The 140,466-nt window shown below is 49.5% G+C and overlaps 6 protein-coding genes and 1 long non-coding RNA gene across 7 annotated transcripts; 2 read left to right on the top strand and 5 right to left on the bottom strand.

The window, feature by feature from the left end:
- The first annotated feature begins 17,481 nt into the window (after window positions 1-17,481).
- On the top strand, window positions 17,482-32,682 carry EPHB6 (EPH receptor B6). The gene is made up of 17 exons (XM_087820974.1): window positions 17,482-17,539; window positions 24,581-24,783; window positions 25,066-25,130; window positions 25,386-26,139; window positions 26,836-26,991; window positions 27,317-27,667; window positions 27,772-27,896; window positions 28,083-28,245; window positions 28,447-28,561; window positions 28,781-28,833; window positions 29,026-29,145; window positions 29,256-29,503; window positions 29,742-29,915; window positions 30,406-30,555; window positions 30,818-31,011; window positions 31,135-31,290; window positions 31,396-32,682. The coding sequence occupies exons 2-17, from the start codon at window positions 24,684-24,686 to the stop codon at window positions 31,502-31,504; spliced, it is 3,033 nt and encodes a 1,010-aa protein (XP_087677100.1). The 5' UTR covers window positions 17,482-17,539; window positions 24,581-24,683; the 3' UTR covers window positions 31,505-32,682.
- Window positions 31,780-46,640, bottom strand: TRPV6 (transient receptor potential cation channel subfamily V member 6). Its single transcript, XM_087820975.1, has 15 exons — window positions 46,393-46,640; window positions 38,748-38,845; window positions 38,466-38,588; window positions 37,962-38,099; window positions 37,567-37,665; window positions 37,242-37,417; window positions 36,600-36,746; window positions 36,304-36,516; window positions 35,682-35,768; window positions 35,517-35,593; window positions 35,114-35,279; window positions 34,708-34,774; window positions 34,083-34,351; window positions 32,698-32,804; window positions 31,780-32,496 (listed from the first exon to the last, which is right to left on the bottom strand). The coding sequence occupies exons 1-15, from the start codon at window positions 46,638-46,640 to the stop codon at window positions 32,220-32,222; spliced, it is 2,292 nt and encodes a 763-aa protein (XP_087677101.1). The 3' UTR covers window positions 31,780-32,219.
- A 14,070-nt stretch (window positions 46,641-60,710) lies between these two features.
- Window positions 60,711-82,412, bottom strand: TRPV5 (transient receptor potential cation channel subfamily V member 5). Its single transcript, XM_016195442.2, has 15 exons — window positions 82,272-82,412; window positions 79,882-79,979; window positions 79,639-79,761; window positions 79,121-79,258; window positions 78,723-78,821; window positions 78,398-78,573; window positions 77,628-77,774; window positions 75,574-75,786; window positions 66,891-66,977; window positions 66,716-66,792; window positions 66,335-66,500; window positions 66,067-66,133; window positions 64,736-65,004; window positions 63,124-63,230; window positions 60,711-62,257 (listed from the first exon to the last, which is right to left on the bottom strand). The coding sequence occupies exons 1-15, from the start codon at window positions 82,397-82,399 to the stop codon at window positions 61,969-61,971; spliced, it is 2,184 nt and encodes a 727-aa protein (XP_016050928.2). The 5' UTR covers window positions 82,400-82,412; the 3' UTR covers window positions 60,711-61,968.
- A 5,201-nt stretch (window positions 82,413-87,613) lies between these two features.
- On the top strand, window positions 87,614-88,793 carry SOFU1 (sperm-oocyte fusion factor 1). The gene is made up of 3 exons (XM_087821369.1): window positions 87,614-87,755; window positions 87,830-87,835; window positions 88,597-88,793. The coding sequence occupies exons 1-3, from the start codon at window positions 87,614-87,616 to the stop codon at window positions 88,791-88,793; spliced, it is 345 nt and encodes a 114-aa protein (XP_087677495.1).
- Window positions 88,794-89,361: 568 nt separating this feature from the next.
- Window positions 89,362-107,505, bottom strand: KEL (Kell metallo-endopeptidase (Kell blood group)). The gene is given in 21 exon segments (XM_087821322.1): window positions 89,362-89,596; window positions 90,281-90,376; window positions 90,739-90,908; window positions 91,118-91,185; window positions 91,301-91,411; window positions 91,590-91,690; window positions 92,099-92,176; window positions 92,422-92,520; window positions 93,603-93,713; window positions 99,608-99,737; window positions 100,805-100,953; window positions 101,198-101,386; window positions 101,481-101,576; window positions 101,578-101,620; window positions 101,622-101,711; window positions 103,970-103,992; window positions 104,386-104,532; window positions 104,847-104,971; window positions 106,590-106,766; window positions 107,049-107,190; window positions 107,482-107,505. Coding segments are annotated over 21 exon segments (2,331 nt in total). The 3' UTR covers window positions 89,362-89,434.
- Window positions 107,506-112,886: 5,381 nt separating this feature from the next.
- LOC148092171 (uncharacterized) lies at window positions 112,887-117,331 on the bottom strand. Its single transcript, XR_015715162.1, has 3 exons — window positions 117,264-117,331; window positions 116,680-116,794; window positions 112,887-116,061 (listed from the first exon to the last, which is right to left on the bottom strand). It is a non-coding gene; the product is annotated as an uncharacterized LOC148092171 (long non-coding RNA).
- Window positions 117,332-137,264: 19,933 nt separating this feature from the next.
- LOC107523813 (olfactory receptor 9A4-like) lies at window positions 137,265-138,209 on the bottom strand. The gene has a single exon (XM_016195502.2). It carries the CDS (start codon window positions 138,207-138,209, stop codon window positions 137,265-137,267), a length of 945 nt encoding a protein of 314 aa, XP_016050988.2.
- Window positions 138,210-140,466: the final 2,257 nt, after the last annotated feature.

Here is a 140,466-nt window from a genome sequence, read left to right as displayed (position 1 = left end):
GACAGAACCCATGGTAAGTTGACTCAAAGTACAAAAATAATATGAAGAATAATAATTAGCATTTATTGAGTGTTTATCATTACAGGGCATTGTTGTAGACAGCGTGCTCCCCTGAGCATGAGTGATCAGCAATGCTCTCGGGACATCCCCCAGGACAGGCGGTTAGAAGACTGGATTAAATAACCAGCCATATCTCTTGGAATGGAATTCATTTTAAAATAGAATTAAGTAAATATGAAGCCTTATTCTTTGAATGAGTCTAGATTCTAAGATTCTGGACATAAAACAATATTCCAAGAACAGACGCAGAGAAACAAATCGTAACAAAACAAGACAAGCAAATACACACACACGTACACACACACACATGCACACTCACACTCTCAGGAGTTGGCTCCTGCGTGTTTCATAAAAGCCTGAGATGGGACCACTACCTCTAAGCTTAATGAAGCTATAACTATGAAAAATTAAGAAGAAGCCACTATTATGATATTTTCACTAAAGCAGCGGCTTGTCCACGTCAGGCGGATGCCTATATTTCTTCCTAACAATGTCCCAAGTCCGAGGAAAGTAAAGAACTGGAAGCTAAAGATTAAACGAAGGAGCTGGTGCAGCACAACTGGTCTAGACTTCAAAAATCTCAATATAATGAAAAACCAGGACAGAAGGATTGGAAGATATTGTCGCTAGCACATGCCATGTTATTTATATACGGCACATATCTGGCATTTATATATGTTACATATCTAGCATTAGGAGAAAGTTAAAATCTGTTATAGAGACAAGAAAGCAAATAAAGAGGGTAAGGAAACTAAGTGCAGAGTTAGGTAGCTTGTGAGACGCGGGCAGCCTTCATAAGATGTGCTAAACGCAGATAAGTTAGTAATGTGTGAGACACACACAGCCAGATAAAAGCCAGCCTGTGTGTGCCAGACAGATAGAAATGGGTGGGGGGAAGGAAGGAAGGAAGGAAGGAAGGAAGGAAGGAAGGAAGGAAGGAAGGAAGGAAGGAAGGAAGGAAGGAAGGAAGGAAGGAAGGGAGGGAGGGAGGGAGGGAGGGAGGGAGGGAGGGAGGGAGGGAGGGAGGGAGGGAGGGAGGGAGGGAGGGAGGAAAGGAAGTTCTGAGTCTTGGTCATTATGTGGATTCTGCAGCTGCCCTGAACTACTTACATTCAGGCTTTTATGTGAAAGAGAAATAAACTTCTATCTCATCAAAAACTACCCTGCAGTCTTTTTACCAGCTCTAGGCTGCGTCACTCTGGGCTTCTTTCGTGTAAATGGGAGGAAAAACCCAAATTCTCTCATTTTGTTTTAAGCCAGCAGAGGAATGCATAGCCTGATGGATATAAGCTCAAACAGGGCCCCTTGTTTCGGACCCTTGCCTGGCTCATCTGCTTCATGAGGCAGCCCAGGGGAGACACCCAGAGTGGATCCCGGGGCGCAGACGGAGGAAACCAAGCAGGATGCAGGCCTGCGCCAGCGGGCCTGGTGGCACGTCTTCCTGATCAAATGTACTTCAGGCCAGAATGTGACGTAGAGCAACGGCTCCGGTTCGCTGGCTAGGGTGCACGCCAGGACAGGGGGAGCAGAGGGAAAGAAGAAAGCAAGGCTCTTAACGTAGAATGCTTCTTGTAGCCAATATTTCAGCCCGAAGATTCGAAATTTACAGGAATGGTGCAGGCCAAGGCACATCTGGGCACTTACTCCCCCTGCTCAAGCCAAGTTCTCTTTATCCTATAATTTCTGGACCTAACTTTCCAACACTTTTATATTCACCTTTCTGCATCCAAGATCATCCCTTTAAATACTCACAATGTATATTATGCTGGTAGTGTTTTCTTTACTCTTTTCAAAACCCTGTTCCTTCCTTTCTACCAACTTGTTATCAAAACCCCCAGTGCTCCCGAGTGAACCAGAAATGTGTCCTGTCCGCACCGGGGTCATATTCATATAAACGCTCAGTGGGAGTGGGGATGAGCAAGTCACTTAGCCGTGGGGATGGTGTACAGGGAGGGGGTGACAGCAGTCCTGCGGGGAAGCCGCTCACACAGACGCTCAGATAAATCTGCAACCTGAAGGAAATCTGAATGCTTGGCCAAGGAGAAGCAGGTTCCCCGAGGCCAATTCTTCGTTGGTCTCTTCCAACTTCTTCAGTAATGGGTCATTCCTACCTCCTGCCCACAAGCTCAGATGCCACCCACAGGATTGCTCGCTTTCCCGGTGTCCTAGCTAGGGCCTTGGACTTAGAACACCCTTGCATTAGAGGGATTAGAAAGAGAGAAAACAATAGTACTTAACACTTTTTAACATTTTTATATTTTACATATATATATCTATATATTTATATGAAGACATATATAATCTTATTTAATTCTCATAAAGAGACAGCCAACTGGTTCCTTTATCTTTTAAATAATTTGTTACTTTTAAAATAAAATTTACTCCTATTTTAATTTGTGATAGGCACATATGAGGTACATGTTTAATCTTTACAAGACTTCAACACCTAGACCATATTTTACAGCTGAAGCATAAATAAATTGATAAAATTTGTTTTAAATGGTAATGCCTACTGCCGATGGGCTTATAAGACAGTATGATATGTCTAGAGGGCCATTTGCTAGACACATATAAAGTCATAAAAAAGCAAATACATTGAGTCAGCAATTCCATTTCAAGGAGTTTGAGCTAAGACAATCATCAGACATTGAACATCCTGGGTTACAAGAATGTGCATTGCAGGCTTGTTTAAAATTGTCGAAAACAATACTGATCTCAGACAGGCAAAAGCTAAAGGGTTCATCACCACAAAACCAATATTACAAGAAATATTAAAGGGAGTTCTTTAAGAAAAAGAAAGAAAACAATAAAATAAAAAAAGAATAATAATATGAAAACAATTACATATCCATCAACGATTACTTTAAATGTAAATGAATTAAATGCTCCAATCAAAAGACATAGGGTAGCTAAATGCATAAGAAAACAAGACCCATATATATTCTGTCTACAAGAGACTCACTTCAGATCGAAAGACACACAGAGACTGAAAGTAAACTGATGAAAAAATATATTTCATGAAAATGGAACTGGGGAAAAATCACAAGGTAGCAATACTTATACCAGACAAAACAGACTTTAAAACAAGAGACAACAAAGGACCCAGCAATTCCACTTCTGGGTATTTATCTGAAGAAACCCAAAACACTAATTTGAAAAGACATATGCACCCATATGTTTGTTGCAGCCTTATTTACAACAGCCAAGATGTGGAAGCAGCCTAAGTGTCCATCAATAGATGAGCGGATGAAGAAGTGGTGCACATATACAAAGGAATGTTAGCAGTAAAAAGATGAAGACTTGCCATCTGCTACATCATGGATGGACTTAGAGGGCATTCTAATGAGTGAAATAAGTCAGACAGAGAAAGACAAATATCATATGATTTCACTTAGGTGTGGTATCTAAAAAACAAAATAAATGAACAAACAAAACAGAAACAAACTCATAAATACAGACATTTTGATGGTTGCCAGAAAGAAATAGAGTTGGGTGAATTGGAGAAAAGGGGGAAAGGATTAGGAAGTACAAATTGGTAGTCACAGTATAGTCATGAGGATGTAAAATATGGCATAGGGAATATAGCCAATAATATTGTAATAGCTATGTATGGTGCCAGGTGGGCTCTAGATTTATTGGGGTGATCACTTTGTATATTATATAAATGCCTAATCACTATGTTGTACATCTGAAACTAATATATTGTATGTCAACTGTAATATAAAAATTTTTTAAATATTTTTTAAAATACTGAAACAAGCTACATGTTCAACCAGAGAAAGTTAGTTGGTAAATTATGGTATACTACAAAATGAAATATTTTGCATATTTCAAAACTGGTTTTAGATTATTTAATAATACACAAAAATAGGTATATTGACATGAAAATTTATTTATTACTAAGTAAAAAAAGGTATCGCTTTTAGTTCAAGACAGTGGATTGAAGAAAATTATTTACCTCCCCTCACTCCAAAAAGAAGCGGCAAACTATTGGGATATAAATATTAGCAAAGAAGCATAAAAGAGAAGAAATTAATATGATTGCTGACTACTGGAAGGAAAGTATTAGCAACACAAGATTTTATGCATTTCTGAAAGATCAAAGATGGCTATGGCTCAAATGAAATATAAATCAGAGTGGAGAGAGACACAGCTCAGTACAGGTAGGAGATAAAGCGGGAGATGAAGCTGCTCCGTTTTGCAGAGCACCTCAGATCCAAAGGGATGTGCTCAGAGTACGAGAAAAAATGTAACACAAGACAGTTGGTTGAAGAACTGTATGTTCAATGGCTGCTGAGTCAGAGCCTCTTTCTGACCTCCACACATATGCATATATTTGAGAAAATGATACCATTGTAATTAGCTGGTTATTAATACTAGGAGAGGAGCAAAGGGGGAGGCCAGACATTATAGGCATATCATTTGGGCAGCTTCACCAGGAAACTGCAACTTTGCACTTCCCAGGGAACCACCAGCCTATTCCTTGCGAAACACTGCGGTAAGAGATCCAACAAAGGGAAGATAGACACATGCCCAGTAAAGTTGGGGTGACATAGGTAGGGAAAGTTCTTGCTTGTCAGTACAGCCTGGGGACAGAGATGACTGGCCAGAAGGGGAGTAGCTACCGCGAGCACAGGAAAATTTGGGGATACATAATCCCCTAAACGAAAGGAGTTCTCTCTCTCTTGTTGCTTGTTGTACTTGACTCGTGTGCTCTTGGCTCGCTCTTGACTTCTTTGAATTTGCCCATGTTTCCTCCGTAGCCATGTGGGCTTGCAGACCCCACATGCAATGGACGACAGCAGGGGACACAAGCTAAGCTAGCCTGATGCCGGACTGGACTCAGCCCTAACATGGAAAGGAAACTCTGAACACTGACTCTGATTTTAGCTCTGCTGAAGCCCAGCTACACTTCTTACATGGCAGAACAAAGGAAAATGAGACTTTAGACACTCAGGGATGAAATTCCTGCCAATAAAAATCACTTGTTCAACCATGCGAGTCTCAGAAATATTTTTTCCTATGATATCGCAAGAAACCCACCCTCATTAGCAACTGGGGGAGATGAGGACCTCTCCCCTCTGGTATCAGAAAGAAAAAAAAAATCTATAACAGGAAGCTAGAAAAGCACCTAAAAGTGTTACCCTAAGAGGAGCAATGGCTTTCAGAGAAGAGGTTCCCAGACTGCTTATCTTAGAGCAAAGCCTGCCAGGCCACACGCCACACCCACAGAGAGCCTGAGTCCGTCTTCTCATGCAGGGAAGAGGCCACTTCTATCAGAGGAAGTGCTAGTTAGTTACAGGTAATAACCAACATTTTTTATTCATAAACATGATTGGATGACTGAGTTATCAGCAGGCATTTTTTTTAAGAGAACAGCTATGGCAAAGATAGTGCTATAGATTTATCAAACGATTTTATTATCCTCTTGAGAGTACAAAAAAATTGACATTTCCCAGTTCCCTCACATCTTTCTAGATGGGGCCAAAGGCTACTCGTTCTGAATAGTGGAGTGTGAGCAAAAACATGTGCCACTTCCAGGCTTGGCTAAAACCACGAAGTCTTCAACATGTTATTCTCCTGTTTTTCACCTTTCGTGACAACAATGGGAAGCCTTATGTTGTGTCCTGGATATCCGAGTCACCTTTCGTCGGAGAGACCTGCCCAGGTGAGCTTACTGACCAGAAAGATATGCACCGGGCTTCATGTAAACAGAAAGAAAACAACTTCTATTGGGTTAAGCCACTAAAAATTGAGGGGTTGTTTGTTATAACAGGTATCACTTATTACTCTTACTTATGTAGTAACATAAAAGGGAGAGATCAAGGTCATAAAACAGAATGTTGACTCCTGAGGAAACAGAGATAATCCAGTGAAAAGACAAGGATCTTAATTAAATTCTAAGTCTTTTTTTTCCCTTTTCAGATAAGTTTGAGGATATATTGTAGCCACTAACAACAAATTTAAATAACAAATAATAAGAGAAAGCTCATGGAAGTTAAAAAAGTGATTGCTTGCATGAAAATTTCAGGAGAAGAGCCCAAATATAGATCCCAAACACACACACATACGCACACACAAAGATGGAAAACGTGAGGGGGAGAGTTAAGCACAAAGGGGTAGGTACTTTTGACATATTTTTATAAAGTGGTCACTATACCAGCTTGAGTGAGTGATCCCCGGGACCAAAGGGAAATTTGGTGGCTGTTACAAAGTGAGCAGGGCTCTGCCTGGAACCCAGAGCATTCTCTGGGGTGCCTCTGAGGGCTCCTCTGTCCAATATTCCCACATATTGAAAACAACAGCAACCCAGGGAAGCCAGGACCCCGCAGACTCAGATGCCCTAGGAATGAAGGTGTCATTCCTCCAACCCCAAAACAGCTCCGTCCTGCGCAGGAGCCGATGGAGGTGTAGATTTTTCATGAGAGGATTAATAAATTAGGGGCTTTAAAAAATCACAAACAAAAAAAGAAAGCGTGGTTCTCTTTGGCTACTTTTCCTCCTTTGGTATCCTGAAATTTCCATCTACTTGCTATTTAAAAAATAGTTAAACACAGACTCCTACACAATGCATAAAGCAATTACGTAAAGCAACTCAACCCTGCTCTAGTCCCCAGGCCCAAAATAACCGAGGCATGAGATACTCAGGGGGGAAAGGGTGGGTGACAGTCACCCTGCCTCAAGCACCGGATGTGGGGGCTGCTCGGGAGCATGTTTCTGGGCCTGAGCCCTCGCCACAGTCGCCCTCGCTCCACACGTCTTGCCGACACATTTCCTCCGAACACAACAACACAACGTCCCCCGAGGAGAACCTGCAAACTCGACGCCAAGAGGAAAAAACCCAAAGCATTTTCTATCCTATTATAACTATTTCTACTGCTTGAATGTTGTCTCTCTGCCAACCGGTGTCTTAGCAGCCTTTTTTTTAAAAAAAAAAAAAATTCCTTTAAATTATTCAGCGGCATTTAGCAGATGGAAAAACCCTGGATCCCAGAGAAAGGCGCACATCATAATTATCCACAAACTTATCGGAGGCCCAACAAAAACGGTAGTCACAGCCTTAATTATTTATTTACAAAGACGGAAAGTTGTTTCCATTTTGGAAAAATAGACTAAATAACGAAACTAGTGCACATACTTCTTACTAACAAAGCAGATTAAATAGGGATAGACACCTAATAAAATAACTCCAATATAATCAATGTAACTACACAAATTCCTATTTTTAAAATAGCATTAAATCTACCACCCTCACCACCGCCATCATTACTGCTATAAAAGAATTGTTTATAAAAATGCTTACAAAATAAAATTTTGTCAGTATACCTCTGGGGATTCAGGCTCTAAAGCATTCACCAAAGAAGCTATCCTAAAATCTTAAACTTCCTAGCCTAATGAGGAAACAAAAATAAAAATAGAATTAAATCTCACTCTTTTTTTTTTTGGTTCACCCTTTGAATTATTGGCAATGGCATGACAAGTTATTGCAAATTAGGAGAGAGAAAAGTCCATAATACTAACCCAGTCTGCTAGTTTATTTGAAGCCATTGCAAGACAGGTAGATTCTCACCCTGGCTGGTTTGGCTCGGTGGTTAGACCATCAGCCTGAGGACTGGAGGGTCCTGGGTTCGATTCCCGCCAAGGGCATGTACCTCGGTTGCAGGCTCGATCCCCGGCCCTGGTCGGGGCTCATGCGGGAGGCAACCAATCCATGTGTCTCTCTCCCATCGATGTTTCTCTCTCTCCCCCTCCTTCCACTTTCTCTGAAAAGCAATGGAAAAAATACCCTCGAGTAAAAATGAAAACAAACAAGATAGGTAGATTCTCACAGGCGACTTTGTTTACTAACCACGGTTATTAGTCTTCAGGGTGAAACAAAAATGTGTGGCTGTGGCCCTTCCTAATTCCTACCAAGTTCAAATGAGAGAAAATTGTGGCGCTCAGAGATCCCTGGAAATGATCGTCCCTTCTGCAATCTATAATTTGATCATGGATCATCATGTGAAGTAACAATAGAATAATTAAGACTCGTTTCTCTGTGTGTGTTTGTGTGCAGCGTAGTCACCCCTCAATTGCTAAATTATATTTTTAAACAACCTATTAAAATTAGTCAGCTCTGTAAATGTCACGGTGAGGATGATTTAGATAATTGCGATGTATGTGGACATAAAATAATATTTTAGTTTCCTTCCTGATACTGAAAAAAATAATTCAATAACAACTTTTATACCAAATGATTTCAACGGGCTAGACACTGTTGGAAGATAGGTAAGCGAATGTGACATGGAAACCATTGTGGAGCACACAAGCCTAGGGAAGAGGGGACATTCCCCCAAAATAACACAAATAAATCCAGATTTACAACCTAGGATGAACATGGTGAGAGAAAAGGCACAAAGGGTGAGTATAATGTGATTTCAGAAGGTTTCCCTGAAACCTGAGAATTTTTTCAGCCTGGTGAACTATACATAACTTAATATTTATCATTTTAACCACAATGTAGTGATATTGAATAAGTTCCTAAATGCTGTGTGTGAGCCCCTAACTATACCCCAAACATTTTCATTTTCCCCAAGAACAAAAACTCTGTTTCTGTCGACCCACAGTTTTCCTTCCCTTTCAGCGCCTGACAGCCCCCGTCCTCTTGTCTGTCTCTCTGAATTTGCCTATTCTGGGTAACTCATGAAACCAAAATTATACACCGTGTGTCCTACACCTGGCTTATTTCACTAAGCACAATGTCTCCAAGGCCCGGCCATGTTGTAGCATGCACCAAAGTGTCACCCCCTTCTGGCTGAATAGCATTCGCTCTATGTACATATATGTTGTTTATCTGTTTGTCTGGTGATGGCCCCTTGACTTGTTCCCGCCTCTGGCTCCTGCGGGTAACGCTGCTGGGAACACTGGTGTCAGCAGCTGTTCTAGGCCGTGCTTTCGATTCTTCTGGACACCCACCTACGAGCGAGATTGCTGGGCCGTGTGGTCATTCTGTGTTTAACTTTTTACACAACCATTGAACTGCTTCCCACGGCTGCTGCACCGCTTTACCTTCCCGCCAGCAACACGGGAGGGTTCTGATTTCTCCGCATCTTCACCAAAACCTGTTATTTTCCATTTTTAAACCATCGCCGTCCTGGAGAGCGTGAAGTGGTATCTCATTGTGGTTTGGACTTACATGAGCATATTTTTCGTGTGCTTATTGGTCATTTGTCTATCTTCTTTGGAGAAACGTCTATGTAAGTCCTTTGCCCCATTTTGGAATTAGGTTTTTTGGTTTTTCACTGTTGAGTTTTATGAGGTTTTTTAAAAAATATATTCTGGATATTAATCACGTATCAGATATATAATTTGCAATTCCGTGAGTTGAATTTTTGGTTTCTTGATAGTGCCCTCTGATGTACAAAAGTTCTTGATTTTGATTAAGTCCTGTTTTTTCCTTTGGCGCCAGTGCTTTTGGGGGTATGTCCAGGAAATCATGGCCAAATACAATATCGTGAAGGTTCTTCCCCAGTGTTTTTCTCTAGGAGTTTTATAGTTTTATTCATAAGCTTAGGTCTTTGACCCATTTTGGGTGAAGTTTTGTTTTTCTGGGCTGTGAGCTGAGATTTAAAGAATGAAAGGAGTTAAGTTGATGACAAAAGAGAGAAACGTCCCTCTAAGCAGAGGAGTTTGAGCCACGGCATCGACTTTCTTCTCCAGGAACGCGGCATTGCTGCTTCCTCCTTCTATTTCTCTCGCATGTGCTGCGTTAAATTAACCTGGCGTTTAAAAGCCCTTTGGGGAGACAGTCTGAGTTATTTACTTTACTCAGAATAACACAGGGCAGCGCTAAATCCAAGCTCCGTGTTATCTTGGTGAGTCATAATGCACCATGTTTTTCCTCCAGTAGCCAACAGGTAGCAGGGATTCAGAAAAGCACAATTAATAAGGTCGGACATTAATTCTCATGGGTAGCACACAAGGAAATTACAAGGAGGAAGAACCTAATTATTTAACAATTAGTGGAGCCCACCTTCCCCATAATAAAAATTAGTCATTACACTATTATAAAGAGCAGTGTTGGAAAAGCTCCTTCTGGGCAATTAAAAGGTCTGTGGGAGGGATGAGCGGGGGAGTCGGTGTTGTCAGAAGTGATTTCACGAGAGTAAACGTGGGGGATTTCTGTAATTTATACTATTTTTATTTAACAGCTCACATTCTCTGACAAATGTCTCTGCTTCATTAATCTGCTTTGAAGGGAATGAATGAATGTGACCTCATTAAGAAATTTACTCTTTTCCAATATGAAAATAAACAGTTGCACGTTTCCATTTAAAGCGATTCAAGTCTTTAAACCGATATTTTTGTTGAACTTGATGATACCATGATTTTTTTAAATCATCCCCCACTTTCACACCGCATTCCTTTGGGTTTATAATAAAAAGTGAGCTCATTTCTTAGTTTTCTCTCTTCATGATTGCTGCTTTAGCGGCACAAAGACTCAGATGAAGCTTTGAAATTATTGCTTGTAAGGGCCTAATCAATTTTGTAGATGGAAGAGGGGCAGTGTTCTCCTCCCAATTTTATGTGCTCGTATTCCTGTACTTGCTTGAATTCCATGCTTAAATATTTCAAAATCATATATTTAATTTTAACAGTATTATTTAGTACTGTCACTAATGGTATTTTATTTTTAAAATGGAAGGGTCAAATGTCCCCCCAATACTGTCTCATTGATATAAACATTTCTAGAAATGCAAAGGTTCATTTAAGTATATTATAAAATGTCAGCCCTTTTGTTGCTTGCTACATGGTGAAATTTCACAATGTACTTATCCCACTGACTTACCACAGAAGTGGCTTCTTAAGACATTGTACATGGTTTGAAATATGTCACTTTAATTATGCTTTCCATATTTTAATACTTCCTTGTTATCTTTTATTATTTTGCCTTTGGATGAATCAACTATATCCATTTGCTTTTATCTTTCATCTATGATTTATAAGGTTGACACCCTATTTTAAAGATAATCTTACATGATTATCTTAAGACATTAAAATTCTTTTTACTCAATTATGCCAACAATAACTATTGGCTTCCTTTGATGGAAGTCAAAGAAGCTAACACTGCTGACATCCCCATCTTTGCTGTTTCCCTTTTATATTTTGTATTATACTAATACAATCTGAAGTTTAAAATCTCCTTTAAAAAAAAAAGACTTTTTTGTATATTTATGTTGAGCAGTTAACTTTTGCTCCCATAATTACCCTCAATTACTTAATTTTCCTCTTTTTATTGCTGAGTAATTTGCAGGTTTGAATTTTTAAATTTTTTTAATCCTACAGTTTCAGATAGTTCCCGTGATTATAACCACTTTTCCTCAATCACAGCTTCCCTAATGAATGCAACGGCTTATTGATCTCCTAATTGTTCACAGTGCCTTTGCAATGTGTCTTACTGGAAAACAGACTTGAGGGGTAAATGTTTTGAGTTTGCAGATCTGAGAATGACCTTATCTTGCCTTTCAAAAAGAAGAAGCCCTTGGCTGGGGATACAATACTTGAGTCTATAGCCAATAGAAAAGTATGAAGCTACAAAAAGAACCCACAGTTACAGGTTTGTGTTTTATTTTTTCATGTAACAAGAAGGGCACGGGGGTGCTGGCTTTGGCTCAGCTGCCACTATGGCCATCGCATCTGTGGCAGGCACAGTAATGGTCCCCCAAGGGATCCACATCCTAACCCTTGGAATCTGTTGTGTGAGTTGACATGGTCAAGGGGGATTAAGGTTGCTAAGGAACTGCCCTTGAGAGGCCAAGGTCATCCTGGATTATCTAGATGGGCCCAATACAGTCCCAAGGGTCCTTACAAGTGGGAGGAGAAGCAGAAGAGTCAGCACAGGCCTTCCCCCAACAACTGAAGGTAGAGCAGGCCGAGTGAGCTAGGGAATGCAGCGACCTCTAGAGGCCGCACTGGGAAAGGAAGGCAAACATTCCCCGTGGAGCCTCCACGAGGAAAGCAGTCCTGCCTACGCCTTGATTTTTTTGAGCCCAATTAAATGCATTTCAAACTTCCAACCTCGGGAAGTGTAAGATAATACATCTGTGTTGTTTTCGGCCACTCCGTGTTTTTCTTTGTTTGTCTGTTTTTGTGGCATTGAGAAGAAACCAGTGCAATATCCCTGGGATGACTATGTAGCAGGACAAAGGAGAGAGGACCACATCAGCCAAATCTGCGTCTTTTTTCAGAAATTAAGCTCCCCCTCTCCCCAGCAGAATGTTCTTTTCTTCTGGTGAAGCGGAATTAGGCCCGGTATCCACTCCTAGCTAGGGGAAAGGCTAGGAGGGCAATTACTGAGCTTCACAGCCTCCGCCTTTTGGGGAGCCAAGGACAAGCGTTGAGAATGGCTTTTCAGAAGCTGATCAGCCACGTCTTATTCTTTTCTCCTGAAAACCCTAAGTTATTTATTAATTAGTGCCCAAGAGAAGAAATAGGAATGTATTTTAATTTTTAACTCTTGAGGGGATGTGTAAACTTTTAGGTACTGTCTGGAAAACATTTACCGGAATATAGCTTGGCATTGATTCCCGCTCATCAGTTTTGCTTAGAAGATAGCAAAATCTCTACGTGTTCAGTTTCAGGACTTTTTAAGTTAGTTTAACTATTTAATAAATATTTGTTAACTACTTAATATTTGCCAGATGCTAAAATAATTTTTTTTAATTTTGTCTCTCCCCCCCCCCCTTCGTGTATTTGATCTGTCTTGTCACTCTGGAATTATTGTCATTTTAAGGTTAAAATTCCCTATTGGATTTGCAGGCATTTTACCCTCTCTTATTTAAAAATACTCTATTCATGTCTCACATCTTGAGTGTCTTCCCAGGTTCGTTATTTCTCACTGGTTTATTTTTCCCTGAGTTTTGTCATTTTATTTCTGCATGACTGAGGTTTTATTATGGCTATTGTGTTTTTCTTTTTCTTTCTTTCTTTTTTTTTTAAGTTTTCACTGCCTTTTATTCCAACCTTTAAGAATAGTTTTCGTATTTGCTTTGAACTGTCTAAGAATTTAAGTGGAACTTTTTCTCAAAACCCTTACACCTTGACTCCACTTCCACGTGGCCTCAGATTTTTAAAAGATCCCAAGTTTTATGGCTGCTGTTGTTCACTCATTCTTGATACTGACTTGTTCCCTTTAATATTGGTGCTTGCAGGTCTGATAAGGTAGATTCTGGAATCCTGTGTGAATGGACAGAGAGAGAGAATCTAAGACAAGGGAACGTCCAGCAGCCGGAGAAGCAGGAGATGCTCCAGCCACATCCAGAGCAAGAGGCAGATCTTGGAGCAAGGCTGGTCACCCTCCTGTTTGGGGGAATGTGGATGTTTTTTAAAAACACCATCTGGGACCAGAGCTGGGGGACACGATGGCACTTGACAAAAGAGCAGCCCATGGGACCCCTTGCTCCACGTGGCACATCATTGCATCTCCTGTCTGCATCTGAAGGGAGCAGACACAGCACAGACAAGGGAAGCGCAGAGTAGGTGGAGCACTTACCAACCCTGACCTGCCAAACTCTTATTAAGATCTAGGGTGTTTTCAACTCTTACTGTTTATATTATGGGTAACTGCACAGCATTTGTTATTTTTCTTTTGAGTTGGTGTCATAGTTATTTTAGTGAGAGGAGGCTTCTAGCATTTCCATTCATTCTACTAACCTCCTAAGAATCATCTTTGAACATTAAAAAAAATATATTAAAGATGATGGTCTTGGGGTGGGTGGGAGGATACCAGCAAGGATGTCCTATCGAAAGCCTTCATTTTCTGACTGCAGGGAAAGACGTAGGTGATTGTGATCAACCAGAGGCGGCTGGTTTGCCTGTCTAATATTCTTTCTCTCCTCTTACTGAGCTTTAATTTTATTTGGTGCAACATGCAATTCCCAGTCACTTTCAGATAGGGTCATCCTATGACACTGTCTTGGCCAATAATATATAAGGAGCTGTCACAGGATGGAGCTTCCAGAAAGGTTCTTTAAAGGGTGCTAACTTGGCTGAAGCCATGCCCTATATTCTGTGCTATCTCCTTTCTCTTGACTGAAACTAATAGGCGTTATAGCTGGGGCTCTGCCGAGAACCGGGAAAGAAGGCCTCACCCTAAAGGTGGAACGACAGAAACCTGTCTTGTTGACCTGGGGCTTCCACAGCAGTTCTGAATTACTCAATTTGTTGGAACCACTGTTGTACAGCTTTTCTGTTACATGCAGCTTCCTGTCAATCTCTAACTGATAAAACATTCTGTCATCAGAGAAGAGCCCTCCTCTTTCTGTGCACTAATACTGCTGAATGTCTTCTCCTTATTTCTTGGTTAGGGTCCTGTTGAAGGATAGACTCTCATGGGTAAATTTTGAAGATCTTCAGTGAGCATCCAGGATAACAGCTGCCATTGGTCGACAAATCAGTGGCAAACTAGGTTTGTCCTCAAAATAAACCTCAATTGTAGGAGAAGCCTAGAAAACCCTCTAGAAGTTCCTAAACAGGAAAAGAAAATAAAAGTTCAGTTGTATAAATGGGCATCTGACATTTTTATTGAACAAAATTCTTGGGGACCAGACTCCAGCTTTTGGGAAGGAAGACCTCACCTGGAGGCCACAGGGCTTCGGGCCAGTTCAGGTAAGGGCCTGAACCCCTGCGAGGCTGTACACCTGGAGATGTAATTAACAATCAGGAATAAGAGATCTGGGGCTCAGCAAATTCCTTTATTGCCTTTTACTAGAATTCTTATCACTGAAATGACTTATAAAGTTCCTTGTTTACAGGAACATCAGCTTACATTAGCCATTCTAAAGGGAAATAAGGAGGGAGACAATTGTACACCCTTGGGGAGTGCTAGATGCTGAAAAGGGAAAAGCCCAAGGAGGCAAAAACGGAAAAAAGCAGAACCAATCAGAGCCATCCCAAACCACCTGGAGTTTTTTTAATCAGGAGCTTCTTTTGGGCTCCAAATTGACATTATAGATGGTTGTGTCCCAAGACACTGAATTCTGTAAGCCACGAACTTTAAGTCCTGCCCATCAGCACAGAACAAGTTTCAACACTATGATCTTTTACTCACTTATTCTAAACACCTCTAACTACCTAAATGCGCGCCAGGCACCGAACAAATTGTAGCAAAGATTTATGTTCAGCTTGAAAAAGGAATTCATTACTTTGCTTTTTAATAGCTGCAGATAGCAGCATAACTTAACAATGCATTCTGTGTTATCCACCTACCTTTCAAATGCACTTTGATAACACATAGGAAATTAGGATACAGGGCCAATTATCATCGCAAATTTAAACCTCTCTGCCTCGAGAGTACAATGGATCCTTCTTTGAAAACTGGATGCCTCTCAAATTTTATCAACCAAAGAAAAATAACTACATAAGCCTTGGACAACAAAACCTTAATTTCATGTTATAGGCACCTAGTGGGCAGTGTAAACAACGAGACACATCAGACCGTGGAAAGAAACAGAGATATTTTTGTTATCGTATCAGCTCATGATGTGTTGCAAACTACTACTGGAATGTCTAGGTTTTATAAAGTAACGTCTATGTTTTGGTTTGGCCAGTACTTTTAAACAATTTAATCATATGCTTTTAAAAAAAAAGAGTTTCCAATATACCCGTAGCTTTCTGTCCATCAGTCACATTGTTAACACATCAAGGATCATGAGTTAGGTAACACCACATCTAATGTAAATTCACATTTCACAAAAGCCTGTCAGGGCCTGGGAGGTAACCGATTGGGAAATGAAGTCAATTCTCTAGCACTGAGGCCCAGAACAAAGGGGAGAAACGAGGTGTCCTTAGACTCACCAGTGAGAGTGGACCTAGTGAGGCTCAGGCGCAGAATTAGGCTTATGAACTCCAGGTACCCGGAGCGAACAACCCCCTTGCCGGGCGGGGGCCTGTTCCTCCGCCGGCCCGCCCTGCGCCCCCTCGCTCAGCCAATTCATTAAAGCCCGTTGGTTTCTCCCAGGCGCCTCCTGACGACTCTCATTGTTCTGCGCATGGGGCTCGTGGGCTCCCGGGGCCCGCTCACAATCGCCCTCGGTTTCCGACGGCTCCTTAAGTACCAGTTTGGATCAGCCCATTTGCGGCTAGTGCTTCAATAAACGCAAATGCGTCTTGACTAAATGAAGGACTTTGGGGGGTAAGATGGGACAGGATGACTTGGGGGGGGGGGAGGTAGAGCGAATCACACCGGGTGCCTGTGTTCCCCGAAAGAACCAGCAGGTGGTAGCAACGCCTCGCCCGAGGCCCCGGCTCAGCGCTTTGATCGCGAACAAAAGACCCCCGATCCTACCCGGGGTTCGAGCAGAGGCGGGTGGGGGGAAGGGGGGGACGGAAACGCCTCTCCTAGCGGCGTCCCCTGCGTTCCTCACCCCTCCCTTCCAGGAACCCGCTGAGTCCCTTCTACAGCCTCTCCGCGCGGCGGGGGAGGTCCTCTCGAGGGCGCGGGCGAGGGAGGCGGCACCCAGGGGCGCAGCGACTTGCCCGGGCCGGGCAGGGCCAGGCACCGACCTCAGGACATCCCCTAAGACCCAGGGGAGGGTAGAGTCAGAAGCCCCAACGATGACAAAGATCCAGGGTCAGGAGCAGGGAGATGGGTTTAAAGGCTAGATCGGCGACGCTTTCATACCCGCGCGCCCCCTCCCTGGCCGCCTAGGCGCCCCCAGCGCCCCCGTACCCTCTGAGGTTTGTTTTTCCCTCCACCCACTGCTTTTCCTTCGCTTTTCTCAGCTCACGCCCACCTGAGTTCAAACCTGAGTAGGAACCAAAACAGAGGGTTTAGTTCCTAGAGTTGAGCAGAAAAGCAGGGGCGGGGAGGGGAGGGGAGGGGAGAGGGCGCGCGTTCGACCCGCTGCAGCCCCGCGCGCTCCGCCGGGCAGCGCTTGCCCCTCTCTCCCGGGGCCAGGGGCCGCGCCGGTCCCGGGGGTTTAAGCGCATCTCCGGGGACCGCCGCCTGCGCCAGCCCCGCGCGCGTGCCGCCCTCCGCGCCCACGTCCCTCCGCCCCGCGCCGCCACGCGCTCTCCCCGCGCGCTCGCCGCCCGGGCCGGAGGGCGGGCTCGGCGCCCCGGAAGAGGGGAAGGAGGCGGCCGCAGGGGCCGGAGGGGGGCGGGCCGGGCCGGGCTGCGGGGGACGCGCAGGGGCGGGCCGGGCTGCGCTCGCGCCGGCCGCGTCTCGGGAGCAGAGCCGCGGGCGGCGGGACCCGCGACCCAGCGCGGCGACGGCGAGCGCGAGCGGGCCCCGCACCAACCCGGCGCCCCGCCCCCAGGGCTGCAGCCCCGGCCCGCCAGTCGCCGCCTCCCGGCCGCCCGGAGCCCCAGAGACGCGTCGCGCGGGGGGGACCCGGGCAGTGGAGAGCGAGGGTCCCCGCACCCGAGCGCGGACGCCGGCGGCGCGGGGCGAGCGCCGGGCCTCGGGGGCGCAGACCTGCGGAGCTGCTGCCGGCGGAAGGTGAGCCCCGGGGTCGCAGGCGGTGGTGGGGGTTGGGGGGTTGTTGGGGGGTCGGTGTGCCTGAGGACAGAGGAATTAAGGTTTGCAAAAGTTGAGGGTCCCTCCAGCCAAGGCCTCTGCAGATCCTCGGGAGTCTCCGGGGGGTGCCGAGTACCCCTCCCTAGGGAGAGCCGGGTTGGCGAGGGGGTGGGGAACTGATGCAGCCTCGTGGACACCCCCATTACCCTAGCTACTGCCGCGACCCCCACTGTTTGCAGACACTCCTCGGGCTCTGACATGGGGGTCCTGCTCTGGGGGTCCTCGCAGAGCCGGGCTCCCAGCCTTCTGCGGAGGGTTGCCCACCCCTCCGGTGGCTCCTCTCCAATCCCGGCGGAGCTGGGAGGAGCAAGGAGGTTAATCCCACACCTGCCCAGCTCCCCTCGGCTCTCCCGCTCCCCACCCCATCTCCGCAGGTAAGCCTGGCGGTGGCGGGAAGCCTTGGTTCCTGCTCCCCAGACAAAACCTCAAGTTGCCCCAAAGTCTCCTGCCCCGGCCCCTCCCCCTCCCCGGCTGTCTGGGAGCTTGGCCCCGCCGGCCGCCACCCACCAATCTTGGCCGTCTGGTACCCTCTCCCCTCCCACCCCCGGGGGAGCTGGCGTGGGCCCAGCGCAGCCGGTGTTGTAATGTCCCTGGCACTGCCCCTGGAGAGAAGCGGCTGGGCCTGTTCCCAATCAGTTAACCTGGGCCAGGCCCCGCACCGCCAGGGGCATTGACTCTGGCTCTGGGAGGGGAGACGCTGGTTCAGTGGGAAAGGGGCGGTGGGACTGTGGGCACCCCCGGGAAACTGTCCAAGCAGTGGGACACTAGGGGACTGAGACACGCCGAGAGCTGTGGAGAGGGACCACTTGGCTCCTTCAGGGCAAAGGACCTTGTTGGTCCCAGGAAGGCCAGGGTGGGGACACCTCTGTACCTACCTAGAGGCCTAGGGAGGAGGACTCCTTTGGGGTCCGTCGGTTCATTTAGGGTGCAAGAAGATGGCGGGCAATGATGGCTGTGTCACCAGGATGCTGGGGCGCAACAGGCAGCCATGGGCTAAGCATGGGAAGGGCAGGACCATCTCTCCTCTGGGGCAGCTGCTCTCTCTCCCAGCCCATCACCCCCATCACCATCTCCTGTTCACAGTGCACTCCCCACTAGGTGGAAGGAGGGGGGATGGAGTTGGGGGAAAGGGGGTTGGCCCCCCCTGGTTTCCCTTTCTCTACTTCCCTGCTTACCCCCTTCTCCCAGCCCAGGGGTTTCTGCAGAAGCAACTCGTGGGGCAGAGGGCAGTTCACAGGCAGACTCGGGGTGGAGTAGGGCGCATGGGCGTCTGAGGGCCACTCCGGGTCTGCACTGATGGGCGTGTTCACACTCACACACCTCCCAGCACCTCCATCCACACCCATCTCACTCATACACTCTCCCTTACACAACCTCACACTCGCTCTTGCAGGCACTGGTCCTGGCACTCATGGGCTTTCTCCCAGTTTCCACTTACTCATCCCTTGGGCACGTGTGCCGCCTGCCCCAGCACCCTCCCTATGCTCCTTCCCAGAGTCAGGGCACAGCCTGGTTCTAAATGGCTGTCTGGCTAAACCCAGACACTGCCTGCATCTTAAGAGCCTCCCCCAGCTCCACAGTGGGAGGCACGTTCGTCAGCATCTTCATGCTCTAGGGGACATTCTCAGGGCTGGAGGCCTTAAGGGACACAGGACTGTCCTCTGCTAGGTAATCCACAGATTGGCTCCCCAGCCAGGGCGGAGGGGCTGAAGCGCCGGAGGACAGCCACCTCCTCACTGTCTGCTCTGGGTGCTGCCTTAAAGGCCAGTGGCATCCCTTAGAAGGCAGGAGGCCGGGGCTCGAAGACAGGGTGACTGAGACCAGGTCCAAGGTGGAGATTAAAGGGGAGCGGCTGAAGCATTAAGCTGAACAAGGATTATACTGGAATTTCCTGGGCGTTTAAATAGCTGCGGAACAGGACGGAGGGCAGGGCCTGTGTGCTGACCCCTCCCACGCTGACCCTGTGGCTCACAAGTGTGAGGACCAGCTCAGCAACCACCCCAGACATAAAACCATTGACCCCTGTGCCCTTGGGACCTCCACTCGGCCCCGAGGGCCCCTGCAGCCTGCCTTGCCTCACTGCATGCTCCTGTCTGAGCCCTGCTTACCCTGATGCCCCTCCTGTGTGTTCCGAGCGCCCGGCCCCCTCTGGTCCCCTCTTTCCTTTTGAAGTCACAGTTCTGACGTCCTGTAAGAGAAGTGTGATGTTATCAGTGGGACAATGTGAACTTCTTGGGAGAGAAGCTTAAGGAAAATCCAGGGATAAAAGTTCATTGCTTTTCTTGTTGACATTAGTTTGCTCATTCATCCCCAGCTCCTCCTGCCTCTCTCTCTCTGCTTTCTTCTTCTAGATGAAATTTTCTAGATATTTTGAAACCTACAGTGGGGGAAAAAGAGGGAAGATAAAATATAAATATATACTATACTAGTCTAGGTTTTATAAATATTTCCCCTTTTTGTTTATGAGATTTTTTAAATTATGAAAAGAAGATATGCTCACTGTAATAAGAAAATCAATTCAAATATTGTAAGACAACGTTAATACCCCTCCCCCTATAATGCAATACGCCTACAATAACCAGTTTTAATGGCTTGATATATATCTTCTGCCATATCTTCTTCCAAACTTATTTGGCTTATATTATTTAATTTTTAGAAACCTGCTTTGTGGATTGAGGTGCATGAACTCTACCAAGTCAGCTTGGTTTATTCATAAAATTATCATATTTAGCACATTGATTTGAGCATAGTTAACTTTTAAAATTCGTACAGACATATTCCTGTTTAAATCGTGCATTTTTATAGATAACTGAAACCATAAGCTATGATTTGGAAGCTAAGATTCTACACGTCTTTAATCTTTGCCAGCTTCTAAAACAAAATAGAATCCTGATGCCTAAGACACTGTCATATTTTGGCAAACCTAAGACGTGTAATGGGCTTGTGGGTGTTGTAGAGTCTCTACGGTATGGAAAAGGTATGAGGTGATATAGCCAGAAGAGGAGCTGAGGGAAAAACAAAACAAAACAAAACAAAACACCCAGACAGTCACAGAATATAATATTTGTCTCAGGAAACTGTGGCTGACCAGTCTCATTCTCTGAGCTATCATTTTACAGCTACATTTCTGCCGCGTCTGGTGTTCGATGTTTCCAAAAGCATGTACACACCTGACATTTGAAAGTTTTCCTGATTGGGATAAGTTTTCTGCTCTTCCATGGGTGAGAGGATTTCTAAACACTGGCCAATTCCTTTCCTAGTTGGCAAAGATAGAGAAGCCTTGAGCAGGCCTCAGAAAGCCCAGAAAGATGTCCTCAGGTCCTGAGTCCCGCTCGCTTAGCCCTGCGTCCAGGCCTGTGCGCGGAGCCGCCTTGCTCTTGTCACTTACATTTCTGCCTTTGAAACTTGTCTCAAAAGAATCCGCAGTGGGAGGAATTCGCAGACAGCAGTTTCTTTCATATCTTGATAAAGTTTCTTCTTTCCATATTTTTATTTTAGCCATAGAGATGCGCTCCGGTTCCTTTTATCTATTAAAAAGGAAAAGACTCGAGTTTATCTGGTTCCTTTGATGAGCCAGAACTGACCTAACAGCCTAGTCTCCCTCAGCCACAATTTTTTTTTTTTTTTCCTTTCCTGAAGAAACCTGTTTATAACCCTCAGCCTCCTGGATCCGAATCTAAAAGATGTCTTCATCAGATTAGCCGAAGTACACTTCTGGGTACTTGGTCATCTTCAACCATTTCTTTTTAATGGATATCTTTGTTCTTAGTAAAATTATTAAAAAATTACGGATGTGGCAATCCATTTTATTTTTTTCTTTCTGATCCCTCTTGAGGACAGAAGCTGAGTGTCTTTAACATGCCTCATAATTGCTTTTGCTCTTTTCTGGAATTTCTGGAGAGGGGCCAGCTTCATGTTGTCATTAAGATGCCAGCGAAAGCGATGCACGCACGCACACCCTGCTGCTGCGGCCACAACCACCGCGTTATTTGTGCTGCGGGTCATCAAAGCAGATGCTTGGCCGTTCCTCACCTTCAGGAATGTTCCACGTTGCACGGCTGATATTCTCTGCGTTGCATGTTTTCTCTCGTGTTTTGCCACCCTTCCAAAAAGTAAAATAATCATGGAGATGTATCTGAAGTGTTTTCTTATCCCATCTCCATGATTATTTGTCTAGTTTATCAGCCTAGGAAAACACGGTGCTTCTAGTTTCTTCTTTGTACAGACTCCAGGCTCCATCCATGCTCTGACTGAAAGAGGCTATTTTAAAGACTTATCTGCGGGAAAATGGATAACAGCCTTCAGTGTTTGGAGACAGTTTGCGGGCATTTTCAGTTCTTGGAAAGACTGTTTGTTCCGAAAGACTGTGGCTCTGGGCAGAATCGGGTTGGTTCTGGTGAGTCAGGCACGTCTCCGAGTTGAGCCGTGGGAAGTTTGGGGGTGCACCTTCCACGTGAGCTAGTTCAGGATAGTTATTAAACAGCCCTTGGTGATGGGGCCCTGCTCTCCACTTCGCTATCTCTCTGTTCTTCTGAGAGGCGTGCATTTAATCCGCACATGATTCTAGTAGCATTTGTGACAGTATTGGCAAAGAACCTTTGTTTCTTAGGAATAATATGCCCAATGGAAATGTTTCTCCCCCCCTCCGGCTTCACTGAGATACAATTGACATATAACATCATGGAAGTTTAAGGTGTGCAATGTGATGATTTGAAAATGCTTCCATGTGCCCTGCGTTGAAGTCTATTTCACATGTAGGTTCCAGAAGCATGAAAGGTAAATGTCAGTGCTGGTTTTCAGGTGCCCCCCACACATCAGCTCATACAGATGTAGAAACGGTATCTTTTCACGGTAACCACGTGCAGGTAACACCGAAGGCTTCACCTTACTCTATAGCCAGCATTACCAGGAAAAATTAGAGTAATAGAAATCACATCATGATTTTCATATTTATCACAGTTGGATGCTGTTTGGTTAGAGCATCATTGTGAAATGTGTCGTTTTCGACAGCACTGTGGGTCCCAGGGCCACAGATATCCAGGAGGACACGTGTTCCAACTTTCTTTTTTTTTTTTTTACTCTCAGTCCTGTGCCTTTTGAGCAACATGACTGTTTTCTTCTCAACAGAAATAAATGTGGTCTGCTGTTCTTGTCCATCCAACTCATGGACTTTTGAGACTCAGCCACAAGGAGAGAGAGAGGTCATCGCTAATCTCTAGAGCAAGGAGCGGAGGAAATTCTGAGCCTGTTTGTTGTCACCGTGACCCTGGAGGCAACCATGCCTCCCGGTCATGTGCTCGTGGGCTGCAGTGCATGCCTCTGAGGCTCAGGGGCATTTTATATAAAAGGGTAGCTTATTATGTAGTCAGTCATTTCGAGGGCATGCCCACTAATTTGATTCACTTTACCAAACAGCTATTATCTACAGATTTAAAGGAATCGATTTTTAATAAATGATTTATTGAAAAGCTAATACATATATACAAGATTTTTTAAATACAAAAAATAAAAGGAACACAGTGAACATAAGTCTCCCTTGCACCAGCTCCCATCCTATCCCTCCAGCTTTCTTCCCAGGCTTTGTCTACTCATTGTAATGGCCCACACTTGGATGTGGACATGGATATGGACATCCTTAAATTCCCACTTGAGAGCATGCTTTATATTGTTCTGCACTGGACTTTCACTTGGAAATTATTTTCCTAGCAGTACCTAAACAGTAGCCCTTACTCCTTTTGAAGGTTGTGCCATAGTTTTAAAATTTTTTCAATTACAGTTGACATACAATATCATATTAGTTCCAGGTGTACAACATAGTAATTAGGCATTTATATACCTTATGAACTGATCTCCTTGATTAGCTTAGTGCCCACCTGGCACCGCACATAGTTATTACAATACTATTGACTGTATTCCCGATGCTGTACTTTACATGCCCATAAACCATCTTCCTAATGATGTAAGTTACTTTACAGTCTTTTCCTTTACAAACAGTTCTGCAATAAATATCCTTGTTGGAACATCTGTGCAAATGATCCAAGTGTATGGTACCTGAAGGACAAGTTCTTAGCAGGGAAGCGGCTCAGTAGACATCACAGTGGCCCTTCCAAGAGACCGCTCTAATGTGAACTCGTGAGCGCAGTGACCATCACAGAGCCCGTTTTCCATGCCTTCTCCAACCCACTGCATTATTAATCTCCCAGGACAAAATGGCATGTCCCTGTGGTTTCAACACGCCTTCCTTTCATTGTGAGCAAACTAGAAGCATCTTTGCATCTATTTAAGGCATGCATTTATTTTTCTGGAAGCCGTAGAGGAAATGTGCCCCTTGTGGAGAGAGGACCTCGGTTCATGAAATGCCTGTGTATGCCAGTCCTCCATGGCTCTCTTTCTCCTGTACGCTGATCATTTCTCAGACAGCCTTCACCCCTCGGTCTCTGCGCATCTGTCCTGGCACCCACCCTCCCAACATACCCCAGGGCTCTTCTTCAGTGGTCCCTCTCGCTTCACTGCCTCACTGAGATGCCTGGCATGTCCAATTCTGATGGGGTCAAAAGATGTGGGGGAGGGGAGATCATGTGTCCCCAGGGAAGGAGTAGCTTTTAACCCACTTGCTTTTAATGAGAAGAATCTCCCGACTCCCAGTACAGGGTAGCTGGAGGAAGGAGGAACAGAAGAGAGTAAATGAAGAGAAAACTGGAATAGCTCCTTCCAGAAGAAAAGGCTAAGATTGGCCCAGAACTAACTACTCTGTGCTCTGAGAGGGAGGATGGCCATGGGGGGGCGGGAGCCACCAGGCACGTGGCCCTCCAGGACAGTGGGTTTGGCACCTGCTCTCATCCCACCGTCGGTGCTGAGACAGTTTGAGAGCTATAGGAGGAGACAGGGTCAGGTTTGGAGCCTGGGCCATAATGAAGCGGTGCAGTTACCTCCCCCGGCCTCTCTGGGCCTGTGTCTCCCTAGGAAACAAGCTCGACTGCAGACCCCAGTCTTGCAAAGCAGCAGCGCGCCCTGCCTGGGCGCAGGCTGGTGGCCAGGGCAATGGTGGGAGCCCTGAAGATGCCCCATGGCTGCTGAGGGTGCTGCACGGTCAGGGAGCAGAGTGGCGGGAATGGTGTGCAGTCTCTGGGTCCTGCTCCTGGTGTCCTCGGTTCTGGCTCTGGAAGGTAAGAGGGAATGGGGACCTGAGAACCCCTGCCTGCCAGTGGACACCCAGCACAGTGGGAAATGGGAAAGATTTAGAGAAGGCAGAAGAGACTAGAGACATGGAGATGGGGAAAGGAGTGGGAGGGTTTCAGAGAAAGGCTCCTGAAGGTCAGCAGTGCTCCTGCTGCTAAGTTCCATGGAACAGGGGGGGAGATTCTGTTTTTCCTCCTGGAAATGGGGTGGGAGTTAGCAGTGCTGGTGGGAGCCTTGGCCACTGCTTGACCCTTCTTATCTCTGGGCAGAGATACTGCTGGACACCAGCGGAGAGACGTCTGAGATAGGCTGGCTCACCTACCCGCCAGGTGGGGTGAGTGTCAGTCCTTCATTCTGAACCCACGGCCCCGCCCTCCCCCTGCTCCCCCAAGGGTGGGATTGGAGAAGGAGTCCCTGGGTAGGGACTATTGGAATAAGACCCTCTCTCCAGAGGGGCAGGGCTTCGGGATATCCTTTACCCTGCTGGCCATGTCATTAATTTTAAATCTCAGTGGAAGAGATATTCCCCCCACCTTCCTGCACCCTCCAAGTCCTGAGCTGCTAACAACACCCATCTCCCTCCCTGCAGTGGGATGAAGTGAGCGTTCTGGATGACCAGCGACGCCTGACTCGGACCTTTGAGGCCTGCCATGTGGCAGGGGCCCCGCCAGGCACCGGGCAGGACAACTGGCTGCAGACACACTTTGTGGAGCGACTCGGGGCCCAGAGGGCACACATCCGACTCCACTTCTCTGTTCGGGCGTGCTCCAGCCTGGGTGTGGCTGGGGGCACCTGTCGGGAAACCTTCACGCTTTACTACCGCCAGGCGGAGGAGCCCGACGGCCCCGACAGTGTTTCCACCTGGCACCTCAAACGCTGGACCAAGGTGGACACGATCGCAGCGGACGAGAGCTTCCCTGCTGCCTCCGCCTGGGCAGTGGGGCCCCAGGGGCCTGGGCCGAGGGCCGGGCTTCAGCTGAACATCAAAGAGCGGAGCTTCGGCCCCCTGACCCAGCGTGGCTTCTACGTGGCCTTCCAGGACACCGGGGCCTGCCTGGCCCTCGTAGCCGTCAAGCTCTTCTACCATGCCTGCCCCTCCGTGCTCCGTGCCTTCGCCTCCTTCCCTGAGACCCAGGCCAGTGGGGCTGGGGGGGCCTCCCTGGTGGCAGCCATGGGCACCTGTGTGGCTCATGCAGAGCCAGAGGAGGATGGAAGTGGGGGCCAGGCGGGGGGCAGCCCCCCCAGGCTGCACTGCAATGGGGAGGGCAAGTGGATGGTCGCTGTCGGGGCCTGCCGCTGCCAACCTGGGTACCAGCCTACACGTGGAGACAAGGCCTGCCAAGGTGAGACCCTGGCTCCCACTTGCTCTTTCCACCTGCCCCAACCTTTGGGCTCCTTTCCTGAACACCCCCAAATGTCATTTTGTTCCCAAAAGGTCAGGAATAAGCTATTTGAGGGAAGGATTCCTGTTTATTTCCTAAAAGCACACAAATCCACTCTCATCCACTCATCTGACATTTCCAACACCTTCTGGAGACTCCCATAGCCGTTGTTGAGGCTCCTAGGGCTGCAGGCCTGAGAAGTGGTGGAGATCAGGAGATGAACCCCTGGGTCGTCTTGGGGTGGGGTCCTTTGTCCGCCTTCGCCCCGTATGTGGGGCGGGCTCATCCCGGGGCCAGGTGGCAGGATGCAGGTGGAGGGCAGGGAGTCCCAGCTGGGGTCTAAGGGAAGGGCTCTGCCGCAGGTGGAGGCTGCAGGAGGCCTCTGCAGAGGGAGGTTATGCAATCAGCCTACAGACACCTACCTCTGGAGCTTGGCCTGCCCATAACCCCCGCCCACCTCACTTTTTCCATCAGTGGAAATGCAATTCCACCCCAGCAAGTGGCAGAAGTAATCTCTGCCTGAGGGAGGGAAAGAGGGAGGTGAGGGCTGGGGTTCCATCTCTGGGGAGAAGGAGGAACCAGCCTTGGGGGGGGGGGCTCTGGTGGGGGAGGGGGGATGCTGATGAGCTGAAGCCTCCACTCTCCTCTGCCCCTCAGCCTGCCCTGTGGGGTCCTACAAGGCCGCGCCTGGGAATGCCCCCTGCTCACCGTGCCCTGCCCGCAGCCACGCCTCCGAGCCTGCAGCCCCCATTTGCCCCTGCCTTGTGGGCTTCTTTCGGGCCAGTTCCGACCCCCCACAGGCCCCCTGCACTGGTGAGTCCCTCACCTGCCCCAGAGGTAGAAACAGGACTGGGAGTGGGGCGGGAAGGTGGGGATCCCCAGGGCGACCAGTAGGGCTGGTGAGCATTGGTGGTGACATCTCTTTTTCCTTTGTCCTTTGTGTCTTCCCCTACCTGCCCCACCTGTCTCTCTCTCTGACCTCGTCACCCCCGGCGGCCACCTGCCTCCCTCTGCGCGCGGGCGCCTCTTCTTTCTGGCCCCACCCTGTGCCATCCCTGTCTGCCCCGGCCTCCTCCCTCCCTCTGTCACTCCTACCCCATCACTCCCTCTTTGTGGCCCTTCCCGCCCTGGTACCCAGGCCCTCCGTCGGCTCCCCGGGAGCTGTGGTTCGAGGTGCAAGGCTCAGCGCTCATGCTGCACTGGCGCCTCCCCCAGGAGCTTGGGGGGCGCGGGGACCTGCTCTTCAACGTCGTGTGCAAGGAGTGCGGGAGCCACCAGGGGCCTGGCAGCGGGGGCGCTTGTCACCGCTGTAGGGATGAAGTGCACTTTGACCCCCGCCAGAGGGGCCTGACTGAGAGCCGGGTGTTAGTCGGGGGTCTCCGGGCACACGTCCCCTACATCTTGGAGGTACAGGCTGTCAACGGGGTTTCAGAGCTCAGCCCTGACCCTCCCCAGACTGCATCCATTAATGTCAGCACCACCCACGCAGGTGAGCCTTTTCCTGTGCCTGAGGCCCTACCTCGCCTCCTTAGAACCCCTTCCCCACTCCCGCCTTCTGGTCCCCGGAGACCCACTACTGACCCCCCACCCCAGTTCCCTCCGCAGTCCCCGCGATGCACCAGGTGAGCAGGGCGTCCAACAGCATCACGGTGTCCTGGCCGCAGCCAGACCAGACCAACGGGAACATCCTGGACTATCAGCTGCGCTACTATGACCAGGTTGGAAGGGGGGCAGCCCAGCAGGGCTCCGGGAGCTTGCAGTGCCCCCCAGTGGGGCTAGAGGGGGGTGGCAGGGAGTGGTGCCCTGGAGCCCAGAGGAAGGTGGGAGGAGCTGAAGTCTTGGAGGCGGTTGCAGGGGGGAGGGTCTGGGACTAGCCACTAGGAATGAGTGACTGTCACCCCCAGGCAGAAGATGAATCCCACTCCTTCACCCTGACCAGCGAGACCAACACGGCCACCGTGACGCAGCTGAGCCCCGGCCACATCTACGGCTTCCAGGTTCGGGCACGGACCGCTGCAGGCCACGGCCCCTACGGGGGTAAAGTCTACTTCCAGACGCTGCCTCCAGGTGAGGGAGCCAGCATGGAGGCGGTGGCTCTGAGGGTGGTGAGGAGGGGCCCAGGGGCCCTGCAGGCAGGAGCCTGTGAGGAGCGCTGTGGCCAAGCGCCGACCTTTGGCTCTGGGTGGCTGGGTGGGTTCATGGTGGGTATGTTGGTGAAGGCACACCTGAGGCCTTGACCACCTGTGACCTGGGCGGCTGGCCCCTCAGGTGAGCCGTCGGCCCAGCTTCCGGAGAGACTTTCCTTGGTGATTGGGTCCATCCTGGGGGCTTTGGCCTTCCTCCTGCTGGCGGCCATCACCGTCCTGGCTGTGGTTTTCCACAGGTGAGCCCTTCCTCGTGTCCCCGCTCACCCTGCCTCACCCCCCCAAGTCCTGGGGGCCCAAAGCCCGCTGCAGAGACCCTCATACCCCGCCCTTTCCTGGGTCCATGCACAGGTGGGAAGGAGGGCCCTGGTCCACCCCAGTCTAGATGGCAGCCTGTGCGGGGTGGAAGGGGAGGAGAGGGAGCGAGTGCCATTCCAGGCCTTCGGTTTGTCCCTCAGGAAACGACGTGGGACAGGCTACACGGAGCAACTGCAGCAGTACAGCAGCCCAGGTGAGGGGTCTGGGGAAGTGGGGGTGCAGAGATGAAGAGCTGGGGGCTCAGGCCAGGAGCACACCAGGCAAGGCTGGCCCCCCTGAGGTTGAGGGGACCTCCTTGGCACTGTCTTCAGAAGTCAGAGGGCACGCCTGTGCGGTGTGGGGGGACCTTCACCACACCCTCATAACGCACCCCACATGCCTACAGGGCTTGGGGTGAAGTATTACATCGACCCATCCACATACGAAGACCCCTGCCAGGCCCTCCGAGAGTTCGCCCGGGAGGTGGATCCTGCCTATATCAAGATCGAGGAGGTCATTGGGGCAGGTACTGCGGCAGCAGAGGGGGTGGGCCTGGCGGGATTCCTTCTCACTGGGCAGGACCCGTGAGCCCGCCGTCCTTCCTGGACCATCGCCCAATCTACCCCGTCCCCCCAGGCTCCTTCGGAGAGGTGCGCCGGGGCCGGCTGCAGCCCAGGGGCCGGCGGGAGCAGGCCGTGGCCATCCAGGCCCTGTGGACCGGAGGTGCCGAGAGCCTGCAGATGGCCTTTCTCGGCCAGGCCGCCGTGCTGGGCCAGTTCCAGCACCCCAACATCCTGCGGCTGGAGGGCGTGGTCACCAAAAGCCGGCCCCTCATGGTGCTGACCGAGCTCATGGAGCTGGGCCCCCTGGACAGCTTCCTCAGGGTCAGTTGGCCTGGGGGAAGGCGGGGAGGCATTGGGTCCGGGAGTGTGCGCGGTTCTAGACTGTTCCAGAGGCAGAGCCCTATGCCTTTGCCCCCTCCTGCCCACCTCCGGGGGTCTTCAGCCTTCATTCCCGGGCCATTTTCTGATCCCCGAGCCCCCTCCCCTCCCCTGCTGACGTCTGCTGTGCGTGTGTTGGGGTTCCCCGCGCCGTTGCTGACCTCTGCCCCCTGCCCCTCAGCAGCGGGAGGGCCAGTTCAGCAGCCTGCAGCTGGTGGCCATGCAGCGGGGCGTGGCGGCCGCCATGCAGTACCTGGCCAGTCTCGCCTTCGTGCACCGAGCGCTGTCTGCCCGAAGCGTGCTGGTGAATAGCCACCTGGTATGCAAAGTGGCCCGGCTTGGCCACAGCCCTCAGGTGAGAGCACGGCCTGGCGGCTCTGCATTCTTTAGCGGGTGCTGGGGATGAGCCAGGGCCTGGGGCAGGGACCTCGGCAGGCGGCATATCATTGTGTCTGGAGGGCTGGCGCTCACCTGTGCTTCACCCAGCATAGAAGCCTGGGCAAGGGGGCCATTCAAGGATTTCAGGACTCGAGGCCATTGGGAAAGGCGGGAGACCTCAGAGACCTAGAACCGCCTCCTGCCCTTCCCCTAATGATCACAGACTAGAGTCAGGGCCGCTGGGCACAAATCCTGAGCACTCTAAGCTCTGTGGCCTTGCCCAAGTCCATGTCTCTTGATGCCTCAGCCTTTACAAAATGAGAATATCATCTACCTGCAGGGTTCTCATGATTAAGAGAGATGCTTGATGTGAAACCTTTGACTCACATCTAAGCACAAAGTAGTTGCTCAATAAAGTGACTGTTGCTGTGATTATTGATACTGGTACTTTTAACCCTACCCCTCAGGGCCCAGGTTGTATGCTTCGCTGGGCAGCCCCAGAGGTCATTGCACATGGAAAACATACGACATCCAGTGACGTCTGGAGCTTTGGGATAGTGATGTGGGAAGTGATGAGTTATGGAGAACGGCCCTACTGGGACATGAGTGACCAGGAGGTGAGCTCTTGATCTAGAATTGCTGCCTCCCCACCCCCGATCCTTCTCACCCACCAGCCTCACAGACTCACACATTCTGAGATCTCCATTCTCTGATCCATTCCCTCCCTAAGATCTCGTGGCTTTTGCTTTCTGTATTTTTAAGTTCCTTCATCACTGCGACCTCATGTTCCACCTGATCCCAGCCCACCCCTTTACCTGACAATATACTCCTTTCCACTTGCAACAGTTTCCCTCACCATATTCTTCCTCTAATCCCCAGGTGCTAAATGCAGTACAGCAGGAGTTCCGGCTGCCCCCACCTCCAGGCTGTCCTCCTGGACTACATCTGCTTATGCTGGACACTTGGCAGAAAGACCGTACCCAGCGTCCCCACTTTGACCAGCTGGTGGCTGCATTTGACAAGATGATTCGCAAGCCAGACACTCTGCAGGCCGGCGGGAGCTCTGGGGACAGGTCTGGAGCTTGGGACTGGAGCCTGGGAGAACCAGGGAGGGTCGATGCAAACCAAAAAGAAAACTGAGGAGCGGGGTCTAGGATGAAGAGGGGACTTTGACCTGCCTGCCCCTCCCCCCTCAGACCGTCACAGGCCCTTCTGAACCCTGTGGCCCTGGACTTTCCTTCTCTGGACTCACCTCAGGCCTGGCTCTCGGCCATCGGACTAGAGTGCTACCAGGACAGCTTCTCCAGGTGTGGCCTCTGCACCTTCAGTGATGTGGCTCAGCTCAGCCTGGAGTAAGCAGGGACAGGCGGGTGGGGGAGCCTCTGGGCCCTCAGCCAGGGTCAAGCCTGGAATCGTGGAGAAGCTGGCCCAGATTTGACCCACCCCTTCCCCACCAGAGACCTGCCTGCCCTGGGCGTCACCCTGGCTGGCCACCAAAAGAAGCTGCTCCACAACATTCAGCTCCTGCAGCGGCACCTGCGGCAGCCAGGCTCCGTGGAGGTCTGAGGCCCGGGCAGGAAGCTGTGACTGATGATGCTTAGGACGTGGCCAGGACACAGGTCCAAGGAGGGGCGTAGGAGACAGGAGCCAGTCTCCATCTTGGCCTCTTGCACCCGCACACTCAAGCCAACCCTCAGGATGCTCCCTTCCCTGTCCTGTGCCCCTTCCCACCCTCCCTCCCCACATTAAAGGGAAAGAAGGGATTTTGCAAGTTGGAGGTGTGGTGAGACCTCAGTCTGCAAGGTACACCGGGAAGGTGACACTGCACAGCCGGGGAGCAGAGTAGGGAATCATTTATTGGAAGGCAGAAGGTTGACAAGACTCAACCAGCGTCACCCCACCCCAGAGGGGCCTGTCCCCTCACTCCCACACTTTCTCCACAAGCCTCTCCCTCACTCTCTGGAGCACAGGGCAGGGCTCTCCCCTCTCTGACACGGGGGTGGAGACTGGGTGCAAAGGTGGCCAGTGGGTCCTTAAAGTGCTTCGCTGTGACAGTGCAGCGGGACTCCCCTAAAGCCCAGGAGGGGGCACCAGCCACCTCCTGGCTTTCCCTTTGCTCTAGAGTCCAGTGAGGAGCAGAGACCTGGGCACAGCAATTCCCAACTATTCTACTCCTTTCCCCTTGACCTGGGAGGTTCGACCTCTAGGTATTTTTGGTTTGGGTTTTGTAACCTTCCCAGGAACACGAGGGCACCTGCTGGGAACCAAAGCAAGGACGTGCTCAGATCTGATATTCCCAGCCCTCCTCTTCCAGGCCCCTGTTGACTATGCCCCTCGATTCTGTCTTCAGGGTCCCTTGCCGAAGTTTCTCCCAGTTAGTGCTGCTGCGGGAGGTGCTTCGCGACACCGACGGGAAAGGAAGGGACAAGCTGAGGCCAGAGGGCTGGCTCTGCTGCACTTTTTCTGAGCCTTTGTCCAAGTCATAGGAGCCCCGGTTGTAGAAGGCCCGTGCGTAGCGCCGGGCTCGCTGCTGGTTGAGGTCCTGCTTGTCTTCCACCCTGGGGAAAACGGGGGACTTGAGAGGTGGCCAAGGGCCAAGGGCTGGACCTGCTTCTCTCCTGTGCACCCCACCATGATGGGCCTTTTCCTTGTCTGATGTGGCAGGGGGTTTCAGGCCCTCAGCAGCCAGGCCATTGGGACGAGGGAGGGCACAGGACCCCTGAGATCACAGGAGCACCCAGCCTCTCGCTGTCACTCACCGCAGGAACCAGCGGTCCCCCAGCCCGTAATCTCCCCCAAATATCCCAGAGCGGGGCCACAGGCAGCGAGGCAGCTTCCGCTCCAGCATCACCGTTGTGGCCACGACCTGCATGTGGGGACAGAAGGGGAAGTCAGAAGAGGCTGGGTGTCGACGGAAATGAAGCGTAGGGAGAGAGAGGGTGCCAGGCAGAGGGATGCCAGCTAAGTAGCAGCCAGGAAACTCAGGAACTCTGTGGTTGCCCAGAGGCGACAAACAGCACCCCTAAGCTGAAGATAGTGATGTCAGCTTTTTCACCCTCTTCTGTGGGAGACTCAATGGGATGTGATAGTGCTGATGCCAGGCTGGTCCTGCAGGAGATTGAGTGACCTCGCTCCAAGGACATGGGAAGGCGAGGAAAGCAAATAGAGCTGCCCAGGGCTACAGGATATTTCAACCCTAGAGACATATAGGCCATTTATAAATGCAAACATCCCTCTGAGACATCTAATATCAGTGCATTTGCCTGGAAAAAGATATTTTCCTGAGCAAACCCTGTTTAGCCAGTTTAGGTTTTTGGTTTTTTTTAAACTCCATTTTCTACACAGCAGAGTTAAATGCCATCCAATTTCCAGGCTTTCCATTTTTATTTTGTAGGAATTATTTTTGAGATAAATTATTTTCTGCATATATTTTAAAGTGATGATTTGATTCATTTAATGGCCGCTTGTCCCCATCATGATGCTCTGAAGATAGTTTCTGCTACTATAAGGGAGTTTTTGTGACATTATTTTTAACATGTCCAATTTTTCTGGGTCAAATCTTGAAGACTGTAAGATTGCCCAAAAGATGGGATACTCCGCTTTTTATTCAGTAGCAAAATTTACAGAATCCCATTTTAGCCACGATTAGCCTTATTTTTTATTTAATTCTTGTTCACTATTCCAGAAAAGACAGGTTTTAATTTTTCTTTAATCTTCACCCAAGCATATGTATGTTTTTATTGGTTTTAGAGAGAGAGGAAAAGAGAGAGAGAGAAACATCAATCACTTGCCCCCTGTGCGGGCCCCAACCAGGGACTGAACCTGCAACCTAGGTATGTGCCCTGACCGGGAATTGAACCCACAATCTTCCAGTGGATGGGAGGACACCCTAACCAACTGAGCCACCTGGCAAGAGCAAGACAGATTTTAATTTCTGAGCAAACTGGGAGGCATTCTTTCCAGCTACACCGGTATTGCTCGGTGGCATTGCTCATGCAGCTCCACGGTGCACGGTGCATTGTTCTGTGTACGGTGCAGTAACCGCCCAAACACGGGGTCAGACTATCCTGCTTCTATCCAAGTTTGGCGCCGTCTTTGGAAGGGAATGACTTGCACTCATCCTCCCGGCCACCAGGGGACTCACCTGGGCCCTCCAGAGCTCGTCCCGCTCGTGAGCCACCCGCCAGTGAGTGTCGCCCATCATGGCGATCAGGAGGTTGAGCATCAGCAGGGTGGCGATGACAGCGAAGGCGGCGTAGGTGATGCTGTACATGAAGGGCAGGTCCACGTCGTAGTTGGCGGGGCCGTCGATGATGGTGAGAAACATCTCGAAGGTGCTGAACAGCGCCATGGGGTAGTTGTAGAAATGGCCCAGTTCGTCGGGGTTCTCTGTCTGGAAGATGATGTAAAAGGCTGCTCCCCCCCAGGGGGTGAGAGTCACCGTGGTGAGGGTGACAATGCCCGTGTCCCAGCCACAGCCAGCCCTTCGCTGCCCATTTCCCTCACCTCGACAGCACTGCCCCAGCCCATGCTTTGGGTTCGTAGGCTGCCTTGTTCTCCATATGGCTCATGCTCATTCCAAGAGCCACCTGTCCCCGACACTCCCAGCTTTCCCTCACCTCTGAGGGCTGTCCCCATCCTCAGACACCATGGCCCCTCTTCCCTCTGCCTCCTCCCTCCTATCCCCACGCTCATCCCAGCTGTTCTGTGTTCTCTAGGCTCCTCCAAGCTCCCCCTCCCATGGCCCGCACCCTGAATAGATGAATTACCTGAGGTAAAGCCCAGGATGACCACAGCCATCAGCCAGCAGAATCGCATCAGGTCACCAAAAATCATCTAGAGGGGGGAGGGGTACCTGTGCTTGAGCCACTGCCAGCCTTGAGCAGATCTAACTGGGGACTCTCACAGCTCCACCCTCTAGGACGGGTTGACAAACTATGGCTGCAGGTCAGCTCTATTTGGCCTGTTTCGGCATGGCCCTTGAACTAAGGATAGTTTTTTTTTTTTTTAAAGATTTGGAGGGGAAAGTTGAGAAGGAGGAAAGGAATATGCAACAGAGGCCATATGTGGCTCACAAAGCCCGAGATATCATCTATTATCTGGCTCTTGACAGAAACGTTTGCAGCCCCTCTTGGACCTTTTTCTAGGAAGCCTGGGGGGGGGGGGGGCACAAACCTTCTGGATCATGATGGTGAAGGGGCCCAGCATCTGGAATCCTCGGGCGAAGTACATGACATTGCACCAGCCCAGCACCAGGGCGAAGGACATGGGCACCACCTCCCCACTGGTGTTGGTGAGCCTCATCACCATGGTCACCAGCACCATGCAGGCATAAGTGATGCTGGGGAGAGCAGGGAGGGGTGATGAGAGGGGTCTAGGATTAGCCTGGGGACCCAGGAGCAACAGTGTGACTGAGACAGGACCCACCACTCAGATTCAGTCTTCACAGGCTCAATACACAGGGTCACACACATCCCTTGAGAGGCACCTCTGGGGTTAAGATTCCCTAGGGGTCAGGAACCCAAGAGGTGAAATGAGCCCTAGTGAGGGAAGGGATGGGAGTGAGAAGGAGACTCACATGAGGACATGGAATGGCCCCCCAAGGATGGTATGTCCAAAGAATTGAGTGACCCCCACCCTGAAGATGTCTGGAATCTGGAGAGACACAAAGGCACTTGTAGGCTGGGGCCTCGGACCCCGTCCACATCAGACAGCCCCACCCCAGACCCAGTCCACATCACACCTCTACGATCAGGATGAACACAGCTCCAATGACAGTCACCAGTTCCCCCACCAGTCGAATGGCATCCTGGGGAGTCATGTAGGCCTCCTGAGGGGACAAAAGGTGGTCAGAGCACTCAGGGTTTCCGTGCATCTGCCCTGCCTGCCCTTGGTCCAGGAGTCAGTGTCCCTTGTTTGACTCTTCTATTTTTTAAGAAAAAAAATTTTAATGGTTTTGGGAGAGGAAGAGAGAGGGGGAGGGAGAGAGAGAAACATCGATGTGAGAGTGAAACGTCAATCGGCTGCCTCCCGCACGCCCCTTACTGGGAAAGAGCCCATAACCTGGGCGTGTTCACTGACCGGGAATTGTACCGGCCACCTTTCGGTGCACGGGACCATGCCCAACCAAGTGAGCCACACCGGCCAGGGCTCGGTTCTTTTTACCCTGTTAGGTTTGTCTAGCTCCAGCTCCTCTCTTTGAGTGTATATATGTTTCTGTGTATGTGTATTTTGAATTTGTACCTGTGTGTTTGAGACCTGGATGAGGGGAGAAATATGGATTGTAGGACAGGAGTGTGATAGAAGCCTGAGAAAGGGAAGAGAGCTGATCCTGCCTGGAAGCTTGGCTGTTCCTAGGGTGTCACCTGAAGCAGCTTCTGCTGCAGGAGGGTGTTGTCCCGGGGCTGGGTGCGGTTGTCGGTCCTGGGCTTGAGGGGGCGGTAGACGCAGCACATGGTGAAGCAGATGATGTAGAGCACGTACAAGGCGCCCAGCAGGCAGAAGTAGAGCCGCCCGTATCTCTTCCACTTGAGGCTCACCAGCTCCTTCACTGGAGTCTGGTCCAGGATCTGGCGAGCCTGCAGCAGGAAGAGAGTTGAGCAAGTGGCTCAGAGACCCCGAGATCCCTCCCCACGGGATCTCTGACCTGGACACCTCATACCTCCCGCTTCTTGGTGGTGACAATAAGTTCCAGCAGTGAGGGCTCATCCCCCGCGGAATCGATCTCCGTGAGGTCATAGAGGGTGTAGGTCGTCAACCCGAATGTCCCTTGGCTGTGCTTCCACTTCTGCATCAGGTGATGGAACATCTGTGGGGGTGGCACTGGGTCAGGAGGGGCAGGAAAGGGGAAGGTCACAGGGTGGGAGTGGGGAGCAGATCCAGGAGGACAGCACCACCGGAAAGGGTGGCTGCCCTTCACTCAATGACCACAGCCTTTGGGGCAGAAGAGCCCACGTTCACGCTGACCCTCTGTGTTGCTCTCTGATCCCCAAAACTCCCTCTGGAGCTTGGGAAGGGTGAGAGTCAGGAGGGCAGCTGCCCTGCGGACCGAAAGGACAGGTGGACACGGGCTTTACAAATCACCCTAGGGTGGGATCTGCACTGTGAGCCCCCACCACCTCGGGAGAGAGAAAGCGGGCGAGAAAGGGGTCAGGGGGCAGGGAATACAGGGGCTGAGTAAAGAATCCCAACCTGAAAACGGGACCTGGGCATCCAAGACGACTGTCTACCTCTATTTCCTCAAAAGGCTAGTATAGGACGGGGGTCGTTAGGAGGACACGGTGGGGTTGGGGGTGTCCCTCACCACAGTGTTGCCCTCCACTCCAGCCAGCTTGAAGGGGGTGAGACCCTGGTGATTGGGCACCAGGTCCAGGGACTGCAGGTGGCCCCCACGCCCGTCGTAGGACAGCAGCAGGTTGTACATCTGGCAGGCAAAGGTCTTGTTGGGCTGGAAGACCAGTATGTGCAACACTGTGTTTCCTGGGGGAGGACACGAGTGTCACGTGGCCACTGGACCCAAGGCCCCACTGGTCCCCATGCCCGCCCCAGGGTGGGCCTGAAGGTTGTCCCAGCCGCTCCTCTCCCACCCCCTGGCTGCTCCCTGGTCCTTTCCACACTCCAGCGCTTACCCAGGGAGTCCTGGGCCCGGATGTTGGCTCCGTGTTCAATGAGCAGACGCACGATCTCCTCGCTGCCCACGCAGGCGGCAAAGGACAGAGGGTGCTCCCCTGAGGAGACAGAGGGCTCCATGGCATGAGAGCAGGCCGGGCCGGGCCGGGCGCCTCCCCAGTGACTGCCTGGTCCTCGGCTCAGCTCGGCTCTGGGCTTGGGGACACTTGTCAGCAGAACCAGAGGCAGGGATGGTGCAGAGGCCCTGGGGGGATTGGCTCTGGCCTTAAGCCCCGTAAGGGCTGACTTCACCCCACCCTCCAGCTTCCCCAGGCACAGAGCCCTCCTCAGCCCTCCCTCCCCTGCTCTTGCCCGCTGCCCGCCTCCCCTCCCCCAGCCCTGCCCTGGCTCTCACCATAGTAGATGTGGTTGTGGGGACTGAGGCGGAAAGCTGTGCCCGTGGCTCTGGCAGAGACGCTGGCCCCGTGGGCGAGCAGGGCTCGCACCAAGTTCACGTTCTGGTTCATGATGGCCACGTGCAGTGCAGTCTGACCTGGTTCAGAGGGAGCCCTCACTCACGGGGTCTGTCCCCAGGATTGTGCAGGGGGCCCCATATCTACACATGGTCCTACCCCAGGGCGGCCCGGGGGATGGAGACAGGGAACACTGGGCCAGGCAGCGTTCCCAGGGGATCCAGCTGCCACCCACTTCTTCCCATTCTCTAGGTCTCTCCCTTTCGGGGGGTTGGGGCTCTAATGCCATGTAGTGAGGATGACAAGGCAGACGGGAGATGGAGAAGTGAATGGAGATAGCGGGGCTCAGAGCCCCCCTTTGGTTTCCCCAAATTATCCACCACAGAGCTTGACTTGACGTATCCAGCAGGTGTCCCCTTCCCCACCCCCGGCCCCTGGTTCCTCACCCTCGTAGAGCTCAGAGGTCATGGGCTCGGAGACCAGCTCGGGGGCGGCCTCCGTGAGCACCGTGGCGGCCTCCAGGTTGTCGTAGAGGGCGGCTATGTGCAGCGCCGTCTCCCCCAGGGCTCCTGGACAGAAGGAAGAGGCACGGGCCTTCTATGGGCAGGGGGATGGGGATAGTAGTGACTTAGGGGCCCATGGGAGAAGGGCCTGGGCCACACTGGGGAGCCGCGCCCGTGGGCTGACCCAGGAGGAGAGCAGCGCTGAGGCCTAGGCTCCTTTCTTACCTCTCTGGTTCACATCGCAGGCCTGATGCTTGAGCAGCTTGTGCAGAGCCTGGACGTCATTCTCTTTGGCAGCTAGAAGGAAAGGACACCCCAAGAGCCTGCAAGGGAGCGGGGTGAAAAAGGGGGCAACAGTGAGCATGCCCGGCGGTGGAGCGACGGGGGATGGCTTTGTGTCATTGTATACAAACGCGTGGACCTCCGTGACAATGAACCCCAGGGCCCCCTGTACAGGGAAGGGAGGCCACTGGGGTGCAAAGAGTTGCCTGATCTTTTTTTTCCTGAGCAGTCAGTTAATCCGAACCTCAGTGACGGGTTTCCTGCACGCCTCCCTCCCCCTGGCGTGGGCGCCAGAGTGTGTGTGAGTGCACCGGCTGTGTACATCAGGAGTGCAGGGGAGGAGATCTTCTTAGGAACTCACTCACCTCCTGACCGCTTGACTTCTGGAGCAACCCTGATTAGGCTCCAGCGAGTGTCCCGAGATTACCCACCACCATAAGCCTTGTTCTCGAGGAGCACAAGGCAGCCCTCCCTCCTGTCTGTGGGGGGAGTCACCACGTGGAGTTTAGCAGACTGTCTTCTGTTGCCTGGTGTTCTTCTTCCGAGACCTTCCAGCAAAGCCCTTGGGGATCCTGGCACTATCCTCCCTGTACCAGCATCATTAGGGCTCAGTCCAAAAGCAATAGTGCATCCTTCTGGTTTTCCTGGCCCCTAAGTCAGATTCTCGTCTCTTCCTACTTCCCACTTGTTTTAAGCAAAAATCATCTTCTCTGACTCCCCAAATCCTCTCGAGTTTTATTCCTACAATGAACTTAAAAACCTTTTTTTAAAAAAATTAAAACTTATGACACATGGGACCCCTCTTATTCAATTTTCTCTTTCCGCCCAGAGCCAGGGGGTCTTGCAATGGGAGAGACCAGAGATGGCCAATTATGTGACGAAGAGACCCAGGCAGGCGCTCACACGCGGAGTCCTGGTAGCAGCGGGACTCCCGCTCCAGCGCTGGGGATGGGGGGCGAGTAGGAGAGGAGCGAGCTCCAGACGCATTTCCCAGAACGCTGGCCTCGGCCCTTCATGCCACAGAGTCAGCCACCCGGCCCTGCCAACTCGCCATCTCATTCCCTCTCCATTCAATCCCTGCCTCCTCACTGCCCCTCATTAACTGAAGTCTTCTTTCTCTAGCCCCCAGATTAGCAAAGTACTCTCCTAACGAGTCTCCCCACACCCTGTTTACCACCCAGTTCATCTTTCTCAATGCCGCCAACATACTCTCTTTAAATGGCAAATGCAGCCCTGCCGGTGTGGCTCAGTGGTTGAGCATCGCCCTGTGACCCAGGAGATCATGGTTCGGTTCCTGGTCAGGACATGTGCTCAGGTTGTGGGCTCTATTCCCGGTAGGGGGCGTGCAGGAGGCAGCTGATCAATGACTCTCTCTCATCATTGATGTTTCTATCTCTCTCTCCCCTCTCCCTTCCTCTCTCTGAAACCAATAAAGATATTTTAAATAAATAAATAAATGGTAAATGCAATCACAGCTCACAAAAGTCCGATGGGTCCTTAAAAGCCCAAGGAGAAGGAAGCCAGGGGTCTTTTACAGCCTCTGGGCAACACTTTTCCATGCTCTCTTCCTCCCACCAGGCATTTTGGCCTCACCACCTGTGCCATACCCTGCTCTCACCTAAAACTCCCCCCTCCATCCCAATAATAATCTCTTCCGTTTTCCTAGGATACGTGCCCGGCCTATGGTAGTCATCCCCACTCTCTGCAGAATGAGTGAATTAGGAGCAGTGCCAAAAGGCGGTTTGGCCTCACTGTCTCTCCGTATTATCTTTATTGGCCATCCCCAAGCCAAGTTTAAGCAAACATATAATCTAAGTAAAAAATAGTATGCTTGGTATGCAAATAGCTGCAAAACAAGTTTGCTATACATCCCTTCACCACCACCTTTCTAACAATTTCTACAGACCCCCTCCTCTGTAGATATCCTGGAGTCAGCACTATGCATGCGTGTGCTTGCACACACACACACACACCCCCCACATACATGCACACTCGGCCTCCCTAGGAAGGTTTGCACTCTCTCCTCTGGCCTTACTTCTGTTTAGCACTTGTGTTGTGATTAGTATCTGTCTCTTCTTCTGTCCTAGGGAGACCTGAAGGCAACGATCGGCCACTTTCTCATCTGTGTCCTTTCCCTGCCCTCCTCCAATTAGCTTCTAGTTTTGTGTCTGCTTTGACTTGAATGTCTGAAAGATCAACGGCAAAGCTAGAGCTGGATCCCAGGGCTCTCCTTACCCAATTTCCAGCTCTATCACAGCTCCCTGCCTCTAGGGTAGGAGTGGGGAGGCTAGCTGGTGGCAGGCTCGAAGATATATATCCCTTTTGGAAGATATATATCCCTACACATCTTTGAAGCCAGTAAATGTCCCCCGAAACATCCTCTGTGTTCATTTCCTTGCCTCTGCTGACAGCCCTACTGGCCTGGAAGGGTCAAGGAGCAACTGGCCAGCTTAGCCTTGCCAGATCTACCAAGTAAAAAGACGGGATGCTCAGTTCAATTTGAATGTTAGATGTACAACAGATAATTTTTTAGTGTAAGTCTGCCCCATACAATATTTATGACATACTTATACTAACAACGTATTGTTTCAAAAAGAGGGGCTGTGTGGGGGTGGTTCTGAGGGGATCAGGCCCAGCCATTACCTGCAATAGCATCACAGGGCCACAAGGGGACAGCAGAGAAAGCCCTTGCTCACATTCTTGGCAGGAAGGGGGCCCCCCCAAGACACCTATCCTTGGGCCCCATAATAAAGGCACAAAAGCAGACTCATCCAAAGATCCGTATGCCTGAAGCACTGGTCGTTTCTTTCATAGCAACCCAGCCCAGAAGTTTCGATCTGGAGCAAACTCTACACATCACCAGGGAGCTGCCAGACACTGCCCCAGGGCAGGAAGAGGGGGAGATACTAATGAAGTATCTTCCCGTTTGAATGGTTAGATTATACTCTCTCCTTCCCAGGCGAAAGCTTCACTTGATTTAGCAGAATACTTCACATTACTACCAGAATCCCCTAGTTATAAACAGTGGTTTAGAGCAATGGTTCTCAAACAGGGGTGACCCCGGCACCCTCCCCAGGGAACCCGAAAGTGTCTGGAGACATTTTTATTACAATTAAGGGAGGGAGGGCTGCTGTCTCCCAGTGGGTGGAGAGCAGGATGTTGTCAAGCATCTTCTACAGGCAGCTTCCCATAACCAACAGCTTGCCTATCTGTCATGTCAATAGTGCCAAGGTAGAGAAACCCCAGCTCAGAGGGATAATTATTCATAATCCATTGTTTCACAAAGGATGCTTCACATTCAGAAGGGTGAGAAATGCCCTAGACATACATGCTTTCTTACACATCACTAAAAAAAAGGTGAAGCCTAAAGCACCTACTGATGAAGTCGCAACAAGAAACGATAGAAGAAATCTGGGATCATAACCATACGAGAGGTGTTCGCGGGATTTAGATGGTTTCATTTGCTGGGCAATTATAAATCAAATTGAACAATCTAGTTCCACGTTAGGCTGGTGCAAACCCCACTACAGGATTCCTGGCATAAAACCTGGCACATTCTTTGTAAACAAATCATAGGTCTCCCCCCTGGGGTCCCCTCTGGCCACCAGGTGAGAATCTCCCACCTCCCTTCCCCCAGTTCCCGCCACCTGTGGGCTCCCCCTGCATTCCTGAGCATGTGTGCCTGCCTGTGTGTGTGTACACACCCGTGTGCGCAGGGTGCACACGTGGGGTTTCGTATTTCGTTGCTGAGAAACAAGGCAGGATCGAGAGCGTCTGCAGGAGAATTCAAGTCAGAACTTTAGAGCCGTGAAGTCCCTAGAAAACTAGTCGAATCTGTTGAGGCAACAGATGCAGAAAGAGGCCTGGAGTTGGAGGTGACTTGTCCTGACAAGTCAGAGGCAGAGCTCGAACGAGCGCCCTGTTTGTCATTTCCCTGTCCCCATTCTCAGTGTTGATAGGGTTAGAGGAGGCGCAGGGGACGGCGTGGACCTGCGTGGGTTTCCCTGGTCCTGCCACAAGCACCCTGTCACAGGAGGGTGTCATTTGGGAAGGGGAGGGCACAAACAACACAGTAGCTCAGAGTCCGGCTCCAGAGTGAATGCAGTTCCGACGGGAAGAGCTGACAGCCCCTCTAAGCTCCGGCTATCACAGGAGGTGCCCTTTTACCGCCGTTTTATTTCTCACAATAACCCCGTGTGTCAAATGCGCCTTCCAGCTTCCAGAGCAGCCCCTCGCTTACTGCCGCTTTTGCTCCTAACAGCCCCCCCACACAGGCTGAATAATGCTCTCGCTTCTCAGAAAAGGAAACCGAGGCAGAACAGCCCGGTCGTTGCCAGAAGATCGCACAGAGTCAGAGGCAGAACGCTTCGCCCAGGACCTAGCCTCAGGCGCTCGCGGCTAAATTATGTGGTTCTTCAAGTTTTATGACTCTTCCCAGGGGGCGGGGGGCAGCCCGGAGCGATGACCAGAGATGAAGGGAACCGCAGCCATGCGCAGGGAGAGGCGCAGGGACCGCTGTGGGCCACCTCCCTCCAGGTCAAGTTCTTGGCAACGGGAGGAGGCCCAGCAGAGTGGCCGTTTCCAGACTTGAAGGCGGGCGGCCTCTCTGCCTGCCACGGCTCTGCGGCGAGGGTCAGCAGGCCCGGGTGGCATGTGCGTGTGTTTACCGAGGGAGCCCTGGCATTCTGGAAGTCCCGGGGATTGCATCTCGTGGACACGTCATTTCACATCTATTTACAGGTGTCGACCTCAACAGAGGAGAACCTTGTGTCCGCTGCCTTCCCGAAAGCTGTGGGAGGGAGGCTGTGCCGGCAAGGGGCAGGTGTGAGGGGCAGGGCAGGCGCCTGGCCGCTGCCCAGCACACCCCATGCCAGCTGAAATCGGACACCGCAGCGCCCTCCTCTAGGCTCCCATGGCACCGCCTACACCCTCCTTGGGACGTTCACCAAGCATGGCCGGGTAGACACATGTTGGTGTGTGTCGCCCATGAGAACCTGAGCTCCCAGAGGGCAGGAAAGGTGCCTTGTTCATTTTCTGAAAACCTAACAGAGTACTTTCTGCTCAATAAATGTTCAGGGCATTGAACGTCAGGAAAGAAGACAGCTCAAGGGTGGGGGGTGGGTGCAGGGTAGAAGGGGTCAATGGGGGAAGAAAGGGGATATCTGTAATTCTTTCAACAATAAAGATAAATTAAAAATTAAAGAAAGAAGACAACTCAAGGCCCGGGGAAAGGGGGGACAGGGGAAAGGGGAGAGTTTAGCTTGGATGGCAACGACGTGGATTTATCCGGAGCAGGCTGCGTGACTGAGGCACAAAAAAAGGCTACCAGCAAGAGGGTGGCTGGGTTCTCCATCAGCCTGGAGAGACCAGAAAGTCCTCACTCCTCACTGGACCGTGCCCCACCCCCTGGAATCCCCCCAACCCTCTCTGAGCATTTGGCACGAATCCCTGATGTCACCACTTGCTTTCTCTGGGCCTGCCTTCTTCACAGGGGACAGAGCCCTCCCTCCCACAGTTAGATGGGGCTTCTGAGATAAGATTGGTGCTGGTAACATTGTTGGCTGCTTCCTTTCATCACTGCACCCCCAATCTGACTGTATTGTTCTCATGTCCATGTGTCCATGGGTATCTGGTATTTACCTAATGACCTGCGTCCTCCCTTAGGCTGGATGACTGCACAGCCTAGTCCCCTCCCCTTCCTGGTTATTTCAGGCACCCCCCCCCTCCCCCGGAGGACAGTCAATCCTCCTGGCTCCCTATGTTTGGGAAGAAGAGGGCCAAGGAACTGGAATGGAGACATCAGGCCTTTCTAGCCCAAAGTACAAGAGAAGGCCTCCCTGATGTCCTGAAGAAGAAGGTGGGCAGAAAGGGCGGCTGGAAGCAGCCCACTCCTGGCCAGGCCATGGTCCCCCACTCCGTCTGCACCTCGCTTGGGCGCACAGGGAACTTCCACCTGCCCTTCCGACACCCCGGGCGTTTCTGCGCTGTCTGGCTCCCCAGCCCTGGGGTCCTAAGAGTAGGAAGGGGATGGGTGGGACCAGTGATGGCCTAGTCTGCAACAACAACCCCATTCTGCTGCCTCAAGATGTCATCAGCCAAACATGTACTCAGCCCCAGCTCTCCCAGGCCTGGCGGACAGAGGTGGGCGGCTGGTGGGAGAGATAGGAAGCCAAAAATGAGCACATCCCAGCCCAGAATCCTGGAGCAAAAGAAAACCCACAGGGGCTGCAGGTGGCCTCTTAGCCTCCCTCCTGGTCAGGCTCAGGCAAGCCCCTCCATTGCACATGGAGGGGCACTCTCAAGCACAAAATGTCTAAGCTTTCTCCTATAAATAGACATTTTATCTGCCTTCTTAGGGGCCCAGGGAAACCCCAACAGGAGGACTTCCTTCAGGTGCCACACCACCTTGGCGGGCCACTCCATAGAGACTTTGGAAGGAGACAACACACTGGGATGGCTTCAAGCTTCCTCCATGTCCCCTCCTCCCTGCTCCCAACACTAAGCTGCCAGGGATGAGGGGTGAGGGGAGCATCGGGTGAGGTTAGGGACATTTTCAGGGGCTGGAGGCAACAAGTAAAATTTCATTAGGCCTCAAACTCTAGAGCCTCTCAAAGTCCACAACCTGGATGAGGGAGCGGGCGAGCATGGGTCCTGAATATATTTTGGCCAGTTTCCTATGCCCCTCTCCGCCAGTAGAGAGTAATGAATTGCAGGCTGGGTCCCAGCTCTGTGCACCTTCGGACCCTCCCCTCAATGCCTGATGCTATGAATGCATAGGAATGGTAACCATGATCGCATTTGGTCTTCTTCTGTGGTTACTAGAGTCTGCAGATCCTCTGCTTCATTCATTCATTCATTCATTCATTCATTCATTCATTCATTCATTCATTCATGTACTCATTCATTCCCACATGCCTACGTATGTGAGCTACATGCTTCTGCCTGAGAGAGTGTTTAGGGGCAGGGAGTAGAGATATAAAGCATTGCCCTGACCCACCAGCACCTCTCTAGTGGAGGTTCAATGATGCCACAATCTTCCCAAGGCCCAGCAAGTTGCCTGGACATTAGGAAAGCACAGTCGACACTTGAACAACATGGTTTTGGGCTACAGGGGTCCACCTGGAGGCAGATTTTTTTTCAGTGGACCCACTCAGCTCAACTGACAAACGCAGTTCAATTGACGCTTGCAGCTGAAACCCACACTGTTCAAGGGTCAACTGGTGGTTGACGATCCTTGTATGTGGAGGGCCCACACTAGTTATTTACGGATTTTTGGCTGCAACCCCTCAGTGCCCCTAACCCCCCATTGTTCAAGGGTCAGCTGCACTCGCAAGAAGCTGCACAACTGACTTGGCTCTTACAGACAGTGAGCACCTGTGTCCACACCGGCCCTCCTCTTTCACCTGCAACCCTGGGGCCCCTCGGGCCAAGACTCTTGAGACAAAATGCTCCCAAGAGGCCTGGCATGGAGCGCAGTCTGTCCAGGCAGAGTTGCCAAACAAAGACCGAGAGGGAGGAGGGGAAGAGGGAGCCTGAGGGAGGGGAGGGGAGAGGGACACCCGGGGGACAGCAGCAGGTAGAGGCTTACCTCTTCTGCTGCAGCAGGTTCTGCTCATCTCGGCTCTGAGCCCAGGACTCCTGTCTCTGGAACCATCCACAGAACTTTCTCCACAGGCAGAGAATGAGCCCGGTCTTCTTGGGCAGTGGGAACCCCATGTCGTGTAGAACAGGCTCCTTGTGGGACTGAGGCGGAGACCAGACCCCGACTGGACTCAGCCTTGGGGACACAGTGGTCTCCCCCAGGGCCGGCCTGCCCTCTCCCTGCAGAGGCCCCATCTCCTACCTCCCTGGAGGCACCCCGGCCAGACTGCAGAGGGCTCCGAGTTTGTTCCACTTGGCGGAGCTGGGACGCCCTCATTGGGCTCCTGGGGCAGGAGCTCCTCAAAGCGCAAACTCCCTCCCTCCTCCCAAATTACCCGAGATTTAAAGAGACAGGCCAGCAGCCCTGCCTGCCACCTGGGGCCTTGCGTAAACTCCTTCACCTTGGTCTGGCTCCCTGCCCCCAAGCCAGTCCAGGGAAGGGAGCCCTTCAAGGAGGCTCAAGAGACCTCCCTTGGACTTTGGGACACCTGCTGACCTTTTATAGAAAGGCCTGGAAGGGTGAAATTAGGCTGAGTGACTCAAGGCACTGAGGGAGGAGGGAGAAGCCAGGCAGGCCTTTGGGGGTTGAGGGCACCTCAAGTGAGCCCCCATCTCTCAAGGGGCCTTTCCTCTCGCCTCCCCCACCCTGTTCTGTCTCCCCTGCTGGGGACTTAGCTTCCCTCGACTCTCTCACCTGGCCCAGGATCCGTGTATAGGTATTGAGGCCTTAGTCCCCTCCCCAGGCTGGGGGTCTGCAAGCTGTCCCTGTAAAGGGCTGGGAGAGTAAAGGCAAATATTTTAGGCTTTGCAAGCCCAGGCAGACAGTCTCTGACACGCATTCTTTTTGTTCTTCTTTTTACAGCCCTTTAAATATGTAAAACCCATTCTGAGCTCCTGGACTCAGACACAAAATGGAGCTGTGGCAGGATCCGGCCCCTGGGCAGAGTTTGCAGCCCCCCACTCTGGCCCTCGAGACCCTCCCCAGCACCACAAATACATAGGGGGTGCCCAATAAAACACAGGATGCCAGTGCAAGTTGAATTTCAGATAAACAACAAAGAACTTTTTTGCATAAATATGCCCAAGCATTGCAGGTACTTTCTCTGGCAACGTCCAGTGGAGGCCGCGTTTGTTCACTTGCTCGCTACCGAGCCCGTCACTAAGTGGTCCCAGGTGGGCTTACATCAGACCTGTGAGGCACGCTCATTACCTGCATTTTACCAACGAGGGAGGGGGGGAAAACAAGGCTCACAGTGGGAAAGTAAATCACCCAGGGCCACAGAGCCATTCAGTGTCGGAGGCCAGATTCCGGCCCAGATGCCTGATGCCGAGGCCATTGTCTCCACCACACTCCAACTGGCCCACAGGGCTCCAGGGATGGGGAGGGACCTGAAGTCACAGTGATGAAGGATGGCAGAGAGCACAGCCATCCCAGTCCCACAACACAGCACTGACATGTGTGAGCTGGGGGCCCTCTTAAAGATCAGTCACTTCAATCTCTGTGTTGGGAAGAAACAGAGGTCCCGGCTTATGCAAAGCTCCAAGGCCAGCCAGAGGCCCAGTGGCCTGGGGCCTGGGCACTCAGAGTCCCAGGTGTGTGTATGGGGGGGTCACCCACTAGCCTCAGAGTCTGTTTTTTTCTATGTGTCCCCGATTCAGAGGGTTAGAGGATGCAATTAGGGGGGAGAGGAAAAGAGAGAGACAGACAGACAGACAGACAGAGAGACAGAGAGACAGAGGAGAGGGAGAATGTATGGGGAGAAGCCAGCTTAGGTGCAGGGTGGAGGAGGGTCACTCACATCTAAAGGGAAGTGAGGCGCCTGCTCCTGCCATTGGCCCAGGGCCAGGCCAGAGCGCCCTGAGCAAACAGTACAGTTCGATTAGCTGCCTTCCCCACCCACCCAGGGTCAGCGGGTTCGGGCTGGGTTGAGGGAAGGCGCTAGAACCCAAACCTTGAACCCAGGACCTTTGTGCCCATTAAGCCTGTGTTTGTCTGCCTGATGACCCACCCACCTGCTCTGTCCCGTTGGGCTCCAGCCAGAGCCCCCAGTGAGGTCCCTGGCCGGGAAGAGGAAAGGCAGTGAGGTGTTTACATGTGGGGAAGGAAGGCTACAGGGGGAACTGGTCATTCCTGACCTCCCTTTCCCCCCCCCCCAGGACAAATGGGAAATTGAGACCAGACTGAAGATGGGTGTGGAGGACCGGGAGGGGACAGGCCGTTTGCCAGATACTAGCTTCTGCCAACAATGCCCTCTTACCTCTTGGGCCCAACATTATGTGCTTGGACAGTGGGAAAAGGTGGGCCTCTGGGTGGGTGACACTACCTACATGGTCCTCTCACATCTTTTTTCTTTTTTTTTTTAATATCTTTTTATTGATCTTAGAGAGAGGAAGGGAGAGGGAGAGAGAGAAACATCGATCAGCTGCCTCCTGCACGCCCCCTACTGGGGATCGAGGCCGAAACCCAGGCATGTGCCCTGACCGAGAATCGAACCAGTGACCTCTTGGTACATGAATGATGCTGAACCAACTGAGCCACACCGGCCAAGGCTCCCCTCACATCTTAAAGCCGTATTCCCTGTACCCTCCGGGACTGCTGCCTCCGAGGGGACAGGAAGCGGTCCTGGAGCTCCTCGCCTCTTGAGCAGTGCGGCAGGCTAAGCTGGCGCACCCCAAGGCCACGCTTGCAGCACCTCCCACCAGGGACGACTCAGGTGGTTCTGCAGCCGAGTCCCAGATTCGAGTGTCCAAATACAGGAGGCGTAGGTGCGGTGGGCGAGGGGCGAGCGAGGCTGGAACTCACGGAGGGTGGGACAGTCCCAGCGGCTAGCCTCGCTGGGTGAGACTTGCATCACACCCTCTCCAAGTCCCTTTAACTAACTCTTAGGAGGACTTTATGAACTCTGGGCAAGTCACCGTCCCTCTCGGCGGTCCCATCTCTCAGGACGAGCATATGACTGGCGGCTGTCGCCCAGTCAGCCCCTCACCTAGCCTTGGAGGAATGACGAGGTCAGGCCCCGGGGGAGGAAGGCCCGGAGGTCAGCGTTGACTGGGTCTGGAACAGGTTCTTCCTGCCTCAGGCTGAGCTTGAACTCTAAGCAAATGTTAGGTCCTCGGGAGTCAGCGGAGGGGCTGGGGTGAAGGGGGTCAGAGGGATGACGTGTGTACGCGTGTGTCCATATGTGCAGGACCGGGGTACAGCCCGGACTGGGGCCGAGGAGTTGCCCGATGCCGATTCCTGCATTTGGGGCGCCGTTTCCCAACCTGCGCACTACTGATTCCTTGGCACAAAAAACTCTGGAGTGCGGGGGCTGCGGGCATTGTAGATGTTTAGCTGCCATTCCCTGGGTGGCAGGAGCAGCCCCTTGGCTCAGGCGTGACAATCGAGAATGTCTTTAGACGTTGCCTGATGTCCCCTGGGGGGCAAAACCACGCTCCATTGAGAACCACTGATTTAGGGCAGAAAGTGTAAACATACTGTATGTTTTTCTGGTTTTGTCCCTCTTTTCATCTGTTCTACGTCTTTCCGTTTCTGTTTTTCCTTGCTCAAGCCTGTGTCTCCGTGGTCTTAGTCTCCGTGCTGGAGTGTGTGGGGTTCTGCGCATGTGTGTGTGGTTGTGGTGTGTGATGTGGGTTGTGTGTGTGAGGTGTGTGTGTGTGTATGGGGTATGTAGTGTGTGACGTATGCTGTGTGTGTGGTTGAGGTCTGTGATATGATCTGTGTGTGGTGAGTGTGTATATGGGGGGTGTGATGTCTGACATGCTGTGTGTGGAGTTGTGATGTATGAAGTGGTGTGATGGCTACTGTGTGCGTGGGGTGTGTGTGTGTGTGGGGTGTGTGGGGTGAGATGGATGCTGTGTATGTGGGGTGTATGTGGGGTGTGTGTATGTGGGGTGTGATGGATGCTGTGTGTGTGGTGTGTATGTGGGGTGTGTGTATGTGGGGTGTGTGTGTATGTGGGGTGTGTGTATGTGGGGTGTGATGGGTGCTGCGTGTGGTTGTGGAGTGTGATGTGGGGGGCGATTCTGGTGCGTGCTATGGGGGTGCACAGGTGAGTGTGTGTGTGTCCGGGGCTCTGAGCGGTCTCTGTGGAGCCCAGGGCGGCTTTCACTCCTTTCTCTTCTCTCTGCCTTCATTTCCTTGTCAGCTGACTGCATTACCCCGTCCCTGCTCCCCACGCCCTCTTGGAGGGTGTCCCTTAGCTCTGCTGTCATGAGCAGGGCAGGCGGGGCAGGCCAAGGGACTGCGATGACGGAGCCCGCGGGGCAGCGAGGTCACAGCCATGGCTCACTCAGCCTGGAGTTTGTTCCAGTCCCTGATGTCACAAGCTGGGTGCCAGCTCATGTGCACACACATGTACACATACACAAACATGCGTCACCGCACTGCCCAGGGCCTCGGGTGGGATGGTGACCGCCAACATGTCAGACCGGAGCCCATAGACCTGTGTCATCTGGATGGCAGTTAGCACGACAAACACTCCACGTCCCTTTTGACTCAAACGCCTTGTGATTCTGAAGGACAAGAGGCCACACGTGGTTCCTGTGTCCACACTGGTCCTTGCACAGCCACAGGCCCGGAGCTCTAAACTGCTGCAGAACTGTCATGCTCTCTTCCCCCAGATGTGACCTTCGTCCTGCCCCTTCCTCATCCCAGGTGGCAATTGCAGCTCCACCCCTTTGCCCTCATTGCCCAGCTCTCTATGGTGGTCGCCCTGAGCCCACCTAAGTGCCCGCAGCACGGGGACACTGCACAGCAGAACCGAGGGCTCCATGCTGTTTTGATAAGATCTGGGGAAGGCCAAGAGAAGGGTGGCTGAGGAGCTGAATTGGAAACAGGGCACAGGCCAGGGCACAGGCCACGGCAAAGGGCACCCTGCAGCCAGTCCCCCCTCCTCAGGTGTGCGAGTGCGCACTATTTAACATATGTTAATGCCTGGTACATGCCATGTGAAATGAATCGGTGGGCCATAGCAATGCTTAGAAGAGGCATGTGTGCCTGTGTTGTCCTCAGAGTCTGCAGATTTAAAAACTCACAGGCATTGGTCCTTCTGGGCCCTTACCTCTTGCAGAATGTGCCCAAGGGCACAGATGGGCACATAAGTGTAGGGTATGGGGAATGTTGCGTGCCAGGGAGCATCCCCCCATCAGCCAGGTTCACCCTTCCCTCCTACTCCACCTTTGCAGGGCTGATCTGATGGCTTGAGAGGTCTCCCTGGGGTTTCAGCCCCTCCCTCACTCCCTCGATGATTTTGGGCATCTGGTTTCCAAAATGCCCCCTGCAAGAGGTGCAGGGAAGGGGCTGAGTGCAGAGGGAGCCTGGCCTGACTTTAACCCTCTCTCGCGGTCTCTGCAGGCTGGAGTCATGGTTCACAGTCCCAGTGTGGCCCCTCTGGAGACAGGGCAGTGTGCAGGGGGGTGTCACAGCCCACAGCCACACTTCCTGAGCCTCTCTTCCTTCCTTCCGTCTTCCTCTCTTCCTTCCAGACCCGGAGGCCTTTTCCTTTTCCGAGCTGGGCCTCTCTGCTCTGCTACCTCCCCCAGCCTCTTTCACCCCCTCTTACCTTATCCCAAACTCCGTTAGAGCAGGCACCAAAGAAGTCAACCAGGAATTAAGCCGCTGATATGTGCACAGGCCCCAAAGGGCTTTCCAAATACAGTGAGTGACCCAGGTGGCTGGCTTCTGGAAGAGGCAAAGCAGAGAGGCACCAATGTATGTGACCAGGATGGCTGCATTCCAACCCCATCTCAACCAGAAACCACCGTGTGATCTTGGCCAAGTTGCTTGCATTTTAGTGTCCTGATCTGCAAAAAGAAGGACTTGAGTTCTTAAGTTTCCCTGGTCCTTTCAACAGGCAGTCATGTCCCCCCCTCAACTTGCGCCTGCAGGAGTGCTGGAGCTCAGGAGCACCTCATATCAGAAAGGGCTCTTGTCATCCTGGCCGGGGGTCTCAGTTGGTTGGAGTGTCATCCTGTGCTCCAAACGGTTGTGGGTCTGATTCCCAGTCAGGGCACATACCTAGGTTCGGGTTCGATCCTAGTCGGGGTGCATGTGGGAGGCAACTGATAGATGTTTTCTTTCTTCTCTCTCTCCCCCTTCTTATCTCTCTAAAAATTAATAAAAACATTCTAGGTTGAGGATTTTTTTAAAAAGAAAGGGCTCTCCTCTCTCAGGTGAAATTGGCCTGTCTTTGTCTCCAAATCACAGGGGCAGATCTACACCAAGCAGAGAGGGGAGAGAGAATGTAGGAGGCAGAACATGGGGACACATGTTCTGATGGCCCTCTAGCCTTATAAATACAGGATCCTGGGACTCCGGTCATTCTGGGCGAGGAGAGAGAGCCCTCCACTGTGGGGATTCCCAGAGCCCTGGGCAGCCAGGGACAGGGCTGGCAGCCAGGAGTATGGTTTTTCTCCACTCTGCCCCAGTCCACTCTGGGCAGGGGGACACTGGGCAGGGGGAGCAGGGGGTGTGGGCAGGGTCTGAGAGGCAGGGGAAGGCACTGAGGAGCAGCACAGAGGAGGCGGCTGGTGCTTGAAAGGCAGGCCTGGGAGGCAGCTCTGGGCCTCCTCTCCCCACAGCCAGGCTGTGGCTTTGCCCCCGGAGGGCCTCAGGGAGGGGGTGCCACCCCGGGACTGCAAGGCAGCGCAAGGCTGGGGCAGATTCTGTGCAGATACCTAAGCAGGGTGTGGTGGGAGCTGAGGAGGGTGGAGAGACCAGCAGCCAGGGGGCCAGGAGGCGTTGTCCCAGCTGCGTACAAGGCAGGGACCGAGGCCAAGCAGTCCTTTCTTCAGATAGCTACGGGCAATTCTGAATTTCCCTAGGCGACAGGCGCAGGAGCTCGAGGCCCCTGGTCTGCCACTACGATACCAAATACTAGGAGAGAAAGAAAGTACTAGCGCTGTTCTGTCCAGGCCCCACTGCCCAGGCCCTCAGGACACGGTGCCCCTCTTGTGTGTGTGGAGCCTGGTACAGCAGGTGGGAGTGTAAATGCCAGGTGGATTTGGGCACATCCAGGCTGGTGCAGGAACAGGGCACTTGACAGTACACACTGTGATCTCCTGATAGGGATCTGCTCGCTGGCCCCAGGAATGGGCACAGCAACACAGGCTGTGCCCCGGGGCCAGCGCTCTGGGCCCTGGCTCCCCTCTCTGACTCCTCCCCTCCTCCTGGCCTGCCTGAAGTTCCCAGCAACAACAGCTGACTGAGATGTGTCCCCAAGCTATAGGGAAGTCCAGGAACCATTAGGCAGCATCAGGGCTGGGCCTCAAAGCCGGGCGAGCAGGCCAGAGTGCTGACGGAGACTCCAGAGCACAGCGCCGCCTTCTGCCATCCCCGTGGAAGGTGCCAGCGTGGGGTTCTGCGGCTCAGGATGGTGCCCAGCGTGGAGGGCACCCTACGGATGTACTAAAATGTTTACTGTCGAGCGTATGCCAGTGCCCGTGAGCCAGCATCGCACCGAGGTGTCTCTGGGTGCCACCCTCTGTGTTGGCCCTGGCTGCAGACTTGGTATAGAGGATAGGGCCCCACCTACCTGGGTCGGGATTTGTCCCTCTGTCCATATAGGCAGGTGAGGGAGTGGTTGTGGGGACAGGTCTCTGGGTTGTTACCCTGCCCTGCCCCGGTGACATCCGAGACTTCAGTGGTACCGTCTCTGCGAGAATCGGCTTCCTCATGTGTGAACGGAGGACAGTCGCCTGCGCGCTTCACTCCACGGGGCTGTTAGGATTGAAGATAAGGGACGTGAGAAGGCTTTATACGCCGGACAGTGTCATACGAATGAATGCAAGTCACTTGCTTTTTTATCTTTGCTTGGGAGGGAGTATTTGAGATTGAATCCTTCCAGAGAATGGCTTCCTGGTGGAGACTTCAGAGCCGCCTTGTCTGGGGGGAGCCCTGAAGCTTGTCGTGGGAGGAGCCGAGGTCCTGAGGACAGATCAATTTGGGTTCAAAGTCAAACTTGATTGCCAGTAGAGAGGTCCTGGGCAGATTAGCCTGCCTGTCTGAGCCTCAGCTTTCCGTCCACAAAATGAGCTCAGTCACAGTCTCTTGACCTTATGCCGGGCCCTCGCCCTCCCTGAGAAGTAGAACGGCAACAGCTGGTGGCGGAGTTAGAGGAGAGGCGTGGGAGGCCCTGGCCCGCGGCAGGGGCGCAGTGACAGCCTCTGTCCTTGTTCCCTCGCTCCCCTCTCCTGCTGTCTGGGGCTCTAGGAGCCCTTTCAGTGACCAGCTTACCCTCTCCCCCTGGGCCAAGCCCCTGGGGCCCAGAGCAGCTCCAGCCTCAGCCCGTCACCACCTGCACAGGGTGGGTCTCTGCACCCTTCATCCCACGGCCCTCACCCTGCCTCCCTCCCAGAGACTGTTGAAGTCTAGCCCCTTGTTTACTGTCGGAGTGGGCAGGGGAAATGGGGTCTATGGCGTGGCCCCGCACCAGGCTCTGTCGCCACGTCGGTCCTGGCCCGGTTTAGGAAGATGCCCCCAGGGAGCCTCTGCTGTATAAACTCCAGCTCCTCCCTTGGAGCTCAGCTCAAACGCCACGTCCACTCTTGTCTCCCCTCTGCACCCGTCCTCACCCAGCCGGGGCTGGTGCCGGCCTCCTCCGAGCCCCCCCCACCCCGTCTCATGCCCTTCATGTGCAGAGGGCACTGCCTTAGCATCGGCCCCTTAGCTGCCCATCTCCCCCACCTGCAGATCCTCAGAGGCAGGGACGAAACCACGGCGTGTCCTTCCTGCTCCCTGCCGGGGTTCCTGGCATGCAGTGGATGTCGAACTGGGTTCTATGGAGAATGATCTGTGCCAAGGGAGTCACAAGCTATCGAGTGGGTCCATTTCCTTGCCTAGGCCCCAAAGGCGAAGGGGGATCAGCGTGCAAGAGAGAGGCCCAGCAGGTGACAGGGGAACAAGGGAAGGCGGCGGGGAAGTGCGTATGTCCTGGGTGCGGGGAGGGTGTTTGTCAATCCCCAGCCCACACAGAGACAATAACTTCTGCCCTTAAGAGGTTAATTGGCCTGCAGGAGGTGGGAAACCAGCAGCAGCTGGGGTGAAGGGGAGGGGAGGGTGTGGCGTGTGCAGAGAGGCACCTGCGCTGGCTGCAGCCACTCCATCCCCTCCCCCTGTCCTGAGCGCCCCTCCCGGCTGGCCTGGGACCCAGGGGCAGGGGGCCATCACTGACCTAAGGCCCAGAGGCTCTGGCTCAGAGGCTGTGGGGCCTGGGGGCTGTCCCCTCCTGGCCCATCAGGTTCATCCATGAAGAGCAGGGACTTCTGCCTGAGATAGGGAAGAATGGCCGGGTGTCCTCCCCAGACTGGTTCATGTGGGGAGAGGAGGGACCAGGACTGAGAGTCTTGGGAGGAGATACCAGCCATCCATTTGGGGGGTCACGCTCTCTGACCCCGGGCAGGAGAGCATCTGGAAGGACTGGGCCAGGGGTCACCCCCACGTAGCCACAGGCTTTGAATGACCTGTCTCTCTCCCTTACCACTTATCTCGGGGGGGATTGGAAGGCAGTGCCTAGAAAGGGTGGAGGAAACATAGAGGGCAACGGGCATTAGAGAGGGGAGCCAGGGCAGGTACACCCCGACATCAGCTCTCTCCATCGGTCAACTCTTAGCGGCCCCCATGCTTTCGCGAGTGTGCTGCTACTATCGTTTCACAGCCAGGTCAGGGAAACAAGTCAGAAACCATCAGCTGATCCCAGGGCGGAGCAGCGAAGTGAAGCTGGGCTTTTCACCTGGGCTCCTTACCCCTCGAGGGCCCCGGCGTCTGGTGGGGATGCTCATGGCGATGAGAAAGTTGGCAGAGGCGAGCTGAGTGGCTCTCAGGTTAGCCCAGGACCCACACTAGCCGCTGCCATGTAGTCAGTGGGGGGTGGTAGCAATGATGGAGTCTCTGGGAGGAACCTGATGCCAGACCCCCACAGTGGCTTTCACAGCTCCATCAGGAGGGAGTTAGGCAAGCAATTAACTCCAGCAGCAGGAGAAGAGGAGTGAACGCGTGTGGAAGAAAGAGCAGCTCTTTAAGGACCGCTTGCACGCATGCACAGGCCCGAGCAGACCCCTTTCGCAGATGCCCAGCGCTGCCCGGGTGAGCGGGGTCAGGCACACCCAGGCCTCCAGCTGCAGCCCAGCTTTGCCTGAGTCAGCGCTGCCCCAGGCCCCAGGGCTCTAGTCGCCACCTCCTCAGCGCCAGGGTAACAAAGACGTGGGACAAGCGAAGGAGGCAGGTGTGGCCAGTTTAGCCCAGGTGGCTCCTGCCTGGCTGCCCTCCCAGGACAGAGAGAGGGGCCACGTTACCCAGCCCACTCCGTCCTCCAGTCAAAGCGTTTCTTCCCTTGCCCGGCCTCATTTCCCCCAGGGGCTTTCAGAAACAGGTAGGCCTGACCTGGAGAGGTAACTGATCCTTGACCATGTCAAGGTGTTTTCTCAGCTTTCAGCGTGGAAACAGGTGGCGAAGGTGCCTCGTGGAGGCCGCAGCTGGCTCTCACGCCAACTCCACTTTCCCACCCTTTCTCTGCCATGTGCCCCGTGCCCCTGGGACCCGCACGTCAGCCCTTCTCCCCCAGCCTCTCCGGCTCCTGCCTCCCTCCCCTGCAGGACCCCAGACCTTATCTGGCGCTCCTTCGGCAGGGCACAGGGGAGGGACAGTGACCTCTGCCCTTCCTTTCCAAGGCTGCTGGCAGAGCCAATCCTCGGGGTGTCCACGACCCTCCCTAGCAGAGCCTTGTCAGCAGAATACTCTGCAAACAGCTGGGAGGGGACATATTTGTAGAGTCCACAGCCTCTTGAGAGAACAAAACATCCCTGCTGTCACCCCCCTGCCTCTGGCCTGTGAGGCGCCTGGAGCGAGGATTTCCTGCCTTCCGTATTCTGAAGTCACCAGGAAGGAGGGAGACGAGGGGAGAATGATAACCATTTTGGGGGGCACCCAAAAAATTCCTGAGGCAGAAACAGCAGCTTTTCTCTGTCCCCCACCCCTGTATCTGGAGCCCTGTCATAGCCCTGGCAGCTGCCCTTTGGGACAAGAGCATCTGCTGGGCACTTGAACCCTCAGCCCACGGTCCACTCAGCCTGCCTGCGTCTTTGCCTTTCTCAGCTGGGCTCCCGAGGCAGACGCAGAGCCCCGACGGCCTGGACTGCGGCTTTCTAGGCACCACGCACCGGGCGGCTCAGGAAGATCCGTCCCAGAGCTCCACGGCTGGGGCCCCCTTCTTTCCCCGTCCTTATGATGTTCCACAGCTTTCTACCTCTCTCTCTCTCACACAGGGGTGTGTGTGTATGTATATATATATATATATATATATATATATATATATATATATACGAACATTTTCTCAATAATCACATTTGTGTCTGTGTTTTTCCTTCCCAAAGTGTTTCCACCCATATCATCTGCTCGTTTTTAATTCCCGCAACCCCACTCAATGGCAGGTATTTGTTACCCCACTGGAAGAACTCAGAATAAAAACAGGCCAATCATTCATAGATTCAGTTAATGGATATTTATTTCCCACTTGATTGTGCCGGGAATTAGGCCACACGCTGGCGGCACAATGAACGAGATGGACGTCATCTTTGCTTTATAATCTACTGCAGGACATTTAAACAAGTACATGCAATAAAGTGCGGGATGTGTCCTAAAAAGAAAAAAGTAGGTGACCTGGGGACACAGAGCAGGTGGACTCTAGCCAGCCGGCGGGTCAGGAATGCGCCCCCCCCCACACACACACACACACACACACACGAGCACACAATCAGTGGGTGATCATTGCGACCAATAGGATGGATACGAGTTACAAAGACAGAAAGGGGGATGGGTGCAGAAGGTAGAATGGCCCACACTCGGCAAAGGCCAAGGGGAAGGAGAAGCTAGCACCATGGAATGACTAATACTAATTCCCTCGGTGGCCGAGGGCAAGAGGAGAGGTGTGGGAGGAGGCTGGAGACGTTGCCAGGGGTCAGCCTACGGGAAGGCTTTCCAAAGACCACCATTGAGGCAGAAGTTGCATTGTACAAAGATCACTTTGGCTGTAGTGTGCACTACGGATCGCAGGAGACCGAGCCTACGAGCAGAGAGCAGCTAGGAACCTAACCCTGTGATGCACGAGGGAGAGCTGGAGAGAGCTGTGGCCCGTTTTAGAAAGCCAGCGGGGTTCAGAGGCAGAGATGAGTGAAAGGGGGTGCTTTTATGTTATAGTGGCATGAAACAGTCAAATATACAGGATGTCCCCCCAAAATGTATACACACTTGAATAGCTGACAGCTCAATTTTGAAAATGAAATGTATTTTAATAAACACTGCCTTTATAGTTATTCAAAGTGTGTGTATACAATTTTTGGGATATCCTATAGTAAATGAGAAAAGCAAGAACTGTTTTTCTAATATACTGTACTATCATATGTATTTTAAGAGGAATGTATACATACATATGCTTGGACATGCAGAGAGCAATTTTGAAAGGATAAATAAACTTTTATAAGTGAACATCTATAGGAAGAACACTAAAAGGGCTGGGACAGAGGTAGGAAAGCTTCCGCCAGCCCCCCCCCCCCCATATATCTTGTGTGCTCCTTCAGTTTTGTGCCACGTGATGTATTATTAATCATTATTTGTTACTTTTCAAAGGAGATGTTTTAGGCAATAAAATTCACAAGATTTTAGATTTACTGAAGATGAGAGTTGAGACGGATGTGTAGATGGTGTCAAGGACTCTGGCTTGGGCAACTTTGCCCATGATTCGGTTGGAAGCATTAGTGGAGGAGCAGGTTTGGTGAGGAAGGAAAGCTGTTCAGTTTGAGACATGTTGAGTTTGAGGTGCCTGTAAAAGTTTCAGGTACTGATGTCCAATAGATAGGCAACCAAGCTGTGCACGCCTGGGTGATCTAAACTGAAGATAAGGGGCTGGGAATCACAAACTTGCGTGTGTTAATGCAACCTACAAAGTAAATGGACTGCCCAGAGCCTGTGGACCACAAATATTGAAGAGATTGGTAGAAGAGAGGCAGACACAGTGGTATAGTATGTGGCCGTGGACATGCTGAGAGGTGGTGAGTGGTTGACTGTAATCTGACAGATGCTACAGAAAGTTTGAGCAAGACTGAAACTTTCAGTGGATTTAGCTGCAGGTGGACAGATAACCTTGATGAGAGTGACATCAGAAGCACGGAGAGGGAAGGTCCCATCACAATGGATTGAGGACTCCGTGTGAGGTCAGTGGAAAATGGATTCTTCTCTTAAGAAGTCTGGGCCTGAAGAGAGAGTAAAAAAGATGGGGCAGTCATAGCTGGGGGTGAGGTGGAGGCGTTTGCAATGTGTTTGGAGATGGAAAAGAACAGAGTGTGGTTATTTGCTGACCGGAGCTAGTGGAGAGGGAGAGGTTGAAGACGCACGAGTGAAGCAGTAGAGAAGACAGTGATAGACCAGGATGACAGAAGAGAGAGACAGAAAACGATCTGGGACACAGAAGGGAGTTTAGCTGTCCACAGGAAAGGACATGCTTCCACGGTGAAAGAAAATACGAGGGATCGTGGTGACCGAGCACTTTTAGAACCCATGCTGCATGTCCCCGCAGCGTGCGTGGGGCGCACATGCATGCTCGTGTGACCCCTCACTGTCCCACACTCTTCCGAGCTTTGCAAGAGTATCTGGGTGAACCCATCTATGGTTTCACAAATCCCACATATCTCTTTGCTGTTGTAGAGCACAATCCTTTTAAAAGTTATCATGGCTTTTTGGTGAGGGTCATAATGGGGCCGGGATGAGAAGGGCTGGGAGACCAGAGGGAAGCTGCACCTGAGTTCCTGTGGTGGGCGCCCAGTTACCAGTTTCCTTCCTGAAGAGGGATGCCCCTCTTCTGTGGTTGTCATCCACCCAACAGCTCAGCACAGGGACAAAGGGAGATGAGGGTGGCAGGGGACATCAGGAAGAGAGCTACCTTCAGACACAAGGATGATCAGCTGCTAATGAGCCACCTGAGAGACAGACCAGGGATAGTCCCATAAAAGACATGTTTGGGCCACTCAAGCATAGAAAGGCATCATTTACCACATATACTTAAAAACACACCAGGATGCAAACGAGATACAAACACTTTAGACTCCGAGCCTCAAAGAGCAAGGATGAGACAACTCAGAAACAACGACAAACAATCAGCACAGTTCAAACATGGGCAAATCAACACAATTCAAACATGGGCACAGGACTTCAATAGACGTTTCTTTAAAAAAAAGATTCACAGCTGGCCAATAAGCACACAAAAAAGGTGGGCATTAAGGAAATGCAAATCAAAACCACAATAAGATAAACTTCACATCCATTGGGATGGCTACTGACAGCAACAACAAACAGAAAGTAACAAGTATTGGTGAGGATGTGGAGGAACTGGAATGCTTGTATATTGCTGGAGGAAATGTAAAATAGCACAGTCACTATGGAAAAGAGTACGGCAGGCTCTCAAAAAATTGGCAAAGATTACCATAAGATCGAGCAATTCCACTTGTAGGTATATCCCCAAAGGAATTGAAAGCAGGGGCTTACATAATTGCACACCAATATTCGTAACAGTATTACTCACAATAGCCAAAAGGTGGAAACAACCCAAATGTCTAACCATGGATGAATGGATTAAAAAAAATTGTATATGCATACAATTAAATTATTAGTTGGTCTTTAAAAGCAATGAGATTCTTATACAGGCTACATGGATGAATCTTGAAAGCACTGTGCTAAGTGAAATACACCAGGCACGGCAGAACTAATATTGCATGATTCCACTTTTGTGAGGTGCCTAGAGTAGTCCAATTTGTAACAGAAAGTAGAATATTGATTATTAGGGGATGGTGGGGAGTTAACGTTTAATGGGTAGAGGAGTTCCACCTTGAGATGGTGAAAAAGTTCTATAGATAAATACTGGTGATAGTTGTACAATACTGTGAATGTAATTAATGCCATGGAATCATATACCTAAAAATGATTCAAGTGATCGATTCTGTGTGTATATTACTACAATAAATATTTTTTCAATAAAGCAAGGGCAAAGGACCTTTCTTCTTGCAGTTATCTAGTTGGGGTTTGGTTGCTAGGTGGGGAGAGAGTCCTTTGAGGCTACAGGAAAAAGGGAAGGGCCACTACCTCAGGGCTGTGCCTGCCTCTTCCCATGTGGAGCCAGGCAGGCTACACAGCAGGCTACTTTCCAGTACCTTCAGGGGGTAGAAGGATGATCCAGATGTTATTAGTCCAGCACCCGCACCTCACGTCTTTAATGGCCAAGCCCAACTTTGCTCAAAAAAAAGACCTTCATTTCCCAAGATATGGGGCTTTCAGAAGATGTGTAGGACAACACATGCCTACTGCCCATCTCCAGAAATGCTTAGATGAAAGCTGAGGCATGGCCTTGAAGAATTATTCTATCCCCTGCCATTGTTAACAGCATGGAAGTTAGATACTTGCATGGGAAAGTGTCTCTCTCTCTGCCTCCTCCCGCAGGCAGGCCACTTGGAGTTACGTGAAGAGCAGCAAGGCCCCTAATCATAGATACATGTTTTCTTCTCCATCCCCCTCACCAAGCTCCAGTCCAAGATTCAAGTGTCCCAGGGTGTTGCGACGAAGGATCTCCCAGCCCCAGTGACTGCTGCTGCGGGATGTGGTCCGGGACAGGGAGGGCGTTGGGAGGGTCAGGGAGCTTCTGGCTCGAGTCCCCCTTTCAACCACAGAGAGATGTTTCTCAGAAAGATGTTCATCCTCCTTGTCTGAGGACTTGAAAGCTTCCACGTAGCGAAGCACCCGCAGAGGATTTTGATCATGGAGGCTCTCGATTCTGAGGCGGGAAAAGGGAAAGCACCCAGCTGAGGTGGGGAGAGGTGGGCCCGGGGCGCAACACAGGTGGATGGGGCACGGGTAGGAAACTGGGTCAAGAGGAAAGGGGAAGGCGGGGAGCAGGGGTGATGTAAGAAGAGCACCCCGGGTCAAGTGAGGGAAGGTGCAGTCAAATGGAGGGCCAGCTCGGGTGGGGACCGAAGGGGTCTTGAACTCAGGACTTGAGCGTGGGTATGGCCGTGGGGCGATTCGGGTGAATATGAAAGAGAAATGAAGCCAACTGAGACAGCTATGTCACCAGGATGACACACAATTCAGGCCATAAATAAGGGGAGGGGAGGGCCAGGTTAGGCGCTAAGAATAGAGTATGAAGGAGGTTAGCTTCAAGGCAAGAATATACTAGAAATGGGGGTCCACTAGGAACAAGACTAAAACAAGTTGAGTAACCCGCGCCCACATCTGAATATGGACACATAGATAGGGTGTCCCCCCAAAATGTATACACACACTTTGAATAAATATAAAGGCAGTGTTTATTAAAATGCATTTCATTTTCAAAATTGATCCATCAGCTGTTACAGTGTGTATACGTTTTGGGGGGAACACCCCGCACGTAGCTTCTCACACGTTACTGCCCTGACGGCCACAGCCTGGCCTCGACTATCGCCATTCCTTCTATCCCCGCTCAGCGCCAGCCTCCTCCCTCAGCCCGGCTAATGCGGGCTCACTTCACAGAGCGGGGACTTCTCCTTTGGGCCCAATTTGGGATCTCGAGCATGGGGGGAGGGTGATAAGTGAGGAGCTGGTCACCCTTGCTCCCGTGGCGTCACACACATTTCCAGTTGGTGCGTGCACATGGCCACTCACCTCAGGAACCAGCGGTCCCCCAGCCCGTACTTGTACCCACAGATCCCGGAGCGAGGCCACAGGAAGCGAGGCATCTTCCTCTCCAGCATCACGGTGGTGGCCACGATCTGGAAGGGCGAGGGAGGAGAGGGAGAACTCAGAAAGATACGGGGTTCGGAGAACACCGGAGGCCACAGAGAGTGCAAGGGAAACGGTGGCGTGAGGACACCAGGGAGCAGTGGAGATGACGGTCATTTGTCCATCTCCTAGCCTGTGCCAGGCACCATGCTATCTGCTTTACTTTTTATTCATCATAAAAAGAGGAAGAATATTTTATGAGTTTTTGTTTTTTAATATGTCTTTATTGATTTCAGAGAGAGGAAGGGAGAGGGAGAGAGAGAGAAACATCAGTGATGAGAGAGTCACTGATCGGCTGCCTCCTGCACGCCCCCTACTGGGAATTGAGCCCGCAATCCGGGCATGTGCCCTGATAGGGAATCGAACCTCCATCTCCTGGATTATAGGTCAATGCTCAGCCACTGAGCCCCGCCCGGCCGGGCTTTATGAGTATTTTGAATAATCCAGTGACCCCTTCATTAGTATTCAGATTCATGGAAAATGAGTCACTCCAAAGTGATCTCATTTGCTTTCATAGGAAAGCCATAGACCGACTGTCTTGATTTAAATAAAATAATTAAATAAAATCTCTATTGTCTTAAAGATGAAGTAATGCTGCTAGTGTTTAGGGAATTTGTAGCAAATTAAATACCCACGTCCTAGGAGGGGGAAGAGTGGGTTAATGGTGACACACTTGGCAGGGAAAATTCTGGTAGCATATCACATGTTCTGTACTTTGCCCAGCCCTCATTAATTACTCAGATGAAACATAGAAGGAAAACTTATCAAATATGCCTGTGACACAAAATAGGGAGGGATATGTCCTTTGCAAGGTGGCAGAAGCAATATAAAAATGATCTCAGCAGACAGGAATGCTGGGCAGAAACCAAGAACATAAAGTTTAAGGAAACCAAACGTAAGGTCCTCCACTTACGTTTAAGACTCAAGTATCCATGTAAGTACAGGGAAACAGAGGAGGAGCTTAGCTAAGTTGTGTAACAGAGATTCGGGGTTCTAGTTGACCATAAGATTAACTGGGGCCAAACGAGAAGACCTGACTCAGTTTTAGGTGCTATTCATAGAAGAGTGTCCAAAGCCGGGACGGGCCTGCCCCCCTGCATTCCTCTGATCACAGCAGGACCATCCCAGTTTTGAAAGGACCATGACCTCTTAGGGCAGGAACGGGAGGGCGCAGTCAGGATGGATTGGGGCCAGGGAGCTCTATGAATCAAGGGGACTGCCAACCCTTTCAAAAGCCCAGTTCTCCACTGTCTACTCTTACAGTCCTTGTCTTCTCTTGACCGTGATCAATCTCCTTAGATCCTGGGGTTGATCCTACCTATTGCTACCATTTCACCCTGTTTCTGTCCCCTCCATCTGTCCAGATGTACCTCTGTGGAGGGGACAGCCCCGCTGGGTGTTCTGTACTCCCCTAAGGGTCACCCACCCTGACATAACCCTCCGAGTGCTCTCCCCACCCCCTGCTCCTCGGGGAGACCGACACTGCTAAACGCACCTGGGCCCTCCAGAGCTCGTCCCGCTCCTGGGCCACCCGCCAGTGAGTGTCGCCCATCATGGCTATGAAGAGGTTGAGCATCAGCAGGGTGGCGATGACAGCGAAGGCGGCGTAGGTGATGCTGTACATGAAGGGCAGGTCCACGTTGTAGTTGGCGGGGCCGTCGATGAGGGTGAGGAAGAGCTCGAAGGTGCTGAAGAGCGCCGTGGGGTAGTCGTAGAACTCCCCCAGCTTGCTCGGGTCCTCCGTCTGGAAGATGATGAAGAACGCTGCTCGGCGGGGACGCGGGGCAAGGGCGCGGGAGGGGTGGCGGTGAGCGGCCGTTCCGCCTCCCGCACAACCCGCACGCCCCGAGTGCACGCACACGCACAGAGATGTGTGAGTGCAAACGCGGGAGTCCCCGCCTGTGGACCTGGCTAATCCTGAGGCGCCCTAGGACCAAATTCATCACTCTGGACAATGTTAATACTCACATGTATATATATTTTTTTACAGCTTTACCCTTTTATAGTTCAGCTGTTGGTGCAAATTTTTGGTCAACTGTTTTATGGGATTCCCCCGTTCAACAGGGAATTCCTAGGACAGGAACAGTACCCTTTGTACTGAGCCCTGGTCTTTTAGAGTTGGGGTGGGGGCCTTCAGATGTCATGTAGCAGACCCCCTTGTCATATGGGTGTCCTGCTATAGACTGGATTAGAGTAGCCACTTTTGGTTCTTCCCTGCTCTTCCTGCCTTTCCCTAAAACCTTTCTTCCACCCATTCCTTTCCCTGGCCCTCCCCTCTCTGCCCAGTCTGTCTTCACGACTCTCCGTCTGTTTTCCTCTCTCGTTCCTCAAACTCCCCAAACATTTTTTGTACCTCCTTTTGAGAATCCTTTCCTTTTTTTTTCTTCAACTTTGAGCACACAGAAAACAAAGCACGTTGTGTTATTGAATGCTTTGTTCCTTCTTCTAGAGTGTAAACAGAAAGCTAAATACCGCACTGCTTCTGTTTGCCTACGTCATTTTCTGGGCTCCACGGGTGGCCAGTCTTTCCTGTGTAATGCCCCTTCCGCACCAAAGCCCTTTTTCTATGTGTCTTTTAAAGATCTTGCAGGGCAGATAGTCAACACCAACGTTATTGGTTCAGAAATTCAGAGCACATGGGTCCACCTCCTAGGCCAACCTGAGTGACCCAGATTCTACGGGCCTCAGTTGCTTTTTGACTCACTTCCCACTGGGGTGGTGGTGGGAGAGCAAATGGGAGTGCAAATGAGGACTGAGAGCAAGAGTGAGAGTGAACTCTGGAGAATTGGATCCAAGGATCTGCGGGGGAGGGAGCTGTGCTCTTACCTGAGGCAAATCCCAGAATAACCACAGCCATTAGCCAGCAGAAACGCAGCAGGTCTCCAAAAATCATCTACAGGAAACAGAGAAGGGCAGGGGGCGGGAGTGAATCCTTTCCCATCTGTGGAGCTATTGCTAATAGACCAGGAGGTCCCTGGAGTTCCCCCCAGACCCACTCTGAGCAGCACTTTCTATTTTGGTCCCCACCCCCCCCCCTCTGTCCAGGAAAGCCCTAACAGCTGAAGAGAGAGGAAACTTTGGGGAAAGCACTGACCTTCTGGATCATGATGCTGAAGGGACCCAGCATCTGGAATCCTCGAGCAAAGTATATGACGCTGCACCAGCCCAGCACCAGGGCAAGGGACATAGGGACCACCTCCCCTCTGGTGTTAGAGAGCCTCATCACCATGGTCACCAACACTAGGGAGGCAGAGGTGATGCTGGGAGAGAGCAGGGAGTAGGGAGTGAGGGGGAGGCTGGAAATATTCTAGGTCCCCTCCAGCACAGGCATGACTAAGGTGGTACCCACACACTCAGGCTTAGTTTTTACATCTAAAACACACACATGAGAAGAGTCATCTGAGTCTAGGTCCCAGAGGGACCTGGAACAGTTCTGGTGAGGGAAGGCATGGGGTCGGAAGGAAGGGACACTCACATGATGACATGGAACGGCCCACCAAGGACGGTCTGTCCAAAATAGCGGGAGGCACCCACCCTGAAGATGTCTGGGATCTGGGAAGGGGCCAGTAGAACAAAAAGACCATGGAGATGGCAGTTCCGCCTGGGGCCGCAGATCGATGGCCTGGGCCTGCACCCCACCTGGACCTCACCTCTAGGAACAGCATGATCACAGCCCCGATGATGGTCACCAGCTCCCCCACCAGCCGGATTTTATCCTGTTCCGTTACATAGGCCTCCTGTGGGGGGAAGTTCAGGATGAGAAATGCTTTCTCATGGATGGAGACTCCAATCCTTCTGGGCGAGAGGTCGAAAGTAACTAAAGTCTATTCACAATGATGCCTTGCTGGCGTGGCTCAGGGGTTGAGCATCAATCTATGATCCAGGAGGAGACTGTGGTTCAATTCCCCACATGCCTGGGGACATGGCACATGCCCGGGTTGCGGGCTTGCTCCCCAGCAGGGGACGTACAGGAGGCAGCCGGTCAATGACTCTCTCATCATTGATGTTTCTATCTCTCTCTCCCTCTCCCTTCTTCTCTCTGAAGCCAATAAAGATATTTTTAAAAAAATCAAAATGATGAAGGGTTCACCTTACCACCACCACCACCACCCCTTGATGGTATTTGTCCTTGAGGCTAACTCTGTGACCAGGACATTGGTGTGTGCATCCAAGGGTTAATACATGTTTCCTATGTTGATAACTTGAGCAGACACCTTAGCAAATCATCTTTTGTACTAGCTTAGGAGCGGTAATTTATGATATAAGTACTGAGGGGCTCAGATCGCATTTCGGAACATCAGGTTTAGAAAGTTACTGTAACAGGAAGAGGCATCAGTGGCTTGGATTAGTTTCAGCTATGCAGAAAGTCCAGCTTTTCCGATCCCCTCGTGGTTCCTGGCAGGGAGAAGAGACTACAAACATCACAGATTTCAGTTTCCCATGTGGAACCAGAACCCACCAGCTCCAGCGAAACCTTGAATGAGTCACTAGACCTTCCTTGAGGTTTCCCACCTGTAAAATGGAAACTCTGATTGGAATTAGAGGATATATTTGGATGTACTTCATAAACCATAAAGCACTATAGATATGTTTATTGCGGTTTTATTATGGCTTGACAATAGAGAAAAGGGCAGGCAAGGTGCTAGAGACACCATACGGATTTTAGGAAGGGCCCATGCCTTGTCCTGAGCAGTAGGTATGGAACGTATAGTCCCAAGTTCAAGATGGAAAGAAGACCATCTGTGCATTTGACGTCACAGTGGAAGTCTCTGCAACGTCATGCAGATGTAGCGATAGAATTCTACAAGAACGATCCTTAACTTTTTTGAAGTTGAGCCCATCTGAGAATATCATAAAGACCACAGGCCTTCCTTCCAGGAAACTGTTCACAAGTATGTAAGCCCCACATCAAATTGGACAAATAATTTTAACACATTCAAGTACGTTTTTGGCTTTTGGGAACTCTGTTCTCCAAGGTCACAACCCTGAATAGTGTACCCAAGATAGGAGTTCAGGGACCCCGGGGCCAGTGGGAAAGTTGATGATCTCAGCTTGGGAGGATGTGGTTGCTCATGAGGCATAAGGGATGCTAAGCATCTTCACCCTGCTGATAAACGGGAATCTCTAGGCGTCCTCTGCAGGCTAGTGCACGGTGCACTCGCCGGTCCAGCGAGAGGCATGGCTTTAGGAACAGGAAGAGTTGCCATATGGAAGGAGGTGACCTATGGCATTAAAAAGGGCCCACCAGTGCCCACAGCTCAGAATGTGTAGATCAGATCATCTCAGAAGAAGCCAAGGAGATAGCCTTGAGGGCCAGACTGACCAACAGACGGTAGAAATGTTTCAGCTACATCACATGGGGCCAGGAAAGACCAGGAAAAGAGTTGGCGTCTGTGTGCCTGGGGAACAGTGTGATCTAACAGCCTGTGACTAGACTCCAGTTACATTTTTGTTAAAAGAATTGATGGTCTGTAAACTTCTCTGACATTTGCCTTTCTTAAGAAATTGGTGAATTTTATTTTATCATATAATGGGAAATTTCCTTTTCCCCTTGCTTCTAAAGAAGCCCAGGTTTCTCTCTTCATCCTGAGCTCTAGCAAATACTTTGGAAACCCTCTCCTCTGTCCTGAAATTCAGTTCATGGGCCTTGTTCCTTCTTTGTCTTAATGTGCCTGTGGCATCTGTCTCTAATTGTACAACATGCTGACTCCTTTTGAGATCAGGTAGTAATAGGATAAATAAGTACATTAACTATAGAAACAAAATAACATTAAATATAAAAATAGATAACTACATCTACGCCATATATGTGCCCATATAAATTTTTGAATTCATTTTAAAACTGTATCCTGGCCCTGGCAGGTGCGCCTCTGTTGGTTGAGCATCGGTCCTTGCACAAAAAGTCTCAGGTTTGATTCCTGGTCAGGGCCCATGCAGGCTCGATCTCCAGTAGGGGGTGTGCAGGAGGCAGCCAGTTGATGTTTTTCTCTCCTTTTCCCTTCCTGTCTCTCTAAAATTCCATTTTTTTAGAAAAAACAAACACATTTTTAAAAAATTATAAAAACAAAAACATTGTCTCTTAGTTGAGTATGTCTAGAAGACTGCCACCAACCTTCCCTTCGCTCGACTAAGAAGAAAAGGAAGTGACTGTGCACGAGGTGGCCAGGTGATTTGTGGGGGATCAGAGCACCCCCGGGGGCCAGCGAGAGAGTGACATCAGCTCTTCCCTAGAGATGAAAAGGTGAAACCCCCAGCTAATGGCGACCGTTGCGGACAGTTTCCCTCGCCAACACCTTCTGGGATGTCCTCTCACCAGCACTGTCAGCTCGTTCATCAGATTCTTTTGCAGGAAGGTGTTCCTGCATGAGTTCATCGGTGAGTGACATGTGTCCAGGGACCCCAAGCTTTTGTCTCTGCTCCACCTGGAATCTGACTGCCCTAAAAAGTCATTTTCTCCACCACTCTGTCGCCAAAGGTCCTCTCCCTTAAACCAGGAGGTAGAGTGCCACGGTCTCCTTCCTCCACCCCGTTTTCCCGGCTCACCCTTACTGAATCCTCAAGACAAGTCACAGCCCTGCTCCTGGGTCAGGTGTCTCTTCTGCAGGTCCATGGAGCCACTCTCTGCTCTTGGCCCTCACCCAGCACACTGAGGTCGCCTGGGTCCTCCAGGTCTCACCAGTAATCTTAGAGCTCCCTGAGAGCGGGGACATCTAACTCTGACATTTCACCCACAATGCACAACATAGGAGGTGCTCCCATAATAAGAAAGAAGAGAGAGGTGAGCAGGCAGGTACCAGCCAAGCACGATCTGAGGGTTACAGAGGAATGGTCAAGGGGGACTCAGAAAGTGGGAATGGGGGAAAGGGTGACAACTGATTGGGCTTTTCTGGGATTTTCAGATTCTTAACTCAAGGTCACTTAAGCAGGCTTGGCTAATATTATACTGAGAAAATATTCCACCCCGCCCTTTTAAAAACAAATGCCTTTCAGCAATGACCAGAAGTCTTTACATCATCATGTGGCTTGAAATTTCAGGAGTTGTCAACAGCTAACTCCCCTGCAGAGGCTGACTCCAGCGAGCTTGCTCTCACTTATCAGCCGGCCGAGCTCACTGCCTTGAAGGAAATCCCCAGAAGGGTGTGCACAGCACAACTGTACGCCTCCTCGGGGAAGGGTGCGGGACATGGGCAACCTGGGAGGGAGGTGGGAGGGCGCCAGAAAAAGTTATCAAACCCCATTCGTAGGCTCAAGATCCCAGCCTTCTCAAGGAATGAAGCTTCCAGAAAGAGCCTTACTGGCTTATAATGAAGAGTTACTCTGATCCTCTCAACTGTGCAAGGGTTTCTAACCAGGCTGCCCATAGAAACAACTGGGCACTCTCACCCAATTAGTTTGGATCAGAGACCTAGCTTTTTAAAGTATATATATGTTTTTATTGATTTTTGGAGAGAGAGAGAGAGAGAGAAACATGGATTCAGCTGCCTCCTGCATGCCCCCCATTGGGGATGGAGCCTGTGACCTGGGCATGTGCCCTGACCGTGAATTGAACTGGGCCACCTCTCAGTGCACAGGACAGTGAACTGTGCCACACTGGCCAGGGCTAGCTTTTCTTTTCTCTTTTTTTCTTTTCGTTTCTTTTCTTTAGATGTAGGTGTTTCTGGTATGTACCCCAAGTTGAGAACCACTGGGCCGAAAAAGGGGAAAGCCTCCTGGTTCCCATCTAGGGCTACTTTCCAAAGATTTCATTCATGTCTTGGTCTCTGCATTTTCTCAGGAGGATTAACCTGGGAAATTTCTACTCTCTACAGAGGAGTCTTTACCACAGAAGTAGGAGTTACCCTGTACACCAAGAGGTTAACCACATCAAAAATGTTGCCTATTATCAAATCTAGAAAACAGCTCTGGTAACTATTTTCTGGTAGGCACTTCCCTGTGTGACTCGCCGCCCCTGCACTCCAGGGCCCCTCACCTCGCCAGGGAGAGGTCAGATGTGGCCAGATAAAGGTGAGTGTGGCAGGCCCGGGCTCAGGGCAAAGCCTGGAGACATGAGTTTCTTGTGCAGTGGGTCCCCTGAGAAGGAAAACTGAAATCCGGCACATCATGCTGGAGGGAGGGATGGCCTGGCTTCCCTTTAAAGGAGAAGCTTGAGAGTGAAGCCGACCAGAACCCCAGGCCCAGCGCTGCCCACTTGTTAGGATGCATATGAGAATCACGTATATCAAAGTGCTTTGTCATCCAAAATGGGATCTACAAAATCGCAGCATCGCCCAGTGGCGAGTCAGAAATGCGGACTCTCAGGTCCCACCCCAGCCTTGCTTCCAGAATCTGCCCTTTCACAGGCTCCCCGGAGCACTGGTGCAGGGCACCAAGCGAGCACTCAGTAGCTGCTGCTTTTCCCTAGCAGGCTCCCTGTTTCTCTTCATCTCTCTCCCTGTCTGTAATTTGCTGTGATTGTTCCACAGTAAGTGGTTAGGACCCCTAAGCAAAGCAGTGTAGAGCTGCAGATCAGTGGGGTTTTCAAAAAGCTGGGGTGCTTGGGTCTTTGAGAGCTTACACGAAATGATGATGTGTGGACAGATCAATCCACTGACCGTGACAGGCGGAGAGGGTGTGATTTAAAATAAATGGAAACCTGCCCGCCACGGCCCTCTCCCTCACTCTGCATCCAATCCATCGCACAGCAGCAATGATTTTACCTTCAATCGGTTTCCTGATGCCAACACTTCCTCTTGGTTTCCCATCACAGCCCAAAGACAATCAACCATTGTCTCTTACTTGCTGGCCTGTAATTACCTCTTAACTGGTCTCCCGACATCCTCCCTGGCCCTCTCCAATCTTTTCTCCACCCTAAAAACAGAGACATTTTTCTAAAATAAAGTCTTGTCTAGGCCCTCCCTTGTCTAAAAATCCTTCGGAGCTCTCCCTTGCTGCTGGGATAAGCACGGCTTCTCGATCAGTGTGGCCCGCAGGCCTGGATGATCTGGGAAGGATCCGCCTGGACAACCTCACCTGGAGCCTCCTGCCCCTGCTCCCTGCGCTCCCAGCCTTCTTTCAGTGCCCAGGTATTGGCGAGGCTCTTCCTGCCTTTGCATAGGCCTCCTTTCTGCTCAGAATTCACTTTTCACCTTTCTCTCTTACCCAGGTCTCAGCTCAGTGATCTTCCTCAGGGAAGGCTTCTCTGGCCTTCTGGAGTGCCCAGGCCCCTGTTACAAGCTATATTACGGTCCTTTTTCTTTCCACAGGGAAAAAATAATGTAAATTGTAACAATCACACTTTGTAATGAAATATCTATTTATTTAATTAATGTAAACCTGTCTGAAAACTCTCAAAGAGCACAGTTTTGTTCTGACCACATTAAAATTTTAATGCCTAGAATAATATTTAGGCTCTATGAGGCTCTTGATGATTATTTGTTTAATGAATGAATTAGTAAAGTGGGGGAGGCAGAGAAGAGATCAAGAAAATTTTCAAGAGACAAAAAGGAAACCTGATGGTGAGTGCCCAACAGATCAGGGATCTAATGATCAGAGTGACCAATTTAAGACTAGAAAGCTGTAGATGAGTCGATCTCAAAGATGGAAGCCAGAAGTTCTCAGCCTTAGCTAAGTGTCAGGATCACCGAACAAGTTTTTTAAAAACACCAATGCCAGGGCCTCAGCTTAGACATTCTGTTTTATTAGGTGTGACAGCTTAGAACTGGTATCTTTACCAGCTTCCCGTGTTTCTAATGTGCAGTCTTGGTTAAAGACCACTGATCTAGACAGAGGTAGGATCTGCTAGAACTGACATCCAAGCCACCTGACTCCTAGACTTTGAACAACCTACTCACCTGCAAACCTAAGAGAACCAGTACTATAGTACATGTTGTTCTGCCTAAACTAAATAGCATTGAATGGAGGTAGGAAATTAACTCCAGTTAATTAAAGAGTTCTTGGGAAACTTTGGGAAAGCATAACTTTTCTGGCTGAACAATGAAGCATCTTAGGCTGAAGACACCCGTTAAGATATCTCCAAGACTAGATAGAGATTAACTCCATCCTCATATATGTCTGCTTTTGTACAGTGTGTAGTTTTTTCTTTCAGTTCAACTGTCATGAGATGGTGCTCTGGGCTGTCCCCATGGAGCCCAGTGACTGCTCCAGAACCCAGGAGATCCACAGAGGAAATCCTCCAGTGACCGAGAGCCCTGTGCATTCAGATTGATGAATTTAACTGGAGGTTAGAGTATTCATTTATCTAAGGAAAAGCTCCATGGGCTAACCAATCTGTCAACAATTGCATTAATCAAGTCAACACACTAATATCGGTGCATTCTCATTTCCCCAAGACTTTCAAGTGACAAAAAAGCAAGGAAAAAAGAGAATTTCCTACTAGTTAACTAATCTGGTGCATTGTGAAAACAGGATCTTACAAATCATGCTGATGAGTGTGGGAGCCCCAATCTAATCCAAATAGACTTTCTACTAAATAAGAGGAACACAGATGGTCCATAAACTCAGGACCAAGTCTCAGAGGGCGATGCCAAAGAAGAGGAACCTTTCATTGGTGTGCTTTCCTGTCCAACCCCCTTACAGCAGCATTCCTAACCCTCTAGGCCCCCTTCCCCAGCAAGGTAAAGATATTTGAAAGCCGTGAGTCTTCTATGTGGGCCCAAGAGGCTTTTACCTAAGGCGAAGGCGAAAGTTAAAAATGCCAGAGAAGGAAAGAAAGGAATAGGAGAGAAAAAAGAGAATGGGTAGGCTCAGTCAGCTATAATTATGCTTCACCTAGTCCTGAGGCAAGGGGAGGGGTTATAAAATATAATTTAGACGATCTGGGTCAAAGGAACATGTTTGTACATTATTAGTCCTGCCCCAAAGAGAAAGAGTCACACAGGGAGGAGACTCAGTGCTAATTAATCCCTCGCATCACCCAACTCTGGGGCCAGAACGCTATCTACATTCCAGATCTGGAAAACCCTACATAAGCTTGAGACAAAGGAAGGCCCAGAAAGAGCTCATCTGCAGAAAGAGGACCAGGGGTGTTGGAAAAGTCCAGCCACCCCCAAGTCATTCATGTTTATACCTTTTTCAATTTCTAGGCACTCACCCGTCCACTTGGCCGTCTTCTAAGTGCCCTTTTCCCTGTGTGGTCTCCATACCAGGGGCAACCCTCATGCCCAGCTTGAGGTGCACAGGACACAGCCTCCCCGAGCACCCCTGCCCTCCTCTACCAAGTCAGCAAATCCTTCCTTACGAGAGGCAGGGGCTCTGGTGCATGAGCACCTGTCTATGAATGAGAGGTGGTTACAGAAGCAGGAGAGATAGAGTGTCCTGACCTACTTTGGGGGGTAGGGAGGCACTTGGCCCTGTTCCTTCTCTGTGCAAACCACTGTCTTTGGTCTGACCTTGCTCTTTGACCAGCAGGCAGTTGATGTTCTTGCTCTCACCCTAGTCCAGGCTGAGCTGTACCCATGGCTGGTCCCTACTGCGTAGAGCACACTTCTCCAGTCACCTAGCTCTTACTTCTTCCTCTGTCTTTCACTTTCTGCCCACACGCCTGTAGCCCCTTTCAGCTCTTTTCAGGTCACCAGGATGAAAACAAATTGTCCTATGAAAAACCAGCCAGCCTAATGTAGCTGCGCTTGCTGTCCGCCTATTCTCAGTACTCGCTGGAGCCTACCCATCCCGTTACACTCCAAGGAGGGTCTGCTCCCTTCAACGGCAGACTCTGACATTTCTTCACATGTCTACGCAGAGTCCTCACCACCCGGGTCTCTGAAGGACACACAGGAGGCCAGCCCGCCAGAGGAAAGGGACCTCGGGGGTTACTTGCTTCATCCTGCTACGCAACCCAAGCATCCTCCTGCAGCGTGTCTCACCGGTGGTCAGACAGCTGACGCATTCTGCCGACATGCTCGTGTTGACCAAACGCAGGAGAGGGTGCAAACCAGAAGGGCTGTGCTGCCCTCGCAGACCAGAAACGGACCCATCATGGACTTGGAGCGCGATTTCTCTCCCTTTAGGAAAACAAAGCTTCCTTTCAAGTTCACATTACGAAAGACGGGTCCTCTCTGTGCGCTGAAAGGAAATTTACCAATGCACAGTGTTCCCAACACCAAGCATCCTTTCAGAGTCAAGGAGGGAAGTCACAGCAACCTGGACAAGCGCGCTTTTACTCATTAAGCCTCCTCTCTGGTGCCCGTATCTCACGGCCAATTTCTGTCTGGGTGCTTAGGAGCCTGCAGCTGTTGGAGCCCAGTGAGGGGCGTCTGTCCTGGGTGGTATCACTTTGGTCTCCAGCACCATCCCCCATGTTTACAGTCCCTTTCAGCCCCTTCTACAAAGAGTCACCTGTAGTAGCTTCTGTTCCAGGAGGGTGATATCTCGGGAGGCTGTGTGATTGTCGCTCCGAGACTTGAGGGGGCGGTAGACGCAGCACATGGTGAAACAGATCATGTAGAGCACGTACAAGGCGCCCAGAACGCAGAAGTAGGGCTGCCCGTAGTTCTTCCACTTGAAGCTCACCAACTGCTTCACCGGGGTCTGCTCCAGGATCTGGCGAGCCTGCCACAGAAGGAGAGTGTAGCTTGGGGTGACCAACACAGTGGGCAGGGCGGGGTTTCCCACTGGATCCCAGATGGGCAGGGCAGTCACCAGCGCTGGCATCATCTTTTTTTTTTCTTACAGACAACTGGTAAACTTTTCCTATATGCTAGGCCTTGTGTTATTGCTACAGGTAGACTATTACAGAAGTGAACACAGGCACTACAACGTCATTGAGGCTTTGAAAAATGAGCAGCAGATCGTTGGGTGAAGGGAGTGTTGGGAAGATCACTCCATGAAGTGGTAGCAACGGGCAAGGCAGACAGGTGTGAGAAGCCACTTGCAGAGGAGATGTGGTTGGGGACAGGAGACGACTTGTTGGGGGTGACGGGCAGGAATTCAAATGGATGAATTAGATAACGGCCACATCATTCTACATCATGGATGCTAAGGTGGGGAGTTTGATTTTTTTTATTCTTCCTGAACATAATGAGAAGCCATTGGGAGTTCAAGAAGGAAGTAGCCAGATTTGCTCTACAAGTCTTGCGGTCTGGAGAAAGGAGAAAGAGGACACAGGTAGTAGGTAGGGTGTGCCAATGACCTAAGCCAGGTGGGTTGGTGCTCTCATGTAACCAGGTAGTGAAAGGTTAAAGAGACAAATGTGAGAGGGTGATGGACAGCTGAGAAAGTATAAAAAGGCAAATCCAAATCACAGCTGGAGGGATTAATCATTGGCAGAAAGAAGAGACACAGTGCAGTTTTCAGATGTGCTTGGCAGGGCAGGGTAGGAAGGTAAAGTAGCTCTAACCATAAGGTAGGAGCCTGGGTCTTCTGGTGGAACTAAGGCAGAAGGCAGCCTGGGACGTAAAAGGAGCTAGAAAAGAATTTCTAAGGGAAAGAAAACTAGCTGACAAAGACAAGACTACAACCTGTGGGAGAACATGGGAGACCAAGGATCTGTGGTGGCACCATCTTCCAGATGGATTGGCTCTAATTCCTAAGAAATCCTGCATGAGGCATAGGTTTCCAGGAATATTCTCTGCGAAAGTTCATCCAAACTAGCCACTCACTTCTTCTTCTGTTCATTACAGAAGTACTTACAGTCATCTGAGTCATACGGCTCTAGAAGGGCTCCTAGGAAATTATCAACCGGCAATAAACAACAGAAGCTATATCTTCTCACTTATCTTCGAGGTTCCTGGAAGCTCGAAGTATTTTCTCCTCTCTACCTGTCTTCAGCAAATTTTCCTTTGCCCCATATCACTCAGCTCAGTCCTGTCTGGATGATCACTGTTTTTCCCTCTCTGGAAAGCTCTTTTTCCTCTTTTTCCTGGCGAGTCCCAACTCCTCCTTGAAGACCCAGATCAAGCACTCCTGGGACCTTGTCTCTGGCCCATCTAACCTCGGTTTTGCTGCCACTGAGCACAGCACAAGCCCCTGGGGTTGTACACATTGTACTCTACTGCAAGTGTTGGGGAAGGGACTGCACCTGAGGAAGCTGACTGACAGGAACTGTGTTTTGCTTATTTCTGCATTCACACCTCCTTGTGCAGCATCTGGAGCACAGAAAGTCCTCAATATGCCAAATGAATGAATGAATGAATGAGTGAGCAGCAACCTCCATCTGGAGAGTTCCTCATCTGAAATGTCAGTTTGACAAAGGCAAAGAAAAGAGACTAAAGCGAAGCAGAGGGTAGGTGCAGTCAGGAAAGGGGTGTTCATTGGACTTTTCTCCCAAAGGCCCCAGGAGTCTTGTCTCCATCTATTATCAGGCAAGGAAGAGTCTGGAGCCCAGGATCTTAGCACATGGGCAGGCTCTGCGGGAACACATGACAGTCCCGGATCCTCCATGACATCCATACCTCCCGCTTCTTAGAGGAGACCACAAGTTCCAGAAAGGACACCTTCTCCCCCCAGGAGTCGATCTCTGTGAGGTCGTAGAGAGTGGAGGTCAGTGGCCCGTAGGTCCACTGGATGTGCTTCCGCTTCTGCATCAGGTGTTGGAACATCTGTGAGAACACAGGTGCGGTGAGTGGAGGGTGAGAGTGGGAGGAGCCGGTTCCGGGGGGCACCACCGCCGAAGAGCCCGGAGCCCACCCCTGGGGACTGACCGACAGGACCGTAGGGGGGTGGCAAGCCTTTGATTACATGAACCTCCTTATTATTTTTTGGTTTTCTTTCCTTCCCACAAACCCTACAAAGACCTGAAAGAAGAGGACAGCCCCAGGCGGTTTGGCTCAGTGGTTAGAGTGTTGGCCCATGGACTGCAGGGTCTTGGGCTGATACTTTGGTAGAAAGCTCACATGTGGGAGGCAGCTAGTCGATGACGTGTCTCTCTCACATCCATGTTTTTTCCCTCTCTCTCCCTTCTACTCTCTCTGAAAAGCAATGGAAAAATATCCTCTGGTGAGAATAAAAAAAAATGATTGAGTAGAGTAGGCAAAGGGAGCAGAGCTTTGGGTTCCCTGCAGATCTTCTAAAGGGTGGGTCTCAGGTCCTCCTCAGCAAGGGATTCCTGAGGTTGAGGCTTCAGTGACAGAGTTGAAAGTAAGGGACCAGGGACCACCATCCTTTTGGGGTTTTGAGGAGAATGACCATGAGAATAACATGTAGGGTTGGGGGTGTCCCTCACCACAGTGTTGCCCTCCACTCCAGCCAGCTTGAAGGGGGTGAGACCCTGGTGATTGGGCACCAGGTCCAGGGACTGCAGGTGGCCCCCACGCCCGTCGTAGGACAGCAGCAGGTTGTACATCTGGCAGGCAAAGGTCTTGTTGGGCTGGAAGACCAGTATGTGCAACACTGTGTTTCCTGGGGGAGGACACGAGTGTCACGTGGCCACGGAACCCAAGGCCCTGCTGGTCCCCATGCCCGCCCCAGGGTGGGCCTGACGGTTGTCCCAGCCGCTCCTCTCCCACCCCCTGGCTGCTCCCTGGTCCTTTCCACACTCCAGTGCTTACCCAGAGAGTCCTGGGCCCGGATGTTGGCTCCGTGTTCAATGAGCAGACGCACGATCTCCTCGCTGCCCACGCAGGCGGCAAAGGACAGAGGGTGCTCCCCTGAGGAGACAGAGGGCTCCATGGCATGAGAGCAGGCCGGGCCGGGCCGGGCGCCTCCCCAGTGACTGCCTGGTCCTCGGCTCAGCTTGGCTCTGGGCTTGGGGACACTTGTCAGCAGAACCAGAGGCAGGGATGGTGCAGAGGGCCCTGGGGGGATTGGCTCTGGCCTTAAGCCCCGTAAGGGCTGACTTCACCCCACCCTCCAGCTTCCCCAGGCACAGAGCCCTCCTCAGCCCTCCCTCCCCTTGCTCTTGCCCGCTGCCCACCTCCCCTTCCCCCAGCCCTGCCCTGGCTCTCACCATAGTAGATGTGGTTGTGGGGACTGAGGCGGAAAGCTATGCCTGTAGCTCTGGCAGAGACGTTGGCCCCGTGAATGAGCAGGGCTCGCACCAAGTTCACGTTCTGGTTCATGATGGCCACGTGCAGTGCAGTCTGACCTGGTTCAGAGAGAGCCCTCAGTAGTGGGGCCTGCCCCCATTGTTTTCCAGAGGCGCACCATCCACCTGGCTTGTAGGGGGTCCCTGACAGATCCTTGAATAGATTTCTGCCCTTGGCTCCACAGAGTGGCCTGGGGCTGAGGGCAATGAGTCCCTCAGGCTGCTGGCTGTATAGTCCCTACATCTTGCTGTTGGGTGTGGGGCATAATTGTAATCACTCTAGTGTCACAGTGAAAGAAATAGAGTCCTGTCCTTCAGGGAACATGAAAGGAGTTGAAGGGAAAGAATAAATGGCTGAAAGAGTCGTGGAAGCCAAGGCCAACTCAGAGGCCCATTTCTCCTGCCTGTCTCCACCTTGAAACACTGTGCAGGCGCCTCACCTACAAATGGCTCGCACAGGGTGGGCTCCAAGACCAGGTCCGGGGCAGCCTCTATCAGCACCGCAGCGGCCTCCAGGTTGTCATAGAGCGCGGCTATGTGCAGCGCCGTCTCCCCCAGGGCTCCTGGAGCACAGTAAGATAAGGGGGTCAGGCACTCCCCTCCGGGGACAGGCCCCTTCCCAGAAACCCTGGGAGTCCTGGGTGGAGGAGCCCCATCTCCACCACATTGAACTTCGAGCCCACCTCTTTGCCGAAAGTCGCAGCTTCTGTCCAGCAGAAGTTTCTTCAGGGCACACAAGTCATTGTCCTTGGCTGCCCGAAGCAGTGGAGATTCTTGAATCCTGGGAGAAGATGAATGAGATGGAGACAGAATTGCAGTGAGGCCAAGAGCAGAGCCTACATCACACTAGTCTTCCTTCCTGAGGGTCTCAGGCTGTGAGTGGGGGACTCAACAGAGGGCTGTAGTGACCCTCAGAGGGGGAGGGCCCTGGCTATGAAATGGGTGGACATGGTGGCGCAGAGAGGAGGCCATCAGCCCTGGCTGAATCAGTCGAAGCTGGGTAATGTTTCAGGAACCTGGGGAGCTAGAGCAGGTGGGGAAGATGGAGCTTCTGTCCCCGGCTGACACCCTGGCCTGTGAACCGACTGTTTCACTAAGAGGAGTTTGAGAGATCAAAGCTGGGCAGGGAGGGGAGACAGGCCAGGGTGAGAGCCGCGGGTGTTTGTGAGTTGCTGAAGTTCTGATTACCCTCTGGGCTGTTTAGATTCATGTCCCTGAGGGGGACAGAGAGAGTTTGGGGTGGGTTATGGAGGACCTATTCCTTCTGGGTGCTACCCTATCATTGAAGAGTCTAAACACCCAGGTTGTAACTGAGGAGACAGCCTGCAGCTTCTCAGATGGTGCAGCTCGGAGTGAGGGGGCGTCCCATGGAGAGGCCCATCCCCGGGCACCTCTCCTGGTCAATCTTTGTTTTCCCCCTGCCTGGAGGAGCCAAGCACCAGATAAAGCTGAGGCCGATCCTGCTGGGGAAGTCAGGATTAGCTCACTGTGAAGGTGACCACAGGGTCTGGCAGGTTAAGGGTCATGAGGGAGACACAAAAGGAAGACAAACTGACAAGTGACCATGATGTCCCCCAGCCCCCAATTCCTCTCTCCCAGTATCCCCTCGAGCCATTGGAAAAGCTTTATTTAAGGAAGCAGCTTTTTATCTTCAGGCGGAGCTCAGGTCTGCCCGCATTTAGAGAAGCGCTCGCAGGAGGGACCACCAGAGGGAGGGCCAGCCCTGCTCCATCTCACCTGGACCCTTGGTCCGGTGGGAGCACCAGCGCGGGGTGGCCAGGGCTGGGCTTCCAGGGTTCAGGCCTGTGCTGAGGGCACCGCGCAAAGCCTCGTCACCCTGGCCTCTAGCCCCTGCCCCCTGCAGAGAGGAGGTCTGGAACGCCACTCTCTCAGAGGCAGCCCTAATCCCACTCTGAGGCAAGGGACAGAGCAGGGAGGCCAAAGGTTCCACCGCAGGGCCTGGAGTGGGTGCTGCTGAGCTAGCAGAGCGCCTTTCGGAACTAGGGCTTAGACTGCACCCAGCCCTGCAAGTTGAGAGGCCGGGTGCAAAAAGAAAGCGCAGGACCCCTTGTAGACAATGGTGTGGTGAGGAACTGGGGCGGGGGTGGGGGGCGGGGTGGGTGGGAGGGATGGCATGGGTCAATGGGGAGAAAAAGAGACATCTGTAATATTTTGAACAATTAAAAAAAATTATTGAGAGTTTCCAGATAATAACAGCAGCGCATTAATGGAGTGCAGGGCTTTTCTGAAGCACAGAGCCCCGTGCCACTGCAGAGGCCACCTGCCCGTGAAAGCAGCCCTGGCTGGACCCAGATCGGCCAGTGTGTGCTCAGTTCATTCCCCTGCTCTCCCATGGCAGACAAGTGCCCCAAACACTCCAGGTCAGAGGCCCGCCCACAGGATGAGTCCCAGGGTGTGGACCTCGGGGCTAACTAGCCACGAAATGACCTGCCCCCAGGTGTGTCGGCCCCACCTGAGCTGAGTGGCCCAGAAGCAGACACAGGGGTTATCAGTGTTTGTATCCTCAGTCCCCGGCACACCGCTGCACACGGCAGGCAGGCTCAGTAAAAGGCAGAGGAACTGAACTGAGGACTCTCCAGGGTCGCCTGTGTTTCCCTCCTTGGCTGTCAGCTCCGGTGAGCAAAGCTCTCCTCTCTCCCACCAACCGATTTCCACGTATACTAACGCTAATTCCTCCCTCTTTCCTCAACCCACGGGGTCTCATCCATTCCCCAGCAATCTGCTCCCCACCAGCCATCACCTGCCTACAACCCCCCTAACACACTGGCTTCTTCTCTTTGGTCCCTCCAGGCCCCCACCCTCCTCTCCCACCAGGGAGGCAGGTGAGATCCCTGTCTATTAATCTACAGAACCCGCAGCAAGGCCTCCCTATGTGGCCCAGCGCCACCCCCACCACCACTAAGAGGGGCAACTCGGGTTTTGTGACTGTAAGTGGCTTGGGGGAAAATGGCACATCCGTGTGCTTGGCGCTGAATTCTGGGGATAGGCCCCCGTGGGCAGGAAGGTCTGCGGATCTGCGAGAGGCGGGGTGCCGCCTGCCTGGACAGCCTACCTCTTCTGCTGCAGCATGTGGGCCTCATCCAGACGCTGATCCCAGTCTTTCTCTCGGAGCAGCCAGGAGGTCAGAAGTTTCTGAAGGTGGGTCCAGGGCCCTTTTGCCTTGAGTGGAGGAGCCCCCATGTCTTCTTCTTGCAGGCACTGGCAGGTGATGGGGCGTGGTAAGGAGGCAGGTCCAAGACTTGGCAGCTACCGAGGAAGTGGCCCGGTTTGCTTGGGGCTGGGAGTGACAGCGAGTGTATCTCCCGTGAGACTTGTGTGCGCAGCGTGCAGCTGTGGGGTGTGGGTGTGTGTGTGCATGTGCACTGGGGACTGGCTGCCCTGCCAGGAGAGAGCAGCTTTACCTGGGGTGGGAGGAGCTCTTTCTAGAGCGAACCTCTAGGACACTGAGCCTGCCCTAGAGCCAGGAGGGAAGAGGGGAGGGAACTCTGGCAGTGGGTTGGGGCTGAGACCTGGACAGGTGAGGGGTGGGGCACAGCATTCAGGACAGAGAGCAAGGTGAGAGGCCTGGGAGCCAGTCCCACACGCAAGACAGCAGTCATTAGGATGCAGGTGATCAGGAAATCACCTCCTCCAGCTGGGCAATCAGCCTGCTTTGAACCCTGGCTCTCTCAGCCCCTGCTAATCAGTTAGGTGAGCTTTCTGTGCCTCAGTCCATTAATCTGTAAAATGGGGGAAGCACCTCTGCTCTCTCATGGACGCGGCTGTAAAGCGTGACCCTAAGAGCTCAAGGGTGTTGATTCCCCTACCACAGATGAACGGAGAGGGCCCCGGGGCTGCTTCTCTGAGTGGTGGTCATCTCTGCCCTCGACTCTGCAGCCCCACCTCGCAGAATGGTTCCTGGCCACCCCACTTCTGTGAGAAACCCACTGTGACTCCTCTCCCCTTCCAGCTTCGTGGAACCCCTGTCAGAGGAGACCTTCAGGGGCCCCTGCGTTTTTAGAGGCTGAGCAGAATGACATGAGAGTAGGTGGGGGAGGGCCACCCTTGTTTGGGTCCCTCTCCAGGAATGATTCAGCAGGAGGGCGGAGTAAAGCCAAGAGAACTTTATATTATGATATGACAGTTGCTATGTCTCCCCCTGATTTTTTTTTATTTTTTATATATCTTTATTGATTTCAGAAAGAGGAAAGGAGAGGGCGAGAGAGAGATACATCAATGCACATCCCCTGACGGGATTGAGCCCACACCCCGGGCATGTGCCCTTACCGGGAATTAAACCACAATCTCCTGGATCATAGGTCGATGTTCAGCCCCTGAGCCACTCCTGGCCGGGCCCCCTGATTGTTTTCAAAGCAATCCATACCTACAACTGAACTGTAGTCATTCAATAACCCTAAAGAGGTAGGTGGGACTAGGGGAGGGTTCTCTTTATTTCATAAATGAGAAGACCAAGACCAAGCTCAGGCTGGGAGTGTGAGTCCCCACAGCGAGCAGCAAAACTGGAACTGGCTCTAAATTGAAACCTTAGCTCCAGATCACAGCCATACCTTGTTGCTTCTTGGAAACCTTCTGCCTATAAAGATGTGAGAGATTTGGAGGGAGGGGGGGAGGGGTCTCCAGGAGAAGGGGAATGCCTCCTTCTTTTGCTATAAGAGCCAGAGCGGTGGTATTGTTTTTCTAGCAGTTGAAGGATGGACAAAATAACCTCTAGAGAAGGACAGGGAAATAAATAAGGCAAGGAAGAGATGCCCGAGACCAGGAGAAGGCATGCTCTCACCAGGGGAGGGGGAGGGGGTGCAGGTGGGGGTGCAGGTGGGGGTGCAGGTGGCGGGGAGGGGAGGGAGTCACCTTGTGGGACATTTTTTTGCTTCGCTGGGGTAAGGCGGGGTGAGGTGGTAATAGCCTCTGAAGCCTTGGGATTAGTCTAAGGAGATGCAGGGAGCGATAAGGTTGAGGTGGGGGTTGTAGATGAGCTGATAAGCCCGGGCAGGCACAGGAAAGGAGCACCCGGCCTATAAAGCTAATCTTGGGGGCGGGGAGGGGAGGCCCAGTCAGAGCCGCACGGAGCAGGTGAGCCTCCTCTCACCAAGGGCAGGTCCTTGGCTCCTGGAGGGGGAAGGGGGGCAGGGTCTGCACCCTCTCTCTTGCCCTCTGTATCTGCACTGAGCTCTGCAGCGGGAGGGGCAGCTACCTGCAGCCTGAAGGGACCAGTTTGCCCTCAGGCAGGATAGTAAGAAGCTAGGAAAATTCCTTGGCAAGTGGAATGGGGAAACTGAGACAGATAGTTAAACAGCAGTTTGCAGCCATCTAGTAAATCCCTATGTTCCCTAAACCAAGGACGCTTACGAGTCAATGGTTTGTCTCTGGCCAGTGTGGCTCAGTTGGATGGGTGCCGTCCCATGCACCTGAAGGTTGCTGGTTTGATTCCCAGTCAGCATATCAGATCAATGTGTCGTTCTCACATCTATGTTTCTCTCCCCTCTCCCTTCCTCTCTCTCTAAAAATTAATAAAAAATCCTTAAAAAAGAAAGAGTAAATGGTTTGCATTTCTCCTCCCCAGCCAGAGGGTAAGTAGCTTAAATCACCCTACTCAGGGGAACAGGAAGCAGAAATCCAATTAGTGCCATTTGCCAGCCATACCCAAGGACAGACAAATTAAGAGAATAAATCTCATTTTGGCACATCAGTATAAAATTGATAATTATTCTATTGAGTTCCCCCCCAAGACCTCCCTTAAACCCCCAGCCTTTAAAACCCCTCAAAACAAAGGTCCTGGCTTGGCTCTCCCTCCGAGGAGCACGCCTGTGCCTTTCCCTTCCCCCTCTTTCCCCATAGATGTGCAAAGCCTAAAGTCCAAGGGACCCCATGAGGCTTACAACCAGGGGAGTAATGGGCAGCAGCAGCTCATCCCGGTCTACCCCCTGACCCTGTCCCCAAAGCCCCCTTTTTCCACCTAGGCTCATTTTCCCACCTAGTCCCCCCCTGTTGCTCCTTCTAGCCTAAGCCCTTCCTTTGTTTCACTGTCCCCAGCTTTAATAAACATACTTTCAAAAATCACCTGGATTGGTGGTGTGGAATTTTTCCTGAATGAAGTCAAGAACCCACAGACTACCAGCCAGCCCTAGACAGACTCCCCTCGGGACCAGCTCCCCTTTCCAGTAACAGTGCCACCCATCCCCGGGGTAGACTAGAGACTTATAAACTGTTTTCTAAACTTTAAGGGGTTCTGTCTTCTCCCATCTGGCTTTCCTCCCCACCACGCCTTCACCTCTGTCATATTCCACATCACTACCCTGTCTGTCGCTTCTCTCCTCAAAGTCCAGCGTGACTCTGTAACACCTCCCAGGTGCCGGGTCAGAAGCAATGTCAGGTCCCAGGGCCGGTTGGTACCAAAGCAGCCAACCTTTTGCTCTGATGCAATAAGGAGGGACACACATGATACCTGGATTTTAATTTGTAGCAAATACACTCCCACCCACATGCCCACAGCCACGTAGGGAAGGGATTCGAATACTGTGCTCGTAAACATTAATGGCAATGCGCACTCGAGGGTAGAACTATTAGGCCTTCTTGTTTTTCACACTTCTCAAATACTTCTTAGAAAGAAAACAAATTTTAAGGGATTCCTGGTTCCTTCAAGGAGACATCCTTTCAGCACAGGGAGCTAGGAAGGAGGGCGGTGAGTACAATCCAGTTCTTTCCACTCCTGCCTCCCCCACGAGATGTTCCCCACCCCCAGCCGCCCTCCCTATTTATGCTCACAAGCTGGAGATGGCTTCTCTTTTGGCCAGGAACCAAGAGGCTCCGTCTCCCAAATAGCCAGGAGGACATTAGTGATGTTGTTTTTTTTTTCCACCCAAGCATCGTTCCCTGGACCTGCAGGTCAATGAGTTCAAGGTAGGAATGAGCAGGGTCACCTGCTTACTTGAATCTTTCCACCCCCACCGTCAAGTGACCTCCTGTACCATTCCTCAGTCGCCCTGTCACCTAGCTTGGATCACCAGGAAGTATATGAAGTAGGCAACATGGGTAACGTCCGTGGAAAGAAATTTCCACGTGCAAACCCCTTCCAGAGAGGGTAAGTGCTTCTGCACATGTCCTTGCCCCTGCATTTGGTGGTTCACTCGGGTGTGGAATGCACGGGAGCCAGGAGCAATGGCAGCTCATTGGGGTAGATCAAGTGTGTCTAAAAACTTCTTCCCACCCATCCCCATCTTCATGCCCCTCCTATATCTCATGGCCTGTATCTGTCGCCGGTCTTCAGAGCAGGCCTCCGTCCTGTCTCCCCCACCCCACCCCAACTCACCCGTAACCATCATCTCTGTCACAAGAAACAGATGAAAATTAGCCACAGCCGTGACTGCCAATAGGTGCGTGCTCACCAGGTTCATGGGCAGGGTGGGCAGATCTCGAGATCTGTCACTTGGGCTCCTTGTCTCTCTGCCACACCACTTCTTCTCTGAAGACTCTACCTCCTCCTACCAAGCAAGAAGTGTAGTGAATGAGCCTCTGACAACGTCTCTTCTGTGTCTAAAAGTACAAGAGGATGTAAAATGAGAGAAAAGCCTGTCCCAGTCTATCAGTACAAGAGCGCAAAGTGTAGGAATGAGAACAGTTAGGGGAGAAGGAAGGAGAGGCTGGGTTCTACTTGAGCCCGGGGCACCCTGCTTTCTGTCTCTCTGACCCGTCTCCCTCTGTCTCTCTGTCTCTCTCTCACACACACACACACACCCCCCTGCACTGATGTGCTCTACCCCTGCCCCTCCCCCTCCCTCATTTTTAATGGACCTGAGTTTCCTGCACAGCCCAGAACTTGGCCATCCTATTTCTACATCTGCTCTCTGCCTCATCCTACGCAAACCACGTACCTTCGAGAAAGGCTGCATGGAAGAGTGGGGAGCTGTGACATTTAGAGTTAAAAGAGTTAATCAACAACCTTGCGCTGCCCTTATTATCTGTGTGATCGTAACTAGGAGAGTCATTTCTTCTGTGAACCTCAGTAGCCTCGTCTATAAAATGGGTCTGATAACACTGCTTCTCTGAGACCTGGTTGCTATAAGGGTGCAATGGATGAGTAAGCAGTTTGCGAACTCTTAAGTCATTTGTGTTGCTCTCCACAGGATGCCCCACTATGGTCCTGCTCGAAGGCTCTGTTGTCCCCTGCTGGCTACTCTCCATATCTTGCCCAGTGATGGAACTCTCTTTAGTGAGCTGGGATGAGTCAGCCCATGGCTGTGATATCACAGAGCTCATGAGGTCAGAGTTCCCATAGAAGGGGAGGAAAGAAAACGGTGCTGGGAAAGGGGTAAGGGACAGGACAGGGAAAGGAGGTGGTGGGGCGCCTGCTGGGCTCTGGAGAGTGGGGAAGGCCACAGGTGGCAGATGGGCAGGCCCATGATATCCCTGGGCTCCCAGATTCTCAGAGCAGCGCTCCTGGCAGCCATCCTACTGCTGCTGCGGGCAAAAGGGGTAAAGCCTCAGGCAGGGAGCCCAGGCCCCAGCAAGAAGAGTCAGAAAGAACAAATATCCTCTTCAGGTAAGTAGAAAAGGGGGTGACCTCAGGAGGCTAGGGACCCAAAATGTTTGGAATCAGTCCCAGATGACTATCAGGACAGAGTGAAATCTGAGACAGGTTTGGGTTGTGGAGAATACCTGGTCCCCTATTACTGAAGTGTGAGGGTGTCATGTGAAAGGGTCTCGAGCAGGGGAGGGCCCCGTTCAGGGGAACACCCGGGCCAGCGGAAACTGCGTGGGGCTTTCACATGTAAGAGCATAGATGCAGCTGTCTGAGAAGAGGGTCATAGTTTTCACTCTTCTCTAAGATGGTCCTTCACTCCCAAGTGATGTAACGCTTCGGAGGAGGCCATTTGAGCTGGAAACGGGCTGTGTGTGCTCTTGAGTTGGAGCTGTGGTGGCACACGGACCAGAAGGGACTTCCAGCCCTAGCCAGTTTGGCTCAGTGGTTGGAGCGTGGGCCGGGGACTGAAGGGTCCCAGGTTCCATTCCGGCCAAGGGCACGGACCTCAGTCGCAGGCTCGATCCTGGCCCACGTGGGGCACATGCGAGAGGCAACCAATCGATGTGTCTCTCTCACATCTCTCTCTCTCTCTCCCTCCCTTCCACTCTCTCTGAAAAGCAATGGAAAATATATCGCTTAGGTGAGGATTTAAAAAAAAAAAGAAAGAAGGGACCTTCAGACAGAGCACCACCTCTCTGGTCAAGGACAAGGACATGGGCTATTGGGTTAAAATCCCCAGGTCCTAACTTTTCCCGCTTTCTCCAACTTCCCCTTCCTTGTGAGTGCCAGGGCCAGGGGCCAGGGGCCAGGGGCAGGGTAGGGCCAGTGTTTCGGCACCTTCCCCTCCGCCCTGTTCCAGACCAGGAGTGGTTCAAAGAGTACTTCGTGGCTTCCTCCGCGGGCGAGATGTGGCAGGAGTTGAACATGGTCGAGCAGGAGGGTGAGCAGGAGGGTGAGCAGACGGAGGAGCAGACAAAGGAGAATGCAGCTGCTCAGGACCACCTGCTGGCCCTGGCCCTGTGCTTCAACGTGGCCAGCATCGTGTTTTTTTTATGAGGGAGATCGAGGAACAGGTGGCGGCCTGGTTCCCGGATGAGGACCTGGACCTCTACCTCGGCTTCATGATCGCGTACTGACTCCCTCCCCTGGGCTCCAGGTCACGGCCCCCGCGGAGACACACACGCGGCATCCTGCCCCTGCTTCCCTCCGCTCCGAGCTCCATCCCTCGGGGCTGGAGACACCAGGCCCGACCCCGCCCTTCTCTCTCCCACGCCTCCCCTGGCTTCGCTCAGCACAGCAGATCAGGGGGAGGAAGCAGCTACAATAAAATAGCAATAAAATCCTGAAAACAATTGGGGACCCATTTCTGAGACTTAACCAAAGCCTTCTTATCTCTAAGTAGTCTGTTTAATCACCCAACCTCCCAGCCCACTGACCTTTAGACCTACTACCAGGCCACCAAGCTTTGGTTCTTTTCTTTCTCGAGTCTGTGGAGCTCTGCTTAGAAGTTTCTCCTCTATCTTTTCTGTGACTTTCAGGCACAGAGCATACCAGGAAAGAGTCATTGAGAGATAGGCAGAAGCCAATTGCCAGATTTTATTTTTGGAAAAGGGGGGGAGAGGAAACATCGCCCTGATTCCGTGGACGGGGCAGGGAGGTATCAATACACGTGTGTTGAGGTCGCTTTGGTAGCCAGGTTACCAGAGTTGGCAGCGTTGGGAGGGGTTCAGGAGGGCACCACGTGGACAGTGGAAATGTCTGGCAAAGGCTGGGGTGCTGCTGAGGGGCCCGTGGACTCGGAGGGTGGGAGAGCTGTGAGTGTCCTGAAAATCCTGTGTGCTGTGCTCCTTACACATCACCTAGGAAGGGAGGTCCACAGAGGGTAAGGTGACTAGCAGGGCAGATAAGGGTCAGTAGGCAAGACCTGGTGACGAGGTGGTGACTAGGGACAGCAGACAAACAAGAGCAGGGATGGGAATGACCAAGGGTCATGTGGAGAGAGGGAGCATTTGCCAGTTGTAGGTAATTTAACCTGGCACTAGACGATGGGGGTGGGGGGCAGGCTGTGGGTTCTATTAGAAGAACTCTGTAAGGGGGTATTTATACTGAGGAATGGGGGGCCACGTCTGTTGGGGTAGCACATGGTAGTTTGGGGGTCACATCAAGTAGAGACCACACCTGGGGGGAGGCCTTTGAGGAGAAATGTAGCCTATAGTGTGTTAAGGCTTGTTTTCAATGGGTTTCTATTTCCAGGAGGAAAAAATAAATGGAAAAAAGTTGAGTTCATCTCAGGGAGGGATTTGGGAGCAGAGTTTTCTTGTTGTTTTTTGAAGGGGATGCTAAATTTGGCAGAAGCATTTGTGGTGATATGAAAGGATGGGCCCAAGGGGACATCTGTGAAAGGAGACAGTGGGGACATCTTTGGCAGACGGTGGGGGGCATTTGGGGAAAGGCGTATGAGGAGGAAGAGATCCTTTAAACGTTACCAACAAGGTGTTTACCTGACACGGAGCAAGCTGCGGTGGGAGACGGTGGCTGCCTACCTGGGCATAGCTTTGGAAGAAGAGTTGCTGGGGGGTGAGGCCCAGTTTGGGCAGGGTGGTCTCCCCATGGTGTGATAACAGCAGCTTATTGTATGCCTAGATGTGGGAGTGGGATGGAGAGCAGCCTTTAGGCCCCAGACCTGTGCCATTTGGAAGTTTGATGCCCTATTCACGATACTCCAGACCAGTTAGTTCATGGTCCCCTTCCCCAAGTTTTGCACTAACACACGGGTCTGAGCCAGGAGAAAATTTACTTGTCAGAAAACCTACGGATATCCTAGAAAAGAGGGACCTGCTAAGCAAGAGGGGGATCCCCAAGCGGCCACTGTTCAGTGGAGATGTGACAGGCAGAAAGCTCTGCAACTATGTCTGCATGAGGGGTGGTCGAAGGAAAAGTCAGGGACAGGGTATCTATTCTGCTGGTAGAAAGAGATCGTGGCCCTCGGGATGTGAGTTACCTGCAGCGCAATCGCCAGCCCCCCTACATCTGCCGCATTCTCCAGGACCGTGTGGGAGCCATTGAAGGAAGTTACGCCATGTAACGGAAAGGCAGCGTAGTGACGCTGCAGGCACAGCAGTGCCCCCTCTAGGGCACGGGTGTCACAGGCGGGGCAGCCCCCAGGGAGTACTGTTGAAAATGGGGCATGGAAGGAGATGGTAAGGCACGGGGCAGGAGCGAGGAGGGGGCACCGCAGGCTGGGCCGGCTCCCAGGTGCACTGCAAAGGCTCGGGGCTGTCGTGCCTGGAGCCTTCCCACGCCCCCCCTTTCTCCCCCTCTAGGCCTCCTTTGGAGCCATCACCTGGGCTCCCACCTCCCAGTGGCCCACTGGTACCCACAGAGCTGGTTGAAGACGTGTAACAGCTCACGGGCCATGATGCTGCCAGCAGCTCCAAAGTTCACGGCCCTAAGAAGACAGGGCTTGTCTTACCCCCAGAACCTTTTGACATTTTTAACCCCAATCCCCCAACCACAGTCCTATCCATCGTGACATCTGTCCACCCTCATGGAATGGCCCAAACCTGGGGTAGTCAGGGTGGAAGAACGGTGGCTGGAGGAGTCCGGCTGGGAAGACCACCACGTGGTCAGGTGTTGAATAGTAAGCATTGTCCCCCCAGGGGGCCACCTGCCACCTGTGGGGAGAGCACACATGAATACCAACTCTATAATTTATCGCCCCCCCCCCGACATATGCGGTCACCCCCAGCTACTGTCCCTGTGCCTGTTTCCCTGAGCCCCTGGCTTGCTCTCCTGCTAATCGTGGGTGGGCACCTGTGGGAGGCAGTGTCTGTGTCTCCGTGGCTCTCATACCTGTGGTGGGGGGAAGGCTGCAAGGAGCTCTGGATGATTCTAGCTTGGCGGGATCGAACAGCGCTCAGGAAGGACTGCAGGAAGCTGGGTCCGAGCTGCACCTGGGAGGAGGCAAGAGGGGACGAGTGTACATGCACACGGACCTACCTGACGGCTGCATCTGAACCCAGACAGAAAAGCCCTGATACACGGACAGCCTAGGACAGTGGAAACCAGCATGACGCCCCCACACCACCTGTGGTCTAGACAGGCTTCACACGGGTCAGCACATAGATAAACACGCTCGGTCAAGTCGCGGGGATGCACGTGTGCACACACACATCGTGACCTGAAAATGTTCTGTTCTCCTGCGGGCAAGACCCACAGGGTGTCTGTTCCCCCAGAAAGCCCAGCCAGCTCCGGGGCCAGGAAGGGGTGGGTTGGGATCACCCAGGGAGACCTATTGTCAGGCGGGTCATGGGGTGAGGAAGTTGAGGACCAAGACAGAGCCGTCGAGGGCAGGGACCCACATCGCTGTATTCCTGTCTGGCCAGCGCTGGCTCCATGGCCCATTCTGGAGCCCCCATCTCCACCTGCAGCTGGGTGACCTGGGGAGACACAGGTAGAAGGAACCTAGCTACCCTGAGTCGATCGGAGGGAAGTTGTCCAGCCACTGCCCTGTCCCCCCTTTATGTTGCCACTGGGGGAGGGGGGGGTGCGCCATGTGTTGGTGTTTAAACTTGCTGTGTACTGCTGTGCCCTTTCTGTCCCCCAGCCACTGGGATCTCTTGATCCAATATGCAACCCCCCCCCGCCCCGCCTGTCCCCACCCTGTGTCTCCTCCTGGCCTCACCCGGTCCTGGGCCTTCCTCCAGGTCTCTTCATCCATCCAGGGAAGCCTCCTGAGGCGGGCGATGAGGGCGTCCTTGATGGCACCGAATAAGTCCATGGCCTGTGGGCGTGAGGGGCAGGGACAGAGAAACAGGGTGAGGACCTGCCTCAGTCTTGGGTCCTGCCCGCCGAGCCTCTAAAGAGGGGCCTTGGCCCTGAGGAGGGGGGAGGTCTGAAAGACAGAGAGGAAAGTGGCATTTCCTAGGTGACCCAAACCCCAAGGTAGAAAGATCTGTGGAGCTAGAAAGGGAAGGTGGGAGCTGGTCACTCCTGAGGGGAGACAGGGGAGCAGATTTCCTTTCTTCCGTGGGGAGACCTCAGTCTGCTGAGGGGGGAAGACCACCTCCTCGCTCCTGGGCCAGCAATCCACTCAGAAGGTGGAGGGAGGGTGAGACTGTCATTCTACCTCTGCTCTTGGGGACCCTTGTCCTCACACCCTTTCTTAAGGCATGGTTTTTCTATTTCCATCTTCCTGGGGACTTCAGCGTCCCAGCAAGCTGAAGTGTCCCTAGCTTCACAACCTGACTAGAGTTATCGCTTCCCCAGCCATCTACCACCTTGTGTATATCTTTCCTCAATGGGGGAAAATGGGTGCCAAGACCAGGAGCCCGAGTTCAAGTCCTGACTGCTTTTTGGCAGCTTGGGCAAGCCTCTCTGTGCTTCGGTTCTCTCTTCTATAAAATTAGGACGATGCTCGGCCTTAAAGTAGTTCAAGCGAAGTTCCTACGAGAGTACCAGGCACATGGTAGGCACTCAGAAAAGTATTTGGTAGTTATGTTCACTTCTTAAGATTATATCAATCCATCCTCATGTCGTTTCATGTGTTGTTAAATAATTGTAAACAGGGAGTAGCCTTAGAGGTCATGGAGTTCAGTTTTCTCGTTTTCTGGTTGAGGAAACACAAGAGCAGGAGAGTTGGGCGACTTGTTCAAGTTAGTGCATGTTGTGTACGCTTTATGTCCCATAGCTAAACCATACAGACCCTGGGGACATCGCCTGCCATTCTTTGGGGTCTCTCTCTGGGACTGCCTTACTCCTTAAACACACCAAGCATTAAGAAGGGAGCAGCCAGCAGAATTAGGAGAGGATGTGCTGGGTGGGGAGGGACGGAGGAACATGGCCTGGGAAAGAGCTCTCACATACAGCACTTTGGGTGCTCGGGCTGAAGGCCTCACGAACAAACAAGGGTGCCAGGGTGGGCTCGAAGAAGTCTCCAGTATCCTCCACGCACTTCATCCATCGAGGGCGGGCAGGCTACAGAGACAAAGTTGGAATAAGAGGTTCTCGTTTGTTTCCCCAAGCCAATCTTGTCCTGTCCTCCCCCCACAGAAGATGCCCTCTTTTCTGGACATTCTGGGTTTGTCTCTCTTTACTGGGTTATCCCTTTTGGTGGCACACATGGGTTCATTGCCGCTCAGCACAAAAAGGCATAGGTCTCCAGGATCAGTTTCATGAGCCTGGTTTGGGCAAATAATCCTTGTTTATTGCCTACAGAAATTGAAAGCAAGGCCTCAGGATGCATCCGTCTTGAGAACGGAAAGGCTCCTGGGAAGGAGAGGGCTAGATGCCAAACCCCTCAGGTCCCTTGGCCGCCCCTTCCACACCCACCACAAGCACTGCTCTGGGAGCCCAGCAATGACTTCCCTTCCAATGCTTCTTTGCTTAAAATGCAACTTAGAGAAGGTTATTCCTCCCTCCCTTCCACCACCCTCCCCACTCTCCAAATGGTTGTCATGGGCCATATGGCAAGATCTTGTCTTATAAAGAAGAAAATTATCAGAGTGAAATTATTGGGGTTCAGATGCCATACTGTTGTCTGGTAGGAGAACAGACTAAAGAAAAGACTAAAGACAAGAATTCAGAGAGCTAAGAAACTTGCAGCCAAAGCCAGATGAAATGAAGGGGAGACAAGGGACATCTTCAATCTCAAAGGCAGAGAGATAGACAAAAACATAATAGGGCCTTGGCAGCAGGACAAGATTTTTACAGCAGGGCAGAAAGCATAAGAAAAAAGGGTTGCTGGGGAGGTTTTGGTGGTGGGCTTGGATGGTTTGGAAGAGTTGCCCAAGGGGTAGGCCCAGAGATGACACAGGCCAGGCTGAAAAACAGGTTCAAGGGTCCCGGGTAGGCATAAGAGAGCTGGCCTAAGGGAAAGCTGAGCTGGGACTTGGGAAAATCAGCTACTATGCTAATTTGGGTTGAGTGGGATGAAGTCACAAGACTTCATTCCTGTAACTTATTTACTCCCTTTAGATCTCCTCTTAGGCTGCCACTAAGCTCTCTGGTCCCAAGGCTGGAGAGAGTGTTTATGGGACTCCCACGAAAAAAGAGACCAGAAAGAGAAGGCCAGTCTTGTCCTCAATGAAGAAGGAAGTCCCAGGCCTGCCTGTTAGGACATTTATCATCTTGGATGTGGCTGCAGACCTGGTTGCCCATATTGTGTGTTCTTGTCCCCTCACCATGAGACCTGTAGAGGACCTTGCGAGGAGAAGGGACTCGGACACTTTCTCTAGCATATTAGTTGGAGCTCTGAAACACACATTTGAAGAATTAACACAAGTGGAAAGGAAACCTCGGTCTGATAGCAAGGACTGGGTCAAGTGCAGGCTCTGCTGGCCATCTTCGGTGTCTGTCCCCCACAGGCCTCCCTTACAACAAGCTTGGCTTTGGGGCAACACCTGGAGCAGTAACAAACAGCGTCAGCTTTGCTCTTGGTGTCATCTGCCCTTTCCACACCTCCTTGCTCCGGAGCTGTTCTCTGATCCCCTTCACTGGGGCCTGCCCCTTTCCCCAACAGCCTTTGCCTGCTCCATGCCTGTCCCCATAGCCCGGGCCCAGCAGGTCTGACCTGGTTACTAGAGAGTATAGATGCCACCTCAGACTACCCGTTGCTCACCCTTGTGCAACTCTAGGAATCATTAAACTGACTATATTTTAACACTTGGAAAATAATGTGTAATGACTAAGGGCCAATGGAGGATCACCGAGCACAAACAAAGTCAACATAATAGCAATTTCTCTGGCTAACAGGTTCACCACACTAGGACATACCGCAAACCAGGAGTCACAAATTCAAGTAGGGGCCATGAGGTGACATAACTGAGAGATGCCTGTCATCAGAACCACAGGACATGGAGGGGTGATGACAAATGGTAGAGAATACGTCCAGTCTGAATGAGCTGCCAGCAGCTATTGCCCCTGGACAAGGTTAGCCCAGTGATGCCCAGACTTCACGCTTACCACAACAAAGGGCTGGAAATTGGATTACTGGTGCGCCATCTCCTAATTTTTGAATGTTGGCGATCAATTAAAAGTTTATAAAAAGCTTTAGGAGCCAGCAAAACACATCGATATGTCAGATGCACACTCCCGCCACCCCAGGACCACCTCAATACCACCTCTGCACAGAGAATTCAACATTCACTAAATATTGACATTTAACTTAAACCTCAGGACTTCAGATACACCAGCTATGAAAGTGAGATAACTGTTCTGATTCTTTACAGAGTTGCTTAAAAGATGAGGTAAAAGAATCCATTGAAAATACTCTGTAAATTCTACACTATTACCCCACTGGCATTATTTTGATTTCCAGAAGGGACTTGACAAAGCCACAAATGAAATCTTCGTGAATTAGATTGGAGAAATCTATGTTGGATGATAGTGTAATTTGAGCGGATTCTCAGCTGGCTGAACCGTAACAAAGCATCAAAAATTAATGACTCTGCCCTGGCTGGTATTGCCAAGTGGTTAGAGCATTAGCTCGCTTACCGAAGAGTTGAGGGTTTGATTTCTGGTCAAGAGCACGTACCTAGGTCGCAGGTTTGAGCCCCAGGCCCGGTGAGGGCGAGTGCCGGAGGCAACCAATTGGTGTGTCTCTCTCACATTGATGTTTCTCCCTCTCTGTCTCTCTCCCCCCCCCATCCCTCCCTTCCACTCTTGCTAAAAATCAAGGGGGGAAAATTAATGATCCAAGTTGGTATGAGTGTCCCTGACCAGGACTACTGACAATTGTAAGATGATCCCGCCTAACACAGCCTCTCCTTTCCCTGTTTTATTTTTCCATAACATTTGGTTAGCTTATTGTCTTTCTTCATCCATTAGCATGTAAGTGTCTGAGGGCAGAGATGTTTTTCTCTTTTGTTCACTGTAGTCTAAGTGCCTAGAGAAGTGTCTGGCATCTGGCAGGTGCTCAATAAATATTTGCTGCATAAATGAATGGATGAATCTATAGCCAGGTCTTCAACAGCCTGATCCGAGGCTCTTTCTTCTTCAGGATCTTCACAGTAGCCTAGATGAAGATACACTATAAAACTGCAAAGCATCCAGGGTGGAAAAGAAAAGGAAATATAACGGATGATTGAAAAAAAGATTGAAGTTACCTGAATTGGGAGCCTGGCCTGAATAGAAACAGTTCACATTTAACAAGTACAAATGCGAAGTCCTACTTTTACTGCCCCAAACTCTGCTTTCTCAAATTTAATAAGACCTGGCTTAAGAGCCATTTTTATTGCCTATATATTCAGAATTAACCAGAAAAATATGGTCATATAATGAGACCTCGAAGCCTTTCTGGATAAGGGCAATGCAAAGGAGAATGCATTCAGAAGAATATAGTTAGAAATCTGTACGTAATAACCATCGAATAGACTCATGAATTCTGGTCAAATTAAGGCCAAACCTTCGCAGTGTCTTTGACTCCACTCTCCTCACACCACACATCTATCAGGAAATCTTGTTGCTTACTTTCAAAATACACTCTTTTAAAACATAAAACAGATAAATCCTCTAGGCCCCCTTTTCATGCAGAGAAAAGCGAAAATCTCTACAGTGACCTACAGGGCCCTGTATTCTCCCCTCCTTCCCTCTCCAAACTCCTCCCTACTCTTATCCTATTTGCACTCTCTGTTCCAGGTACACTGGTTCCTTGCTGATCCTCAAACTCCTGGGCATGCACCCCAGCAGCAGGTGTAGCCCAGCCCACTCTTCTCAGCCAGAGCCACCAGGAGGATCTGTCATATTGCACCATGTTTCAGCCAGTCTATCCCATGGCTTGTCTCAATGAAATGATAGCAGTTTCTTTGCCAGAAAACTTCGATTCTTTAGACCTTGCTTCCCTCCTACCTCTTGTGGGGAAATCCCACTGGACTGTCAAACCAACCCAGATCCCTTCCTCTTGGGAACTCTAAGAGTATCTGTTGTCTAAACCAGAGTTTCCATGGAATGCAGCTACACCCTTTCATTTATTTGTTCTACTTCTGCTTTTGTGTTACAAAGGCAGAGTTGAGTGGTTGCCACATAGACCATATGGACCACAAAGCCAAAAATTATTCTATCTTGCCCTTTATAGAAAGAATTTGCCAACCCATTTTCTGTACCACCCATTAATTTCTCAATCCTGCACAATATGTGGTTAAAAACATGACCCCATGAGCCAGACGGATTGTCCTGGTGTCTGTTTCTTATGTGTGAGCTGTGTAGTCTTGCAAAAGTTACTTGTTCTTTCTGAGGTCCCCAGAGTGTTTCTGGGAAGATTAAATAAAACCATTTATGCTAAAAGGTGCATGCAATGAAACTGCAAAAGAGTAGCTACCCAGTGTGTATCGACTATTATTATTACTTGTTATATTTGGTACCGTTGTTTCAGGGAGGTGAAGTGGGGTCCCCAAAGCCACACAACCATTTGTTGATAGAGCTTCATTCAGCTTTTAAGCCCCAAAACAACTATATATCCTAATAAATGGAATATAGATATATAGATATATAGATATACAGATATATTTAAAGGACATGACTTTAGCAAACTGTAAGCCTTCTAAGCTCAAGCGTGAGTTTCACCATTGGCACTCTTCCCCCTATTCAAGAATCTCCACCAGGCCATGGCTCTGGGATTCATAGGAAGCTGGCTGTTGCCAGGGATTTTATAGCAACCACAGCTAACGGGAGTCGGGGTTCTGTTCTTCATCTGAGTGAAGAGAAAGGCTGAGCAGAAGGAATCTACCTGGGGCCTTGCCCACCTGAGTGAAAGTCCTAAGAAGGAGTGTTTTTTTGTTTTGTTGTTTCTAAAACAGTGATTAAGCACACAGACTCTGGAGCCAGACTATCAGAGTTCAAATAAAGTCATTTATGATAAAAGATGCATGCAATGAAACTGCAAAAGAGTAGCTACCCGATGTAGCTCTACCGACTTACTAGGTGTACTATGTTGGTCAAGTTTCTTAACTTTTGTGCCTTGATTTCCCCATCTATAAAACAGGGACAAAATTATGTGGAAAACTTGTGAGAATTAAACCAGCTCATCTATCTAAAGGGCTTAGAAAAATGTCTAGCACATTATAAATTCTCAATAAGCAATACATACACTCCAGTCCCTGTGCATACATTTCCCCTCTCTGAATTCCACAGATATTTCAGGTGGTGAGTTTCTCCAGGGCAGAGAAATGGTTCATAAATGACTAAGAAAAATGCCACAAAAACCCCGTGAATTTCAAGACTAAATCAAGGCCCGAGGTTGGGGTGTTTCTAACCTACTAGATACCTCCACTTGCATTTGGATGTGTCCAACCCAGGACTTCAAAGTTCTCAGTGAAAAAATATCTCCACATCTTATCTAACACAGTAGACTTCAGTTAGTAAAATGCATTTGCTACTTAGCCCCCTCCTCAGATATATTGGGATCTGTGCCACAAAGCGCACAGTGTGGCCCAACAGATCCCACTGAATGTCAGAGATAAACTGTTTGTGAGGAATTTGAACACTAAAGACTGGAACCACCTGGACAGAGGGAAGGCCACTGCTAGCTATACCTGTCTCGCATCCGTCTTCAAATCTCAGAGCTCAGAGTGGCTAGGAAAATAGTTTACGGGTCATGACAAAGGAAAGGCAGCTCTTGGTCATTTTAGAGTTCTATATTTAACCGTTAATACTTAGCAAAAGGCCATAGCCATAAAGTTCCGGTACTTGGCACCTCGGTTCTCAAGGTAAGTGTTGTAAGCCCACCCTGTCGGCCTCTGTGAAAGGCCCAGACATTGAGGGGCATCTACCCTCATGCCCCCGACCTGAGAGCGATAGGCCAAAATTTACCCCTCAAAATGACAGGTGCTCCTTTAGCCCCCAATCTGGGACAATTCATGCCCTCCTGTCCTCACCACGGGTGGCCGTTCAGTCAGCTCCCGCAGTTTCTGGCTCAGCAATCTGCGTGCCTCCTGGAATTTACTGTCCAGGGCTGGAGAAAGGGTGTCTATCAGCCCGAAGATCATGTGGCTCTGCAAAAAGTCCCTGTGGAGAGAAAAGAGACCCGCACTTACACCCCAAGGCTCTCGGGGTCCCTCAAGCAAAGCCTCTCCTTGCGTAAGTCAGGCGGATTCCAGGGAGAAGCCCCTTCTCCTCTGTATTTACGGAGGAGAACCATGTGACCGTGAGAAAGGGAAGGAGAGCTCGCCTTGGATTGGGTCGGAGTGGGCTGGGAAAATGACGACAGAAGGACCTGGACAAAGAGGCAGACTTCTCAAGCCATAGGGAGGGAAGGATCCGGTCTAGATGAAGGCTGGACTAAGTTTTCACAAAACTGATTCATCTACTTCCCCAACCAAGGCATCTCAGCTCATCTTAAGACGTATAAGACGTACCTTCTAAGCACAGCAGAGCCGGGCCTGGGCCCTTTCTCTGCCCTGCTGGCATCTCTCTTACAGGTGTGATTTGTGCCCTTGCGTAAACCAGCTCCAGATGTTGTTGCCCCTGAGTTACTATGAAGAGGGGCATAAGCCCGAGAAGGAAGTCCCTTCAGGTGGTGGGCACACAGGTATCAGGGATGGAGGGGGGCCCAACACAGAGCGTCACCCTCATGTTCCCCACCTTCCTCAACTTCCTGATCTTTCCCACAAGGTCTCCAGCTGAGAAGTGGCCTCTCCCTCAGCTTTCCCCCCACAGCACCCCTGCTTTCACCTCCTGCGTCCCCCCACACCCATGCGTACCCATGAGCCGCTGATGAGACATACACCGCTGAGCTAGCCCCGTGCCTGGCCTTCCAGCATCTCCCACAGCTTAGAGGCTCTCCACAGGCTGGGTGTACTCCCAGCAAATCCTGCGACTTGCCGGACCCCTGTGTCCCTCACTTTATGTGTGTTTTCCCTCCCCAAGCCCCTCAAGCCTCTCATCCTTCCTCCATTCCCTCTTGGGCTGTCCACCCCACCCCTTCTCTGTCCCATGGGTCTGTGAATCTCCCCCATCTTCCTGGGAGGCCTTTACCAGCCTTCATTCTCAGAAGTCACCTGCGTTCCTGAGACCTTTGGGTCCTCAGGCTCTTTCCTCCACCCGGTACCTCCCCAGTCCCACCTGGGGCAAACCTGTAGCTCAACAGCTGTTTTTCCACCAGTTGTGACATGTTCGTCAAATAATCCAGGTCATGGACCACGACAGTCTGGGAGGGGCTCAGGGACATTGGTGCGAATGTTGCTTGCAGGCAGGATAACCAGTCAATGGCAGGGGCCATTTCCTTAGGAAAGGGACACAAAGGCTGAGGGGAACAGGAAAAGGGGAGAGGGGGAAGGACAACAGTCTCCCCACCTTCAGAGTTTGAGGGGGCATGGGGAAGGGGGTGGCTGGGGGAACCGATGGAGCCAAAAATGTCAGGGATGGAAAGGAATTAAGGGAATGCGGACAGCGAAGACAAGGAGGTGGAGGAAGTTTGGGAGAGAGACCCTCATGCCCATCCCCCTCCAGTCCCTGGTTCAAGGCACCTGCAGTCGGTCTATAGTGACAATCTGGATAAGCTTTCCCTGTGCCCGCTGCTGCCCCAGGGGCCTCAGAAGCTGCAACAGCTGCGAGGTAATGGAGATGGAGAAGTAGGCATGTTCTTGCACCTTGCCTGGGTCTCCTCCCAGCAAGGTTCCCAGCTGATTCAGGTAAGTCAGGTATTCCCGCATGATCTGGGGGAGGGGGAACCTCAGTCACAGCCACCAGTGGCCCCTGCCTTTCTCCTAGAGGCAAAGGTCGGGACCTTTGTCCACCATTCCGTCTTACCTGGGCATAGATCTTCTGTTCCTGCTCTTCCTTGAAGGGAATGTCAAACTTGGGCTGGTCTATCTGGACACAAGAGAGACTGGAGAGAAGTGGGTAGTGTGGAGGAAGGAGAGGGCTGGTGTGGGGAGATGGGGGCCGTCGTGGAAGACAGCCTCAGGAGATGGAATAAACAGGGCACAGAGAAGGAGCGAGAGTACAAAGAAAGGACGGGCCTGGATGCAAGGGGCACGGGGAAAAAGACCAGAGAAGGTGGGTATTTCAGCCAGTTTGGGGGCACTCATAGAGAGACGCGTAATAATCCATGCCCTGAAGGAAGGCATTTCTGTGCGAGGGTAAGGTCCAGGGTACATGAGCGAGATACCCATCTCGGGTGCAAAATTAAAGAGGTACTAAAAACTCAGTAATCAAGATATATCCTAACTGACATTTTTAAAAATCAAAGTGAGTGTTAAAAATCCATGCTGAGTAAAAGAACAAGGCCTTGTTCGCCATAGATTCCCCCGCCCCCAAATCCACAATGTATTTTCAATTCACTTTAAAAAAAAAATTGTAGATGTTTTCAAAAAAGTCTATGATAGAGTTTTAATCCATTTTGGAGAAATAGATATATGGTTTTTTCTTTCTTTTTCAAAAAGTCCACACTGAACAAAATTTTGATATTTTGTTCATCATGGGTTTTTGCATTGACCTTGATTTTTTTAAATATTCATTAAAATATGATTTCTCTTGACCACTGGGTTTTGGGTGCCCTCTTGCATTCTGCACACGGGCCGAGAGGCTTGCTGGCCTCCCTCGCCTCATCTGGGCTCTGTGCTGGCGGGTCCTCGATCCCATTCTGAAAATTGTTTCTCCTACAGTTTCCCTTGTTTTTTCCAACTTCAATCCCACTCCTGCCTTGAGTTACAATTTCCCTGGCCTTGAAAAAACTTTCACCCGACTCCCTCATCGCATTTTATGTCTGTACTAAAGAATTAAGTCGTCTATGTCCGTACTTCGGCTCCCTTCGCTCCCTCCTCAACTCCGTGTGGCCTGTGGCCAGTCGCACAGCCGTTCCTGATATTATCTCCAGGAGGTCCCAGTGCTGTCTGCTCATTCCCTACTCTCTGAGCTCAGAAGTCTTAGAATCAGGGCTGACTCCTCCTTCCTGAAACTGGCTCCTTCCCTGTCCTTCGTGGCTCACTTGGTGGCCCGTCTGACTAGCACCCCCTGCCTTCTCTTGCTCTTCTCTGCCCCCAGCCCCTCACTGGGGTGCTCCCTCTGCCATCTGTTCTCTCTCCCCAGGCTCCATCCAGTCTCGAGATGGAGAGTAACCACCTTCTTCCCATTCACACCAAATCAAAGCTGGGAGAACCTTTTCCAATTTCTCCATTTTTTTTTTATGTACATTCAATCAGTCATCAAGTCCTCTGGACCATGACCACAAGGTCGAAGTCACCTAAACCCTCACACCTGGCCTCTTGTTCCCATTTCTACCGTAAGCATCTCAGTTCAGAACCTGAAACTTGCCCCTCTCGGTTCCTCAGCACCTCCAGGTTGACCTCGCAAACTGCTGACTCCACTTAAGTTCATTGCACAACCCTTGGATTTGAAAGGCCTCAGTAGCAATGTTTTTCTATTATGTCAAAAGTTATCACCTCGATCTGGCTTCTTAGGAATGGAATAATCAGCCTGGCCTCATGTCTTCAGGCTTACTTTTACCTCTGACTGCACCCCGCCCCCATATCCTCTGTCCACCGACCCCACAGAGGAGTCACACCACCCCAGGCTCTCCCCTTTGCTCAGGACTTCCCCCACTGCTCTTTGCATGCCCTATGTCTTCACCTTCACCTGTATGAACCAACCACAGCTTCAGGGCTCAGCTCACAGTCTCTACTCCCTGAGCCTTTCCTTAACCATTTCAGATTTTAACTAATCCCCAAAGGCCATTAAACTCCTGAGCACCCCCTTTAGAACTGAAGCCTAGAACACCCCATACTGGTGATCAGTTCTTCTTGTATATTTACCCTTTATAAATTTGTGAAACGGTTAAGAATGGGGTCAAATACATAGCATCACATTGCCTACCACAATACCGAAGCCGCCAATGCTTTTATTTATTTACTTGCTTAACAAACACCTGGTGTGGGCCTGGCCTTGGGCTAGGTCCTGAGAAACAAAGGTGAACACAGCGCTGCCCTGTTTTTAAGAGGCTTAGTCTCCAGCGCAGAGTTTAGTGCTCAGAGCATGGGAAAGGGGAGGGGTTCCCAAACTCTAGCCAGGGTGTCGGTGAAGACTTCTTGGAAGAAGTGATAATATAAGTCAAAATATGTCCATCTTCCAGGCTGAGCGTGGGGGACTGGGGAGTGGTGCTGCAGGCAAAGGGAGTCAGACATGCAAAGGACTGAGGAGTTATAAGTGAGCGAGCATGGCTTGGAGTTTAAGGGGCAGAAGGGGTGTGGCAGGAGATAAGGCTGGAGAAGTCAGTAGGATCAGACAGTAAAAAGACCTGCAAGGTTTTGCTCGAGATTAAGAACTAGATCCTGAAGACCTGGTGAGTCAGCGAAGGCATTTAAGCAGAGATAATAGCATAATTAGCTCTTGATGGAGAAAGGTTCCCCAGAAGAAAATAAAGAGTAACTGTGACACTGGAGACAGGGGTCTAGTTAGGAGGTTCTGGGGTAATCAGATAAGCAATAAGGAAGACCCAAACTACTTCTGTCTTCCCAGGACTGGCCTTGCTGCTCCTTTCCTGAATCTTGCCTAGAGTGCTAACTCTCACCTGAATGATTTGCCCTGAAGATAGGTCTTTTCCCTACATTGCATATTTATCCTGTCTCCCCAACCTGCACCCCTCCTCTAAGAAATGAGAGGCTGGAATTCCAGGCAGGCCCAGGTCTCCCTGTGTTTTTGCCAGTACATCCCTCACCTGGATGACTGGCGTGTGTGGAGGGGTGGGATGAGGTCCCAGATAAGCTCTGAAGAATGGGAAGTGACCATACTGACTCATCAGAAGGCTCAGAGTTCGGTTAAAGTCTAAGGAAGTCCAATTACTGGAGAGTAGCCAGCCTCCAAGCTGGGAAGAAGAGAGACAAGGCTCAGCATAGGGGTCTTGTCTCCGACCCCTGTACCCCAATCCTCAGACACCTGCTACTTCCTGACCTCTACTCTGAGTTCTTTGATCTCTCCAGGGCTCCACCTCTATCCCCCTTTCTCCAGCCTCACCCAAGGACCTAATATTTCCACAGGGCATTGTCATTTCCATCTAACCTCCTAGAACTTGGGGATCCCTAAGAAAGAAACCCACCCTCTAGAAAACAAAACGACAGCCCTGAGCGTACATTGGTCCTATGTAATGTGTATCCAGAAGAATGATGCCCCGTGTCTCACCTCCTCAACCACCTGTCTGAGGGGACCGGCCCCTGCAGCCTCGATGGCACCTGTGTCCATGCAGGAGTTGTAGAACTGGAAGGCTTTCTCTTCCCCGGATCCCAGGTGCCAGGACCCTGGGGCCTCTAGAAGAGAAGCACGGGTGGGTTACAGGAGCGGGGCCGGAGCAGAGGCAAGCAGAGAAGGCTGAGGCGGGGAGCTTATAGCAAAGAGGGGAGACTCATGGGGAAAGGGAAGGGCGGGGGGTGGAGGGGTGAGGAAACTTGGGGAGACGGGAGGACCGTCCACTCTGGACAGATCACCTAGATGGCGGAGTTAGAGCAGGCAAAGGGTGTGGAGGAGACAATGAGGAAAATAAAGGGGAGGTGAGAATGGAAATAAGGAGGAAAAGGCAGGGAAGGGAAGGAGAGAGAGGAAGAAGCGGGATATGGACAGAGGACAGGGGGTGGGCGTGGAAGGCGGGAGGGAGACGAATAAAGGAATCAGAGAAATTCAGGACATCCGAGAGCTTTGAGGAAGGGCTTAGCCGGGAGAAGAAACGGGGCGGGCTCTCCTAACCGAGACTCCTCCCTCTTTGAACCTTAAAAAAATAAACAGACACATGACAATAAGCCAAACCCATGCCCGTTGGAATCACGCGCCCTCCAAGATCTAGCGCCTCTCCCTCGGTGTCCCTAATGTCCGTTCACGCCATCGTGGGCACGCGGTCTATCCCAAGCCCATTGTTTCTTTTCACCCCTGTGCCTTAAAGGAAGGCCCGGCCGGCCAACGGGGAGCCTACTTCCACTCTTCCTGCATCACAAGCAGGCCAGGGGGGTGCATTTATTTCGCCTCAATTCCAACCTGCGCTGCCCACACACTCTCCAGGCTCCCTTCCCCTGGCAATGCAGGACTGTCTTAAAGGTTCCCATTTCCAAATCCTCACCACCGTCCCACTCCCTGGGACCCACGCGCAGCCCCCCGATGGGCTCGGTTCTTCCCTCATGGTTTTCCCCTGGGGTCTTGTCGTTCCTCCACAGCCACCGTCTACAGGGATTTTTCTTTGCCCCAGGGCTTTAACTTGTTCCTCTTCATGCCTATTCGCAGTCTGCGCCTTCCCTCACACACAGCCAAGTAAAGTCCCCCCCGTCACTTCTCACCCCGCTGTGCCACTTCTTTCTCCCCACCCCGCCTCCCACGGTCCACCCCCATTGTCCCACTGCTCCAGCTCGGCTTGCACGCCACGGCCCCAGGTGTCGGTGGCGCACAGGAGAGCACTGTCCGAGAGAGGGGAGCTCACGGCACAGAGAGGACAACCCTGCAGGCGGCATGGACACAAGAAGGCTTCGGAGGCCAGGGATGGAGAGTGATGGAGAGAATTAAAGGGCAAAAGCTCTTGAGGAGGTGCTGGTGGGGAAGAGACCAGGCGCAGGACAGAAACTGAACATATAGGGGCGACAACAAAGATGGAGCTGGTACAAGGGGGGGACTTGGAGAGAGGGAGTAACCACGGATAAGTGGAAAAGGAAAGGGGGTGGGGGTTAGGTAAAGAAAAGATGAAGCGAGAGGCCAGGAGAGATGGCTGAGAGGAGGTGTCCGAGGCGACAGGTACAGTGAGAGAGGCGCGCACCCGGGCGGTGTTCTGACGGCCCACTGGGGATGGCGCAGGCCCGCGGTCCCCCAGCCACACAGGCGTTGGAGTCACGAGGGTTCAGGTTCAGAGTCACCGGTGTGCACAGAGAACCTTCGCCCTGCACTCCTTACCCAGTATCCTCCGAAGTCGGCTCCTGCTCTCCTCAGCAAGGGCCTGAAAAGGGTCGCTGGTGCCTTTGGCATTTCCACAGGCAAAGCTGAAGAAGTCAGTGCAGGGGGCCACACTGGTGTTCTTAGAGGCCAGGTAATGACTCAGGAGGTGCCCACACGCGGGCCTCTCGCAGGAGCCTGTGGGGAAAAGCTCAGAGCTGGGGGGAAAGAGGGATGAGGGCTCCCCCAAGGGGCTGGGCAAAGGAACGCGTGGTGAGGACGGGGAGAGCCCTGGTGAGGAGATGGCCTTATTGGTGTCCCCGGGTGGGGCTCAGGGGAAAGAACTGGGAAGCGGGAGAGGGGAGGGCCAGGATGAGTGGGGAATTAGGTCGGTGGGCGCGGAGCCTCCGGGTGATGGACAGATGGGGCCCGTGACTGAGGGAGGGCTGCGGGGGTTGGGGGTTCCAGGAGCCTGCTTACGAGGTCCACAGCTCTGGAAGATGTAGGTCAAAAGCACAAAGGAACCAAGGAGCAAGCCTAAAAGCAGGGCAGCCATTAGCAGCCGCCTGGCCCTGGCCCACCATCTGCTCTGCAGGGGGGGCTGCCCCTCTTCCGGAGGTCTCTGTGCAGGCGGAACCAGGAGGCAGAGAACACGAGAGAGAGGGGAGGGGAGGGGAGAGGGGAGGGGGAAGGGGAAAGGAGGGGAGAGAATCAATAAGTTAGTGCTGGGGCCCCCGTGTTCAGAGATTGTTCTTATCTCCCTAAACTCGGCCCTGTGCAGACCCCTGGGAGATGCGCAGGCAAGAGATGCCGGGTGTCGTGGGTAAAGACCAAGCAGGCTGTGAGGGGGTGGGACACTAGAGCTGGAAGGGTGTCATCAGTCTGCCCAGGGCAGGCCGAGGACGTCACTTACCTCCTGGCTCCAGAGAGTCCCCATTCCACTCTCCCGGCTCGGTCCCCGTGGCTCTCCCCACCGTTGTCCCCACCCTCCTGAACCGAGTGAGCAGGAGGAGGAGAGAAGCTGGTTCGGGAAGGGGGTACATTAAAGAGAGTTAGGTCATGTTAACACCTCCACCCCCCTACCCCCCCGCACACATATTTTCATCCCGGGGCAGTGTTCCCAAATGGGCTTCAGAATGAACCTGTCCCCTGGATGCACCACCGCCCTCCCCCATCACCTCCTGCCCTTTCTCCTTCCCAGGCCTCCCACGGCCCCCCTCCAGGGCGGGGCAGGGCCTTCTCACACAGCAGCCGCCCCCACTCCCCAGCTGAGGCCTCTGACTCCAAAAAGAAGTGGTTTTCTCCAGGGGGCTTGCAGTCTGTCCGTCAGTCCTTCTCTCTGGCTCCCCAAATCTTTCCTGGTTGTGGTCTGGGTGCCGAGTCCCAGGACTAGGGTTCAGGAAATGGCCCCCCTCCTCCTTCCACCCCAGTTCGTTGGTCCTGGAGAAGGGGCACTTCTGCCACTGAAGGCCCCTGTCCCCTTACACACACCATTGGCCTCTGGGTGGAGCCTGGTTATCAGTCAGGAGACACTGTGGCCTCTCCTCCCTTATCTTGGCTTCTCAGGAGAGGCACAGCAGGGAGTCCGCACTCCCCAAGCAATCTTGCCCTTGGGTGGCTCCTCTTGGCCGGCTCTGTGACTTCGCCAGAGTCTCTTGTCTTTATAATGTTCAGACACAAGTCGTGTGCTACTTCCTGATATGTCAAGTTCTCCAAATTAGCCTCCTGCACATCCTCATTTGCCTTGAAGTGAGTGGTAAACATGATTCACAGCGAAGGAAAAGAAACCCCCAGAATCCCTCAAACTCTCCTTAAACAGCCCCCATTCTCCAACTCCTAGCAAATTCTTAGCCTTTTCCTGTATTCCATTGAGATGTGAGAACCCAAAGTAGAAAAACCAGGTTCACTATCTCTTACCCTTTACTTCACAGATGATCTGATACTATTATATTGCTCTTAGAAACTCTGGGACAGCATAAATAAACACATGCAAATGATGATAGCTATCATTCGTTGTTGGCCTACAACATGCAAGGCAATACACAAATCATGCATTAATTCCTTAGTCCTACACTAACCTGCCAACAAGGGCATGCTTTGTTTTACAGATGAGGAAACTGGAGGTACAGATTGATTAAGAGACTTTCCTAAAACCACATGACTAGTAGCTGATAGAACCCAGATTGAAATCAACTCCACCACCACCACTATGAACAAAACATTTCTCCTGGTCCACTGATGTTGGGCTTGGTCATATGACTTACTTTGGCCAATGGAACATTACTAACCATGATAAACATGAAAACCAAGTCTGAAAATCACTTGCATGGTCTGGTTAGACTCTTGTATTCAGGTGATTCTTTATGGGAAAATGTGACTTGCTCAGGTCCTGCTACCTCAGCTTGGGTCCCTGAACAAACACATGCAGCAGACCTGCATAAATCTATGTCCTAGATTCAAGCCCATCCAAACGCATCCTGAAGCACAATCGAACACAGCCTTTATCAGCTGGACAGTAGTCAATAAGCAGATCTTTGAATATAAGAATGCTTGTTTTTATAACCATTGAGTTTTGAGCAATTTGTTACAAAGCATAATCATGGCACTAGTAGACTAACGCAGTGGGCTTTGCAGGACCTTATACAAACTCTTTTTGAGGAACATACATTAAATTGGTACCTGTGTCGACTGGAGTTTCCTGTTTTCAGGGTAATTCCCTGCACCCCTGTCATATTGGGAAGAAGGAAGTGATAATATGAAAAAATACTCAGAAAAATAACAGACAAGGTCCTCCTTTTGAGATGTGTCCACATGCTCACATTCATACCTCAGTCTTTGGGTATTACCTTCAACTTTTTGGCATATTTAAGTACCAACCCAACTTTTATCTAATAATGTTTGGTGGACTTACTAATTTAATTAAACAGTGATTACATACTCTTCTTCCAATCCTATATCTATAAAAGAAGTGCACATAGTAATAAAAATATTAAAAGTAGTCCTTTTATTGTTACTTCAGTTTTTTTCCAAAAAGCATAAATTCTGTTTTCTCAGAGGTGATCCCTAACTCTTACTATGACTTCCTTTGAAAAAGCAGAATATCCCGAACCTGCCCCAGTGATCTATTTCTTCCTCCTCTTGTCAACTCCCCTCCCCTCCCCCCCCACCCCACCCCACCCCCCAGCATTGCCTGGAACATCAAGGCTTATTTGGGCTCATTCAAAATGGGATGTATTGCTCCTCAGGAGGTAGTTTTTAGCTGTTGTCACTGAAATCAAGTGATCTTAGAAGTGAATTGCCAGTGATGTGCAAACCTGAGAGTCCCACATTATGCAGATAAATGTCCCATCCTTGATTTTGATACCTTAACCACTATAGATAGTAGCTGATTATATGTGACCTTTGTTATAAAGGTCACGGTCTTCAAAAGGTAAAGTTGGATGTTTGAGAGTTTGGAGAATAGCAGCCCCAAGGCAGTCATATAACACGGTCAAGCAGTGAGGGATAGTTTAAAGAATTTAGATTAAAGAAGATCTCATTAGGAAGAGACTTCCAAAAGCAGAATCGTCATGACTGAGAGGCTCAATGGTTAAGGCTTCGGCCTGATTCCCAGCTCTGATAATTATTGACTTTATAAGTTGGGCAAGTTTATTGGAAAAAAATAATAGCTCTTAGAACTACTGTGAAGACTGAATTTGCTAGACTTTGGAAAATGGAGATTTTTAAAAGAGAGTTTGGGGATACAGGGGATTTTCTTTTCCTCACCGTGAATCATATTTATCACTCACTTTGAGGCAAATGAGTATGTTCAAGAGATTAATTTGGAGAAGTTGACATATTGGGAAGTAGCACACGACTTAAGTCTGAACATTATAAAGACAAGAGACTCTGCCTGGATGCCTGCCCTGGATGCACAGCTTTGGACACAAGGTGCACTTCTAAGGATGTGAACCTTCTGTGCTCTGTGGATCCCATGGAGCGCGTTGGCCATCAGCTGACTTGGAATGTACATGCTGCTGGGCTTCCTGCCAGAAGAGAAGCTACCCAGAAAGAAGAGTCTGGACACACATCCTTAAAAATTAAGGTAAAATTAAGTATGCTAAGCCAAGGGAAGCATAATCCAATTTGGAGGACTTCAATCAGATGTTCCTAGTGGGAATAACTCTGAAGAGCCCAGAAGAGTATTCCATAACATAGAGACAACTTTGGACATCAGTCTCATCCAGAGGACTCCACTGATTAAAAGTAAAACTTTTCCATCCTTACTTCTCCCCACTTCCCCATCATCAACTTGGAAGGAACCAAATCTGCTGTTGCAAGTTAGGAAAGAGATAGGTGGAGAAAGAGAGGAGATCCTGATAATGAGCTGCATTTCTCACTGCAGCCTCCAAGCCCGAGACAAGTGCAGACTGGGGAGGAACAGAAATTTTGAGAGAGACAATGATCCAGAAGTTTGATGGTAGACATCCCCCTTTATTACCAGGAAATGACTGGGGGCCTTCTTATTATCTAAAGTACCTGGGAAGAGCTCCCAGACTTGCCCAAGATCTCCCTTAGAGGTGGTGAACAAGCTGACAGAAAAGGTTTTGCAGGAATAGTTGTAATATAGACAATTCTGCTTGCACTTGGCTGAGTCTAGCTCCATTATTCAACCCATCATATTAACTTCATGACCAAGGACAAGGAGCTTCACTTGTTTCATCATATGGAAACTACTTACGCATGATTTCAGTTAAATCTATCTTACTAATACAAAGATCATAAACCATTTAGCACTGGATGGTCCAATTTAATGTTCAGTAGGTCTTCTGTGTTGTATAAAGGATTGATGAACAACAATTTTCCCACTTAGAACGATAGGAAACCAAAGAATGGGACAAGTTTTGTGGTCTTTCCTCTGTGAAGCTTAAAACACACACATTCACACACACAAGAAATATGATTTACTTGTTTGGAAGTGTACCAGTAATTTATTGTCCCATTATAAACAACCCCCAAATTTGATACCTTAAAAACTAATTTTTTTGGCTCTCCAGTCTATGGTTGGCAAATTCAGTACAGCTGGAGTGTCAGCTGTGCTCATTTATGTGTCTGGTTTCAAATGGCAGGCAGCTCGGGGCTGCCTCGTCCAGAGTGGTCGCACAGTTTGGTGGCTGGCGGGAACGGCTGGCCATCGCGCCTGAGGTCTCCTCCATGGAGTCCGTCTGTGTCCCCCCCCCTCCCCAGGACAGCTCAGGCTTATTCCCATGGCAACTGCATTTCAGGAGTGCAAGAGTGGAAGCTACAAGGCTCTGAAGACCTATGTTTGAAATGTCTACAATATCACTTTTGCCATATTCTATTGGTCAGCACAAGTCTCAAGGTCAGCCCAGGTTCAAGGAGTAGAAAAGTAAACTCCACCACTGGAGGAGATGAACTGTAAAGAATGTGCATCTCTGCTTACTATGCTACAGGACGAAGGACAGCCTTCCCTGGGAGGCGACATGTCACGAACAGCTCATCAAACTAGGAATGAGAGAACCCGGTTTTCAATCCTACATTTTTCATAAACTAGCTGTGTGATTTTTTTACCTGATTTTTTATATCTGTAAAATCTAGGACTCAATGCCTATGATTTTAGGTTTCTGATTTAGTCTCTATTTATTTCTTCTATGGGGGCCTTAGAACTTTCTATAAGTTTAAGGCCTGAGCATGAGCATGAGCTTCTTAGAGATAACCAGAGACCAGAAAAGGAACAATCTAAGCCCACCCACCACCACTCCCTCAAAGGGATGTGAGCAGAAGTGTCATGTAGTAGCTATTTGGAATCTTTCTTAGGAGATACCTGGCATTTTTCCATTGCCTCTCCACTTATTTTGTCCCTTCCTCCATTCTGCTGTCTGGAAGGCGTATGCTTCATGAATGATAAGAGAAAATTACTGTGTTTCTTTTAAAGCTTTTATAGTTTCTTCTACCTCTAGTTGACTCTAGTCTTACTAAGAACAGATATCACTATCCAAGAAAAATGAGGTTAGCATCTACCCACCCAGGGTTGTTAGATACAGATGGCCATGTTGTGAACTGCACAACTCTAAGGACTGTCACTTGCATGGACTAGGATGTGAATGATTGTCTATAGGCTGAGCTATATGGCAAGCCTTAAGAACTAGCATGGTGCGAAAGAGGAAGTAGATCTCATAATGCTCTGTTGTTCCTACAGTGCTTGCTGGTTCACCCAGAGACCTGGATGTCCTTGTTTAAACTGTTTAATTTGACGTTGTTTTTATGAGAGTCTTTAACAGTGAGAGCCTCCCAGGAAAACAGAAACCACTCCAGGTATTTCAAACACAAGATAAATTTAATACATGTAATTGGTACGTAGATGATAGAAGAACTGAGAAACCATATGGACGAGACAACCCCAAAATCATCAACAGCAAAAAGCTACTACCACCCTTAAGGCCACAGGAAGGAAGGGGAGGAAAGTGTTACCAAAGCCCAGGAACTGGGGCCACCCAGCAGAAAAAAGAATCAATCAAACTGGGACCATAGGAGAAAGAGCTGTCCGGTGGGAGTTGGAGCCACAAAGGAGGTACAGCTGCCACTGGAGGTGCCCCATGAAGCAGAGAGTAAAGGAGAAATGCCCTGGCTTTCTCTCTACTTCTACTTTATTCCTCTTACTGAATCTTCCTAGAAGCCAGAGGGGAAGGGGCCTTGGGAAACTTAGTTCCTTGTGATATAGAGCATGCAGAAGAGGTCAGGTCATTGATCTGCAAACAGACAAATGACTAAGAGTTTGGGGCTCGTTTTCAAATCTCTGAGCACATGCACTACTGCTTCAAGGCCCAGATGGTCAAGGGTGGCTCAAAGCTAGGAAGAAAACTTTATCTTCTCATGTGCAGAACTCATCAATATGTTGAGAATTAGATGGTTTTTATTATTTGGAAACAGTATCCTTGCAATGGACACTGCTACTCTCAGGATTGTCTTCAATCTATAGACCTGATATAATCATAATCAAAATTCCAATTGTGTTTTTTTTACAGAAATAGAAAAAAATCCTAAAATTTGCATGGAACTAAGAAAGACTCAGAATAAGCCAAAGCAATCTTGAGAAAGAAGAACTCAGCTGTAGGCAACACACTTCCTGATTTCAAAGTTATTACAAAGTCATACTAATCAAAAGAGTATGGTATTCCATCAACAAACAAGTGGAATTGAGAATTAAAAACACAATAATGGCTACATTAGCATTCCCTAAAATTAAATATTTCAGTACAAATCTAACAAAATATGTGCAAGATCTATATGAAAAAACAATAATATTCTGATGAATAAAATCCTGAATAGGAGAACAATATTGTCAAAATGTCAGTTTTCCCCATTGATCTATAAATTTCATACAGTTCTAATCAGAATACCAGCAAGTTATTTTGTGGATATGGACAGACTGATTTTAAAGTTTACATAGAGAAGCAAAAGACCCAGAATAGCCAAAACCATATTGAAAGAAAAAAACAAAATTAGAGGACTGACACTACTGAACTTCAAGACTTAGTATAAAGCAACCGTAATCAATATAGTGTGGTATTGGTTAAAGAATAAACTAACAAATCAATGGAACAGAATGGAGAGGCCAGAACTAGACTCCCACAAATATTGTCAACTGATCTTTGACAAAAAGGACAATACAATGAAGAAAAGAGAGTCTCTTCAAAAAATGTTGCTGGAACAACTGGACATCTGCATGCAAAAAAAAAAAACCCTAGACACAGACCTTTATACCCTTCACAAAAATTAACCCAAGATGGATCACAAACCTAAATATAAAACTCAAAACTATAAACACCTAGAAGGTAACATAGGAGAAAACCTAGATGACCTTGAGAACGGTGATGACTTCTTAGATAAAACACCAAAGGCATGGTCCATGAAAGAAATAATTGATAATCTGGACTTCATTAAAATTAAAACCTCTGCTCTGTGAAATACAATGTCAAGAGAATGAGAAGAAAAGCCAGAGACTGGGGGGAAATATTTGAAAAAGACACATCTGATAAAGGACTGTTATCTAAAAAATACAAAAAACTCAGCAATAAGAAAACAACCCGATTAAAAAATGGCCCAAAGATCTTAACAGATACCTCACCAAAGAAGATATGTAGATGGCAAATGAGCATATGAAAAGATGCTCCACATCATATGTCATTAGGGCAATGAAAATTAAACAGCAACGAGGCACCACTACATACCTATTAGAATGGCCAAAATCCAGAACGCTGGCACCACCAAGTGCTCGTGAGGATGTGGGGCAGCAGGGACCCTCATTAATTACGGGTGTGAATGCAAAATGGTGCAGCCCCCTTGGGAGACAGTTTGGTGGTTTCTAACAAAACTAAACATACTTTCATCATATAATCCAGAAATCACGCTCCTTGGTATTTACCCAAAGGAGTTAAAAATGTATGTCCACACGAACACCTGCACACAGATGTTTGTAACAGCTTTATTCACGATTGCCAGAACATGGAAGCAACCAAGATATTCTGTAGTAGCAGAATGATAACCTGGGGTGCATCCAGACAATGGAATATGATCCAGTGCCACGAAGACGTGAGCTATCAAGCCATGAAAAGCCATAGAGGAAACACAAATGAATGTTACTAAGTAAAAGAAGCCAATCTGAAAAGGTGGCATGCTGTATGATTCCAACAAAATGGCATTAGGGAAAAGACAAAACTATGGAGACCATTAAAATATCAGCGTTTGTCAGGAGTTGTGTGGGAGAGGGAATCGAGATTACTAAGTAGAGCACAGAGGACTCTGAGGGCAGTGAAACTACTTTGTATGATATTAAAATGATGGTTACATGCCATTATACATTTGTGCAAACCCATAGAATACATAACAAGAGTGCATCCTAATGTAGGCAATGACTTTGGGTGATGTTGATGTGTCAATGTAGACTCATCTATGGTCACAAATGTTCCACTCTAGTAGGGATGCTGAAAACGGAGGAATCTATTTATGCATGTGTCGCCTTAATTTTGCTGTGAATCTAAATCTGCTCTAAAAAAGATAAAGTCTTTTAAAAAAAACAAACACACAGTATGGTACTGGCATAGAGACAGAGCTAGAGATCAATGGAACAGAACAGAACAGAGAGCCCAGAAATAAACACACATGTATATAGTCAACCGATCATAGACAAGAAAGCCAAGAATACACAATGTGGAAATAATAGTCTCTTCGACAAATGGTGCTGGAAAATTGGATATCCACATGTGGAAGAATAAAATTGAACTTTTATCTTATACCAGACACAAAAATCAACTCAAAATAGATTAAAAACTAAAATGTGAGTCCTGAAGCTGTGAAGCTCCCGGAAGAAAACATCGGAGAGAAGCTTCCTGACATTGGTCTTGGCAATAACTTCTTGGCTGTTCCACCAAAAGCACATGCAGCAAAAGCAAAAATAAACACGTGGGACTCCGTGAAAATAAAATGCTTCCTCCTGCGAAGGAAACAACCAACAAAGTGAAAAGAGAACGTATAAAATGGGAGAGGATATTTTTAAACAATGCATTCGATAGGGGGCTAATATCCAAAATACATAAGAAACTCATACAACTTGATACCAAACATAAATAAACAAACAAATAAATAAATAAAACACATAATCTGATTTAAAAATGGGCAGAGGAGCTGAATAGACATTTTTCCAAAGACATACAAAAGGGCAACAGGCACGGGAAAAATTTCTCTCCATCACTACTCATCAGGGAAATGCAAATCAAAACCACCATGAAATATCTATCACCTCACGCCTATTAGAAGGGCTACTATTAAAAAGACAAGGGACGTGGCCTGGCCAGTGCTCAGCTGGTTAGAGCATTGTCCCTCTATGCCAAGGTTGCTGGTTCAATCCCCGGTCAGGACACATGCAAGAATCAATTAATGAATGTATAAGTAATTGTAAAACAAATTGATCTCTCTCCCCCTTTCCTCTCTCTCTCTAAAATCTTTAAAAAAAAAGACAAGAGATGAGTGCTGGTGATTATGTAAATTGGTGCAGCCACTATGGAAAACAGTAGGAATGTTTCTGGAAGAAAAAAAAAAAAAATAGAATTACCATATGATCCAGCAATCCCACTTCTTAGTATATATGCAAAGGAAATGAAGTCAGGATCTTGATGGGTTAGCTGCACTCCCATGCTCACTGCAGCATTTTCACACTACATGGAAAGCTATGGAAACAATGGATGAATGGGTTAGGCAAATGTGACATATATATATATCCAGCCATAAGAATGAAGGTATTACGCTAAGTGAAATAAGCCACACAGAAAAACACAAATACTGTATGATATCACTTACATGTGGCTTCTTACAAAAGCTAAACTCACAGAAACAGAGAGTAGAATAGTGGTTGCCAGCAGCAGGGTGGTGAGAGAAATGGGGAAATATTGGTCAAAGGCTACAAACTTTCAGTGATAAGATGAATCAGTTTGGGGGATCTAATATACAGCATTGTGACCACAGTCGACAATACTATATCATATACTTGGAAGTTGCTAAGAGGATAAATCTTGAATGTTTTTACTACCAAAAAAATATTACTTATATGAGGTAAGGGGTGTGTTAATTAACCTCATTATGGTAATCATTTTGCTTTTAAATATGTGTATCAGATAATCACATTGTACACAAACTTACACAGAATTATGTCTCAGTGAAGCTGAGGGGGAAAAGGTCACCCTCACCAGTGCGGGCGAGTGTCACCCCATCTGCCGGGGGCCTGACTAGAAGCACAAGGCGGAGGAAGGTGAACTTGCCATCTTTGCTTCAGCCGGGACATCCCTCTTCTCCTGCTCCTGGACACCGGTGCTCCTGATTCTGAGGCCTGCAGACCAGAAGCATGATCCATAAAAGGAAGAATTAATAAACTGGACTTCATCAAAATTAAATCATTTTTGCTGTGCAATGAACCATGGTAAGAGGATGGAAAGACAGAGTACACACTGGGAAAAATATTTGCAAACCACACATCCAACAGAGAACTAGTATCTAAAATACATATTTAAGAGAACCTCTCGACATTCAAAAACCAAACAACCCATTAGCAAGTGTACAGTAGACATAGGGAGTCATGGGGAGGGTACAGAGCTGACGCATCCATCTAACCCCAGATTCTCATGAGTCTAGTTCTGGCTTGTTTTCACTTCTTAACTGAACAAAATAAGATTTCCAGATTTATCATGTGTGTGTATCTTGCCTCTATCCCTGCTGTAGATTCTATGTGACTGTGGGGGTAAAGGAGAGCCTCCAGGACAATTCTCTTTAGGGGACGTGGAGTCTCCCAAGCAAACCCTATTTTGAAATGAAATGTTCTTACCCTGCTTTCCAGATTGTTTCTACATTTTCTAAAGCCTGTGGTCTGTAAATATAGAACTGGCGGATGTAACTTGATTTCGGTACAGCAGCCTGAGTGGTGGTGCCAATGCTATGTTTAAAATGTAAGTGTTGTTAATGGATTTGCACTGTCTATATTTAAAAGACTGCTGGGTTACTCAAGCCCAGAATGCCCAACTGCTCTTGAGAAGGGTCGGAACCACACCTGGAGGTTCTCCAACAAAGAGAAGACCCAGAGGCCGCTGGCTGTGGGTGTCCGAGGCTATGGGACCTGCACCCTGTCCAGGCTACTAGTCCCGAACTCACTGAGCCCCACTAAAAGCTCCATTCCTGCCCTGGGGAGACCTGAGCGCAGTCACTTTCCTTCAGGGCTCTCAGATTGCTGAGACGATGCCCCAGTGTCTCTCCCTACACTTCCATACCCAGAGTCTTCAAGCCTTTCTTTGATTTCCGTTTCTCCCAGTGACTAGAGGTGAATCAGAGCTAGCATGCTTTGATTGTACTTTGAGATTCACTTGGAGAAATAAAGACTCCATTCTAGCTCCACCCTAGAACTGGAAGGATCGCCCAAGGAAAGTGGACTCCAACCCCCATGCTCGTGTTTATGGATGGCAGGTATCACTTCCAGGCATTGTCTGTCCTTCCAACAGGTATTCATTATGCAGCTGGGCTCTGCTGAGGTCACAGCGTCAGTCCTGTGTGATAACTCGAATCCCAGCATGTATTGCAACTGCTGTGCTCAAGTTCCTGCCTCTGACCATGAATATGGGGGCCTCCCATAGCCTCAGGCATCTGTTCCCTTTGCCAGGCCTCCACTCGGCCTTCTTACCTAAGTATTTTTGGGAATTGCTGTTTCTGAGATTTTTTTTTTTTTTTTTGAGGCAATAAGAGTAGGGGTGGGCAGGGCAGGGCAAGGGCGTAGGGAGCCGGAGGGAGAGAGAGGCAGGCAATAAACACACATGCAAATACATCCTTCAGTCTTAGGTAGTTTTCACGGCTGTGAGGAAAAATATAGCAGGAAAAGGGAACAGAGCGAGAGGAAGGGTGGTGGGAATGAAGCACCGCTTCTGACAATGTGACCTGGCATTTGGGCAGGAGGTAAAGGAGCTAGCCATGTGATCTGAGGGAAGGCTTTGGACTTTTCTTTAAGTGTGATGGGAAGTCACTGGACAGTGTGTGAGGGATCACCCAGCCTCCTGGGAAGGGGTGTTGAATAGAAACAGGGAGGCTCGTTAGGAGGCCGTTAGATTCACTGCAAAATCCGGGCGAGAGAAGATGAAGATACAGATTAAAGTGGTAGCGATGGAGGTGGCAAGAAGCAGCTGAAATATAAGTATATTCAAAGATGGTGCCAATAGGACTAGTTGACACATTCCATGGGAGGTGAGGTGAGAGGTGTAACATGCAAATGTGGTACCATTCCCTGCGGGGAGGGAAACTGAGGGAGGGACAAGCCATGAGTGGGTGCATGCAAAGGGCTCTGTCTAGGTGTTTACAGGGTGCTTACCAGACAGTGAAGGAGAGATGCTGAGTAGGAAATTAAACAAAAAACATCTAGAGCTCAAGGGAAGGGCAAGAACAGAGATGGCAAATTGAAAGCCTGAATTTAAGAAGATTCTCTTTAAAGTCAAGGGACCAGAGGAGATCACCTAGGGATGAATCTTAGAGGTCAGATCGTGGGTCCCCTCACCATTTGATGGCTAGAAAGAGAAGCCAGCAAAGGAGATTAGTGTGGGGAATGTTAGGATTGTGCGTGTGTGTATGTGTGCACATTGATGTTTTTAATTGGTAGATGTCACAGCTATCCAAGAGATACAATAAAGGACATATGGGTGTCCATACAGATATCTTTATACATGTCTTTTTAGTTATATTTATCAGAAGTTTATCAATTTTCCTCTCTTCAAATAACCAACTTTTAATTTTATGTAATTTATACCACCTACTTTCCATGTTACTAACATATGCTTTTATATTATTTTCCTATTTTGCTTTCAATTAATACTTTCCCCTCTTCTAGAATTTTACAGTGTCCTAATTATTTTTCATTAATATCTCTTTTTTAAATTTCTTATTACAGACCTTTAAGGGAGTACATTTTCTTCTAAACCCCATTTGGCGGTGTCCCAACTCATGCTGATATGCAGAGCAGTGTTATTATTACTTTAAGATAGATTTCTAATGAATTCTTAATTTCTTTCCTAAGCCAATGTTTACTTATAAAAATATTTTTTAATATCCCAAGAAATGAAGGAATTTGTTAATGTGTTTATTATTAACATCTTCTTCAAATCTATTGTGGTTAGAGAAGTTGCTAGGAAGAATCCCTGCTACTGGGAAGTTTTCTCATCAAATTTCACAGCAGTGTGTCAAACTTGCCTGAATAACTGGATTGTCCAAGTCATCAATATTTTCATTAATTTGTTTTATCGTGTTGATGCCAGGCCCTGCCTTGCCGCCCCCCTTCCCCAAGAATCACCACTCCTTTGGAGGTAATCCTGACCCACAAGAATTGCACTACGATCTTAGTGCTGTGAGTATGAGCAGTTTGTGGGGAGCGCCGTGCTCCCTAAAGATTATCTGTGGTGGCTGAGTGAGCCTCCTGGGCCACCGCTTTTGTGCCATGGCCTCTGCATTGACTGATGCCGCAGAACTTCTGTGCCCTCTCTGCTTGCAGCCTCTGCTAGGACCGGGTCTCAGCTCCAGCTCAACCATCGCCATTGCCTGGGGAGCTCGATCCTGCTCCCTGAACCCTTCGCTCTGCTGAACAGATGAGCCAGCCACGGTTATGCACCCCTGGCCACTAATTTCAGTCCTAATGCTCCCTGCATTTCAGTTCTTATTTGAGATCTCCAAGCGCTGAGTTCAGCCAAGACCAAACCCGTGTTTGCCCCTGGAAGCTGCGCGCCTTGGGAAGCCACTACGTGGTGAAGTGGAATCCTGCCTTCCATCCCCTGCCGCATCTGGGACACCTGCCCCTGAACCTGCCCAGGTAGCCCCCACTCGGGTCCTGCCCAGCTCTCGCCATGCATGCAGCATTTTGTCACTCTCTCTGGGTTATCAGAGAGCCAGGTGCCAAGCCCAGATGAACCACGCAACTGTTCCTTAGGGACAGGCCTGGGAGAGAGCACAGGGAGGGAGCCAGAGAAGGCTGGGGAGTCCTCAAGCACAATGCGAGCCCGGCCTGGAGGGGTGGAAGGAGGGAGACAGGGTGGGTGGAAGCATTTCAGCCGACCACGTAGTCAGGGAGGCCTGGGAAACCACCCGGGAGTCCTCCAGCTGAAGCTTCAGTCAGAGGGATCCCTTGTCCCCAGGAATGGGTGTGCCGTGGGTCCCATGGGAGCAGCCTGTGGGTGGCACTGCCGCCCACGGTGATGGGTTTCACAGCCCAGCAGCTGCAGCCCTTCCCCGGTTAGTCCATCTCCCGGAGGCCTGCAAGGAGGCTTCTGGCGGCTGCCACACTCCGCTCCATCCTAAACATGTTTTCATTCATACGTGTCAGTGCTATATTCGATTGAATGTAAAATTGTTCAAATATCCTTTCCTATTATGCCTTTCCGTTACCTTATATAGTGACCACTATGGTTAACAATTTATGCATCGACACCCCTTACAGTGCATATCCATCATACTTGCTTTATAAGCTCACGGTAGTGTCTTCGTTCATCTTCTATTTTTAAACTTTATAAATTGGCCATGCTTTTCGATATAGAAGGAGACTTTTCTTGGGAGCTGTTTTATCTTATGAGAAATAGTTCAGGCGGAAATCTGCTCTGCTGAGTTGTTCCCCCTCCTGTTCTTAGTTCGGTTTTGCTCTAACACGTATGCCCCTCCGTGCAGAGTGCCCTGGCAGGGTGTTATGATTTCAGTCCCAAAAGCGGCAGTCACCCTGCAATGCTCCCACTGCAGCCAAGCGAAGCAAATACAAGTTAGTTTGCTCGCCCCCCCCCCTTTTTTTCTGTCATTAGCTAGTGTGTTTCTGGGTGTGAGGGACAGACACCCACCCTGAACTACCTTGGGCCGTGGGGAGAATTGCTTCCCCACATAACCGGGAGAGAGGCAAGTCGGGCAGCGGGGCAGAGGGGTGGCTGGGCTGTTCTGCTCTCCAGGTCTCCCCACAGCTTCTTTCTAGCGTTGGCTCCACCAGCTCCTGCAACCCGGCCTCCTCCGTGTGGGTGGTGGCCGTCGCAGGGATACTCGCTCCTTAATTCCCACCATCAGGACGAAACGGCCCTCTTTCGCCTCCGAGTCCAGTTTGAACGATGCCAAGAGCGAGCTGGGATGGGCCTTGCCTCGGCCGGGTGGGCACCGCATCACCCGGGGCCCCTGGGGGGGGGCAGTGTCCCTGGGTCTGCTCAGTGTGAGTCAGGTGCCCGCCTCCGGCCTGTCGTTTGTGGTCAGGAGCACAGACTTGGGAAGAAACTTGCATATTCTTTAAGCCAAATGTTTGCAAAGCGGAAGGAAGCATTTCCCAAGAGAAAGGGGTGCTGCCCAGAGAAAGGAGGGAGGGATGAGTTCCAGGCAGACAACACAATCTCTCTCTCTTCTTTATAGCAGCTTTTACGGATTTGAAACCCCCTATCCGGGAACTCTGTTTAAGTCCCACACAGATTATTACACCCCATTCTCTAGCTCAGTCACTTTTATCACTTTATCTTAAACCAATTATGTTTTGGGTTTGATTTCCTAATCTCTCCCATCAATTAGACTTTTGGGGTTGACAAAAATATCCTTCTTTCTAAAACATTTAAAAAATAATATCTCCCTGGCCCATGAGGCACGGTTGGTTGGAGTGTCATCCAGGACACTGAAAGGGCGTGGGCTCATCTCCAGGTCAGGGCACGGGCCTAGGTTGTGGGTTCCATCCTTGGTCGGGGCGCATACAGGAGGCAACCGATCAATGTTTCTCTCTCTCTCTCTTTCTCCCTCCCCTTCTCCCTTTCCCTCTCTCTAAAAAATCAAATAGCATGTCCTCAGAGAGGATTAAAAATAATAATAATAATATCAAATAATATTCCTATGTGTAAAGTAAAATGTAAAACTTTCTGACCTCTTGTCCATTCCCCTGCCCTCCCAAATTCCCAACCAACTCTTATAACAGTTAGGTGTGTATCTTTTAAAAATATTTAAATATATCTTTTTTATTTTTCAATTACAGTGGACATATATTAGTTTCAGGTGTATGGTGTTTATCTTTATAACCCTTTCCATTCATATCTTAACACACAAGTGTAAACATATGTGCACATGCACAGAAATTCTTTAAACAAAATATATAATGCTTCACACAATGATCTGCAACTTGGCTTTTTTATCATTTTAAAATAGTAAATTTTATAGATCAGCATATATAGCATTACCTCTTTCTATTTAATAACTACACAGTCTTCTATTATATGGCTATAACATAGTTTGTTTAATCAGTCCCTTTTTAGTGGGTATATAAATTGCTTCAAGTGTCATTGTTTCAAAGCAAAAGTTATGTATGTTCCCAACAAGGTTAGACATACCCTGGTGTGTGTCTATCTGCACCTTGGGTAAGGATATCTGAAGAATGATTCCTATAGATGGATAGCTGGGTCAAAGAGTATAGCAGCAACATTCTTAATTACTCTATTAGAGTTAATCATTACATTACAATCTGTTTTGTTCTCATGCGTCCCAGATTCATGACTGCTATGATTTCTCTCATTTCTTTGCTCTTAGATATTTTTCATTCTTTATATTCTGATCATGAATTTTGGAGTCATTCCATGACAGAGAAGTTAAAATTGTCTTCTGGGCTCTTATGTATTGCAGAATCGCTCTATAGTTTTAGAATATTTTTCTTGCCTCATTTTTGCATATCTGCTTTCAATTTTAGATACTGATATTTTCATTTGTTGAGTCTATGTGGAAATTTTATTATGTTCATTAGAGAAAGGAATCTCTGACCAGTTATTCTGCCATTTTTTCTATTTGTCTCCAGTTAAGCTTTTTAAAAATATATATGCTGCAAAACACCACCAATCTGAAACATATTATTCTATTTTCCATAGAACCCAAGTTTTATCATCAAAACTTTTTCTATTTCATTTAAACATTAGGGATGAAAACCCACCTCAATTGATCCTACTGAACATACCTGAATGTGATGTGGGTCCCTCAAGACGAATAACAGGACAGCACAGTCATACAGATATGATCTCTGAGAAGGTTTGCTCCTGCTGCCAGAAGTCCTTGGCTTGACTTTGTTTTAGCCCCAGCGTGCCTCTCAGATTGTGAGCTAACACACTGCTTGGTGCTTTCAGTAGGCCCTGCCCCTTCCTATCTACTGTCTATGAGTAAAACACTTTATCAAGCCTGATATAATTGTCTCCAGTAAATAAATAAAATGAAATAGATTAAAGGGAGCCTAACAGACTTCTTATGAGTCAAGTGCGTAAGATTTATTCTGTCCATGGACTCTGGGACACCTATTTTGCCATTTCCTGATCCTAGCCTGATTCTACGAAGGTGGGGGGCAGGGAAGGGGGGTGTAGTGGAATTTTGGATAAATAAGATCTTACTCTGTAAATTAATTTAGCATACCTAGAGAATTAAGAAGATAAAGTATCTCCAACAGAGACTATTTTTTAAAGTCCCAGAATATCAAAGAAACACACAGCCATACTCAAATACATTAAGGTCAAAACACAGTATATTCGCATGGTTCAAAATTCAAGAAATGCTTCAAAACATTTTTTCTCTGCATCTGTCCCTGAGCATCTGATTCCCTTCACCCACAGGAAATCAATGCTATCAATGCTCCAGTGTAGGTTTATAGAGGTATTTTAAGCTTGTATAAACAAATGAACACAGACACCTTTTTCTTTGTCGTACAATTGGCAGTCTATTAGGCACATGTCCTCCACCTGGCAAAATATCTCGACATGTCCCTAATTAAGAGGTCCCTCTTTTTCTGTTTCCTTTTTCAATGGCTCCAGATTTTTCTACGATATGAATGTGACATTGTTCACTCTACTGTTCTCCTGCTGATAAATATTTTAGTTGTTTTCAATCTACTGCTTTTACAGCCGGTGATACATTTAATCACCAAATAATACGTCATGTTCCCGTGTCAGATGACCTGAATGACAGTTCCTTAGAAGAAGACTCCCTAGGCCAAAGGGTATGAACATTTGTAACTTTGAAAGACATCATGAAATCACCCACTGTGCTGGTTATTTCATTTTACACTACCTATTTTCCCATGATTTGTTATAAAGCGTTTTTATATTTGCCAATTTAATAAGTGGAAATGGTATCACAATGTAGTTTTAATTTGCATTAACCTCTTTATGAGTAAAGGTTAGAGTATTCTATATATGTTCTTATCTTTTGCCCATTTTTTTTTTCTTACTGGGTTGTTATACTTCTTATTGATTCGTAGAAGCTCTTTATATGTTGGTAAAATCAACCTTTTATGACATGGGTTGCACATATGTTCTTCAGTTTGTCATTTGTCTATTTTGTTTCAGGTGGTATCCATACTAATTTTTAATTTTATTTTATTGTTTAAAAAATTCTTTAATATGTTTTTATTGATTTTCAGAGAGAAAGAGGAAGGGAGAGGGAGAGAAAAAAAAATCCATGAGAAGAGAAACATTGATCGGCTGCCTCTTGCACACCCCCTACTGGGGATCAAGCCCACAGCCTTGGCATGTGCCCTGACTCAAAATCGAACTCGTGACCTCAACCAACCGAGTCACACCGGCCAGGGCCATATTGATTTTTTTTAAATTTGTAATTAAGTCAGGTTTATCAATCTTTTCTTTTTTGACTTCCATTTTTATGTCTCACTAAGAAAGATCTTATCTATTCCTATATACATCCTTTCATTCCTTATGTTAATTTTGTTTAATTTTTACATTTAAATCTTTCACCCATTTGAAATTTATCCTGAGGTCAGATAAGCCGTAATGGATTGAACTTAAATATTTTTTCTAGATTGCTGCTGAGTTACCTCACCATTTGTGGAATAATACATTTTCCCCCAAATGACAGTACTGGAGTGTTTTAATTATAGCTTTATAATCTTTTTTACAGGTAGAGTTCCTCATCATTACTGCTCCTTCTCAGAATTGTGTTCCCTCTTTTTTGCTTGCTTACATTTATTTGCATGTGAAAATTTTAATCAGTTTGTCTAGCTAGAAAAAAAAAAAACTTGCTATAATCTACGTATAATTTTAAATGGATAAATTTAGGGGAGAATTGATATTTTGAATTGTTGAGTTCACCTTTCCATCTGTTCATCTTTTTTGTGTGTTTCTCAGGAGCATTTTGAGCTTTTCTCTGTGTGATTCTTGAACTTTACTCCTTAAGTTTATTCCTAGTAATGTTTTACTTCTTTGTTGTTGCTCTGTAAACAGAATCCTTTTTCCTCCGTTATGCTTGCTAGTTGGATTTTTTTTTTTTTTTTTTTTTTGGTTATGTAAAGACTTTTGACTCCTGAATATAGATTTTGCACCCAGCCATATTACTTAGTTATCTCACTGTCTTTTAGTTTATTTTCTTGAGTTTTCCAGATATGCAATCATATTATTTGAAATTAAGATTAATTTTGTCTATTCCCTCTTTCTAATATTTTATACCTGCACTTTTTTTTCTTGTCTAGTTGCATTGGCTAATGTGCCAGAAGTTTTAATTAAATTACTCAGACTTAGAGGGGAGGTATAGCAATTTCAATGGAAGGACTATCATTACAAGATACACAATCTGTGATCCACCCCTTCACCAGGAGCCCAGGCAGCTGCAAAACTCTGAGAAGAGGGCCTGAGAAAGATAGTAGTCTGGAAAAGGGAAGCCCTGTGTAAACTCTAGGCAAAGGGGCAAAAATCCCTTAACCAGCCACCTTGCCTCTGGAGAGGGCAAAGGTTGATACTAATGTGTTTGCTGACCTCTTTTGGTAAATCTGAAATTAGCCAAAAGATGGCAGATTTGATAATTTTTCCCAAGAAGTCCCTGGGTTTTCCTAGGCTGCCTGTCTGAAAAGATTTTTCAATATTCTGAAAGTTATTTTTAAATTCCACACTTTCCTTTAGTCTCCCTGCCTCTTTTTTTTTCCTTCTGTCCCTTTTATAAAACTTTCAAATCTTTATCCCTCCCTGCCTTTCCTCCCTCAGAGTTTTGGCTGTTCCCACATCTTTGTATCCGCAACGATCGTCCTGACTGACTTTATTTCTGAGCTCCAAGCTCACACATTCCCTGCAGTAAGACTGTTGGGAAGCCAATGGCTGCCTTTGCTGGAGCAATTTCCATGGTCTCTGGGGAGGGTGAAGAAATGAATGGAAAGTCCGGGAGCAGTAACCGTGGGTGCTACTTCTACTTCAGGAAACTCAGCAAGGAAGGAAAGGTAAGAGTGGTTGGTAACTTCATGGTTAAGCAAGAATTAGGAAAATTTATTCATCCACTCACTCATTCATTTATTGTTTAGAATGTGCTGTGAACATGCAAATACGCCTGTCATTCTCTAATGGCAGGGAGTGCAGCGAATGGGCAGCCCAGCTGCTCTGCACTGAAATCCTACCCTTGTCTGCACTGGGGCCATGCCTCCCACGGGCTGCTCCCAGCTGATGGCTGTGGGTGGCAGGACACAAAGGTGGGTCTGTTCCAGGGGATCTGGGCAGCTCAGATGGCTCGATGGCCTTGCTGAACTTTATTAAGTCCGAGCTGCTGTATAAGATTCTTCTCACCACAGGCATTTTCCCTAAAACACTTCTTGGAGTGCCTCTTGGAGGACACGGAGTGGACCAGCCTTGAGCATGTTTGGAAGACAAGAGCAGGGGTGGAGGAAGGATATTTTACTTCCCATATTCTCTCACACAGAGACCTTTCCAAACTTTCTAGTTTCTGTCTGTCTGCCAGCCACATGTCCCTCTGTCTCATCACAGTTTTCGCCTCAAGAGATTCATTCTCTTGGTATGAGCCTTGACCTTGTCCCAACTCTGGACTTCCCATCTAGCTTTCGACCTAAGTAAACCAGAGACAAAATCCGTGGACTCCAAGGTGGACAGCTGTCATATTGTCCTACAGTTGTGTTTCTGTTGTGGAAAAGTTGCTCGTTTTCTGATTCCCCATATAACAGCATATCGAAATGGACATTTTCATTGCCATAGAATTTCAAAGGCCAAAGCTCGGGAAATAGGTGTTAAGTACCACAAATTCTGAAGGACGCAACTCTGCAAGACTTATTAAAAATGGAATGATAGTCCATTGACCTTTATTTCACCTCCATCCAGGCTATAAAGACTAGTTACTAGAGAAAAGAAATTCATACGGGTAGAGTTCTACAGTCCCCCTCTCCCCAACGTCCTAGGCAAGCAAAAGCATCTCCAAGACAAAACCCGCACAGAGATCAGAGAGGCAGGAGCAGTCTGTTACTTATCCCACTCCCGGGTTGGATGCAAAACCCCAGGGACTCATCCTGCTGTCACTGGAAAAGCAGCATGGTGACAGAATTCTAGGGAGAAATGAACAACCATCCTGGGAGTTTGAGAGAGCAGGGAGAGCTCTTGCCTGGTCAAAGATGGGTGTGATAGTAAGACTGCGCTCCTGTCACTGATACGGCAAAAGATGCCAAGTGGAAACCATGGAAGGTATGGGCCATCTTGAAGGTTCCCAGTCCAAGGGGACTCTCTTCTTAGATGAAGAGGCTCTAGCCCATCAAGAGGCTGTAAGAATGAATAAGCAGTGTAGGAATTGGAGGAAGATCGCTAAGCAACGTGACATGCACATGACCTTTTAGGATATCTAAAGGACCCACAAATGTGCCCAATGAGAAACATACCGTTTAGAGCCTGACCCCACCAAGGGCATCAGCAGCTTAGGAAAGGAGAAACAGCTCCAGAGTATAAAAGGACATCAGCCCCTTTCCCCCCACCCATCCCTACCCTTTCTTGACACCAGAGACTCAAGGCAGAGATGGAGGGTGGAGTAGATCAGCAAGGAAGAGCGAAAGAGCAAACCATTCCTGCTTTCCACCTGCAAGTCTCCAAGTTGCTGATCAGACATGACCGGGAGAGAAGAAACTCTTTAAATGAGATGCAACATGGAAGGTCTAATATAAACTGGTACGCACAGTTCAGCACCTGATACTAGGTCTTCATGAATAATATGAAGCTGTTTTTATAAGCAAAGTGACTGGGAAGAGACAGGATCTGCCCTAAATGTCACACAGGGGAAAGAAAGGGAGGAGAGATCTGATGGAGCATATCAGAAGCAAAGGTTGACAGAAAATAAAGCCATTTCCTCTTTCTATCCCATTACATTTAGCTCGTTGAATAAATTGGCTATGTACACTTTGAAATATCCTTACATAAAAAAGCGTGGATCGAAAGGCCCAGCCTAGCCAAGTTCATGGAAGAGCTGCCAGGGCCCTTTAGGGGAGCCCTGTAACTCATTCATAGTTCATGCCATTCTCCTTCTGGGGCAAGGATCTTCCAGAACCTGGGCCTCTGATTTTGAGGACAAATCAGACTCATATCCCCCACAGGCCACTCTCTTCTGTACAACCACTCTTACGGGGCTCATACAAGGAGTAGGCAAATTCCCTCTTCTCTTAATCTCAAGAAGCATTCCTTGTGATTGGCTTTGGATACTACAAGACCAACCGTCTTCATTCTGGTCTGGCCAATGCTGTGCACCTTCAGGAAGAGGAAAAGCATGCTGTTCTACTTAATCATCACCTACAGTTTTAAATATTAGCTACTTACAATAAATTAATGGTTGTTTGGAAACCAAAGAGCTGGGATTTTGCAAGGAAGCACCCCATTAGTGTCCAAATCAGAAGAGCAAGATTTGGTGCAACATCGAGTCCTGTCGAATGCTTTTTAATGGAGCCAAACCCTGAGGCCGGCAAAGGGGAGAACAAGGGAACACACATTTTACAGCTTAGTTAATTTTAGGACAGTAGAGAGGAAGTAAATCGCATCTCGTCTCCTAGTTTGCTTTAGAGCTCCCCAATTTGAGAACAAGTACTAATTAGCTGAAAGGAAAGCTCAGCTGCGACTTAGCTAAAAATGGGATCGCTTGCAAAAATGTACTGCAAAACCCAGTGTGGGGGGCCTGATTCACTTTGCATGTGAAAACCGGACTCAACCTGACAAAACAACATGTGGGGAAAGAGTTTTGGAGCGTTTTGAAAATTTTAAGGCATTTGGTTAGAGAAATGACCAGCTTAGCAGGCCCACAACCTATCCAGAAATAAAATCCACACTGGCACTGTTGGCTCAGGCTCTTCTGATGAGAGTGTCCCCACCAACATTAATGTCATTGGCTAAGGGTTGATCTAATGACCAAGAAAAGGGTCTGGGAATAAGAACAATATTTTTCATAAAAGAAAGGGAAGAGAAACAAGCTGTGGGTAATTTGAAAGCTTTGGGGAGAGTTTTGAGCAAGCATATAAGCTTTAAAGAAAATTTAAGCAATCATTTGAAAGCCTCACATTAGTAGTTATTCAAAACTATTCAGATGACTGAATGGTGAGTTAACACATTTTATTTTGAAAATCCGCTATACTTCTGATTGAATTGTAAAATTGTATTGGAGCAAGCAAGGTAGTTTTGACTTTGATGTTGAAGTTAATTAGCCTCTTGTGACTTTCTGCATTAGTCAAAAAAACAAAATTTCTTATAATGTTGGAGACTCTACCACTTGATGTTAACATTCCTTTCTTTAAAAGATTTTTTTTTTATTGATTTTTTTTTTTAAGATAGAGAGGAAGGGAGTGGGAGGAGAGAGCTAGAGAAAGATCGATGTGAGAGCAAAGCATCTATCAGATGCCTCCCACACGTCCCCCACTGGGGATTGAACCCACAACCCGGGCATGTGCCCTGACCTGGAATTGAACTGGCAACCTTTTGGTGAACAGGATGACACCCAACCAACTGAGCCACACCAGCCAGAGCAAGGTTAACCTTTGTTAATCATACATGTGGATTATATACTCTGGAAAGTTATAGAAGATGCTGGAGAGAGAGCTAAGGAGGAGGAAGTGGGCGGCTGGGTGGGAGGCAGGCTGCTTTCCACTTGTACTTTTTGTTTCCATTTGGTTTTCACTCGCTCCTACACTTTTGTGCTTTTTGAAATTAATATCAAATGCAACGTGAAAATGAAATTTTACATGCAAGTGGTTCAGAGAAAAGCAATGTGCTGCAGTGGAAAGAAGAAGATCTGGAATTAGAGACCTGAAATTAAATCTTGGCCTCTGAGCACTGATGAGAGCGCGGGGCAGTTTTTCGGTGTTTCCAGATCTCCTTTCTCCTTAATCTTAACACGAGTCAGAACATTTTGTGTGCGTGGCATGGCGAAGATGAGGCAGGCAAAGCCTATGACAGACCTGCCCCATGGCGTGGATGCCACACACTGTGGTTATATTATGAATGACATTCAATATATCCAGTGAAAATAATTTAATGTGTACCATTCAAAATCCCCACACAGACAATAAACGTGTTTATAATAAACCGAGGGAAGTATGTATCTGTGAACTTGGTTTTCCCAGACATAACAGTCTGGGGTTTACAGTTCTAACCATTTCATTGACCTTTGCCCCCAGTTCCTCAGCTCTTCGGGAGGGAGTCAATATCGTATTGAGCCCCCTTTAGTTATTCTGATTTCTTAAGGCCATACTTCAATCTGGCTTTTAACAAGGTGTTCAGTTGTGTTTTCCTGTTCATGGAAACAAGCTCTGTTATTCTTCTCAGGTACTGAGTCTCTCTCTGTTCATGGATCTCCCGCGAACAATTTTTGAAAATCCACTTTGCTTCAGAATTGTATGCTGTTTTCAAAAAAGATGGTCTCCCCAATTTTCTAACTTTTTTTTTAACTCCTTTCCCCACTCCTGAAAATGAGCAGATGCTCTGGTTCTGTGTTTTCCTTTTGACTTCATTCCTGGACCATGACTTGTTTTTGCAGGTTGGCCTGAGAGGTCCCTGGTATCCCCGCTGCACAGTCAGAGCCACCACTAGGTGGGGCTGTACACATGCTTCTGAGAAGGTGCACACCCGTGAGACTTGGAAATAGTGGTCTCTGGAGGTTCGTTCTGGCTCTTTCTTTGGAGGGTAGGCAGTAACAATAATGGTTTGTTAACATTGACTATCTCATAAAAATGAGATAAACATAATGAAGATACCTATAATAAAGCAGGAACTATCTCAAGCAAAAAGTGGCTCATCTCTCCTCTGGTCCTGATAGTAAACTGCAGTCAGATTCTAGGGAAGTAGCCAGACTCAGCCTAATCATTAGCCCTCCCTCAAGTTCACTCAGGGCAGAGGTTCCACACCAGGAGAGGCAAGCCAAGAAGTTCAAAGGCTTCTGCTACTGCCCCGCACCCTACAACTAAGGCAGGGGTATCCCTTAGAGAGGTGGCACCACATCCCCACCCCTGGCTCCAGGGACCTGGCTCAGATAGTTTGCCCAGAGGGAGAACCAGCTCTGAAGGGACAGTGTGGGGACATTCTCAAAAAACGATGGAGGTTTTGGTGGTAAGCAAAGGAGGAGGCTGGTGACTTCATGAGAGGTACAAGGCAAACTACAGACCAGTTAGTTTAAAAGAAAGAACCGGAGAAAGAGGGAGCTAAGAAATGACTGGTGGCATCAGAATAAACCGCAAACTCTGAGCTCAAAAAATACCTCTGTAAAGACGTCCAAACTTAATTAGGTCAGAACGGTGTGATCGGGGAAAGAGACGGTAAAAGAGAGCCTTGTCACAAATTACTGTCGCTTCAGGGTGACTGTGTGCATGCCTAAGACTGTGGCCCTTGAGGAGTGAATTAGTAAACTTAAAGACAGGTCAATAGGAATTTGCAACCCAAAGAACAGAGAGAGAAAAATGAATAAAAATGAACAGAACCTCAGAGAAATATGGGACCCCATTAAGAGCACCAACGCACATGTAAGGAGAAACCAGAGGAAGAGAGAGACACGAAGGGGTACAAAAAATATTCAAAGAAATGACAGTTGAAAACGTTCCAAATTTGATTTAAAAAATTAATTTACGCATCCAAGAAGATCAGTACATTTCAAATAAGATTCACGCAGGCATCCATACACAAACACATAGTAAACAGTAAACAGTAAAATGCTGAGAGGCAAAGCAACAAGAAAAAACCACTTCTCATGTACAAGGCAGCTTCAATAAGAGCTGACTTCTCATCAAATACAATTAAGACCAGAAGGCAGTGAAGTAATAGAATAAAAGCGCTAAAAGAAAAAACATGGTCAATCAACAATCCTATTTCTGGCAAAACTATCTTTCAGAAAATGAAGACAAAAGGCTCCACAGGTTAAACCCAAACCCAGAACTTGCTGCTAGCAGAAAACTTACAAGAAATACCAAAGGAAGTTCTTTCAACTGAATGCAAGTGACCCCAGGTAGTAATTAGAATCCACACACATAAAAATAAAGCATGACAAAGGTAAATCTGTAATTATAATAGATTGTATAAATGCATATTTTTTTCTCCTGCTATCTCTTAACTTACTTTGAAAGCATCTGTATAAAACAATAAATATATAATTGCATCACACATAGGGATAAATATATAAGTGGATAACACATAGGGATGTGACATATTTGTCAATAACAGTGCAAAAGAGATAGGTAGGAATAAAGCTGTTTTGGAGTAAGACAATCACACCAAACAGCCTCTTGAATCTGAGAACTAAATGAAGAGAAACAGAAAGGGTAAATAAGTTTAATATAACAAGTACTATAAAAATATATATGTATACATATATATTATATATATTCTTCATTCTTCTCCCAGCCTCTTTCAAAATTATATAGTGTAATAACTGTAACAATGTATTTGAGTTTCTAGCTATATAGATATAATATGTGTAATAATAGCAGTAAAGTGGGGAGGACTCAGAGCTATATAGGAGCAATGTTCTATATCTAACTGGCATCATTAGGTATAAATCTGAAGTCAATTCTAAATGAAGATGTATATGGTAAGCCCTAGAGCATCCACTAAAAAAAAAAAAAAAAGTGAAAAAAAAAAATCAATGAAGGATTTAAAATGTTATATTAGAAAATATTCACTAATGCAAAAGTAATATAGCTATAATTAATATGTTAAACGATGTAGTGGAAAGGTGGACAACATGCATAAACCAGAGAGGAATTTCAGCAAAGAAATAAAAACCGTAAGAAAGAATCAAATAAAAATATTATAAATGGAAAAAATATTGTATGAGAGATGAAGAATTCCTTTCATGGCTCATCAGTAGACCCAATACAGCTGAAGAAAGAGTCAACAAACTTGAAAACTGGCCATAGTATAGGCACAGTTCGTGTTTACTAATTTTAGTACAACCTAATTATTTGGGCCATAATATTTTATATTCCCTTCAGAAATAAATAAAATCTCCTCTTCTCTTGCATTCATGCCAACACTTAGTATTCCCAGAGTTTTACTTCTTTCTACTCTGATGAATGTGATATTGTTGATGGCTGAGTAATCTTTGGCAAGTCACTTAAACTCTCTGAGCCTCTCTTTCCTTTTCTGTTAAATGAACATAATACAACTTACCTCACAGGTTATTGCCAGGATTGAATAAAAATAAAGAGAAATTACAAGATACTTAAATATACAGTCAATAATTGTCCCCTTCCATCTATATGCTCCCAAAGGATTTAGCCAAGTTTTTTTATATGCAGTAGGTAGGTATTCAATACATAAAAGCCAATCAAATAATATAAAAGTTATGTTCAGTGTCTACTGAAAAAATTTGCTCATGTTCAAGGAACAAAATAACAGAGAAGTTAAAAATCAAACTTTGGAGTCAAAGGGATCTGAGCCAAATTGTATTCTGTTCAGTTTTGAGAATTATTATCAATATTAATAAGACATGGGGATATTTTAATTAGGCACAAGGAAAATAAATATATGTGGTGGTATACAGAAGGCATAGAAGTTTTAATTACATACCACTCCCTTCTTCTTTCTTGTCTTCTAATAAGAAACATTAGTATAAAACAGAAAATTTAACATTTTAGCTTTCATGATATACACTGATACTTATGCCTCATTAAATATAGATATAGAGAAATACCTGTTGGAAATAAAACAGAAAAAGTGTCTTATCAGAGATATGTTCTGCATATTACCTGGGTAAGCATTTTACTTTTACCAACTAATTTTTACAGAGAAACTATTAAAATTTTTCTTCTAGAAGTAGTATTGTCTCTAGTTTTGTTTTTGTTATTATTATGACCATATAACACAGTGTATGCTAACAGAGGCCGATGTTTAAATTAAGTAAAGATTGCAACACATTCAATCTGACATGCCTCAAATTATACATAAGACTTATTTTTTACAGCATGCTAATTACATGTAACTAAAGAGTTTAGATAAAAGCCTATAATTAGTATTTGTTTTTAAATATCTGATTATATATGTCTGTGCTCAGTTGTGAGGAGTAGAGAAAAAAATAAAGAAGTTATTAATGCTTCATGTGTGTATATAGTAGAGGGTGTGTGCGTGTGTGAGGATTTTGTTTTATTTTTGTATAGGAGACACCTGCAGCTGGGGAAACTAGAGCCCCCAATGGACAGACATATCTGTCTACCAGCACCCAGTGTGAAGATTAAGTGAGCATTCTGGTTGAGTATAAGCTTGGATTGCAGGGCAGGGGCAAAGTGATAGTGTTATTAACTGAATGTTTGTGTCCCGCTTCAAAGTCCGTATGTTGAAGCCCTGAACCCCAGTGCAGCGGTATTTGGTGATGAAACCTCTAAGAAAGTAATTAAGGTTAAATGAGGTCATAAGAGTGGGGCTCTGATTGGATAAGATTGGTGTCCCTATAAGAAAAAATACCAGAGCTGGATCTCTCTCCCAATATGCACACACCAAGGAAAGGTCACAAGAGAACATAGAGAGAAGGTGGTCACCTACAAGCCACAAAGAGAGCCCTCACAAGAAACTGAATTGGCCAGAACCTTGATCTTGAACTTCCCAGACTTCAGGACTGTGATAAATAAATTTTTGTTGTTTAACCAACCCAGTCTATGGGGTTTTGTTATGGCAGCCCAAGCAGACTAATACAGATAGTAACCTTCCTTCGTTGAGAATCAAAGACCAAATAGAAACATCTGGGCTTTGACACAAGCGATGTTTGATGGCCCATTGGTAGACCCTTGGCCTGAGTCTTCCTTCTGCTCATATCCTAAACTCAGCTAAAGGAATTTCCTACTCTCCTTAGATTTATCTGAGAAATACAACTAGGGCATTCAGAGGGGTGGTTTGGAACACTGCATCACTGGAGGTACAGGAGAGGAATGGAAATGTTGATGAAGGAGGAGAGGGGGGACAGGAATGTGTTAGGAGTGGGAGATCAGAGCCTTGACTCATGGTGAAATGAGGGGAAGGGGGGAAAAAAAAGAGAGAAATGTGAGAACTGGAGAACAAAGGGAGAGAGGAAAAAAGAACAGGAAAGTTGTTGGACGGGCAAAGGGCAAGAAAGTCAGGGAGATGAGAGGCATGGGTAATGACATGTTGAAGAACCAAAGAAACGATATACGAGGGCAGTGAGCCTCTCTCCTTTGGGCCTATCTCCATACATGCCACAAAGAGGAAGGGTGTCAGCAATATGCTGAAGTGTAACAAATGGAACCCCACCCCCATTCTTATTCCCAAATATTTTCTTCTTTATAGCACCAAGATTTTCAGGATGAGAAGCATTCCAATCTCCACATCACTACTCTAGACTGGTGCTGTGGCAAAGGGTATAAAACACTATATTTACTTGGCAGCAGCAATGGGGCCAGGATGATAAAATACACAACCATGGGGATATTCAAAATGCATATGGCCATCTTGTCGAGAAACTGCATAAAAATATAGGACAAGACCTAGCAGCCGTTGATGAAGAACGAAGTGAGTCTCTCTCCCTTTGTACCCTGATTATGCCATCTTTCATCTCACTTCCCTCCTCGCTTCCTACCTCCCCCAGGTAACCTATTTGCAGAAATGAATTATAAGCAAATTAATTGGGCTAATAGAACTCTCCACAAAGGTATGTATATGCTTTCTCTAGTTCCTCCCACACCACAAGGAGTTCATCAGTGGAAGAAAGGAGAAACTGAGGTTACAAGATTCTAGTGGGCTGAGCGTGTGTCTCATTGTTGCCTGTCTTGTCTGCTTCTATGACATGGTCAGGAGTGGCGCACAATGTTTGATTTTTGTAACGATGATAATGTTACTAGAGGACTTAGATTTTCCTAAGTTAACTAAATAATCCACAGTAGGGATCATACCACCTAAAACTGACTAAGAGTTAATCCTTAACAAGTTGACAGCAGCCTTTCACACTATCTCTAAGGGCCTCTTTGACTTTGTCATTCCGGAGGGTGAAGATGAAAGGGTTCAGGAAAGGGGTCACCACAGAGATCAGCAGGGAAACTATCTTGTTGTACTCGGCCGCCTGGGTCTGATTGGGCTTCACGTAGAGGAAGAGGCAGGTGCCATAGCCCAGCACCACAAAGGTGAAGTGGGAGGCACACGTGGAGAAGGCTTTCCTCCGGCCAGAGGCCGAGGGGATCTTGAGGATGGTGGAGATGATGCAGGTGTAAGAGACAACTGTGGGGATCAGAGAACCGACGATAATGAAAACGGCCATTAAAAAAAGAATAAACTCCGTGAAAAGGCTGTCATCACAGGCTAGTTTGAGCAGCTGCCCTCGGTCACAATAAAAATGGTCTATCAGGTTTGATTTGCAGAAGGTGAGCTGAAACGTGGCATAGACCGGCCAGATTTCAGAAAGGAACCCAAACAGCCACGACACAACTACCACCCAGAGGCAGGTGTGGCTGTTCATAATGACGTGGTACCTCAGCGGGTGACAGACAGCCACGTAACGGTCCACGGCCATCGCTCCCAGCAATGCAAACTCTGTGGTCCCCACAGCAAGGTACAGGAAGAGCTGGGCGACACATCCAGCCAGAGATATTCTCTGCACCCCAGGGAGCAGCAAGCCCCAGAGCATGACAGGGATGATGATGGATGTGGTCAGGATCTCCAAGGCGGAGAGGTGACCGAGGAAGAAGTACATGGGGGACCGCAGACGTTTATCAACACAGACAATCGCGATGATGACCGTGTTTCCCATTAATGTCACTGAGTAGAGGAAGATGAAGGTAGCAAACAGGAGATGGTGCAGCTCCTCGGACCCAGGGAAGCCAAGGAGACAGAATTCAGCGGCATTGGAGTGATTGCTCACCATTCAGTCCTTGTTTCTGCTCCTTGTGAAACACAGAAATCAAAAGAGAGGCAACACTGCTCCACACGATCCTGCTCACAGGAGAAGGAAGACAGGTGAGGGTGAGAAACTGATGACCAGGGGAGCTGCTTGTCCTGCTACGCTCTGCACAGACAGGCCTAAATTCAAAAACAGGCCTCTTCAACCTAGCTCAAGGCTCGCTGTCGGGAACGGGTGAAGACAGCTTCTTCTCTGCTGGCGTGAGAAACCCTTGTCTTTCCCCCACTGGATGTGTCTTCTCCAGGAAACAGAGGCTATGACATTCTAAACTGTTGGGTTTCGAAGCTGAGTCAGTCAGCCCCTAAGGGTGCTGGGACTGTCCCATGTCCTCTTAGGTCAACTGTATCAGACGATATGATGGCATTCCATGTGATGTTCAAGGCAAGGAACCTTGAAGCCCAGGCCTCATCCACACTGGTACTACGTGGATCCACCCTGGGGCAGCAGAAAAGAGACAGGGGGTCCAAGAAAACATCTCTGCTTTTCCCCACAGAGGTCTTATAACCTCCATTTTACAGAGCGACAAGATCTCCAAGTGGGAACTCGGGAGCTTGGGATAATTTCCCAGAGCTGATTCATTCTCCTCTTGTTCCATTTTCTTTCCAAAGCCTTGGGAGGGAGGAGAGATGGCACCTGGCACTGACAAAAATAGATCTCTACCCCTCACTTCATCCAGCCCGTTACTCAAATGTCACCTCCTCAGAGGACTCTTTCCAATTCCCCTGCCCAAAATAGGAAGGAATGAACAACCCTGGACTCTAGTTTTCCTCATAGCACTTATTCCCTGATATTATGTTATATATTTAAATTGTTTAGTTCATCCCTTCACTTCATGTGAAACAAATGCAGCAGTGAACAGAACAAAGATCTCTGCCCTGTGGAGCCTCTGTCCAGGTAAGGGGTAAAGGGTACGCCATACACAAAATAAGTAAGTAAAAGTTATATATAAGATGTTAGCTTATGGATCATGCCATAGGAAAAATACGGAAATTTTATTTTTCTTTATTTATTCTTCATCTATGACATTAAGGGCAAAGACATATCATATATATACATGTATATATATATATATATATATACATGTATATATGTGTAATGTTCTTGAGCCAAGTAAGCAGTGCTGAAATTTTCTTGTAGATGGTGGCTATATGGACATATGATATATGACTGAATAGGTCTTGGTCCTGGCCAAGGCTAACTAGGCCATATCCCCTCGATCCCTCTTTCCTTGGCCCCCCTTCCTGCCTCACATCACATTTTCCCTTCCTCCCTTCCTAATGCAACCTCCCCAACATCACTGTGGCTCTTTCACTGATGGGCAAGCATGCGTCAAGGACAGAACTGTTGGAAGAGCTCAGCGGCCAGCTTTTCCACAATCTCTGCATGACCAGCATGAGATGAAGAAAGATGAGAGAGAAGGATCCCGACTGGAGTCAGGGAGCTGTGTCTACCCCTAGCATCGGCTCAGAGAAGAGCTGAATCTACCTGCTCCCTGCTGTGCACAGGGGACTTGGAAATGCACTTGTCTGCCCTGCTGCTCCCCCAGCCCACTCTTCAGGCTCCTGGTGCTCCTGTGTTAGACAGAAGCCAGAGCCGGAACATCCCACCTTAATCTTTCCTCCAGAAGCCTGAGGAGTCACTCACCTCTATGGAAGGGCTTCCCCACCACTTCTAATGCTCTCCAGGGCTTGGCCAAGGCGACCTCCTGCCTGGCTACTGCTGAGCCATGCACAGGGGCCAGAGCAACTCGCTGCTCTCTCCACTCATGATGAAAAAGGAAACTGTCCTCAGGGAAGAGCTTAGGAAAAAGCCCAAAATAACAGTGTTGTGGGGAGCTGAGGGTCTCTCTCTCTCTCCCTCTCCTTCCCTCCCACTCCCCTCCTTCCCAAGGGGACTTAGTGACTGAGATACCTGTTCTTAATTAGCCCAGGTTCATGGTGTCCCTAAGCAATCGGTCTAGGGAGAGCAGAACAAACTTTTAGTTATGCCCATTTTGGCCAATTAAGTTTCAGAACTTTCTAAAGTTTTTGTTTAATAGGAAAACACGAAATCTCACCAATCAGAGGCTTCTCGATACCAAGGCTGCCTTCTCCAAGGACCCATGTCTAGGTTTCCAGAAGATATCTCAAAAAACTCTAAGGAGAGCATCCCTTCTGCCCTTCACCCAAGGCTCCCCCAGGATTCTCTTAGCTATTTGGAGCCAAAACCAGCCCCCACCTCC

Source organism: Miniopterus natalensis, chromosome 10 (genome assembly GCF_054644295.1).
Source record: "Miniopterus natalensis isolate mMinNat1 chromosome 10, mMinNat1.hap1, whole genome shotgun sequence".
NCBI lineage: Eukaryota > Metazoa > Chordata > Mammalia > Chiroptera > Miniopteridae > Miniopterus > Miniopterus natalensis.
The sequence above is the reverse complement of the archived record's forward strand: the minus strand, read 5'-3'. Positions and strand labels throughout refer to the sequence as shown.

What these genes read in the sequence shown, in the direction of transcription:
- EPHB6 (XM_087820974.1), top strand. Translation starts at nt 24,684, where the DNA reads ATGGCTGCTGAGGGTGCTGCACGGTCAGGGAGCAGAGTGGCGGGAATG. An exon ending in GCAGCAGTACAGCAGCCCAG is followed by an intron (nt 28,834 to 29,025) that starts GTGAGGGGTCTG and finishes ACATGCCTACAG; the next exon opens with GGCTTGGGGTGAAGTATTAC. An exon ending in GGCTTGGCCACAGCCCTCAG is followed by an intron (nt 29,916 to 30,405) that starts GTGAGAGCACGG and finishes CCTACCCCTCAG; the next exon opens with GGCCCAGGTTGTATGCTTCG.
- TRPV6 (XM_087820975.1), bottom strand. Translation starts at nt 46,640, where the DNA reads ATGGGGCCTCTGCAGGGAGAGGGCAGGCCGGCCCTGGGGGAGACCACT. An exon ending in AACCTGCTGCAGCAGAAGAG is followed by an intron (nt 38,846 to 46,392) that starts GTAAGCCTCTAC and finishes GCTCCCTTGCAG; the next exon opens with GCTCTTGGGGTGTCCTTTCC. An exon ending in CATCCTGGGCTTTACCTCAG is followed by an intron (nt 34,352 to 34,707) that starts GTAATTCATCTA and finishes GGGGGGGAGCAG; the next exon opens with CCTTTTACATCATCTTCCAG.
- TRPV5 (XM_016195442.2), bottom strand. Translation starts at nt 82,399, where the DNA reads ATGGGGGCTCCTCCACTCAAGGCAAAAGGGCCCTGGACCCACCTTCAG. An exon ending in CACATGCTGCAGCAGAAGAG is followed by an intron (nt 79,980 to 82,271) that starts GTAGGCTGTCCA and finishes ATCTTCTCCCAG; the next exon opens with GATTCAAGAATCTCCACTGC. An exon ending in TCAGCATCATGATCCAGAAG is followed by an intron (nt 66,134 to 66,334) that starts GTCAGTGCTTTC and finishes TGTTTCCTGTAG; the next exon opens with ATGATTTTTGGAGACCTGCT.
- SOFU1 (XM_087821369.1), top strand. Translation starts at nt 87,614, where the DNA reads ATGATATCCCTGGGCTCCCAGATTCTCAGAGCAGCGCTCCTGGCAGCC.
- LOC107523813 (XM_016195502.2), bottom strand. Translation starts at nt 138,209, where the DNA reads ATGGTGAGCAATCACTCCAATGCCGCTGAATTCTGTCTCCTTGGCTTC.